The following is a 144,179-nucleotide window of genomic DNA, read 5'->3' as shown; positions in this document are numbered from 1 at the left end:
ATCTCATTGGGATCACAGCCCTGCAACTACACACAGATCTCAAAATTCTCCTGTTTATTCTCCATGCTGCATGCTTTTGTGTACAGGCATTTCAGAGAGAGAGAGAGACACACACACACACACAGAGTGGAAGGAAGAGGTAACAACAAGAGTTCAAAATGCAAAAGATAGACCAAAAATTCAGTACATTCCTTTTTTAAAAAAATCTATAATTTGAGAGCTAATCTCATTATTTTGGGGGTCTGACATGCAATTTTTGAACCTTTGATTTTGGCAATATTGGTACCATGAATTCCTCCTCATGCTTCTGGCTTTCCTCTTTATATCCTGTGGAAGTAAAATAGTTAATGGCTCATAGGCTTTTGCAAGCCTATCTAGCAAAAAATATCTGCAATGGCCTTGTGGAGTCAATTATCGAAGGAATGCCTTGCCTGTAAAAGAATGTACTATCTGCATCATTAGAGCTTCCTCTCCTGAAGTGATTCACTCCCTTTTTCTGTTTATCCATACACCTGGAGTCCTGTGCAGGACAAGTCCTATAATCCAAAGGTATGTTAACTCTGTAATGGCCTCGTTAAGGGAGTTCATATTTGCAGAGGCTGGCACTCTGCTGCTCTGTGTTCTCCCCTAGAGCTATAGTGATAAACTGCTGCTGCTCTGATCTGAACCTAAATTGTATTCTGGTTATTCCACGACAATCCATTTCTCTTTCCTATGTAAGCATGGACTGATTTCTCACCAATTAACTACTTGAAACAGTGGTCATATACTGACAGACATCAGAACACACTTTTCAAATATGGATACAAATATCAACTTGTTTCAACAAGAAAAGAGTTAATGTAAGTTCACTTTGACACTTTTTTGTAGTACAAGACAATCAACTTTGTCAAGTATTTCAGACCTGCATGGATTCACAAAAAAAACAACAAGAACAGATACCAAACTGTGGTGCTAGAAACAGTCATCAAATCTATCCTTTATCTATAAACAATCAATCACAGAACTTATTTAAGCTAATGGACATGCTACTTATCCAGACTATGTAGGAAAAGCAATCAAGATCCTTTATGGCGTGAGATAGTTGGGGGCAACAACAAAAAAACCACTACCCAAGGCCCTAGATCACACTAAAGCTGGTCACAGAACAGTCATTGGGAGAGAGAGAGGTTTTCCTGTGAACTGACGGCAAATGCAGAGTCAATGGATTGGGTGGAGCTGTGAGTATCTCTACAGGACAGAAGGTAGAAAGCAATATACAGAGAAAGCAGCAGAAAGCCCAAGGGAATGAAGATAGAACTCTTGGTTGGAACACATGGCTAGTTGTAAACGCAGGAGTGGAAAACTGTGAGCAATAAAACTGCCTCCTATTTGTTGCTACTCTGTTCAAGGAAACAGGATTCATTACTTTATTTTATTTTGTTAAATAAGCAAGTGCACCAAAAAAAAGTCTGACTTATGTAATCAATTTTCCTTCCTAACTGAGAAAACATGTCAAGACCACCCAAACACCAAATAACTACTTGAGCTGCAGGACAGCAATTCTGTTGACTTCATGTTCCTGATATTTGGCTTCTTATATCTTTCTGCTTTTTTGTTGGTGCTAGTTCTGAGTTGTGGAATAAAAGTGTTTTTTTCTAAGTCAAAAAGAGCGTCATCAATCCAAGTCACTTCAACTTTTTTGTTTTACTTTCCCCAACTATTAGTTTCCTTAACAAAGGGTTACTTTAAGGGTAAAGATTAGTTCCAATTATTCTGCAGTTCCATTTGAATTTTGCAGGGGATTAGAAACATGACAAATCAATAATGAAAATCATTATAATAACAAAATAGTGTAAATGATAGCCTATTTTCAGGGACCATGGTAACATGCAGTGCTGTGTATTAGATTTCCTTTTAAATATTTGTCTTAGTTTGTATTATATGTTCTGTAACCAAATCAACATTGCAGTAATAACTTTTACTTTCCTGAATTTAAATTTTCACACATCATATAGCATTAATGAAGATTGACATTTATTTTTTAACCCAGAGTAACTCTGCAGTGCTAAATTACAGATGGGAAGCAACAGTTAAGCCCTTTATGGAAAGGTGTACATGGTTAACACAGCTTCTGAGGAAGGTGCATATCAGGTCAATTCTTGTTCATTGTTATTCTGTAGAGTACAGTAGCTCCCATCCTGAAGTCTGTAACATATTGAAGGCCTTACTGAGCTAAGCCATACTCTAGAGTGGTTCTGCTATGATCCCCCAAGAGTAATCTCCTCAGAAATGTGCTAATAATAGGATCTCATCTTTGTTTTTTAAAATAATGCTAATGCTTGTAATAACTATTGATCTGACCCCTCTTGTCACTGCTCTGCAAAGGGAGCATAGCACAAGCAGGACTATCCAGCTTTGATCTAAAGGACCATTTCTACAAGCAAGAGTGGAGTGTACATACCAATCCAATATTTGCCTCTCTGCTAACAGCAGTGCTAATAATTAGCAGCACTGATGAATCTCGTTAAAAGACTTTGCCAGTAGGAAAAAGACTAACACTGGGGTTTCAAAAGATGTGGTGAGCTGATTTAACAACTCAATGCCATTGAAAAGGGAGGGGACACACTCCTCTATCCTTTCCCCCTCCTCTCTGCACTCAGCCATGAACTCCTACCACTTACCTTGTGCTCTAGCATTTGTTGGATCTGGACACTGGACAGTTCACTCACCTGACAGAAAACTAAACCAGGAAAGAAAAGTCTGGATAGTTTCTAATCAGGCTAAGGAACTGAAGCAGCTCACAGAGGGTCTAATGAGGGCCAGAGCAAGTGCAAGGGAGAAAGGTCAGGACCATGACATCAGGAACAAGGAAAAAGGAATGAACCCTTAGATCAACTCAAATTATCATGAAACTACATCCTGAGACTGCCACACATGCAATAGCCAAAAGATTCTAACATCTTTCAGTGGTCCCTGAACTGGTTGAATTCAAACATGAAATCTAGAGATGATCAATTCCCTGAGTCATCCTGTTCTTCCATCTTCCTGATATAAGGCACAATTTGTGCATAATTTCTTTTTGAAGAAAGCAATACTTTTATCAATAATTGAAACCTAGGGAACATTCTTTTAAGGTTTCTAATTGAACATTTTGTGCACTCCAAATTACTGACAATTCTGTTCCTCAAGGAAATTAAACACTTTAAAATACATTAATGAAATGCAGCAATTTATACTTTAGTGTGTTGAAAACAGGAAAATCAGCAAAATGATATTTTAAAGTACCCATAGACATATAGTAAGAATTCAATATAAATATTAGCATTCAAGTGTAATAGTGTATCTTATTGACTTTCTATCAGAAATATATTCCTACTGAAAAACTATTTACTTAGTCCTCTTTAGTCTTGCAATCTGGTGAATTTCTGCTTCAATATACTAACTGGAAACCAATAATATCACACACATTAATTGGAATGACTGTTGAAAATAATTCAGGAAATGTCTAAAGATGAAAATTAAAATTAGTGGGGGCACCTCCAGCAATTGCATGCAGCTAAGGAAGTACCTACAAGACAAGACTATGGGGAATCCTCTTGCACCCCTCCTGGGAAATCAGCATGCTCAAATACCTCTCTGAAGTGCCTGAAGTGCCTATACACAAATGCACGCAGCTGGAGAGAGTCCAGCATAGGGCTACTAAGATGATTAAGGGACTGGAGCATCTCTCCTATGAGGAAAGGCTGAGAGAGCTGGGACTGTTCAGCCTGGAGAAGAGAAGGCTCAGGGGGGATCTTATCAAGGTGTATAAGTATCTGAAGGGAGAGTGTAAAGAGGATGGGGGCCAGACTCTTTTCAGTGGTGCCTAGCGACAGGACGAGAGGCAATGGGCACAAACTGGAACACAGGAAGTTCTGTCTGAACATGAGGAAAAGCTTCTTTACTGTGAGGGTGACTGAGCACTGGACCAGGTTGCCCAGAGAGGTGGTGGAGTCTCCTCAGGAGATATTCAAAAGTCACCTGGAAGCGATCCTGGACAACCTGTTGTAGGTGACCCTGTTTGAGCAGGGGGATTGGACTAGATGATCTCCAGATGTCCCTTCCAACCTCAACCATTCTGTGAATAAACAGGAGGAATTAAAGAGCTGTGTGCAGTCGCAGCGCTATGATCTCATTGCAATTACAGAGACATGGTGGGATAGTTCACATAACTGGAATGCTGCCATGGATGGATACATACTCTTTAGGAAGGACAGGCCAGGAAGGCGAGGAGGGGGAGTCACCCTTTATGTGAGAGAGCAGCTGGAATGCATGGAGCTCTGCCTAGGGGTGGATGACGAGCAAGTCGAGAGCTTATGGGTAAGGATTAAAGAGCAGACTAACATGGGTGACACTGTTGTGGGTGTTTGCTACATTCTTTAGGCCACCTGATCAGGAAGAGGAAGTAGACAAGGCCTTTTACAGACAGCTGGAAGTAGCCTCACAATCACAGGCCCTGGTCCTCATGGGGGACTTGAACCACCCCGATATCTGCTGGAGGAACAACACAGCAAGGCACAAGCAATCCAGGAGGTTCCTGGAGAGCATCGATGACAACTCCCTGACACAGGTGACAGAGGAGCCAACGAGGAGAGGTGCACTGCTGGACCTTGTACTAACAAACAAGGAAGGGCTGGTTGGAGATGTGAAGGCTGGGAGCAGCCTTGGCTGCAGTGACCATGAGATGGTGGAGTTGAGAATCCTGAGAGGAGGGAGCAGGGCAAAAAGCGGGATCACAACCCTGGACTTCAGGAGAGCAGACTTTGGCCTCTTCAGGGACCTGCTTGGAAGAATCCCATGGGATAGGGCCCTAGAAGGAAGAGGGGTCCAAGGGAGCTGGTTCATATTCAAGGAACACTTCCTCCAAGCTCAAGAACGGTGCATTCCAATGAGCAAGAAGTCGAGCAAAGGGGGCAGGAGACCTGCATGGATGAACAAGGAGCTCCTGGCAAAACTCAAACATAAGCAGAAAGCATACAGAAGGTGGAAGCAGGGACAGGCCACTTGGGAGGAATATAGGGACGTTGTCAGAGTATGCAGGGATGCGATGAGGAAGGCCAAGGCCCATCTGGAGTTTAATCTGGCGAGGGATGTCAAGGACAGCAAGAAGGGCTTCTTCAAATACATCAGTAACGAAAGGAAGACTAGGGAGAATGTGGGCCCGCTGCTGAATGGGGCAGGGGCCCTGGTGACGAAGGATACAGAGAAGACAGAGTTACTGAATGCCTTCTTTGCTTCAGTCTTTACTGATAAGGCCAGCCCTCAGGAATCCCAGACCCTGGAGACCAGGGAGAAAGTCTGGAGAAAGGAAGCCTTTCCCTTGGTGGAGGAGGATTGGGTTAGGGATCACTTAAGCAAACTGGACACCCACAAGTCCATGGGCCCTGATGGGATGCACCCACGAGTGCTGAGGGAGCTGGCGGACGCCATTGCTAGGCCACTCCCCATCATCTTTGAAAGGACATGGTGATCAGGACAGGTGCCTGAGGACTGGAAGCATGTGAAGGAGAAGGAGGTGATGAGGAGTAGTCAGCATGGCTTCACAAAGGGGAAATCATGCTTAATCAATCTGATAACCAGCAAAAAATGATTCCTGACTATAAATCAAAGTCTAAATAGTGAGTTAAACATAAAATGTATTCATTATCCATTGGCCTTAAGAATAGGCTTATTGGGCTTAAACTGCAGGGTTTTGGTAGTGAGGGGTTGCAGGGGTGACCTGTGTGGGAGGAGGTCATGAACTGCTCTGGGCCGGTCACAACCAGTTCCAGCTGCCTCTGAAATGGATGAAAACAACCCACTGTGTGCCAAAACTTCAACCAATCAAAGGAGCATATGGTGCCTCTGCCTAAACATATTTAAGAAAGGGTAGTAGCTGAGAGGGGCAGAACACAGAAAGGAGACGTGAGGAGATATGTAAAGAGATGTCAGAGGAGAAAATGGAGGAAGAAGCAGAGGAGACACGTGGAAGGGGACATTGTTTGGGACATGACTGGAGATGCACTCTTGGAAGGAGGCACTCCATGCCAGAAGAGATATGCCTCTGGGGGGACTGCGGCCCATGGATAAGCCATGCCAAAGCAGGTACACCCCCCCAAAAGGGACTGAGGCCTGAAGGGACAGTGGGGAGGAAAGGTGTTTGACTGAAGGGGGAGGAAAGGTGTTTCCCTAAGCGTTTGTTTAATTCTTTATGCCTTCTTTTTTTCCTCAATACCCAAATCAGTAATTAAAAGCTTATGCCGATTGTCAATAAATTAAATTAAGTAAAATTACCCAAGTCAAGACTGTTTTGCCCATAGCCATAGGAAAGATGCTAAGTTCCTGCAAAAATACCCCATATTGAGAGAAAACATATAAAACTTCACAGAATCACAGAATCACACAACAGTTGAGGTTGGAAGGCACCTCTGGAGATCATCTAGTCCAACCCCCCTGCTCAAGCAGGGTCACCTAGAGCAGGCTGCCCACGACCCTGTCCAGTCAGGTTTTGAATATCTCCAAGGATGGAGACTCCACAACCTCTCTGGGATACCTGGTCCAGTGCTCTGTCACCCTCACAGTAAAGAAGCTTTTTCTTATATTCAGACTGAACTTCCTGTGTTTCAGTTTGTGCCCGTTGCGTCTTGTCCTGTCACTGGGCACCACTGAAAAGAGTCTGGCCCCATCTTCTTTACACCCTCATTCATATATTAATACGCATTGATAAGATCCCCCCTCATTCTTCTCTTCTCCAGGCTGAACAGGCCCAGCTCTCTCAGCCATTCCTCATGTGAGAGATGCTCCAGTCCCTTCATCATGTTAGTAGCCCTATGCTGGCCTCGCTCCAGTAGCTCCATGTCTCTCTTGTACTGGGGAGCCCAGAACTGGACACAGCACTCCAGGTGTGGCCTCACCAGGGCTGAGGAGACGGGGAGGCTCACCTCCCTCAGCCTGCTGGCAATGCTCTGCCTAATGCAACCCAGGATACCATTGGCCTTCTTGGCCACAGGGACACATTGCTGACTCATGGTCAACTTGTTGTCCACCAGGACCCCCAGGTCCTTCTCTGCAGAGCTGCTTTCCAGCATGTTGGCCCCCAGCAAAAGCTTATGACTTTCCTGCTGAAAGTAAACAGAAACAGGAATCTCAGGGTCCCAATCCTACAAGATGTTGCTTGACTCTTCAGAAGTTTAAAGTATCCCAACCTATATAACTTAATTTGCTCAAAACCTTGCTGTATATTAAAGGTGAGTTGTAGGAAGTCCCTGAAATGGAGAGGGCTAGAAGGGGCCCAGGCAGCACCCACCAGGCTGGGATAATGGAGAGCTACAATCCCCTTTGCCATCTTCCCCTTCCCTTGGTAAATCTGCCCCCAGAACATTTAGTATCCTTGGGCTGTCATCAGTGTTTTTCTAAACAAAGGAACATTTTCTACTTAGTAGCCTTCAAGTCAATCACTTCTCATGTTCAAAATGAAAAAAGAATAAAAGATAATCTTACCTCTCAGTGACTGAGTCCACAGCTGAGAGAAGAGGCAATTGGGAGGGTAGATTGTGCAGACTGCCCTGTACGTTATGTCCTGGGGAGGGGTGATTGACAGGTGACGGTGTGGCAGACAGATGAGTGAACTTTTGCCTTAAACATTTCTTGGTACATAAGGTGCAAGCAAACCATAACCCCCATCTGTTCCCGGCGGGAACAGGATTGAGCTGCTGCGACCTCCGAAATGGTCTCCCTGCGACCACCCAGGACACACCGAGCCTGTGCTGAACCAGACCACGATCGGGCAGAGGCTTTGGGACCTGGACTGTAAATTATTGCTGTTTTTAGCACAACTTCTATAAAACTTGCTTAGCATGAGTGGCTAAATTTGCTGAAGCCTTAGGCCGCACTCCCTAGTTCAGTGAGAAAGGGCCCCAGAGCTGGTGCAGGCGGGAACGATAAGGGAGTTACCAGCAATTTGCATTCCTGTGCACTGCTGAAACAGTGCTAATTGCTGGAGTTACCACCTCTTTGTCAGGACCTTGAGAGATGATGGCGGGACCCGAGGAATGAAGACACACCTGTCGGCAGAAACTGCAACAGTAAAGATAAGGGAGAAAAGAAACAGCCTGCCTAGGAACAACAATGAGACCCAATAAGGAGCAGGAGACCCCAGACCCAAAAAATTACTATTGGTCTGAACTACCACGTGGGGGTGGGAAACTTAATTTGAAAAAAGCTATAATTGCCCAGGGATGTCTTTGTTCGGGGTCCCTCTTCAGAGGCACCCCACTCGAGCTGTAACCACCGCACACATGCCATTACAGTTTATTTATTTAATTTGCCTTGATTTGGCTCCGAGCCTTTCAGCGGAAACCTAGGGTCGGACCCTGCTCGAGTTGTAATTACTGCACGCGCATCGCAAAAACTTACACCCAGGGTGAAGAGGACCCACCTACCACCAGACGGGAGCCCCCCCCCCCCCCCCCCCCCACCGCCGAGACTCCCAAAGGAAGAGGACCAACGGGACGCCGCTGGATCCACGGGTGGTGATATCTTTTTTTTCTCTCTCTCTCTCTCTCTCTTTCTTTTCCCCTTTTTCCCCTCTCTTTTGTTGAATGTTGGTAGGATCTGTTTGAAACGTGTGACACGGGACTTGTCTAGCTAGTTGCAGTATTCTCCATTGAATTATCCTATTTGACCACATGCCTTATCTTTGTGTTAATAAATCTTAAAACTGGTTGGCTGGTGTCGTTTTCACCTTAATTCAGTCCAAGGGCATCACGAACTTGGTCGTTGGTCCCAAGGGGAGGGAGGTCGTCCTGAACGACTCCTTTCGGGCCACGACATAAGCCACCAGCAGTTGCTGTCTAAGAAAAGGACAAAGACAGACCGCCATCAAGGCAAGGGACGGTAACTGAGGTAGGTTTCATGAAGAAAACATTTAAATGTGTAAGAAAATACAGTGTCTTGGTTTTCCAGTGCTGTGAGCTTTGAGTTAAAAAAAAAAAAAATTAGTTTGTGTGTAAGGATGTGCTAGGATTAGGGGTAAAAAGCTGCTTCGGAAAGTTGGATACAAATGGGGTGCACTTCCGTATTACAATTTCAGATTAACCTTGTTACAAACACCACCACCCCTTGTTCACTACCACATCTTCTTGGTGAAGACTTCAGGTAGGTATTTTCTAAGGTGTGGTCACACATCTCTAACCTGGGACCAGGCTGCTGTGGTAGGTCACTCTGCATGAGAGCTGGTGACTCTGCCTCTTTGAATAGGCCAACAGTATACAGGCCTGGACAACTGTGTGCCATCTTGAACAGCTGTTTTCTCAGGGTCTATAGCAGCCTAATGCCCACTGTGATATTCACTAGTATCTTTTTGCTAAGTTTCCTAGCTGTTTCCTCATACCTGTTCCTGTTTCTGACAACAAGATGATTTCAGGGAGCAGTAGGAGGCTGACTGCTGTGCAAGGGAAGGTGAGCCGGGAGCCGAGCATGATAACAAGGCAGGTGCAAGCAGTGACCTCACCAACAAGGAGGCGGGATGCAGAGCGGCAAGTCCGGGTCAGGGTCAGGGCCAGACACAGTGGTCAGGGCCAGACACAGTCAAGTGTTGGACTATGCAAGTCCATAGTGATGAGGCGAGTCTGAGGTCAAGCTACTAGTTCTTGCATTTCTCCTTTATAAGGCCTCTGTGTTAGGGTGTTGCCAAATCCAGTAGCCCAATAGAAGCGAGGCTGCTGCAGCTCCATGCCCTCAGGTCCAACCAGTAGCAAGGCTGAGCAGATATTCCCACTAGGCACACACACGTATACATAAACACGTGTCTAGCCACACAGATCAACACAGCCAGAAAACACAGCACCCACGCAAACACAAACAGAACCAATGGCCTCATCCTGTTCCCCTCTCTGGCTGACCAGGATGAAGGTCCAATAGTGGGAAATATATACATGTATACACTGTGGATCCCTCCAGTAGCTGGGCTGAGACACTCAGGCTATCCAGTAGCTGCCCCTGGATCCCAGGTCTCCCCAGTTGCTGGCACCTGGGCATGTAAGCCCCTGGGGCCCACAGCCCTACTCCAGCTGCTGGTACAGACCCCCTTACACACAACAACACACACACACACACTCACACACACACACACACAGTGGATCCCTCCAGTAACTGGGCTTGGACATACAGTCCATCCAGTAGCTGGTCCTGAATCCTCAGGTCCTGGATCCCCAGGTCCTGGATCCCCATTGCCTCCTGCACGGAGGCGCACACACGCACACACAAACAGGTCTCTCAGTCGACCCCCAGCTCAGACCTTACGGTCTCTCCAGCAGTTGGCTGGGACCCTCTGGTCCCTCTGGTAGCTAACTACTTGAGGTGTCTCACCCTCAGAGACACATACGAACACACCTGGCCCCCAAGTCACCTGACCTACTCGCCAGCTAGTCTGGCTTGATGTTTGCTAGCGATCACACACTGCCATGCACACCCTCACGGGCTCCGGTTGCTGGCACCCCAAACACACGGGCTCCTGTGACCTGTGGTCTGACTCCAGTGGCTGGCACTTAGCCCTCCATACACACACACAGGACCATAAGACATTACTTAAAACATAGATGTACAAAGCAGCTTTAAGAGCATTCTTCCAAAATCTCCTTTAAAGTTTGCCTTATGAAATTCTTAATTTTCCTAGTCACTAAATAATTCTTGCACTTGTGAAATGCTTCAGTAATTAAGTTTATTTGTTTTGAAGTACAAAGAAATGTGAAATTCAGTAAATATAAAATTATACATTGTTTTTTCTTAAATATGAAATATTCAGTTTTTACTACATACAGCACAGTGAAAATGAAGATAGTCTATATCGCATCATTTATGATTCATTCAGCATTAGGAATTCTAGAATATAGTATGCAAAATATGTTGATATAAATTCATAATAGAAAACATCATTTATATGTTCTAAAAGTGAATGAATTGCTCACTCCTTTATTCTATGAACTCAAACCAAAAAATATATAATACTTTTTAGAAAAAAAACCCTAAATTTTACACTACCCTAAAGACAGAATTTGAAATACTATTTTTAGATGATATCACCATACCTAATCTTAAAAAAGTCCATAAGCATGCTTTACTTTCTACATGTAAATGAATATGGCTCACTGACCTCAACAGTATATATAACATATTTAAGTATTTACAAGATCACAACTTTAACTATTCTTTATTTATTATAATTATTGTTTATTTATTTTTATTTAGTTAGCTTTTATTCTTTATTTTTTATTTAATTATTAATTATTAGCTGTTTCCTGATAGGTGGGTCCCTGACTAAAAAGGGCCTGCACCTCTCATTTTTGCTTGCTGGTGAGCAGGTGTCAGGCTCCTGGGCAGCTGTGGTGAGGATGCCTATTTAGCTGGTAAGGCAACTGCAGCTAATGGACTTCAGCAGTTAGGGGGTAGTTGGTGTGGAGGGGATGAAGAAATGCCACTCCAGACAGTATGGACTGTGTGACAATGGTGGTGATGTGCCACAGGGCTTGGTCCCCAGCACTGGCTGGAGCAAGTACCCCTGGCATGTCAGAGAGCTTGACCCAGACAGAGCCCTGGAGGGAGGATGCAGCTGCCCAGGTCTGGGGCTGCAGGGAGCCCTGGGGCTGACTGTGGCCTCACCTGTGGGAGGTGTGCTCTGGTTGAGGCACTGAGCTGCCAGGTGAAGGTGCTATGGGAGGAGGAGAGCAGGCTGGGTAGCATGGGGGAGGATGAGCAGGAGATGGATAGGGTCCTCACAGAGACCCTGCAGAGGCAAGAGCCTGAGCCACATGATGTGAGGAAGAAGAGATGGCTAGAGGCTATGCTTGAATGAGAGCAGGATGGACACTCCCAAGATGGGGAGAAGTTGGAAGTTTGTGACTTCTGGCAGCAGGAGAAAGACTCCCTCTCTGCCTGTATATCTGAATTTACAGAGTTGGTACAGTGCCCTGGTAGCCAAGGAAGGGGAACAAGGGAGGCTTCAGAGCCACCTGCACCAATCGGAAGTGGTGGGTAATAGTGGTTGGAGATGCCCTTCTGCGGGGGATGCAGGCACCCATCTGCTGACAAGACATGATATCATGAGAGGTTTGTTGCTTGCTGGGGGACCCAGATCTGGGATGTTGCAGAGAGACTGCTCAGGCTCGTCTGACCCTCAGGCTACTACCCCTTGCTGTTCAACCATGTGGGCACTAATGACACTGCCAAGGGAGACCTGGAGTAAATAAAGAGGGACTACAGAGCCCTGGGGTGCAAGGTGAAGGCCATGGAGCCCAGGTGGTGGTCTCCTCAACCCTATAGGTGAAAGGGAAAGGCTTGGGTAGGAGTGGATGCATTCTGTGAGTTAACACCTAGCTGCATGGCTGGTGTCGCAGGCAGGGCTTTGGCTTTTATGACTATGGGTCCCTCTTTGAGGACTGAGGACTCCTAGGGAGAGGCAGGATCCATCTGACAAAGTAGGGCAAGTGCATCTTTGCCAATGGGTTTGTCAATCCGGTGAGGAGGGCTTGAAACAAATCATGTCAGGAGATGAGATAACAGCTTGCAGTGAAGTGAGGGACCATAAGACAGGGGTGTTAAGTACATGGAGCAGGGTGATGGGACTGAGAGAGCTCTTGGGGGGGGGGGGGGGGAGGGAAAAGAAATAGGTCAAAGGAGGGGGGAGGCACCTCAAGTGCCTGTACACAAATGCACACACCTTGCTGGGAGAGGAGGCCACTGTTAGGGCCCTGAGGGCACTAATAGGCCTTAATGGCCCTGACCAGCCTCACCTGGGACCTCCACCCACACCCTCTGTGCAGGAGCCCCAGTTAAGCTCAGGCTTGGGCCTTCAGTCCCTGCTTGATCTATGTTGCAGGAGTACTGGTCTTCAGCTTAGCCACAGCCATGCCTGTCCTTGCTCATGGACTGCATTGGTCTGGACTCTGACCTGTGGACTAATTTCTCTGCTTGACCTTGTCATGTCTTGTCACAATAGACCTGCCTGGTGATCACTGGACTTTCTGACCCTGGTTACCCTCACCAGACCTGATCCTGACCCTGACTTGTGGACTTATTTCCTGCCTTGCCCTAGGACCTACATCATCACTGTGAACTTGCCTGATGATCTGGACTCTTGTTGAACCTGGCTACCATCTACAGGCCTGCCCTGATTGCCTTGCTCAGGTACTGTGGGGCTGGGCTCTTGCTGGTGAGGCCCCTGTCCTGCTGGCTGTTATGCCACTTGGCTCCCTGTCCCTTAGGAAGCTGCTGGCTCCTGACAGCTGCTGCTCCCTGACAGCTTCAGGGGGACCTAATAGCAGCCTCCCAAAACAAATCTCTACACTTTTAGGTAACTGAAATATTAAGGTTTGTATGAGTGGACATATGTGTGTATAAGCATCAGAAGACCAAAGCAGAACAAAGGGTTAAAAGAATGGCATCTATTGACAATGGAGAACACTGTTCCAAGAGCACTATTCTCAGCAGTAAAACTAAGGAATGTGGTGTTTGTCACAACCAGAAGGCTGTATGCTAAGATCACAGCACAGATGATCCACCAGTGGAAGACCCAACACTGATGATAGAAGCATAGCAACAAGGTTGCAGTGCATCAGATGTACCATTCCCCTTCCTGTTAGCTTAACAGTGAAAGGACTATAAACTTATTTCAAGCATGTATTCCAAACAATGGGCAGCATTCTAGCTGAAGATTTATGGAAGCTGAGGTAAACAAGATTCTGGAGCAAAGGACCACCCCAAAACAACTCTTGACTCTTAAAGGATATAAAACATCTATCTAAACTTGTTTGTCACCAATCAAGAGGAACCCAGGAGACATAATGAGGACTTGACAGCTGGCATCCCTTCTCTTCTGCGTTGCGTGCGAGTGATCCTGCTGCTGATAAAAGTATGCCAATTAGCCCTTACATTAGGAGAAATTGCTGTTCAGGAGGAAGCAGGGACAAGCAAGAACAAAAAAATCTAAGTAAATTATCACATTCAAGAGTTGAAATAATAATACTGGTAGTATCAAACACTGAAAAATGAGCTCAAAAGAACTACTGCCCAGTGACTTATCAGGATCATGGGCCAAATAAAGTGGTAGGCTCTAGCCAGCTCTTAGCTGATAATAGTCTATAACTCGGATAGCCCATAAATGACTTTCTGAGCTTATATCATGACACTTTGAGCCACTACCAGCTTACATTCAAATTGATTCAAGAGCCTGGAGTTTAAACATTTAATAACATTCTAGGTGTCAGGTTTGTAAAAAGAGCTCAATGCTCAATTGATTTCAATGGGACTTTTCTGTCGTGATGTGCTGAATTTCTGAAAAACTGGTTTTGGCTGTAAGCACTGCATTTATCTGAAATGCTGGCCCGTAGAAGGAAAGGAAAAAAAAGTATTTTATTCTCTTATTCAAAATTTTGTATTCCCCTGGGCAATGACAGTAAGTTGTTGTTTTAGCTAAACCTCAGTGTTCAACTCCCTCTCAAAGGGCGATATAAGAAAATCACACACAATATAAGAAAACCGGGTTGCTATTACATCATGGTAGAGATTCCCTGCCCAAAAACATATCTTTGAAATCTGAAGTTTCCTTTAGCTCTCAGATAACAGGTGCCACATTCAGACTGCAATCAGATTAAGGCATTTAAAAAAGTGTTTTTTCTTAATGGTGCTATTTTTTAAGTGGCCACTTAAGATAATGTCATGTCACTCAGCCAATTCTTTTACTTGTTGCATGTGGTTTTCAATTAAACCTTGGACATTCAACTCTACCGGAGTAGACTGTTGGAAGATGCAATGCATTCTGTCTGACAGATTAAAAAAATGTCTTCACAATTATTAAAATACTTCATAGAAAATGTTAACATGCTGCCCACTGCAGTGTTAAATTTTGGGATGTATTATCACTCATAATTTCTTAAGTGTTTCAGTTTTAACTGAAATGTGAACAGCCATTTTAAATTTAGTCAGGCATGAGAGTCATATGTTTTAATATTAAAATCCCAAACAATTGAAACAATAAAATGGGGTTATCACATGAACAGTGAAAATGTATATATTGGTAGATTTATAGTTATTCATAATATGAGAGCTCATAATGCTTCTTGATGAAATGCATCATTTAAGCTTATTGCTGCAGATCTATTAGAAAACTAATATGTAATCCATGAATAATAAAAGTATTTTTTCCTCTTCAATTCTAAATGAAGCTTAATGCTTAAAGCCTCTACCCCCACCCCTGCCCAGGAGCTTCATTTAAGCTCGGGCCTGGGTATTTACTACCTGTCTGAGCTATGTCAGAGGAGCACTGGTCTTCAGCTCAGCTGTAGCTATGATTGTACTAGGCCAGGGAACCTGCTGATCCTGAGCCACAGACTGACTTCCTGGCTTGACCTCAGACCTGTCTCATTGCTATGGACCTGCCCAGCCGATCATTAGACTATGTCTGACCCTTGTTATCCTCACCAGACCTGATTCTGACTTGCAGATTGACTTCCCAGCTTGACCTTGGGCCTGCCTCATCACCATGAACTTGCCTCATGATCTGGACTCTTGGTTGAACCTGGCTACCATCTCTAGGTGTGTCCTGCTTGCCTTGCTCAGGTACTGTGGGACCGGGCCCTGGCTGCTGAGGCCCCTGCCCTGCGTATCATCTTGCTCAGCTCCTAGCTCCCCATCCCTTAGGGAGTAGCCGGCCCTTGCTGCTCCCTGACTGTGTGTGTGAGGGGGTTGTATGTCCTAAATTGAACTTTTCAACTCACGAGTGTAAACTTGCTAACTACAGCTGGTATGGGCTGGTTGTAAATTTTGACTAAACAAAAGTGGCACATCTTGAATCCTCCAATTAATAAAGAGACATGAAATAGAATTACCAATTAGGAGGTTGATCACGTGTTGTGCTTCTGCCCATAGACTACTTAGATTGGAAAACTGGGGGGCTTGGGGACTCTGAAAAGCAGAAGGTGAAGATTCTGGCTGGAAGAAAGATTCTGGAAGTGGGGGAAGATCCTCAAGATCAAGGATATGTGTGAAGACAAATGCTGGGGGATGCCCAGGGACCTTGACAGGTAATACCCAAGACTGGTAACTGTGAGCAGCTGTACAGCAGGCACTGAAATGACTTCCTACCTGACCTTCCTGGACCAGCAGTGATTTTCCTGATGGGAAGGGAAATTGAGAGTGAGTGAATGTGAGATGGGAAGAGGGAGTGTGCAAAATAATCAAATAGAGTAAAAGCTTTAATCTCATCTATTCTTAAATAAACCCCAGTATCCAGATACACTATGGGCTGTTGTTTACTCTCTTACCTGTGACTGATGTATGCTAGGAATGGTAGAAATTACTTGCTAGCAGAAGTAAAATGCCCATAGAACAAACATACTGCTATTTGTTGTGGTAGGTCTTTTCATGGGCAAAATAAGATTTGTATTCCTTCTGATCAAAAAAAGATGTAAAAATCAGATAATTTTTAATCTTGTTATATTACAGTGCAAATTTTATCCTCAGGAGCTGGAGATGGATTTTGAGAGTGCTTCCCACACTGTAAAAACATCACTGATCTAAATAAAGCAATAAGTTTTCCAGGCTTTTTTCCTGTGTTTTTGCTATATCTGAGTAGATATCATGAGCAGACCCTGATGACTGTCTCATGATATTATCTGTAACATCATGTGGGGAAGGCACTGGCTGAAGAGGCTGGATTGTGAGGCAATCATTGAGGATGTCCTGGTCAAACTCTGAGCTTGATCGCAACTGAAACACAAGAAATAAGAAAGCATAAGAAAAAAAAGAAGCAAACTACAAAAAGCCTTAAGATACTGGAAAAATATAATGAAGATGTTTTGAGGGTTTAGAGGAAGAAACAGAGTGTATTTTTCTCTGAGAGGTGAGAATAGAAGGGAATCAAAAGGATATAATATAATCAAAAGGATGACTGGAAATAAATTTCATGTAATGAAAAATTATATATATATAAGCAAAAAAAAAAAAAAAAACCCAAAAAACCCTAGTGTTAGCCTATATGAGAAAAGGCTCATCTCCACACACACGAAGGAATGCAGTGGCACCGCAGCAGGTGGGGGAGCCCCGATAACCCAGTGAGAGAAATGGAGCACCTGCCCCAGCCCCTCCCAGGGCTGTGCCAGGAGACCCATCAGCCCCATGGGCTGGGGGTGGCACCCATCAAGATGAGTCAGGGGGAGAGGCTCTCTGGGTCACCTCACAGGCTGAGGGGGGGGTTACTGCCTAGGGGTATGGGACACATCATGGGATGCAGGGAAGTGCATTTGGGGAGCGCACAAGACTTATCATGGGATGCTTAGGGGAGGAACCAAAGGCAGGGAAAGGGAGGGATCAAGGTGGTTTGGGGAGGAACAAACTAGGAAAAGAGAGGGGAAAAGGGATTAAAAAGGGCCAGTCACACGTGAAGTGGCTGCTGGCCAGTATGCTTGCCTGGCCGTGCCCCGCGCCTGATCGGTGCTGTCTGGCCTGTCGTCTCATTAGACTCCATTTCTAACTATTTTCCTGGGTGAGGGGCTCTCTATTCTGTGTGTGTGTATGGAGGGCTAAGTGCCAGCCACTGGAGTCGGACCACAGGTCATAGGAGCCCGTGTGTCTGGGGTGCCAGCAACCGGAGCCAGTGAGGGTGTGCATGGCAGTACAGTATGATCTTAAGCATTGATATACTCTGAGGAAGAAACAATTGATACTCAATGGGGTCCCTTCTCTTTTGGGTGGCCCTGTACACTAAAACAGCTGTTACTAGTCTGAGAGGATGCCCACCTGGTACTAATCAAAGGGGAAAGTGTCCCAGTCCATGTCTCCTCTAGGAGACTCTCACCCAGAGAACCGAGACCTAATGAATGTGCCGAGCGGAGCCGCGATATTGCTGCTCTCCATCCCAGCCCTGTACCGTGATGGAAGTTGGAACACCAGCAACACTGCAGTAAGCGCATTGAACCTGATGTCCACAAGATGATGAGCCTACTCCCAGTACTACACGATGTAGGATCCAAAGAATCAGCGTAGGACAACCCCTGGCGGTGACTGTCATCGTGGCTGTTGAATTTGGGACTATGGGGAAAACGCATTATGCTCCTGGTCTTCTGGGCTGATCAGTTTTGTGTGCATACATGTTATAATTCACTGTACATATATATTCACTATGATTTACTCACTTGCGCACCTTAGCTGTTAGTTAGGCTAATACCGGAAAGGCATGTCTGAACCTTGTCCACACACTGGTGGCACCAACACCATGTCTCTGTCAGTCGGGGGTGGAGTGTAGTGAGAGCACCTGCGGGAGATCTGGCGAGGAGCCAGTGACTGGCAGAGGACGTGGTAGCAGCCCCAGAGTGTGCTCTCTACCCACTGACCGAATGCCCGTCAGGGCCAGGCATGCATATTCCGCTTTGTCAGCAGTGTCCAGCTGCTTCCCAGCCAGCAGCTACTCAAGCTTAGCACAGCTGAGATAAGGAAATAGCTCTAGCAGATTTAAGGGGCCCCTGGGTTATGCAGGGGGAGTCCCGCCTGGGCGCTCGACCTGTGCGTCCAGCAGCCTCCCATCGGCAGTCCCTCGGTGCAGTTCCCGGGGCTCCCCGCGCAGCTTGGAGTGTAAGGGTGAGGCGGGGGCACCACCTGGACTCCCGGCAGGGATGGATACACAAACACAAGGCATACGATGGTCGATATGGAGCATTTATTACCTCTGCATCTGAGCGGGGGTTCCCCAGCGTTTTCCCGATCGAGGCAATAATGGAGTGGGGGATCCCTGGCACCGCTGAGCGTCGGTCCAGGGTGAGGAACACCGAGGGGGGGGCACTAGATGAAGTTTTTATGTGCCATACACATGCACAGTAAGCATGTTGAGCTCATTGTTATTCCCGATTCAAAGCCCAGGTGCAGCGCCACCCTGGCACAGGCTCAACTACGTGACTGTGGGTCAACATGCCCTGTTGATGCTCCTTTTCCCACAGAACGGTCTGGCTAGCTTCCATCGCCTATCTCCTCGACATTCTTCTGCACTTTCCCTAACAAAGTCCTTCATTAAATCTACTTTGCTTAACCCCTCACGTGCTTTGAGTGTCTCTCTCCACTGGCATCTGACCCTCCCTTTCCCACCTTGCGGTCACCCCCCCCCCCCCCAATTTGGTGTCATCCACAAACTTGCTGAGAGTGCACTCTGTCCCATCATCCAGATCATTAACAAAGACATTAGCCAGTATTGGCCCCAGTATCAACCCCTGGGGGACACCACTAGTAACTGGCCACCAGTACATTTTGTACCACTGATCACAACCCTTTGAGCCAGGTGGTCCAGCCAAGTTTCCCTCCACCTTATCATCCACCTATTCAGTCCATATTACACCAATCTGACTATGTGGATACTATTGGAGACTGCATTCGAAGGCTTTGCTAAAGTCAAGGCAAACAGCGTGTACAGCATTGGGAGTCATCTCATCGTAGGTGGTACAGTACTGCTTAAAGGAAGGCCACATGAAAAACTAGATTGTTTCATTTAAAAAAAAATCCAAAACCAGTAATATAAGTTAAACATGGCAAAAAAACATAGAGTCAAAAAGAAAGTTTTGTGCCTGATCTTTATTCAGCTCTTTGTCTTGTGGTGAAAGGACTGTTTGTGTGTGAGAAATCTTGCTGATCTTTATCCAAATCCAAAATGTCTGGAATATCACCTAATTCTGAAGACAAGTCTGTAATAATGAAATCTGGAACCTGTCACTTCTTATCTTGGATAAAGGTTGCGCTTATACTACTGTCCCCTATGTCAAGCTCTCTCTTTGACTGAAGTTCTGGCCCCAGAACACACTCCAAACATCTGCACTGTATTCTTCTAGGGTTGAGAAGGGCTAGAGAGTTGCAGAAAAGCTGCTTTGTAGTAACCGTTTTACCTCAGGGCTTGAGTAAAGTACCGTTCCAATTTTTTACCCCACAAAATGGAGTAAGAACTGCCTGTGGAGCGATGCTGTCATAGTCATTCCATCACACACAAAGCTTCCATGTACAACGTAAATCCAGGGGCAGCCCTCAGGCAGACTTTATGGTACCTGTATGGGTTCCCCAAATGCTGCTATGCTGGGCAGTAGAACCAGTAGTAGTTAAACCAGCAGTTAAAGAGAAACAGCAAGCAACTTGGGATGGACTGTGGGAGGATGGTTATAAGTTGATGATCTAACCATGGATTAAGTTGAGAGTTGTTTTTCAACTGGCCCTAGAACACTGATCCTCAGGTCAAAATTAGGGAGAAAATTCTTTTCCAGTAGCATTTCTCTCCCCATACCCCCATAATTATTGCATTGCATAGGCCAGCTCTGTCACTGTAATATCTGAGTGCCAAAAAGAAGAGTTTAAACTCACATAGATGTCCCCATTGTTTTTTAAAAAAATCAGTGGTTGGCAGCTCAGTTCTCATTTCTTCTTTTAACTCATGGTCTTTAGGTAGAGATATAGTTGTGCAAGAATGTGCATGTAGCCATATTCTCTATACATGGTCTTTTTTGACTCAGTTTTAGTCCCTTCCATTTATCATTCTGGAGTTGATAGGCTCTAGTTGAGACTGTCTTATCTCTGGCCCCTTTGAGCTTTACTCAGTCTGTCGAGCTGTGAATGACTAAAGTCTTCAGGATTAAGCCTTTGAAGGAGATATCCCTCTGCATCAGATGGCATTAGCAAAGACAAGCAAGCATGCCAAATGCATGTACTTAGGGATTTTTATTTTCTCTTCTCAAATATGGAACATGAGGATATGCTGGCACCAGTCTTGGAACATCAAAACTGTACCACAGAGATGTCTGCTAGTGTAACTAGATCTACAAGAAAACCATTTGGGATAGCTGCATGCTGACGGAGTCTCAAGGTGGGACAAAGCTTTGTTTCTATTTAAAATGATTCTCGAGATTGCGTCTCATAAATGATCACTACTAGCCAGGATAATGTTTGTGCAGGAATCCATGGTTACCCTTTCTTAGTTTAGAAGCTTTTATGGACTGGATGGGGTCAGTCAATATATCTACTGATTTAACACTGTGTATAGGCTGCAATGACAGCTAAGAACCTTCCTATTATGAGTAATTGCCCAGACATACGAATGTATTTAGACCACGTCCTTCTCGCATACAAGTACCAGTTGATTTGAGATTCAAACCTTTTGTAGCTCATTGCTAGTAAGATAAAATATATAGTTTACCCTGACTTTTCTTCTCTGAAGTATTTATTGTAAAGCATTAGTCATTGTGTGTTACTCTATATATCAAATGGTTACTGCAAGACTCCTGGAGCTAATGTCATTCTTTGAACTTCCCCCAAAAGATATATCAATTGTCTAAATATGTAATTACCATAGAATTGTTTTGCCTGTGTTTTTTAATGTAGGAAAGTTCAGGTCTATGAAGATCACAGACAACCAATTAACCTATCAGACATTCACCACGGCATTTCATGTGAAAGTCTCAAGCTGATCTGGGAAGAAGTAAGGTTACAACTATCCCCTACTGGAGTGTTTCATCTTGAGAGCTTTGTGTATAAAGCGCCAAATTAATCATCTATACCTGGTGGTGGCTTGAAAACTAAAGGTAGTGAGGGTGACCATATTCTGGTTTGGGGACTGTGTTTGTTGATTATTTTTTTAATATTCTTTTTCCCTCCAGCAGTTTTGAAGAGCTACCATGTCTCCCTCTAAGCATATTGGATCCCTGTTGCAGCTAATACAATCCCACTGTTGTTGGCTGTAGATCATATGACTGGCTACAAGTTATAAATATAATCTTTGAGGTCACAAAAGAACACTGTCATTGCTGTTAAAAATGGATGAAAGTTACTATGTAAAAGCAAATGTTTTCATCTTGCTACCAATAAAGATAGAGAACATGAAATGAATTCTCAGGCAAAATGTGAATGGAAAGGATTGTTTGGGTTTTTTCTTTCCACCTGAAAATTGAGAGTGGCGATAAGGAAATAATTTTAAACTGTCTTTCAAATAAAGCACAAATCTTTTTTATCCTGAGTTTATAATATAGGCTGTATAATCTGATTTGTAAAGATATGCTCTTGCATAATATAGCTTGGTATATAATTTGCAAGACACTGGAAAAGATGTTAGTGATTAGATGATTTAAGCATAATCTAATCTGTGCAAGTCTTGATGTACCAAGTAAGCAGATCAGTGAAATATTTGCTCCATCAAAGTCCAAGCTAAGAAGAATAGCATCTATTGAATGCTTCAGTGATTCAGTGCTTTCAAAACATATGTGATCAAAAAGAGATGGAAAGTGAGAAGGCCACACATTGCACATTGAAGTTTTTGCCCTGACTTCAAGGGGAATAGAAACTGACTCTCGGTATGAACTTAACATCTCATTAGTGCCTTTAAGAGCTGAGGCAAGCAGGGAGAGCAATGTGAAATGATCATTTAATTTCACATTCATACCAGCTTTGCCTAATGATTATCTGCTGCCTTAGAAACCAGCTGTGTATTCCACAGTTGCACGGAAATGCAGGCCTTTGCTGAACATTGTTTCAGTGAGAAACTTGTGATACAGAGGTTAAAAATTAGACCCCTAAAATGAGGAGACTTGACTGATCAGAAAATTATTTCTGCTCTCTATGGCTTTGTTGACATTATCCTTTCCAGATGGCTTTTCCTCTGATGCAAATTTATCAGCAACATGAAGATTGCTATTGGAGATGAGGCCTCAGCCAACTGTTGAGATTTAAACCACCATATACTCTGAGACTGGAGGAGAGAAGGAGTGATTAGGGCATTGGTAGGGGCTCTGGTTTAGTTTTTTGCTCTGTCAAAACTTCATAAGTAGAAAAAGTAACAAGGGCCTAGCTCTGGATTTCAGAAGGATTCGCATGCCAACTTCACTTCTGTGGATCTGAGCTCTAGTTTCTCTACCTCACTTGCAGATATGTAAAATGGATTAGCGCGGAGTTTTGTTGTGACTTCTATTGAACACTGAACTTTAGGAGAAACTTTTCAAAGTGAAGAAGGGATGCTAAGGGCTGAATTCATTGCAACAAGAACTCCAGCAAAATCAATTAAGCCCTAGTAGCAGTCCCAGTATGGGCTCATCTCCAAATACACCAGTGATGGTTTTGTTTTATATGGGCACAACTACAAAGTACTAATAGGAGAGAATGCTTCTAGTATATTTAATAACTTAGCCCAAACAGTGTCTTAGCCCCTTTTCCTTTAAAAAGAAGAGATGGGATATGTTATTCTGATAGGCAGGAAACCCATATTTTCTGTCTTTATTAGACCATCCAAATCTCATCTTTGCATAAACCTCTGGGTAACTAAATGCCTTGATTTGCTTAATCAAGTGCCTATTTAACCACTGTTTGATGTCTTGATCTAATGCCAATACATTTGGCCAGAGAATCACAGAATGGCAAGCATTATTTTATTTCCATTTCTTCCCTACAGATTTCCATAGAGTATTTCAGTTATCTGCATTGTTTAACGTCCTAGAAAAAACTGCTCTCAGAAACATGTATGGTAGCTACCACTGTATCCCTATGCTAAACAAAACAAGTCGTTCTGTAAGCCCTGGAACTATTGAAGCCTGATTATCAATGGATTTATGTCCTACCTCCCTACACCACCCTCCCTACAATAACTTCAGTTTCTTCACAAATTTCCTTTAACTTCAAAGACCCTGCTTCTTTGGTGATAACTCCAGTTCCTTTCCCCATGTCTTCTGTGTTGGGTACTGAGCTAAATGTGTGCTGACTGGCTAGCCAGTATGTGTGTGCTGTTTGGCCAGTGTGACAGGACAAACAGAACAGCCTATGGGCAGTCACACTGCAGCCTTTCCCACAGTGGAGACATGTAGTGGCTTCTTTCTCATTTTACCAGCTGCTAATTTTCACTTTATTTGCAAATTATATTCCTGAGACCTCTAACCCCCTGTCAAATCTGATTTGAAGTTGGTCAATAGATTCACAAGGAAGAGATAGGGCAGAGCGCACAACTACATATCCCTCAATTTCTAAGGAAATCTGGTTTAAAAAAAAACCCCACACCTCATAGCAATAAAATGTTTAGATCAATAAAATGTAAAAAGGGAGTACATGTTCTTGTCTCTGTTTTTTCACCATTCCTATTTGTGATTTTTCTTTTATTTCTTTTTTTCTCCTTGCAGTACAGTAAGTACTGGAGGGTAGCTAATGAGAATAAATTAGTTTTAATTATATTTGACACTATCTATACAGTGAAATTCACCAGCCTTTAATAAAAAGCACTGCATAAATCTTTTCAAAATGGTACTGGAAAGAACAATCCTCGTATATATGCTTCCATAGTATTTTTAAGCGTTCCTGTGCCCTCTGCTGCAGTTGAGTAATTCTCTTCCACAAATAACCAAAGAACATCATGCAGTAATGCCACAATATGCTCCTTTTTTGCCCAGTGATGGGAAGAAGTCACTGGAAGATGTGTAAAATCAGGACTACTCTTTCAGACCAAAAAACACTGCAATTTTGCTATTGCCCCAAAATATGTGTTTCTTGAGCTTCCCATCAGGGCCCGGAGTGCATCGCAGAATCACAGAATACTTGGGGTTGGAAGGGACCTCCGGAGATCATCTGGCAAACCCCCCCCCTGCTCAAGCAGGGTCACCTAGAGCAGGCTGCCCAGGACTGTGTCCAGTCAGGTTTTGAATAGCTCCAAGGATGGAGACTCTCTGGGCAACCTGGTCCAGTGTTCAATGACCCTCACAGTCAAAAAGCATTGTCTTGTGTTCAAGTGGAATTTCCTGGGTTTCAGTTTGTGCCTGTTGCCTCTCATCCTGTCACTGGGCACCACTGAGAAGAGTCTGGCCCGATCTTCTTGACATCCTCCCATAAGATACTTATAAGTATTAATAAGATCCCCCCCCCCCCCAAGCCTTCTCTTCTCCAGCCCCTTAATTATCTTCATGGCCCTCTGCTGGACTCGTTCCAGTAGCTCCATGTCTCTCTTGTACTGGGGAGCCCAGAACTGGACACAGCACTCCAGGTGTGGCCTCACCAGGGCTGAGGAGAGGGGAAGAATCACCTCCCTCGACCTGCTGGCAATGCTCTGCCTAATGCAGCCCAGGATACTACTGGCTGCCTTTGCTGCAAGGGCACACTGCTGGCTCATGTTCAACGTGGTGTCCACCAGGACTCCCAGGTCCTTTTCCACAGAGCTGCTTTCCAGCAGGTCAATCCCCAGCCTGTACTAGTGCATGGGGATATTCTTCCCTAGGTGCAGGACTCAGCACTTCCCTTTGTGGCACTGCATGACGTTCCTCTCTGCCCACCTCTCCAGCCTGTCGAGGTCCCTCTGAATGGCAGCACAGCCCTCTGGTGTCTCAGCCACTCCTCCCAATTTGTTGTCATCAGCAAACTTGCTGAGAGTGCACTCTGTCCCTTCATCCAGGTCATTGATGGATGAGTTGAACAATACTGGACCCAGTATTGACCCCCTGGGGGACACCGCTCGCTACAGGCCTCCCACTAGACTTTGTGCCACTGAGCACAACCCTCTGAGCTCTGCCATTCAGCCAGTTCTCAATCCACCTCACTGTCCACTCATCTATTCCGCACTTCCTGAGCTTGCCTATGAGGATGCTATGGGAGACAGCGTCGAAAGCCTCCCTAAAGTCAAGGTAGACAACATCCACAGCCGAGAATCCAGATCACCAGGCAAGCCCATAGTGACAAGGCAGGTCCAAAGTCAAGCTGGGAAGTCAGTCCACGAGTTGGGATCTGGATCAATGGGGTACATGGCCAGGCACAGGCATGGCTGCGATGTAGCTGCAATGTAGCTCAAGTAGGGGCCAAGGGTGAAAGCTTCAGCTCTGAGTGGCTCCCAAGGGAAGAAATGGGGGGAGATTCCCCACTGAGGCTTCTTAGGAGAGCTTCCTCAAACAGCTCTCTTCAAGGCTGGACACCTGCACCATTATCTAAGCTGGCCCTGAGCCCAGGCAGCCACCCCCCCCAGGAATTGGGGAGGTTGAGGATGCACTCAGGTCCCTGACAGAAGCTAGTCAGTCTAGTCGAGGGCTAGTCAGGAATCGCTGGGTAGAGTTGTCAATGCCATCAGTGCCAATGGAGCTGGTAGAAGATGGCAACTCAGTGACACTGAGGATCCCAGGGAGTTGCAGAGGCCGACCCTTCCCCTCCTGGCTGATGCCTGCCTGGCCAGCAGACTCTTTGGCTGCCTTATCAGGGGTGGTGAGCACTAATGCTTAGCTCATTAAATCCCAGCTATCTTTTGTGTATGTTAGCTAATAAATAATTGCTTTATACTTTTAAGTTGCATATATCCTGCTTACAGAATGTGGTTTAGGTGGAGAATTACAGGAAATATCTTAGTTCGTGTAGCAGGGCAAGTCTTATATGATGGCCTATGGGAGAAGGGGAGAAAGTGCCATTGTAAATATTGAGGCACTGGTAAGGAAGTCTTTGTATTGAGGAAAGGTAGCTAATAGGGTTTATGTTGAATAGCTTTATTTTGGGATCTTCCAGATCCAGTTTAAGCCCTTTCTTCAATTCGCCATATCTTGGTTCAGCCAACAAATTGTATTTCAGGTTTAATCCTCTCTGTTAGAGAGTCAGGTCAGAAGGTTGCAATGCTCTGGCAACTTTCTTCTGTCATAAGGCAAACTGACAGTGGGACAGTATCCTTTGTTATTGAGGGAAAGATAGAAAGCTGTCAAAAGAAAATATTTTTTGCTATATGGTATCAGCCAAAAATAAGTCCTTCCTTACAAGTGCATATGGGGCTGCTACTCCCTGCAAATGACTGGGACACAAGGGAATGGCCAAATCCCATCTGTGTCAGTATCAAGATAGAGTACTCAACCTTGCTTCATTATTTGCTTTGATATTGACAAAGTAGCAATAAGCACAGCAATAGTACATCTTGGCTCTGGCTATAACAAAAGCAGTATACCATAGCTGAAAAACTAGAGTATAGAGAGGAGATGAATAAGGAAAATCAAACTAAGAGGAGAGAGAAAGGAGAAAGAGGATGAGAGTCAAGGCGAGAGAGAGAGAGAGTCAAGATGAGAGGAAAGGAGAGAGAATGTCACAGCACTTGAGAGAGAGAGAGAGTCAAGGCGTGATGGAGACAGAAAGACAAAGAGAGAGAGTCAAGGTGAGGGAGAGAGAGAGAATGGGGTAGAAAGAGAGAGGGAGAGAGAGGAGAGAGAGAGAGAGGAGAAAGAGAGAGAGAGTCAAGTTTAGAGGGAGAGAGAGTCAAGATGTGAGAGAGAAATTGTCAAGGCAAGAGGGAAAGAGTCAAGGTGAGGGAGAGAGAGAAGGAATAGAAAGAAAGAGGAGAGAGAGGAGAGAAAGGAGAACGAGAGAGTCAAGGTGAGAGGGAGAGAGGTTCAAGGTGGGAGAGAGAGAGAAAGGCAAAAGAGAGTCAAGGCGAGGGAGAGAGAGTCAAGGCAAGGGAGAGTTAGAGAGGCAAGGCAAAGGGGTAGAAAGAGTCAAGATGAGGGAGGGAGAGCTAGTGTCATGGTGAAAGGGAGAGAGAGAGTCAAGGCGAGAGAGTCAAGGTTAGAGAGAGAATCGAGAGTCAAGGTGAGAAAGAGAGAGTCAAGGTAAGAGTGAGGGAGAGAAAGAGTCAAGGCAAGAGAGAGAGTGCCAAGGCGAGAGAGAGAAAGAGAGAGGGAGAGAGAGTTAAGGTGAGAGAGAGAGAGAGTCAAGGTGAGAGGAAGAGAAAGAGAGAGTGAAGGTGAAAGGGAGAGAAAGAGTGTGAAGGTGAGAGAGTGTCAAGGCAGGACAGAGAAGAGGTAGAAAGGGCAAGAGAGAAAAAAGAGAGAGAGTCAAGGTGAGGGGGAGAGAGAGAGAGAGAGTCAAAGCAATAGAGAGGGAGAGAGAGTCAAGGCGAGAGAGAAAGAAGGGGTAGAAAGGGAGAGAGAGAAAGTAGAGAGAGAGAGTAAAGGTGAGAGGGAGACAGGCAGGGAGAGAGTCAAGGTTAGATATAGAGAGAAGGGGTAGAAAGAGAGGGGAGAGGAGAGAGAGAGTCAAGGCGAGAGGGAGAGAGAGAGTCAAGGCGAGAGAGAAGGGGTAGAAAGAGGAGAGAGAGAAAGTAGAGAGAGAGGGAGACAAGGAGAGGGAGACAGAGTGAGGGAGTCAAGGTGAGGGAGAGAGACAGAGAGAAGGGGTAGAAAGAGGAGAGAGAGAGAGGAGAGAGTCAAGGCGAGAGAGTCAAGGTGAGAGGGAGAGAGAAAGTGTCAAGGCAAAAGGGGGGTGGAAAGGGCAAGAGAGAAAGGAGAGCGTGATTTAAGGTGAGAAAGAGATGAGAGTCAAAGTGTGTGGGAGAGAGAGAGAGAGAGAAAGAGAGAGAAGGGGTAGAAAGAAGGAGAGGAGAGGGAGATAGGAGAGAGGGAAAGGAGAGAGTCAAGGTGAGAGAGACAGAGAAAGAGAGTCAACGTGAGAAGGGGAGAGAGAGTGTCAAGTTGAGCGTGTGTGTGCACACGAGAAAGAGAGAGAGAGAGAGAAAATGAGAGGATTTTGTTTGTAATGTGTCTATTCCTGAACAAACTACTTGCAGACCTAGATACTTCATCTGAAAAGTCTGGATCAAGTATTTTTGCTATTCAATATGTTTATATGAAAAGCCACTATCAATTGTTTATCTGCAAGGTCAATTGACCCAGACTCTCCTTTAAATTAGACTTTTTTTTTTTTGGTGGAGAGTATACCCTTGTGTTAAGATGCTTGACTGGAATGTAGAAGAGTCATTTTCATCCTTGGGTCTGTCACTGACTTTGAATAACACTGAGCTTCATTTATCTGTGCTTCTGCTAATCACTTTGTAGATGATACACTCCCTTTATTGCTCCTCTGTCCTCTGGGATTCTCTTGCTGTATGAGGATTAATGATGGGTGAGGGAGGGGATCTGTGTTCTCAGTTGTCAGGGAGAAGTGAGGGCCGACTGCTCCCTAAGGGAAGGGGAACTAAATGTGATAACACGGCTGGCAGAGGCAGCGGCCTCACCAGCCAGGGCCTAGTCCCACAGTCCCCAAGCGAAGCGAGTAGGGCAGGCCCCTGGGTGCAGTAGCCAGGGCCAGCTGAGAGTCCAGAACATCAGGCAAGTCCATGGTGATGAGGTAGGTCTGGATCAAGCTGAGAAGTCAGTCCGCGGGTCAGGGCCTGCATCCAGATCAACAGGGCCCATGGCCAGGCACAGGCAGGGCTGCAAAACAGCCAGAGCTGGAGCTTAGGTGGGGGCCAAGCAGTAGATCCTCAGCTTAACAGCAGCTCCCAGAAGAAGGGGGGGGGGGGGGGGGCGGGAGCTGTCTGGGAGCCTCTTCCCTCTCACCAGTGGGAAGGGGGCAGCCCTCAGCTGCACTCTCTCCAAGTTGGCCCTGAGCCTCAGTAGCCAAACCTCCAGAGGGGGACAGGGCCCTTACATCAATAATCTAAGGCCCAATATTATACATACTGATTTTAAAAAGTCTCAACCTTGTGGAACAGTACTTAAGCCAAATCCATTTAAATTATTATTTTCAAAAGGGAGTATGAGTATTCAGTACAACATGCATGCTGAGCTCTAACAGACAGATCAATCACTAGAGATTTTTTCAACATCAGATTAGTACAGACACTTATAAATAAAAAAAAAATCCAGCTATGTAAACATTCAACCTCCACACTTTAGGCTTAAACCAGGAAACAACGCACTTAATAAAAAGTCAGTTCTATTTCCTTTTTCTCTCTTCTTTTCAACAGTGACCAGTTTAAGAGAGCAAGCTACTGGTCTCAAGCCCTCACAGCCAGGTATTATTTGCTTCACCCTGCCTACCTAGTTGCTGCTGATGGAGAACAAAGGGCAGTACCGAATCAGCTGATAACTTCCTCGGTGAAGAGTCGCAGCTAATCACGTGATAGGAAAGTAGGAGGGAGATGACTAAAATGCAGTTATCTCGCGAGAGTGAGTGGGGTTAGGTGGTGGCCTCTCTGCATAAATAGCTGGGGGAGAGCCATTTTTCTTCTTTTCTCTGCTCACGCTATGGTTTTTGGGGGTAGTGAGTATAGAGGGAGTCTGTAGGGTACTCTGGGGGCGCTAGTAAGGGTGTGTGGAGCTTGTGTTTCCGGGTAGCAGTGAGAGCGGTAGCTTTCTCCTTCCTGGGTGAGTAAAGCTGTCCTTATCACTCTGGGAGAGGCTGTAATCTGCAGTGTTGGTGCGTTTTAAGCAACAGTTTAAACCTATTGGCTCCCTGTAGGAGGGAGGGGAGCAAAGTGGTGAGAACTTCCAGCACCTAGTTTGTTTTGCATTTGTGATTCAGCAATATGGTAGAGCCTGTTGCTTTCTCTGCCCTTCTTTGTGAAATAATGAGAGGGGTTGTGGCTCTTTGGTGGAGCAGCTGTCTCTGCTGGGAGAGGTGTTCCTGGTGACAGGGCAAAGTGGAGGCTCCAAGAGGAAGAGAGGATGGGTGGGGGTGGAGGGCTTTAGATTGTTTCACTCCCTGTAGTGTATTTCTTCTGCAGTTCTTTCACCCTGAATCCTGGATCTATTTTGAATGCTCAAACTTAGTAGACTGCTAAAGGACTAGTGTAGTAGTCCATGGTTATCTGTAGAAAAATGTCTTTCTGAGCATGCATGGTGTGTGTGTGGGGGAATAGTCTTTTCTGTCTCTAAAGAGATCTGGTGGTGATGCCTATGAACTGGGGCTTCTTGCCCCAGTTTGGGTACTACAGTCAGCCAGGTTAATCCATGTGTTTCTTCAGGGTGGCCTGATTATGTTGCATGGGGGGGGGCAGTAGACATGCAACTTCTGAATTGCTCAGTTTATTCACTTTCTCTTTAGGGTCTCTTGATGTTTCTAAAATATGCCTTTTTGTCCAGGGGTTTGATTTGGACATATCTCACTGCCTCCAGTAAAGTTGGTGTGACTCCTCAACAGAGGTGAAGTGATTGAGACTGTATTTAAGAGATTTTTCTAAACTATGTGGCTCTAGCTATCCTCTGCCTATATGAGCAGGGCTACCTGCAGAGGCTTTAAGTACCTGGTTAAAACTGAATCAGTTAGTGTCTCTCCCCTGCTGGGGGGAGGGGTGTACTTGACCTCCAAGCAGAAAACTAATACTCTAATCTGTAGTAATATAGTTCTACGTGTGAAATAGGAAACTGCTGGTCAGGCCCTCTGACAAACGAAGCAAGTATAAAACTTCAGAGTCTAGGCTCTGTAGTTCTTTGAAGGCCTGACCTTTAGAGTGCCTCTCTGTAACCTTGATATATGTAGGTTCTTCTGGAGTTTAGAGGTTCATGAAACCATCAAAGCAAAAAGTGCTTCTGGCAGATCAGCCTGTGTGCATTTGTAGCATGATAGTATGCTTCTGTATGCTTATATTTGTATGTCCTCCTTAATTAGGACTATATTATCCATTTCCCCTTCCCTTCTGTGGGACTTATGGGGAGAGCTGCTGTTATCTTCTCTGTGAGGCTTCGTCTCAAGCCTTTAAGCTTTTTCTCATTGGCCTATATTGTTTCTTTATGTATCTAGAAAAAGAAGCTGCAAAAGTTGAAGGATTTGGAGTTTGAGTTCAAAAGCCAAGCTACTTTGTCAGATTAGGTTTTCTGTCTTCAAGTCCTTGTGTATGGGCACTTGAGATGGGACCCCCCCCCCCCCAGTTGTGTTGCTTTCACAAGGCACTTGGATGCAAAACCATGGGGTTGATTACAGAAGGGTTGTTGATCTCAAAGGGTAATGATTGAATGGAAGGTGATGTGCTTATGATGATTGAATTCTGGTGTTTCTCTTATAGGCTGTATAAGATTCAAGACCTGAAAAATGGCATTAGCAGCAATTGATCTACAGCAGGTATGTCCAATTTAACCCAGTAGTCTTTCATGTGTAGTCAAGAAAAATAGGAGTTAACCAACATCTTTCTCTTTAAACAGAATGCTATATCAAGGGTTGCCAACCTTCCGTTGGTGAGCTCCACCTACAATATGGTGTCCACAGCTTATGTCACCACAAAAGATAACCATCCTCACCTGAAATTAGTATGTGAGATTGTTGAAAAAGGAGTGAAGACAATTACTTCAGTAGCTGTGACAAGCGCTATGCCTATCATCCAGAAATTGGAGCCACAAAGTAAGACAAGGATGTTAATGCATTTGTCTAAAGCAGTCTGCTGAATCATTCAGATATGCTTATAGATAGTTTAGCATAGGCATGCTGATCTAGAACACTGTCAAATCTGGCTGAAGAATTGCTGATTTGCTTGTGGAGTAACTGATTAAAGATGGGTGGTGGGTGTGTTTGGTTTTTTATTAATGCCCTGGAGCAAATTCTAACTTTTAAGACTAAACTGACTGGCTCATCTTGATTTGCAAGATAGCTTGAGTTATGTGGTCTCTAGCTCAGCTCCTTCCTAATTCTTCACTGGGTTTTGAATGCTACTTTGTACTTCCCTTTCACTCACTTTTGAGAATGACTTGTGGTTAAGAACTTTGCAACTATATTGCAAGGCTAACTGTTCTAACTAGAGAGCCTGTTTCTGTGAACTGGCAGATGGCTGGATGTTTTGCTGTCCTGAAGTGTGTGTGTATGTGTGCCCACACTTTCTCAGATACATTACTACTTGCAAATGCTTGATTAGTATTCCTGAAGCCTGCCTTGTTGTAGGGCTATGCTGCTTCGAACCTCATTCTTAGAGAGGAGGAAACTACTTTAAATGTGTTATAGCAAGCTCTGTTTCAACAGGAAGTACTAGCACCAAGGACAAAGGAAGATTAATCGTTCTCAATTCACTTCTAGTTGCAGTTGCTAACAATTATGCACGTATAGGTCTGGACAAAATTGAAGAGAAGCTGCCTATACTGTATCAACCCACCAACGAGGTAAGTTAATTTCTGTGCTGTTAAGTAGAACAGTTACTCTTCCTCATTCAGTGTCTCTTATCACTGAAATGCAAGGGGGGGGAGTTCAATTGATTTTGCTTGAAGCACAGGTTGAAGCAGTGTAATGAGGCAATTGAGGGTGGTTCTCTAGAATGGCTTGTAACCTTTTAAAGGCTTTTTTGTGTTTGGAGGGGTGTTTGGGGTCTTTGTTTTGTGGTGGTGACTGTGGGGTTTTTGCTTCAATTTCTTATTACCTTACCACTTGATATAGCTGTAGCTCCAGTTCACTGGTAGGCACCTGAAATTTGGACCCTTCACTTCTGCCCCCAACCTTTCTGCTCAGTGTGAAACAAGGAGTGACTTAAATATGTTCATGCAAGCCTTTTAGGCTAAAGACTACATGAGTTGTTTTGTTTTGCTCCTATGTTTTCAATACAGAATACCTCCTAAAGAAATGAGACTTGTACAAGCTTTAGCAGACTTGTGTTTTCTGGATTATGTAGCTCTTCATAACAAATATTTCTAGTGAATCAACCTCTTTTCTTTGGCAGGTTGTTGCCAATGCCAAGGATGTAGTTGTTGGAGCCAGAGAAGCTGTAAGAACCACTGTGACTGGTGCCAAGAAAACTGCCCACACAATCACTGGAGTTGTGGGCAAGACTAAAGAAGCAATACAAGGCAGTGTAGAAATGACTAAGTCGGTTGTCGGTGGCAGCATTAATGCTGTTCTGGAAAGCTGTGCAGCACAAATGGTGAGCTGTGGAATGGATAGTGCACTTGGCAAATCAGAGATTCTTATAGACCAGTATCTTCCATGTACAGAAGAGGAGCTAGGTAAGACTGTCCAGTTCAAGGCTTGATGCTGTTGGAATGCTTGAGTTAAATGGATGACTGCTTGCCTCTCTATCAGTTGGGTGGGGGAGAGGGTGTTCAAGTACTGATGTAATATTCACAAACTGCTCTTTGCCTTGCTGGCTGTAATGATATTTTCTTCCATATTCCTTCCCTGCTAAGCAAGTAAGGGATTCAAAATGCATAGACTTCCTTCCTACCCAGATCCTGGAGGACTACTGGTATCTATAGCATTCAGTTACTGCCAAGCAACTGAACCTTTGTCTCAAGCCTCTGAGCTTTCTCCTGTTGGTCTGTATTTTCTCTCTATCTAGAGAAAGAAGTTGCAAACATTGAAGGATTTGAAGTTGGAGTTCAGAAGCCAAGCTACTATGTTAGACTAGGATCCCTGTCTTCAAAGGTCTGTGTGCGTACCTACCAACAGGCCTTAAGCAAGGCTAGAGATGCTAAGCACAGAAGCCAAGAGACAATCTCTCAGCTCAGCTACACTGTTAATCTGGTAAATTTTAAATTTGACTTGGGGTATAAAGAACAAATATTTGCATAATTTCAAAATAAAAAGCTGAGTTATATGGGAGAGAGGAACCAACCTCATTGTTAAATTATATCCAGTATTTCTAAGTATAAAGCCTTACCTCATTGAGAGCTTCCCCTCCCTTCTAGAGAGGTCCTAAATCTGGCTGGGCTGTAAGCTAACCAGCAATTCTGCAGTTCTTAAATTACAAAGCTAATTACTTGCTTAATCCCTGTTAAAGGGTCATTTTCCATGTAGAATGCTTGTGGACTTTAAAGCAAGTCTCCTGCAATTCAGGAATGCTTCAGTGCTTTTAATGGAACTGTAGGATTCTTTATAGTTTTGCTTTGCCTCTTGCTGTGGATATATGAGCACTCCTGAATTCTTCAGTAGTCTGATTCTAACATGCTGTTCTGTACAAGAGAAACTACTTCTAGGGTTTCTAGTGTCTGACCCTCTGTCCTGCACAAGCATTTGAAGCTGTAGACTTGGGGGGGAGGAGGAAGGAATGTATAGTTGGGTTTAGAGATAATTGGGGCAGGCTAGATAATGTCTTGAAACGGCTTCTAGGTCTATTTTCTTTGGGGACTAAAATAAAGCATTCCTGTTCTTCAAAGCCTTGTATCCTGAAGTTTTTAAAAAGAGGTTAGAGGGCTAGGGAAGGTAGGGTACCATTAATAGAAGAACTGTTTGGAATCTTTGCTTCACTTCCTCATTTGGCTGTATTTCAGATTGAGTATGCTAAGAACATGATTAGTGTCTTCAAACTTCTTGATACTCAGGAAATGCCATATCAATTTTGGGTAGAATGGAAGAAAAATACAGGCCAAAATGACAGTGATGAATTGCATAGTGCTGAGATAATAGATGTAAATGTACCAAAAGTCAATGGATTACTTCTCAAGGTAACTTTTTGTGAGAATTCATGGTCCCAAAGCTGCACCACATCTTAAGAGCACAAGATACTCATGAGGAAACATGGAATCCAAATGTTAAAGCTTAGGGTAGCTGCTGGTGATAACTATGAAAAATAAGTGATGCCAAAACTGCTAACTGAGGCTTTCTATAATAAATTGTGCCTTTCCCCTTCTGGAGGGAAAGGGGAGGGGGAGGAAAGACCCTGTTTGTCCCATGAGCTTGTTGAGACCCCACCCCTCCCCCCCCCACACCCCAGAATTAAGTTATCTGGTCTTGGCTATAACAGAAGTAATCTGTGTTACTGCTGTGACTCTTATTCAGAGTCACAGCAAGAGCTTGTGTATCTGTTGCTGGGGGCAAACTACTGATGTTTCTGCTCTATGAAACTTGACTTTTTCAAGATTCAAGTATTCTTGAGAGAGCTAGAACTTGAACTCAAAGCTATAGCACATAATAAAGCAGGGCTTATCTTTGCCTGGTGTACCCTTTACTTCACTCATTGCACTTTCAACAACACAGCAAAACTGCTACAGCAATATCAAAATACTGATGTGGTGTTACTCTGTTTTCAGCACATTGAGTCAAGAGCACTAGCTATTGCATGGAGCCTCACTCAACAGCTTCAGACCACCTGCCTCACACTGGCTTCAAGCATACAGGGGCTCCCACAGAATGTTCAGGACCAAGTTTACACTGTTGGGTCAGTGGCAGGTGATGTGTACAGGAGCTTTCGGTCAGCATCCTCCTTCCGAGAATTATCGGACAACTTTCTGCCTACTAGCAAAGGACAGCTGAAGAAAGTTAAGGAATCTCTGAATGATGTGATAGTTCATCTTTTTAACAATGCACTGATCAACTGTCTGGTAGGTCCCTTTTACCCACAACTGGCTGGCATTTGGCGTACAAAATGCAAAGGTGAAGGGGAAAAAAATTCCAGCCAGGAAGACAGCCTGAACACAACTGAATAAGTTGCATAGCTTGTATGTACTCTGCAGACTGACCAAACAAGTGACTTAACAACTGTAGCTGTCAGGATGTCTTGGAACAAAATCCATAACTTTAGGGTAGGGGAAGGAGTTGGTCAAAAGATCAAACTTTCTCAAGAGTGTGAAGAAAGTACACTACCCACGAATAGGCTGTTCTTATTCTGTCTAATGAAGCCTCTCTAAAAGAACAAAATACCTTTAAGTGTCTGAATACCAGCAGCTTACAGTTGTCAAGATGCCTTGTTTGTTAAGTTCAGAAACCTCATGGTTCTTAATGAATGCTATAACTTTAAATGAAATTGAGCACAACTAAAAGCCTTTGACAAGCAGTATAAGTGCATCAAAGCAGGCCACAAAGCTTTTAAAAGCCTTGCAGTATAGCTAGGTACACTTTGTTGCAGAGCAAGCACTTGATTATTGTGGCTCTGACTGTGCAGCTGTCTCAAATTATACTAGCATGTGAGTTATGAAAACAGTTCTGCGAGTGTAAAATTCCCAAGCTGGAAATGAAGTTTCTGACAGCTGGAGTTGCTTCAATGCAGTGACAGTGCTAGTAAAAACTTTCTTTTGTACTACACAACCGAACAGCTATCAAAGCTTATTTTTTATGTGCACTTTGAAAACAAGATTCATGTTGTTTGTACCAGGGTATCTGGTCTTGTGTCGTCTTGTAGTTATCTTTGTAACTCTCTTTGCATTATTAATAAAGGCTTCAGTAGCTGAAGCCTATCTCCACTTAGAAGGTGGTTTAAAATAAAGTGTAACTTGGGGTCCTGTGACTCATTTGAACCAGGTTTAGGAGAAGGCAAATTTGAAATGTCAGTGAATTGGAAACATGCTGCTGGTTTTCTAGTCAACATTGAATTTATTTCTGTATAGCTGGGTCAGATGTTGCTGCTGTATCACTTTCTCCCTCTGAGTTCCTGTATGCCTTTCTGCTCTTAGCTTTACTGCTCCTTGTTGGTGCTTCCTCTTACCTCCCTCTAGTGATGCTCTAGAGTGAATTGATGGTAAAAAAGGAGGCTATGGGTAAATATCTTCTGCCCTAACATAGAGTTAATATAAAGCTTTTGGGGGCCTGTGTGGAAGCAGAGACCAGTTAGTCTGGTGCAAAAATGGAGTTTGAAACAATGCTCCTTATGTAGTCAAGAACAGGTTGTACATGGCTACATGGAGCACTGCCCATACCCAGTGGTGTGGTGTATATAACTTGCTTTAGTAAATAAAGTACAATCTACAGCCATTGTAAGATGGCTTCACTAAACTCCTGCTCCGGGGTTTCTGTAACAAAAGCAAATGTCTGAAGCTGGAAATCAAAGTGGCTCTTTATCATGAACTGAGCATGGGGCAGTGAGTATGGAGGGAAGCCTTTCCAGCTGGAGTGAGTTAAGAACTTTGGGATTCTTCCAGCAGTGGAGCTTTTCTCCACACACAAAGGAGTGCAGAGGCACCACAGCAGGTGCAGGAGCCCCAATAACCCAGTGAGAGAAATGGCTCTCCTGGGACAGTCCTGGGAGGGGCTGAGGCAGGGGCTCCATCTGCCCCATGGGCTGGGGGTGGCACCCATCAAGATGAGTCAAGGGGAGAGGCTCTCTGGGTCACCTCACAGGCTGAGGGGGGGTTACTGCCTAGGGGTATGGGACACATCATGGGATGCAGGGAAGTGCATTTGGGGAGCACACAAGACTTATCATGGGATGCTTAGGGGAGGAACCAAAGGCAGGGAAAGGGAGGGATCAAGGTGGTTTGGGGAGGAACAAACTAGGAAAAGGGATTAAAAAGGGCCAGTCATGTGTGAAGAGGCTGCTGGCCAGTACGCTTGCCTGGCCGTGCCCCGCGCCTGATCGGTGCTGTCTGGCCTGTCGTCTCATTAGACTCCATTTCTAACTATTTTCCTGGGTGAGGGGCTCTCTATTCTGTATGTGCATGTGTGTATGGAGGGCTAAGTGCCAGCCACTGGAGTCGGACCACGGGTCACAGGAGCCCGTGTGTCTGGGGTGCCAGGAACCGCAGAGACCAGAGCGTGTGCATATTGTGTGGGTATGTATGCTAGTGTGTGATTGCTAGCACACATCAACCTGGACTGGCTGGCGAGTAGGATAAGAGGCTGGGGAGCCAGGAATCAAAGCAGCCTTAAGTCTGGGCCAGATACTGGAGAGACCAGAGAGTCTGCGAGTTGGCTACCAGGGGGTCTGGGGGTTGACTGAGACGCCTTTGCATGTGTGTGCCTGTGCATGAGGCAACTGGAGACAAGAGGGTCCAGGGGCAGCTACTAGGTAGCCTGAGTGCCTCAGCCCAGCTACTGGAGGGATCTGCAGTGTATATATGTATATATTTCCCACTAATAGACCTTTGTCCTGATCAGCCAGAGAAGGGAACAGGATGAGGCCGTTGGTGCCGTTTGTGTGAGTGAGTGTTTGTGTTGATCTATGTGGCTGGCCACATGTATATGTGTGCTTGTACACCTATGGGAAATACATGCTCAGAATCGCTACTGGATGGACCTTGGGACATGGAACTGCAGCAGCCTCACTTCTATTGGGCTACCAGATTCAACAACTTGTAACATTGAGATATTGTTTTATATTTGTTCTCCACTAAATCTAAATGCTGGCATAAAATTCTGCTCATTCAAAGTCTTAAACAGGTAGCTTCATTAATAGTGCAGGATAAACACAGTTGCAACAATCAGAGCCTGGTTCTACTGTAAAACAATGTTTAAAAAAAAAAAAAGAGAACTGCACAACACTAACTAGTCAACATTTATAAAAAGAGCTCTGTTATTTTGCTGGGAGAATGATGTATTTTCCAGCATGATCCACAGATTACAAAAGGTAAACAATCTATCAAACCTCTATAGAAAAAAATGCATTAATCTGTAATGAAAAAGACATCTTATAGCCTGAGAAATATTGTTCAATAGAGAAATGTCATGCCTTTTGACATTTTAAAATTTATTGTTTCTCTTTATTTTTATCTTAAGATAGACATGTTTATGTTTAAAAGGGCTCTATAAAAGGAAAAAAGGGAAAATATTAGAAATAAGATATAAATATAAAATGACCAGGCTGCAGAAGAATATAATGACCCTGATCTGCTTGTAAAGGTGAAGGCTTTACACTTACTTTATGACAATACTGGGATTGCACAGTGGCCGAAAAGGAACATCTGTAGGATGATTATTAACTGTGCAAGTGTGTCTTTGCAAAGTCCATACAGCTCAGGAGGGATCCCTGCTCAGGGCCAGCACAAGCTAACCTGCAGGAAAATGTCAGCAGGAAGCTGTATATTTTGGCCATGATCCATATTTGGGATATTCCTTGGTTCCAACATGTTACACACCTACTGTGGATGGGCCATGGTCTCTACTGCAGCCCACAGTAGGAATAAATATGGATGAGGTGTAATATGGTCTGCCTCTTCATCTCAGGAGTGCAGTGTTGGGCTTTATTTCATTTTTTTGTAATTAGAAAAAGCGTTCTGAAAAATGTCAGCCATTACTGGCTGACCTGTCTTTGAAAAAGCAACAAATGTAAAATGCAGGAAACTATGCACATAGCAACAGGATTGGAGAGACACTGAACAATAGCCCTTTTTCCTCTTCAGCTTATTTGCTTCAAAAATGTGATAGAACAAAACCTGAAAAGGGTTCCTTTTAGGCAGGTTGAGGGAGGGGGAATATCTTTGGAAATTCTCTCTTATTTGGAAGTTTTTTTTGACAGCTCACCAGTAGCCTTTAGTCATTATTTTGTAGTTGACCAATCTGTGAGCCAAAGAGGAAGATGTTGGAAGTGAAAGTCTGTGCACAGATCCTTCCCTTACCCTGTCTCCTGAGATCTCAAAGTCCCCTTCATTCCTTATTGATTTGGGTAGGTCTGTCATATTCAATGCAATTACAAAAAAAAAAAACCAACCAAGTACAAGCAACTTTTAGAAATGTTTTTGAACCATCTCTCTCAATATTATGCCTCTATGGTATTAGCTTTCTGGTAGAGAGAGTACAAAGAGCTCTATCCTAGAACAAGCCAGGAAAATAGATACATGCACAATTGCTGTGATAAATTGAGAGAGAGTATAAGTCAAATAAATAGCTGCTCAGTAGCAAAACTATTTAATTAATGCTGACACTGCGCACTAGTGAAGTTCCTTGCGTCTCCAACCTTTAGCTGTTCAGCTCCCCAGTAATATTAAAAAACAGTGTTATGTTACAGGACCAGCTGAGGTGGTAAGCTGTGTAGCCAACTGAATCTAGGCATGGCTTTTTCAAGAATTGCTTGAACCAGCTAAAATGATGCAGGTCTCCAAAAGAGAGACAACTAGTTACTGTCAGTTAAGCATTTGACATTTCAAAGCTTGGCTGTATAATATATTTGATTCATAACTAATTTTGAAAAGATTACAAATGAGGATTGATCAACTGAAATATTAGTATTTGGACTAATTTGCCTTTCTCTCTTCAGTTCAAAGATTCCCTTGTGGACTGAGAAGCCCTGAGAGATTCTACCTTCCCCCTACTTGGTCTTGTTTATTTTAACTGTTCTAATTGTGACATCTTTTCTACAGTCATTTTTTTTAAAAGATAAGGGTTCACCTAGGTAACCCATCTATTGTAGTTTCTCTTAATGAAATGAAAGCAACCTTTTAAATATTTTTGGCAGGCAAAAAAGGCACCAAGGTTAGCATTTGTTATGATCCCAGGAAGAAAGGCACTCACTCTTGTAAGGTATTGCTTAAAAATATCATTTATTGGGACTAACACAAGAAGGAAAAAGAGGATAGATAATCTTATGTCCCTTCAGATGTTGGGAACCCCAAATTGTGCAGCATCGAATGGGCCTCCAATCAGGGCACAGCACACTGTGCAGATCCCATCCATGATGAGATTCACTGTCATATGGTCTTTAGAGCTCTTATAGGATTTTCTTAGAAGAAACCAATTCTATTCATCATGCCTACTGTCAAGCAAAGGGATGTTCACATGAGAACATGCAGCTTCACTTTTAGATAAAGATGAGGACATGCAGGTGGTGTAATCGCTGGTGCCAAGTGGGAGCTGCCTCCAGGCTCCTCTGTTAGGATTAGCTGGCTGAGTTTATCCTGCGGCCAAGGGATATGTGCAGCACAGCACAGGCCTGAAGGCCAAGCTGTACGTGCAGCACAGCACAGGCCTGTGCCTACTCAAGTTAACTGTTATGGGGATCACTAAGTCCTTGATGTACAATGGTCTTCTGGTTAGGAACACTACAGGGGGTGTATACGTGGCTCAGCCGAACACAGAGTATAAAAACTGAACAACAAACAAAGAATTTTGATGAGAGCAACAGGCTTGAGCTGGTTTCAACCCATGTATTCCTTCTCAGAAATGAGAATCACATTTGTATTGTGATTCAACTGTATATTGCAACTGCTATATGCATATATGATATTTTAAATATCAAAGCATGATGTGAGTTAACAATTATAAGTTCTTAAAGGTCTAGTAACTATGCTGTACCTTATAAACATTATATACTGCAACCTTAGTGCATGCTTTTAAAGATTTGGCTTTATTGAAACTACATTTTTTCCTTTGTTTTTCTGCTGATTTGGCTTATTTCCCCTTCCATGTATCAGTGCATCTCAGATGACCAATGGGCATAAATAAATCCTTATCAAACAGACTGGATGCAAAAATAAACAACTTGAATTCTAAAGAGTGTGTGTGTGTGTGTGTGTGTGTGTATATATATATATATATACACACATATAGGGGGGGAGAGAGAGAGAGAAGTGAGGAGTAAAAAGAGCCAGCTTTAAACTGTTTGGCATAAAAGAGGAATGGAAAATGAACAAAAACACATGAGAAATGTAACCCTAGGAAGGGAACCCCACATAGTATTGTAATTTGATACAATTAGGCAGATTGCTTACCTTATTATTTTACTTAGAGTAATGTTATATTACAGTTTAATACCTTGTGTTTAGAACCGTTATCTGAGTTTCAGTTAATGTGTCATATGCAAATTTTTCAGAATACAAAATCATGATTACCATTCACTTTAGATACTTATTAAAAAAAGTGTCTAGGGGGCTGAGTTTTACTCTTCCTTTGAAATAGGCAAAATGGGGTTCACGATGCAAGGGGATAGAACTCCTTCAACAGGGCTATGCGTGGAGGGGTATATAGGAGTGGCACTAATCAGCACTGTGAAAATGAATGCTAGGCTACTTTCTCCCTGCAAGAGGACACAGAAGCCTGGAAATAAAGGGAAATTCCTCAAAGGCTGAAATTCAGTCCAGCATAGCTACACGATACTTCTTGGTCAAACTGTTGAATCAAAGTTTAGACCTCTATTTTGCAATTTTATAGACTATACTTTAGCATTTCAGCCATTGTCCAAACAAAAATTGTTATTATTTACCATAAATGGTAATTTATTTCAACATATAACTTCTGAACTATAACCCCTTTTATAGGGGCAAATGAGCCCATTCGTGCAGGGGAGCCCAGCCTCTGGGGCCTGATGGGGGCTTTGGCAAACTCTCCCTTCCCCCCTGAAGACTGGTCTCTGCAGCTCATCCAGGGCAGCCAGGCCCCTTGCCCCCCAGGGGGCCTGGCAGGGGCAGCTGGGCCCCTTCACCTAGGGAGTTTGGACTCCAGAGGGAGGTTGGCCCCTTGCCCCCAGCCTCTGGGGCCCATCAGGGGTAGCTGGGCCCCTTTGCACCAGGGAACATAGTGGGGGTGACCAGGCCCCTTACCTCCTGGGAGCCCAGTCTCTGGGGAAGGGCAGGGGTGGCTAGGCCCCTTTGTGCCATGGAATCCAGCAGGGGCAGCTGGGCCCCTTGCCCCTGAGGAGCCTGGTGTCCGGGGCCCGGTGGGTACAGCCAAGCCCCTTCATGCGGAGCAGCCCAGCCTCCAGGGCCCAGCGCAGGCTTCAGCCACTCTCCCTTCCCCCTGAAGGGGGCTCTGGGGCTCATCTAGGGCAGCTGGGCCCCTTCACCCAGGGAGTTCTGCCTCCAGGGGGTGGCTAGGCCCCTTGCTCCTGGGGAGCCTGGCCTCCAGGACCCATTCAGAGCATCCAGGCCCCTTTCTGCTGGGGAGCCTAGCCTCCGGGGCCACTGGAGGTGGCTGGGCCCCTTTGCGCCAGGGTGCATGGTCAGGGGCCTAGTTGGGGCTTCGGTTGCCCTCCTATCCCCCAGAGCCCCATCTCCAATCATTTAGGGAAGCTGAGTCCCTTAGCTCCAGGAGTTTGGTCTCCAGGGGGGTGGCTGGGCCCCTTCCCCCTGGGAGTTCAGTCTCTGGGGGGCAGCTGGGCCCCTTGTCCCCAGGGTGCCTGGCCTCTGAGGCCCACCTGGGGCTTCAGCTTCCCTCCTTTCCCCCTGAAGCCCATTCTCCAGGGCTCATCTGGGCCCCTTTCCCCCAGAGCCTGGTCTCCAGGGCTCATCGGGGTGGCCAGGCCCCTTCTCATTGGGACACACAATCTCCAGGGCCCAGCAGGGGCTTCGACTGCTCTCCCTTCCTCCTGGAGCCCCATCTCTGGGGCTCATCAGGGGCAGCTGTACCCTTTCCCCCCCAAAGCCCAGCCTCCATGGCTTGTTGGGGGCTTCTTGGCCTCTTCCCCCCCCCCCCCCCCCGAGCATGTGGTTCAGGATTTGTCACAGGTGGCTGGGCCCCTTTCCCCTGGAGCCAAGCCTCCAGGGCTTGTCAGGGGTGGCTGCCACCCCCTCCCACCCAAAGTGTTTAATGCCATGTCCTTTTCCTGATTCCCTCTCCTTGCTCTGGCTCATGCTTCTGAAATAGCCCACTGTCAACCCACAGCAGTTAAACCACTCTACAGCAAGTCCCTTTTGAGCCCAGAGCTCTGTAAGGTGTGGGGACACACCTTGCTGGGAGGGGAGGCTGCTGTCAGGGCCCTGAGGGCACTAATAGGCCTGGTAACCAGCCTCACCTGGGGCCTCTACCCACACACACTGCCTGTGGGCCCAGGAGCCCATTGAAGCTCAGCCCTGGGCATTTATTTCCCATTTGAGTTATATTGGTAGGAGTACTGATCTCTAGCTTAGCTATAGCTGTTTCCATATTTGATTGTGAATCTTGTTGATCCAGGCTCTGACCTGTGGACTGACTTCCTGGCTTGATGTCAGCCTTGTATTGTCACCTTGGACCTGCCCGGCAATGACTGGACTTGATCCTGACCCTGGCTTGCAGATTGACTTCCTGGCTTGACTTCAGAGCTGCCTCATTGCTGTGAACTTGCCTGGCAATCTTGACTCTTGGTTGAAACTGGCCATGATATCCTCTGCTTGCATTGCTTGTGTACTGTGGGACTGGGTCCTGGCTGGTGAGGCCCCGTCCTGATGGCCATGTTATCATGCTTGGCTCCCAACTCGCCATCCATTAGGGAGCAGCAAGCCCTTGCTGTTCTGAAATAATGTTATGTTGTAGCTTAATCTGAGTTCAATATCTATCTTTCTGTCTGAGACTGACAGTGTAACTGGATGCTCTATCACCATATATTTACCTGGTGACAGAACTTTTAAAATAACCTCTCTTCTCAGAATTGAATTACATATATTCAATGATTAATCATCACACCAGAAGATAAAGAGCACTAAAGCAATTGGCTTCATTAAGTCAAAGATAAACTCATCATCTATATGAACATCAGATATATTAGTTCTCATTAATTATTTTTCCATTTAAACAGTCTAAAATCATATGCATTGATACAAATAATATTAGAATGTTGGCTTCCCTATATAGTTTTCTATACCAATCAATCCTCTAGAAAAATTACATTTTCTCTGGCTTGTTGATCTTTGGAAGAATGTGCATTTATATGCTTTCTCAGGGAACTTGGATCTGTGTATTGTTTGGTACAGCTTGGAATTTGATATGCATAAAGTTTCTAAGCCAAAAAGAAAAAGGAGAAAGAAACAGCTGTTAAGCCACAGATTATTTTAACTGGTGAAAATTGCCTTTGAGTCTTGGAATGCTGTGGGGCACATTAGTACAGAGGACTTATGTCATATGTTATTACAAACAGAATGCCCAGTAGTTGAACAGAAAAATAAAGAGGAAAGTAAAGCTTATAAGGAAGATAAACCAAAGGAAACCTTTCTGGAACTGTTTTAAAGCATTTTAAAAATATCACTATGGTATTTCTCATTGATATCTTTTTTTAATCATTATGATGATTATTGCTAGTTACACTTACAATCCTTCTACCCTCAGAGCAATCTTTGACTTAAACAGAAGTTACATTCTGTACTGACTCAGGTAAAGAAATTGCAGTAAAGGCCCAGATAGACTGCTTAGGGTTATAGAGGAAATCTGATTCAGAAAAACAGAGAAGAAAAAATGTTTATTACATGACAAAGAGAACAAGAAAAAAACAAAGCAAGTGCTAAATATGAAAGTATTGAAATACTGCACGCAAATACACATTTTTATGTGAAGTACAAGACAAAATTTTCCAGCTCATATTTGCAAATCACATGTATACCATTTTATGTTATCTAGTCCTGTAATGCCTATATAATTTGCTTTAAAAGAAACCCAGGACATCTAATCAATCAGATTCTCTATTAACTATTCTATTCTCTTTTATCTCTTCTAACTTACCTGTTTTTTTTTTTTTTTAATCTTCCATTTGTATAAGTGTCTATGGGATTGGGGAATTAGCATAGAATTTAAATGAAATGAATGGAGGGAATATTAACTTACAAGATTAAAAATTGCAGCTTGTAAAAAATTCTGTATTGTTGATCATAATTTGAAAGTGCTGAAAATATTCTGAAGCTCTCTTACCCCCATGACCCTAAATCATTGTATGTGATATTCACAAAACTATATATAGTTACATAGTAGAAACAGTTAATCTAGGAAAAAGAGACTATGAGCCTGTATTATTAGAAAGTCTGTTTTTAGACAGCTCTTAATAAATGTTAACTTTAAACTCCAAAATTTCTGAGGTCTTGGGAACTTCTGACATTTAAGATAAAAAGGAGTGCAAAGACATTCTTTTGAACTACACAGAATATACATTTTGTCCTGCTAATTGAATTAAGTTAATTTTTTTCCACAGAAGACATGATTAGCTATGGGGAAAAAAGTCAAGTAGATTGTAGTTATATTTTGAAATGGAAATCTTCATATTTTTCCAAGTCATTAAATGTGGAAGAGGATGTAAAGCCTTTTCTATAATTAGTCACTTAATTATGTGCCATGCATTTGACATTCTGAAGCTGTGTCTAACACTCCTAAACATAATCCTGATTCATCCAGACTTTCTGGAAGTATAATCCTTTTTGTGAAATTAATTAATTAAAAAAGGCCTCTGTAATGTTTTCCTAAACTGCAATGAAAAAAAAAAATCAGTTACCATGTTTTTATTTTTACTGTTGCATGTAAATTGAAACCATTAACTAGCTCATAAAGACTGTTTCCTGGCTTGCTATGCTTCTTAATTTTGACCTTGATGTTTCTTTAAAACACACTCATTGGACTGTCCATGTATTTACATGTACAAATTTTCCTTTCTTTTTATAAAGATAATGATCAAAATTACAAAACTATAAAAGCAATATATTTACAGTGAAAGGAAAAGCATGTTGATAAAAAGCAAAAGCAGAACTGGCTATAGTTTTAACACACTCAGGAAAATACAGGTGTTTTGTATGTGTTTGTATACACATACACACACATATAGTGCAGAATATACTAGGCAACTACTCTGTACAATTATAATATAAGAACATAGATTTATATAAACAAATCTGCATTGCATGTAGTTCCCTGCTGTATACACCATAAACCATCCAAGCCCTAGTCTGAATGAGAGAGGAATCTTCGTTGCAAAATACATTTAGATATTCATGCTGTAGCAGTAGCATGGTAGAATCTGTGTGGATACTTTAGTGTTTGTAGTAGATATTTAGCTATTAAGTGTTTTAAAAATTCATAGGTTTTAATTGCAAAAGAAGCTATTTAGATAATCTAGTTCAATCACCAAAGTAACAAAGACCAAGGAACTTGCTTTGGTAAACTGAAGTAAGGTCATAACATCTGTTTGTGGTGTAATCCATTAATTGAAAAAGGCAACTGACAGAGTCCAGCTTCTTAGGTAAATTATCCCAAATGTTACCTATTGTTAAAAATCTTCACCTTTTCTCTATGTGAATTTGTCTTGTTTCAGCTTCCAACCATTGTATTATGTTTTCTTTTTTTCTGCTATATTAAAGAGCCATGTAATATAAAACATATCTTCCCAACCTAATAGAGGCAATGGACACAAGTTGGAACACAGGAAATTCCAATTAGAAAAAACAATTTCCTCACGAGGGTGGTCAAACACTGGACCACGTTGCCCAGAGAGGTTGTGGAGTCTCCATCCTTGGAGATATGCAAAACCCAACTGGACACAGTCCTGGGCAACCTGCTCTGGGTGACCCTGCTTTGAGCAGGGGGGTTGGACTAACAATGACCTAGAAGAGGTGACAGTACTTGTGCATAAAGTTTGCAGATGATGGGGGGGAGGGGGGAACCATTCAATATACTCAAGGGCAGGACTGCAATCCAGAGGGACCTAGGCAGGGTGGAGAGGTGGCCATACTAATGTGGGACTGTGCCCATGTTAATGTGTCTAGAGGTGCAGGACTTATTAACAGGGACCCAGACATACACAGCTTCCAGATCAGAACTAGCTCATGCTTTGCTAGGTAACCCATGACTGATTGCATGACCATGCAGATGTGCCCTATGTTAAAACTCTTTACACAATATGGTTTTTTTTTCATTGATCACTTCTGTGATCTGCTTTTGACCTCTCTGTACTATTTCTACATTCACCTTATATACCAGAAATAGGCTCATTCTTTCAGTAGTGTTCTTACCAATGCTAGGCACACAGGCAAGATTACTTCTCTACTTCAGCGTCCCCTTTTCATACTTCCAAGGATCATGTTAGCCTTTTTTTAGCCATAGCTTTCTACAGAGGGTTAATGTTATATATGATGATCTTAAATTCCCTTTCCTAATCACTGTTTGCTAGGCAAAATTTCTGATCTTGTAAATAAAAGCTATAGTCTTCATTACTGCATGTATTATTTTGCATTTGGCTGTTTTAAAATGCAGCTTGGTAGATTGCAATTATTCAGCAAAATGAATCAGATCATTCTGTAACAGTATCATAACCTCCTCGTTATTTGTTACTCTACTAGTTTTTGTGTTGTCTGCAAAGACCTACTTAACACCACTATTTTGAGAATGAGTGAAGCATTTTTAGTCCATATAATGTGTCTTATTAATGAGATTTAATGCAAAAAAATTAATCAAAATAGCATGTAGTTCAAATTCAAAAGCCCAAAGGAATGGGCTCAGCTAGAGAAAGGACCCTGAGATATTTCTTTCAGCTCACTGAGCCTTTGGAAACAGCAAGTATATCTTGGCATATCATGTACTGAAAGACCCAACCTCGTCTAGCATGATGAGTATGAGACTGCCTGCTTGAAGATAGTAAAAAATGCTGCCTCTGCCTCATGCCTTGGCTGGATGTTGACCTGAGTCCATTTGCAACTGTAAGATGTTGTTTGAGATTGCTTTAGCTAGCTTTGATTTAGATTAATTTGCTTCATTTACAGGCAAGATAGCGCTGTATTCATAAGCTGACCATAGACATGGGCAATAAAAGTTTAAATAAATGTTTCGACTTGATAGAAGAAAAACTTTTTCACCATGAGGACAGTTAAGCATTGGAACAGGCTGCCTGGAGAGGCTGTGCAGTCTCCATCCTTGGAGGTTTTCAAAACCCAACTGGACTAAGTCCTGCTTTGAGCAGGAGGTTGGACTAGAGACCTCCTGAGGTCCCTTCCAACCTGAATTATTCTGTGATTTTATAAGCTTCAGAGAAAGGCTCATTAGAATGAAAATGTAAACTATTTCTGAATTGAAGGTAATGCTGTAATGCACAGACATGCAAAGTGAGTTCAAATGGAAGAATGGTATCCATAGATCTAAAACGTATTACTAGAGGAAGATATAAATTCAGAAGATAATAGAAGAAGATATAAATGCTGAACAGGTAGGTTCTTCTGTGTCAGTACCAAAGCAGGTGGTATGAAAGTAACAAAATATTTTTCCCCAGCTTGGCAGATTATCGAGAGATGTAAAAGCTGCTTTTTATACAGCTTTCAAACAAGAGTGATGCATTTTAAACATTAATTAAAGTCTTTTTAAAAGCATTTCCCTTCCCCCACAGCATTAGCAGGGTTCTGGTCTGTAAGACACATGAGGGCTTTTAAAAAATTGAGAGTAAGACCACATATCAAAACCTTTTAAATAGGTTTTTATTCCCCCAGACTCTCCTTCCTGGCAATCTTGTGAATGACATAGTGTCAGACATCACTCAAATAATTGCTGACATCAGGTGCTCAGCAGTAAGGATGCTGCATGCCACAGTTGAGTTTTAAAAGCTCGGGTTCATTTCGTGTAAAATTAGTGGTATGCTTTTAATCCTTAAAGTATTTAAATGGGGAAAAATGTAACATTCATAGCAACACTTCACTGTAGTGCAACCATTTCGATCAGAATGGGAGTACATTTTATGACACAGTGCTTGTATAGGGCTATTTTTTTAGGACTGGGATTTTTTTCTGCCTTCACAGTTAAGCTCATGAAATGATATGAAGCCTTAGAGGTCTTTGTTCCAGTAAATAACAATAGACTCTATATATATTTATTGCAGATGAATACAATAGATGTTTGTTTGCCAGACAATCCAATGAGCACTTGGTCCAAAGCTTATTGAAGTTAATAGGTAATTGCTTTCTTTTTTCGCCTCTCAAGAAAGAAGCCCCTCCCCCATATCATTGCTTCAGATATTACATGCAGATTCCATTAAAATGTTAAGATCCTGCATTATATAAGCATGAATGCAAACAAAAGATAATTACAGACCATGAGAAAGCCTGAAGTAAATTGTTATATGTTCCCATTTTACTAGCAAAGAAACAATAAGAAAATCAAAGTCATGCTATTAGTCTATGACAGATGAGGATGAAATAAGGCTTTCTTAATTTTCAGTTCTGTATTTTAACCACAAGAATATATATTTTAACCATATTTAAAGGGATCACATTATCACAGCATCAAATTCAAAGACCAGGCTCCTAAAATTTCCTCAGCTACTTTTTTCAGCAATATGAGTGAGAGTTGAAAACAAGCACCATTTACATTGGATGCCAATTCCTTGCTTTTGTTAGATGATTTGTTTTTGTTTTTGTTTTTGTTTTCCACTGAACAATGCAGCTGTTTTACTATGAAACAGGAAAAGGAATTTAGCTGCAATCTCTGTAATCTCTCCAAGCTGTAATGCAGTTTTAAGGAAAAGTATATTACTATACAGTTGTAACATTTCATTTAATAAAAGATAATACTTTTTCACAGATATGTATTTTGGGGGAGGGTAAAACTGTCCTAAAGAGTCTTATCTTCACATTTAAAATTGTTCAATTACCATTTTTGATTGATAGTGAAGCATGAAGTACAAGAAATTATACCTGCATGATAAAAAACACGTTTCATTGAGAATGGTATGTAACCAACTCCAGCATCATAATTTTAGATACCTAATTAAATGAAAGTTATGGCCAGATTTTTCAGGAAACTTAGCATTTTTCTTTTAAATAACACTTTGAATTTTCTTTACAACAATTACATAAATTAATCCTTCTGGTATCTGAGAGGAAGTGGGCAAACTTTACTCTTCTGTTTTACACAAAGGAAACTGAGACCAAAAATAAAGTGGAATGGACAAGGTCATACAGTGGGTTTGAATGTGTACAGTTAAGCTGAACAACCTTATCTCTGCCTGTAAGAATCATAGAATCATAGGATTTTAGATAGACAAGGAATGCAGAATTAGTTTCTTAATCCTCAGGCCAGATTTCATGATAATTATGGTGTCTCAACAGAACACTGCTTGCTGTATGGCTCTATGGCAACTCATAGGGTGTTAAGAGTGGGATGCTGTTGATTTATTAAATATCATGCCTGTACCTTATCTCTGTGGTCTTATCTATAAAAACTTAATTAAGCAACCACAAACTTGGAGTGAAATGCATTTGAGCTGTTTATCAATATAGCCTTACCTCTTTTTTCCCCATGCATCCCTAGTTTAAGGGAAAATGAATAATACGACTTAATATTTAAAATCTAAACAGTCTGCTTCTGTTCTGAGCAGAGCTACTTGCTTAGTTCTTATTTCATGTCAGAATGCAGGAGCAGAATATTCACCCCATGATGTAAGAGAGTGATAGCAGAAAAGAACAGTTGGGAAAAACAAGGCAAAAGTGCTTGTATTCTAGTTGGTGGGAGTCCATCACAGTAACAAACAGGCGGAAGATGTTTTTTTTTTACCTCACAAGTAATCCATACACAAATTTCCTACAATACTCAATATGCACCTCCCAGCTCAGTAAATGTTTTCTTTCCTTTGCTGTTTAGCATCCTCAGCTTTTTCCAATTAGGCCCTGTTCAGAAAAAAAAAAGTCTAAAGAAAGAATTAAGCCCTGTATCTTATGGAGAAAGAACATATATTAGATTTTTTTTTTCAAATCTTCATTCTTCCATCCTACTGGGAAGTGTAATAAGGATTAAAAAAAAAAAAAAAAAAAAAAAAAAGCTTTTTTTTTTCATTGGATTTGCTCAGTTGAAAACATGCTTTTGAATATCTGGAACAAAATCTGCCAAATTAATGACTACTCAGACAGTAGTCCCACATTTATGAACCTGTGAGCAAAAACTATACTTATGAAAGCTTAGAGAAGCCCACTTGGTGAGCAAGCTCTCCAAACTTGCAAGGGCAAGAGAGGACATGAGGCAAACCATGATTATTAGAAGATGGTGAGAAGATGGTCAATCCTGTTCAACTTATTCATCAATGACCTGGATGATGGGACCGAATGCACCCTCAGCAAGTTTGCTGATGATACAAAACTGAGAGGAGTGGCTGAGACACCAGAGGGCTGTGCTGCCATTCAGAGGGACCTGGACAGGCTGGGGAGATGGGCAGAGGGGAACCTCATGCAGTTCCACAAAGGGAAGTGCAGGGTCCTTCACCTAGGGAGGAATAGCCCCATGCACCAGTACAGGCTGGGGGCTGACCTGCTGGAGAGCATCTCCGTGGAGAAGGACCTGGGACTCCTGGCAGACACCAAGTTGACCATGAGCCAGCAATGTGCCCCTGTGGCCAAGAAGGCCAATGGTATCCTGGGCTGCATTAGGCAGAGCATTGCCAGCAGGTGGAGGGGGATGATCCTCCCCCTCTACTCAGCCCTGGTGAAGCCACACCTGGAGTGCTGTGTCCAGTTCTGGGCTCCCCAGCACAAGAGAGACATGGAGCTACTGGAGCAAGTCCAGCAGAGGGCTACTAACATGATGAAGGGACTGGAGCATCTCTCACATGAGGAATGGCTGAGAGAGCTGGGCCTGTTCAGCCTGGAGAAGAGAAGGCTCAGGGGGGATCTTATCAAGGTGTTTAAATATCTGAAGGGAGGGTGTAAAGAGGATGGGGACAGACTCTTTTCAGTGGTGCCCAGTGACAAGACAAGAGGCCACGGGCACAAACTGGAACACAGGTAGTTCCATCTGAACATGAGGAAATTCTTTTTACTGTGAGGGTGAAGGAGCACTGGACCAGGATGCCCAGAGAAGTTGTGGAGTCTCCATCCTTGGAGATATTCAAAAGCCATCTGGACACAATCCTGGGCAATGTGCTCTAGGCGACCCTGCTTGAGCAGTGAGGTTGGACTAGATGATCTCCAGAGGTCCCTTCCAACCTCAACCAATTTGTGATTTTGTGTGAATGACATCCTTAGGATTCAACAAAATCCTGGGATCCTCTGCAGCAGTGTTATCAGTTTCTTTCTTTGTCTCTTTTGCTCTTCTTTCTTTAGTTTTCAGCCATTTCTTAATAAGAACACTACTGTGCAAAGTCATTACATTCATGATGAACCATAAGTCATCAGCCTTGCTTGAATAAATGTAATTCACATAAGTAAAAGACAGTCTTTGTCTCTTAAGATAGGCTCCTGTTTGCTTATGTATGTTTATCTGACTATTTTCATTAAAGAGGTATGTTTTCAAAAGCTGAGAAAAAATATTGCATACAAAAAAGGAGAAAAGATGCAACCAAGTTGAACTACTCACCATATTTAAGGTTAAGCATGAATGTAAGTCCTTCCAGGATCAGGGCCAAAGCTTGGAAGTTGCAATTTGAGATGGTCAAGATAGATAAAATGTGGCCGTGAATAGCTAGGAATGTGGTGAATGAAAGTGTTTCAAAACAGTTCCATTATTTTTGCCATTATTCATTACTTTATTTTCCTGTCAAATACCATATAGTAACTGAGAGAATGGTTCTAACTCCACATCAGTCTAAACTGAAATTTATCCCATTGAATTCAATGTAATTAGAGCAGTGTGAGAGACTAAAATCAGGCTGTGAATTTTTTTCACCAAAATAATATAGTGGTACAAAAAATTAAAAGGGATTCACTCATTTATAAAGCTGTTATATGGTATACCTTCAGTGGACCAAATTCTAAGTTTACACAGATGTTTCTGAGATAAAAGTTTACCTCACTGTGGTGAATGTTGGCAAATATTAACTATTTAGTGGCAAGTGTTAATGTAAACAAAGAACCTATCGCTGCTGGCCCGATTCAAACACCACACTGGTTGTAAAGAATATGCAAAAAATTGCATTGTGATGAACTATAGGATTAGTCTCAATGTATTCCACTGCCAGATGTTTGGACTGAGTAACTTTCCAAAAATCTAATCTGTATCAATTGAGAACTAATTTCATATCATTTTATTTCTGAGAAAGTAAAAGTACATTTCCTCCTCTTATTTTCTTTATAATTAAAAAGAAAATGACCCACAATTTTAATAATAGGACTACAGGTCACATTCCTCCTTCAAGTCTTCATTCATATTAGCTGTTTGTTGTTCTTTTTTTGTAACTTAATTTACAAAATGATTAGTAACGTGGCTTTCATGACCCATGTCATTTCACTGATACTGTTTCTACCTCTCGTGAGGTCAGAAGGTTGGATTGTGGCATTGTCTTGGCCTACTGAGCTGACATCACTTGAGTTATTAGGCTGATGTCAGAGGCCCACAGTTTGACCTTTGGTATGTTGCTGTGTAGTTGTTAGGGATGTAACTTTTGTTAGATAAAGCACAATTAGGCAGTGTTATTAAAAAAACATGTAATTGGTAGAAATAGCAGAACTAGACTTGCACAAGAATACTTGCCTGGTGACTCGCTACACCAATCAATGAGCAACAGCTCGGAGTGGTCCACCGACCAGCAAAGATCAAACGATCTGGAAGATGCTCTCCACCTCATACAACTCATCCACCTCAGCCCGAAGGGGGGTGGCACGACTCTACCTTCCAGGATGCTTGACCGTGGAGCACCTCTAGGGATGCCTGGGACCAAGTTCGCATGGCCAGAACTGGCACGCTTAACACCCTGCTCCTCCCGACAACTGACAACCACTGCGCCTGTCAGCAAGGAAAGGCAAAGTAGAGAGAACCACTTTTCTGTAGCTTCATAGTGTTCTATACATTACTAATCACTCTTGCACAGAGGCAATAAATATCTAAACTCCTTCACACAGATTCAATTATTGCATAGTGTGCATTTAGTGTGTCCTGACCTAAACCACAACAGCCATACAGTCATAACACACTGTAGGCTCTGATCAGTCATTTATTTTCTTTAATGCAAAGGAATTTTTAGTTTGATACTTGTGCTGCTGTCAGAGGCAATAAGGGTCAGCAGTTTTGGTGACAAATTATTTTTGACAAGCTTAATGACCCCAATGAAGAAAAGTCTGCAGCCTTGATAGCAACTGCAGAATAATTGGTTAGCTCAGCCAAACAGGGAATGTGTTAAAAAATCTCAGATCCTTTTTGGCAGCCCAATTATACCATTCAGCAAAAGGGGTGATGACTGCTATCAGCTCCTATAGCATTACAAAAGCATCAATAGGCTGTATTTCAGTCAATTCAGTTTTGTTTGGCAGGACACTGAAGGAAACAATTGAGCCTTTTAAGCGATGTTCATATTGTAAATTGAAATGGAGATCTAAGGAAAATCTTTGTAAGACCCCTTTAGAACCATACTGACAGTAGTAGTTTGGAATGTTTCAGGTAAAGTGTGTGTATGGATGTTGAATTATTTAAATGCAAAAGCCCATTCATTCATGTCATTCAGGTTTTTCACAGATTTTCAGAATGTAGGGCAAAGCAATCAAAGTCAAATAATCAAGATCATGTATATAATTGGGTGACAGCTGGTATGCACTCAACAGAGAGTGTTTAATGGCTGATTTACACATAGTGTTTATAAAGAGAAAATGAAATTGTTGGTTTTGAAAGTATAGCATATGCTGCTGAGAAAGGAGAAAAAGTCAAGAAGCTGGTAGCAGTGGTAACAAAGGTGATTAGATATGGGTGATTATGATATAGATATAGATGAGTGAACACTAATGAAGGGAAAAGATTTTACCACTATTTTCTTACTAACAATGTCATTATCCTGAACAGATCTCCCTCCTTACCTCAGCCTTTAACCTACGTAGAAGTCACATCACATCACCAACTTTTAAAAGCCTTCATTGTTAAGGAAGTTATTGAACTGAAACTGTCTAGAGGTAGCCGCTTAGCACAACCTATATCAAACTTGCCTAGCATGAGTAGCTAAAGTTGCTGAAGCCTTAGGCCGCACTCAGATAACATGAGGATCTTTCACCTAGTTCAGTAAGAAAAGGGCCTCAGAGCCAGTTCCAGCTGGGAAGATAAGGAAGCTACAAGCAGTCTGCGTTCCTGTCTCTCACACTCCAAAAGGGAGGGTGTCAAGACTTTGAAATAAGGCCTGTGCAGGGCATCAGGACCTTGAGGGACAAAGCCTCCTCTCACTGCTGGGGCAGTGTTAATTGTTGTGGTCTGGAATCACCTCCTCCTCGTCAGGACCTTGAGAGACAACGGCAGGACCCAACAAGGAACGAAGGCACATCCGTCAGCAGAAACCGCAACAGTAAAGATAAGGAAAGAAACAGCCTGCCTAGGGACAGCAATGAGACCCAATAAGGAGCAGGAGACCCCAGACCTGAATATTACTATTGGTCCGAACTACCGCGTGAGGGGTGGAGAACTTAGATTGAAAGGTTATAATTGCCCAGGGATTTCTTTGTTCGGGGTCCCTCTTCGGAGGCACCCAGCTCGAGCTGTAATTACTGCACGCATGTCATTAAAATTTAATTATTTAATTCGCTTTGATTTGGCTCCAAACTTCTCAGCAGGAACCTAGGGTCGGACTCTGTTATGGTGGCTGGCGAGCCTAACCTTCCATAACATTCATTAAGTCTGAATATTAAGCAACAAAGTTGGTAATAGGTATAAATAATTATACTTAGCACTGATATCTGACTAAATTTTTATATATATATATAAAAAAGATGTGTGTGTGTATGTGTGTGTAAAACCTCTTAACATTCTTTACAGAGATAGTCAAGTGTATCTGTTGTTACCCTCCTTTTAGAAATGGGGAAGCTGAAGCCAGCCTGAGTTGGCTGTGGTCAGCCCAGAACAGAACTGGGAATGAGGCACAGGGGCCTTTACAGTGAAGTGTTGGTACAGGTGCTTCATCAAATAAAATAAAACAGCTAAAACATAAAGGCACTCTCCATTTGTTTAAAAAAGAAGATAAGAAAGGAGTGCTATAAACTTTCCTTCTACTAGTGAAGCAAGCTTATCGGTCATATGTGTTATTTTGGATTGAATGCATTTAAAAGGCAATAACTGTGAGGACAGTGTTGCAGTTTCTGCCATCCAGGTCCCACTGACCCCAAAAGATTTCTTCTTCATTGCTGGGCACTGATTCCTGCTTTAACTATGGAAATAAATAAATATATACATAAAATTGTGCCTTTTCTGCAAATCACCAGTTTTTTAGAGGAAATAAAAACTGCCCTTGCACTTCACCCAAAACTCCCTTTGAATCCAGTCTAATTCATCTCAGAAGTGTGAAACCCAGTTAATCTTTAAAGATAAATCATTGTACTCTTTTGTATTCCTTATTGGTACATAAGATGCAAAGGGTAAAATTTAAGGAATTTGGGTGCCACAAATAGAGCTTCTCATGATGTGATTAGTGCAACTGAAAGAAAGAAGTACTTGACTGTCTTCCAGGGGAGTCTAGACTCTGGAGAATACTTGTTCACTCAAATTCCTCTGATGCATTTCTTTCCCTTCCACATCTCCAAAGAATCTTTGAAATAATCCAGGTCTGCCCCTCAGTCATAGTCCCCTCCTTCCCACACAGTCTTTCTTGAAGATAGAGCTTATTATTTGAAGATAATCATCTCCGAGTATAAAGCCAACACTAACAAATGCCTAACAGATTTTCAGTATGCTTTAAAATGTAATATAGACACAAAATTTTCTCACTCTGTCATATCCAGCCAGATGCTGATCTCTTTTATGACTGTGTAAACATAAAGTTATTTTGATGCAGTGACTCCAATTCAGTACAGTTGCAATGGAGGAGAGAAGAATTGGACACAGTACTCCAGGTGTGGCCTCATCAGGTCACTTATGTCACTGAATTCATCCATATATGTCAGGTTAGAACGTTTGAATCCTAAAATCACTAGATTAAATTTATTAACAAAGTAAACTTCTGATTAAAAGCTATAGTCAGCTGATTTGTGCTTGCACATTTGAAAGTCTACACAGCATCGCTGTAATGACAACTCTTTGATAGCTGTTTTTAACCACTACTCAATGCAGATCACTACAAAATTGTTTACTAATTATAATAAATACAGACCTGTACATAATTTTTAATATATGTAGTTAGAGCTGAATAACATAGCTTATAAGTGTATCTGTTTTTTTTCTCTCCATAGAATACCATAGCATGCTATAGTCTCCTGTATTTCATAATATCAAATATTAGATAGCATTTCTTATGAAATTTCTGCTCTAGAGATCTGATTCTCTATTGTCGTCCTACATTTGCGTAGATATCTAAACTTAAACTTAATGAGTAAAAGATACAACTTCTTTAATAGGTAATGTTTTATACCTTATTCACATTAATTTTGCTCTGATGAAAATCTCTACATACGAGAGAATAATGATAACTCATGTGTGCATATTGATCCCAAGCACTTTTCTCTGAGCATACAGCCTTTTTGAGTTAATTCTGACTGGTTTCATAGACCATACTTTATTGCTTAAAGATTATACTAATGCTCTTGTACTCCCAACACCAATATTCAGGAATATCCACTTAAAAGTTTGGTTTGTCTGAGTGCTTTCATGCATGTCAGTCACTTACAAATCAGTCTTTTATAAATCTTTGTGATAGAGTATGTCGACTACCTATATATTTAAAGTGAACACAAAAAGATTTTAAACTTGACCAGAAATAGTATATTTAAAAGTGACTACATAATCTCCTGCTTTATTTATGACTGTCTGACTGTCTTTCAGAACTCTGCAGTTTTGGGTCAGTTCCTCTTTCTGTCCATCCTAACATTTTTAATGTATGATTTCCTGTACTAGCCAGATGTCACATACCAAATTAGGGGATGCAGTTGTTTGAATCTGTAACTCAAAGTGAAAACTGAAAAGCTCATTGTCCTCCATGTAAACAGAAAACAAGGATGTTGCTACACTGTAGTTAGGTAATGGCATTTTGGCCATTAGACTTACCACTAGGCTTGGTAAATCTAGTTATGGGACAAGTGGCTGGTCTGAAAAGCTACTATCAAATTGCAATATTTACATTGCTGCTATCCTCTTCTGTCTGTCTTCAGGAGTCCTAAGCAATCTGAACAACTTTGATTCTTTCCTGTTGAATCCAGTACGTATCTGTTTTGGGAACATTAGGGGAACTGTGAGATGTTGGAGGATCATCAACATACAAAAGGTTTACTATGCATCTTTAACTAGCTTTATTGAGACTAGATGCATTTTCTTTATGTTAAGAAACTTCTTCTTCTCCCTTTTCTCTTCCTCCTTTTATGGTTAAAAATACCCTGACACCTATTGTGGATATAAAATAAATTAGGATTAGTATGGTAAGAATCTTCATTTAGTCACTTTGTGAGCAAAATAGTTCTTTGTTTTACACAGAATGCAAAATGATGCTGTTTTCTTTCCTATTCCTATTTACCGGGGTCCATAAAAAAAACAAAAACAAAAAAAAACCCCTTTCAGTACAGCACTTAAGCATCTGCTTTCCTTACTTGGTATCTTTACAGTGTAGTTCATATGCACCTATAAATTATTCTTGCATAGATATTTATCCACTTTTTTAACTACTGATAGACAAACATCAGAGGTTCAGAGTACAAGTTTGGTTGGTGTAAACTTGGAATAATGTTTTTGGATACTGACAGGACCCATCCAAACACACTGACTCTGCAAAATTTGGCTGTACATCACATGAGAACAATAATTCTTCCTTCTTCCTGGAATGTTAACCATTAAGCAAAGCAAAGGAAAAAAAATCATTCTTTCTTTCCCATTTCTCTGCATATGCAATGAAAATCAGTGTATTCTTATTGTATTATTGAGTTACCAAGTCTTAATGTCAATATCAAGGAAATATGAAGCCTATCACATCCCGTTCCTTCCCTTTTCTCCCTCTCTCCCTGCCCAATTGGTTCACTAATGCCTGATTTTAACAACCAAAGATGCTAGTCAAAGAATGTGCATATTTTTAAAAGCTTTTTCGATGCTTGGCACATTTCAATATTTGGCAATTCCTTGATTATTCATAGCAGAATTACCCTTGTCCCTTTTATTTTTTATTTTTTTGCCAATGAATGTAATACCCTTTTTGTAAGACACATGCTCAAAATAACAATGTGGCTTTTAAAGAAAAATTTTCAAAATTATGGCTGTTTTCACATGTCCAGGGGAAAGAGATAGAGGAGACTAAAAAGAACTTAAAATTCACATTCAGACCACTGAAAGGAGGGAAAAAACTCCCTGTCACTGGAGATCAAATACTGTATCCCAGGGGTCAGTACTGGGTTCAATCCTGTTCAACTTATTCCTCAATGACCTGGGTAAGGGACCGAATGCACCCTCAGCAAGTTTGCTGATGATACAAAACTGAGAGGAGTGGCTGAGACACCAGAGGGCTGTGCTACCATCCAGAGGGACCTGGACAGGCTGGGGAGATGGGCAGAGAGGAATCTCATGGAGTTCCACAAAGTGCAGGGTCCTGCACCTAGGGAGGAATATCCCCATGCACCAGTACAGGCTGGGGGCTGACCTGTTGGAAAGCAGCTCTGTGGAGAAAGACCTGGGGGTCCTGGTGGACAACAGGTTGACCATGAGCCAGCAATGTGCCCCTGTGGCCAAGAAGGCCAATGGTATCCTGGGCTGCATTAGGCAGAGCATTGCCAGCAGGTGGAGGGGGATGATCCTCCCCCTCTACTCAGCCCTGGTGAAGCCACACCTGGAGTGCTGTGTCCAGTTCTGGGCTCCCCAGCACAAGAGAGACATGGAGCTACTGGAGCAAGTCCAGCAGAGGGCTACTAACATGATGAAGGGACTGGAGCATCTCTCACATGAGGAATGGCTGAGAGAGCTGGGCCTGTTCAGCCTGGAGAAGAGAAGGCTCAGGGGGGATCTTATCAAGGTGTTTAAATATCTGAAGGGAGGGTGTAAAGAGGATGGGGACAGACTCTTTTCAGTGGTGCCCAGTGACAAGACAAGAGGCCACGGGCACAAACTGGAACACAGGTAGTTCCATCTGAACATGAGGAAATTCTTTTTACTGTGAGGGTGAAGGAGCACTGGACCAGGATGCCCAGAGAGATTGTGGAGTCTCCATCCTTGGAGATATTCAAAAGCCATCTGGACACAATCCTGGGCAATGTGCTCTAGGCGACCCTGCTTGAGCAGTGAGGTTGGACTAGATGATCTCCAGAGGTCCCTTCCAACCTCAACCATTCTGTGATTCTGTGGTTCTCAGTGAGGTCTTGCAACCTAAATGCTTAAAACTTTTAAGCAAGAGGCTCCCAGTGCAAAATGCTTCTAGCCTTTAGAGTATCTTATTGCATGAAAGCCTTGAGACATGACTAAGGACATCTTATTCAAGCAGCAGTTTTAACTTTCATCCACCACTTGCAGCTACTAGCAGAAACTGAGGGTCATTTGTTTTAACAAGTTAATATCTGTATCATCTAGACCTGTGATTATAGCATTATTTGCAGTTAGTATCAGAAAATGGAAGGGATCTGTAAAAGACTACTGTGCATTTCAGTTAAAGAAGTGTTTTGAATCCAAAAACTGTAATCAAACCCATTAAAAATGGAATCATGGAAAGTACTGGCCCTATCTTCCATATTAATCAGTATAATATCTGTCATAGGCTCTGTCATTCTTCTGTTTCTTGCTTGCTTTCCTGCAGATTCTTATTCTCTCTTTCTTGTTACTGGCTTCCAACAAATCAACTAATTAAATGCCAGAGTGGTGACAGTAAATTTCAATGAGTATTATGTGATTACTCTGTAGATTCTCACCAGTCTCATAGATCAGCCGACAAACAAGTTCTGCATTGCTTTGCTGAAGTAAATTCATCATGTTTCTGAATATACTGTATAAAGACCCAAGAAAAGATGGGCTTGCATTCTGCTAGATGCTGTACAAACAGGGTAGTTGATTGTCTGTACTCTGAGGTGCTTGAAATATAAATAAGCAATAAAGAAAAGGATGTCACATGGAATAAACAACACCACAGTTGCAAATATGTTAGTGTCATGATTTTCTTCTAGTGAATGAGTTTTAGTAAGGGGATAAGTTAAAGAGAAAAACCAATAAAGAGACTGTAGCAGGGAGAATCTTGTTAAAGAAGGAACTGGGGAGTTGAAACAAAGATTGCAGAAAACTATCAATAAGTACAGGGTAGAGAAAATGGAGGCAAATCTCTAAATTCAAGGAAATTACTTCTTTTGGCTACTTTAGTCACTTCTTCTATCAACTTGAGTCACTGAATGCAACTTTTTCCTAAACTGGATTTTCTCTAAACTCTTTCCTCAACTGGATATAGAGAGATGCTACCCAGTAGCCAGTGTCTCCGAAGTGGTGGTAGTCCTCCTCTTTGCAAATTGGGTTTAGAGAACAAAACTTCATAGTCATTTAAGAGAGCAAATCAGCAGAAGCCACTTAACCCTATCCTATTAGCATGGACATATGCAAAGAAAGGGTGCAGCATTTCAGACATATAGTTTATGACACAAATATTGCTTCTATTGTGATAGGAAACACAATCAATGAAAGCTGGAAGATTCTTTCACATCCATTCTCACTGTGTTCCTTCCTTTCCCTCCCCCCCCCAACTGTTAGTATTTTGTGCCATTTTGAAATTTACTATTCTGTCACCACGTTTCAGGAAAGAAATCACAAAAGCTTACCAGACACTGCACTACAGTACCTACTGTACATACTAAATCCTTCCTGAGGATTCTGGAGAGTAGTATAAGGCCAACTTTTCTCCCAGATAAGAAGTGACAGGTGCCCTGCCCCCAACTTCTGGCAGAAGCCCCAACCCCTACTGGTGGTCACGTGTCCTACTTCCCCTGGAAGTCCCTCCCCTCTTATGGTCATGTGGTTGGTGTACTCTGCCTCTTTTTGCCACTGTAAAATGTCATACCCTGCATGTTCACAGACTGCCCTGTGATTGGCTGGCAGGACCAGCCATTCCTTCCAGTTTACCTGGAAGTACATCAGAACAGGAAGTCCATGGAGCATGTGTGCCAGTGGGAATGGCTGATCAAGAGGTTCAGGGCTAGGCAATATGTAGAAGAATACAGATTTGTTAATTTAGAGCAGATATCACTACATGAAGCTTATGAAACACCTGTTCAGGGTGTAGAGCAAATTTTTGACCATTTACAACAGGTGTTTGAAACTGGTGATTATGCTCAGTTGTGTCTTGAAGCTATCAGCATGACTGTCTATATTCTCCCACTATTCATTTAAACAATATGAACACAGAGAAATGTTTAGACTAGGTCATTACTCTCCTACAAAGTAAGAGCAAGCTGTGTTTTGATCAGACTTTCCACCTGGCTATCATTACTGTAAAAGCCGTAGGGGATGGGGTATGCAGAGCCCTACAGTCTCTCCCTCATTCCAAAATTAGCAGCAAGAAAAAGCAGCACTATTTAATTGATCCAAATAACAGCGGCAGTAATCTCTGTTTTGCTGGGAGTTTCACAGCGCTTACGACAGTGAGGGGGTCTGAGAGACACAGAATTGTTAAGCAGAGCAAAAGAGCTACATGACAAACTGGGGTGGTCCCTGCACAGGAAGGTCACGCTGAGTGACATTCCCTTGTGTGAGGATCTGCTACATGTTAATATATGTGTCATTCTCCTGTCTGAGGGGAAAAAGGGTTGGGGGATTTTTAAGCCAAGCAACAGTCTTAAATATCTCAAGACCTGTTTCCTCCTTTTCCATGATGAACATTATTATGCTGTTAGGGACATCAGGAGGATATCTGGGGCGAGAAACTTTTTCTGTGAGCTTTGTCAGACAGTGTACAATCACATGTATGGGAGCATGAGTGTGTCACTATGACACAATCGGATGGCGAGCTCACAGACTTCTTAGCCAGGACCAAACTGCCTGCACCGCTGATCCCCAGCGATGCGCTTTTTAGTGGCAAGAGAAATGCCATTTGTCTGTATTACAAAGCAGCCCCCAATGAAAAGATACATTACTGCGGTTTTACTAGCCTCTATCCCTTCACCAACAAAACAAAACAACACCCTCTTGGGCACCCTGAAGTTAGTTATTTTTGAGAGCTTTGACACACTGACGGCCTCCTTTGGGATGGTCGAAGTAAAGGTGTCCCCACCTCATGGGCTCTTTTTCCCTGTGCTTCCCGTGAGGGTAAATGGCAAGCTGTTGCTTCCCTTGTGCCGTACTTGTGCTGAAACCTGCCAGGCCCTCTGCACCCACAGCGATGAAGAAAGCGCCCTTGTGGGCACCCGGCGTGCCCCAGAACTGAACAAGGCTCTGGAGAAGGGCTACAGGGCCTGTGAAATCTATGAGGGCTGGCATTTTGAACAGAGGGGCAGCAGCCTTTTCTCACATTATATAAAACCACACCTCCGCCAGAAGCAGGAAGCTTCAGGCTGCCCGGCCTGGTGCACGCATGCTGACAAACAAGCTAAATGCATCAAAGATTACAGGCAGAAAGAAGACGTCATTTTGCGGCCTGAACATATGAAGAAAAACCCTGCAAAATGCAGAATTGCCAAACTGTTTTTAAATTCTCGGGGGGGGGGGGGGGAGAGGATTTGGGCAGAGATCCAACCTTCCCAACACCACCATTGTAAGAGAACCAGATGAATTGTATGGTTACCTCTTTTCTCTGGCTTATGATGTGTCCTCCTGTGCTTTTGTCGATGAGGATGCGGCCACTGTCTCGTGGAAGCATGCCAAAGGACACGTGACCCTGGAGCGCAATACTAACATTTTTAGAGCTTGCTTCACCACAGCATATGTGTGCCTACATCTTTGCGATCTCTTAGATGCCCTGCAAGACCATTGCCTTTATCATGACACAAGCTTTGTGATATTTATGAGTTTCCTGGACAACTGGAACCCCCATCTCAATGACTATTTAGGTGAGTTGCCGAGCGAGTTGCCGCCAGATGAGCACATTGCCAAGTCTGTGACATCAGGCACCAAATCCCATGGCTACTTGCAGTCTGGGGAGAGGTGTTGTTTAAAAGTTAAAGGCATCACTCTAAATGCAACAAACAGAGAAAAGATCAATTTTGAGGTGTTGAGAGACCTTATGGTGGACTACGGCATACATTCAGACAGTGACCCTAGAAAGATCGTGATAGGGCAGCGCTCTATCGTCAGGAACAAGCAGAAGCGGACGATAGAAACCAGGCCCCTGCGGAAGGCACAGAAGGTAGTCTATGACAGAAGGTTACTGACTAAAAATTTTAGCAGCCTCTCCTATGGCTTTTGATGAGGGGCATGCGCTGGAGGCACCCCTTTCCCGCTATTCTGGCAGGGCCTCGCAACTGTGGGAAAAGTTATTCTGTAAAAAGTCTTTTGGGGAATGCCGACCGCTGGCTTTCTGTTATGCCTGAGAATACTGTGTGGTGTTACAGTTGTTGGCAATCGTTGTATCAGGAACTGCTCTGTAAATAGCCTTTTATCAAATATATGGAGGAATAACCTGAAAGTGTTAGTGATAACCTTTTATTTCCCACTAATAAAGAAAACATAGCTGTGATTGTTGAATTCTGCTTGTGAGAGTGACGAAAGCTTTTACTAAGTATATGCATCAGAGGATTCTTAGCATCCGGTACATTGTCCAGAATGTTTTTTGCCAGGGTAAAAAGAGCCACACCATCACCCTCAGCACAAAATATATGGTGTTATTTAAGAACCCCTGAGATGAGCTCCAGGTTGCGTCCCTAGCCAGGCAGATGTATCCTGGCAAGGCCCAGTTCTTTTTGGAAGCATTTGAAGATGCTACGCAGGCACCATATGGGTACCGGGTTGTCGATTTAAATGCTTCTACCCCTGAGGCTTTTAGGCTAAGAACTGGCCTTTTCCCACCAGAGCAGCCGGACATTTACATATTGAAAAAAAGACCAGCGCTCAGCAATAAATAGAGAGGAGCCGGACCGACACCCTGCGTTGCTATTGGTGCAGACTTGGGAGCATGATGTCCCAGTGTCTGAAGAGTAACCTGGCCCTCCTGGAGCTGTTGATCCGGTCCTCTCCCCAGCAGAGTAAAGCAATGCTCTGCACTGCTTCTGAAGACCTGATAAAGGCCATTTCTGAAATTGCCCCAAATACCTTGAAAGGGAACATTCCATGAACCTCTCTGGGCAACCTGGTCCAGTGCTTGACAACCTTCCCTGTAAAAAAAGTTTTTTCTTATGTTTAAATGGAATTTTCTGTATTTCAATTTGTGCCCATTGCCTCTTCTCCTTTCACTGGATACCACTGAGAAGAGTCTGGCTCCATCTTCTTTACTCCCTCCCATCAGGTATTTAGACACATTGATAAGATCTCCCCTAAGCCTTCTCTTCTCCAGGCTGAACAGTCCCAGCTCGCTCAGCCTCTTCTCGTATGAGAGAGGCTCCAGTCCCTTAATCATCTTCCTGGCCATTTGCTGGACTTGCTCCAGTATGTCCATGCCTTTCTTGTACTGGGGAATCCAGAACTGGACATAGTACTCCAAATGTGGTCTCACGAGGACTGAGGAGAGGGGAAGGATCACCTCCCTCGAGCTGCTGGCAACGCTCTTCCTAATGCAGCCCAGTATACCGTTGGCCTTCTTTACTGCAAGGGTGTGTTGCTGGCTCATGGTCAACTTGCTGTCCACCAGGACCCTCCAGGTCCTTCTCTGCAAAGCTGCTTTCAGGCAGTTGGCTCCCAGCCTGTACTGGGGCATGGGGTTATTCTTCCTCAGGTGAAGGACTTGGCATTTCCCTTTGTTGAACTTGATGAGGTTCCTCTCTGCCCACCTGTCCAGCCTGTTGAGGTCCCTCTGAATGGCAGCACAGCCATCTGGTCCATCAACCACTCCTCCCAATTTTGTATCACCTGCAAATTTGCTGAGGGTGCTCTTGGTCCCATCATTCAGGTCATTAATGAGGAGGTTAAACAGTATTGGACCCAGTATTGACCCCTGGCGTAAACCACTAGTGACTGGTCTCCAGTCTTTCATCTGGTTTTCAGTTGCTGTACTTGTGGGGAAAAGACTTCACTGCAAGTACATAAAATAAACCATTTTGTAATTATATTTGCATGGCCTAGTGGCCAAAACACCCCTGCCCTTACAGACACTTTCCAGTTCTTGTTGTATATATGATGCTGCAAAGAGTTCAGCACAAGCCTCTCACCATTGCTGTCATTTTCTTTATTCAGTAGTATTCCCATTTGGAAAATGCAAAACTATGGTACAAAGAGGAGTTTAGCTAAGGTCAGTGACAGAGACAGAAAAAAAACGCTAAACCTACAAATCCCATCTCTATAATCTAATATCTAGACCAATCCCTCTTTCCACAAGATATGGTATTAGCTTAGGCTGTCACCAATCTCTGTTCATTTGCTTTTTTCTCACCTAATATGGAGCTTTTTGACAAACTAATCTTCCTAAAACAAACTGCATACTTCTTAAATGAACACATACATAGTCAGAACCATCACCCTTGTTTTTGCATAAAACAGTGTTAAATAAACTCATAATATTGACACAAGACAGGCTTTTCCTTTCTTATTTGCATTATGCTGGTTTATATACAGCTTTCCAAGATCTTAGGTGTAAGAACTTCATGTCAACAGAATTTACTAAAATAATCAGTATTGGGAGTGCAGTAGTCTCAGTTCTACCCTGATTTTTTAAGATAGTGATGAAAGCTGAAGGAGAGAATTCAGTGACCTGTTTCTGCATTCTTTTTCACATGTCAGAGTGGCCACAGTGAGGTATAGTGGGGCAAATTTTCTCTCAATAGCATGCTTCTATCAGAAAGGAGAGTCACCAGTTCTCATTCTGGGTCCAGTTCTCCTAGTTTCTGATCTCATAAGATGGAATGTTAATGCATTATCTTCTGGAGTGAGACAGAACACAGAGAAAAAAAGAAGAGGATGAAAATAGATGAGTGAAAAATATATACATGAGAGAAAACAGAATATCCCATTCACACACAGTACTATGGATCTCAAGGAAGGAAGAGGGATTGCCAAGACCATGCCATTTCTCCTTAATTTTGACTAAGAGAGGAAAAACTCCAGGCAGTACTTGCTGAAAGAGTATGTTCTCTATTGATGTCCTTGATCTTTCTGAAGAAGATGGCAGTGGATTGCAAAATCCAGCTACTCAAAGTCAAGCTCATGTAAAGAGAATGAGAAGCTTCCCTACTTCAGGTAGAGAAAGAGGATGTTCAAATTTCCCAGTTCAGTGCTCAGGATAACCAGCTAACAAAGTGGGTATGCAAAGAGTCTTATTAGACAGCTTAATTACGTTGATGAGTGAAAAACATTTTTCGTTCCTACACTGAACATTCAGTAAACATATGCAGCAGTTAGCATGAGTTAGGCCTAGTTAGCATAGCTGTTAGCATAAACCCATGAACTTTAACCAACTTTTTGTTTAAGTAGAAGTAGACGAAATATGACCAACCTTGTCCCAAACAACAGAATGAACCTTTAATAGGTTTTGTGTGCTTAAGGAAATAGATAGCCAAACTATGCAAACAACCTGTTGATCATCAAGAAGTGCAAACATGTCCAGAACAGCAGATTGTGAGCACCAACAATGGCGACAGCAAATCAGAAAATGACAGTGCAATTTGAATGGACCAGTCACCAAGGACATATTCTCTACCCAATCATATAACTAGGGAAACTAAAGAATATTGGGGAGAACCCAGGGCACCAGAGAGACTCCAAGGGACCCTACAACCCTGCACCAGGATTACCCATAGCATGACTGGAACCACTACACTGACCTGTCAGACTTCTTTTCTGGACTGTGCCATCTCTCCCACGGAACAGGGAAGTCATGCAATTCATAAAATTGCATATATCTGTGATTAAAGTGCTTTGGTACACAAATCCATTTACTCTCCACACTGTCATTTGGGTCTTAAACCATGACAGTGAAATTTGGTGTCAGAAGTGGGATACCAATTACACAGATCGCAGATATCTAACGTGGGGACAGACAGGCACTGAGGCCTGGGTTTGAGGTTGTGTCAGGAACTTGCTCCAGGGAAGGTGCTGGCATGGTGGGGGTCATGCGTGCGGCAGCCATTGCCTGAGGTTGGCAAGCCCTGGAGTCCGTGTGTGCGTGTAGAGGAGACTTGGTTAGTCTCCACAGTAAATTGTTCAAGAGCGTATAATGGGATTGGAGCTAAATGTGCTGCTTTGATGTGGAGATGAGCATTTGCATATCAAGTTTTGGTGGAAGATGTACGACAACTGGAAAGGGAAAAAGACAGTCTAGAAAATAAAGCAAGTGCTCACGATTGGGACCTGGAGCACTAGGATGGGGACATCTGGTCTTCCTCCTCCTCCAAGAACTAGGGGAGCTTGTTCCCTCCACAGAGGGAAACATCCCCACAAGAGGAGGAGGGAAGCCAATGGGTCTGCCCAGGGGCCGACTGAGGAGCGGGACAAGGCACTCAGGCTGCTGCCACAGAGCCCAAGTGGCCACGGTGACACGTCACCCCCACAGCCCTGTACCCTGCCAGAATTGCAGATCTCAGGGGAGAGCACAAACAACGAACAGGGGAAGAAGTGATTACATGGTTGTTGTGGTGCTGGGTTGGCAGAGCTGGAGGGGTGGAATTAGCACTTAGACATTGCCTCAAGAAGACAAAAGATAAATATGGGGCTGACCCTGCTTGGGGAAAGCTATGAAGATGGCTTAAAGATCATGGAGAGGAAATGGCGAAGTGGCATAAGCACCCGACTGCAGAATTAGCAGCCCAGGCAGGACCTGACTCGTTGTTCCTAAGGGCCCCTTAAATCTGCTAGAGCTATTTCCTTATCTCAGCTGTGCTAAGCTTGAGTAGCTGCTGGCTGGGAAGCAGCTGGACACTGCTGACAAAGCGGAATATGCATGCCTGGCCCTGACGGGCATTCGGTCAGTGGGTAGAGAGCACACTCTGGGGCTGCTACCACGTCCTCTGCCAGTCACTGGCTCCTCGCCAGATCTCCCGCAGGTGCTCTCACTGCAGCTTATAATACAGAAGAAACACTAGAGATCTATGTTTGATCTGCCTGAGTAAAGTGAAAGAATTCCACAAGATAAACTCTGAAGACTTTCTGGACCTTATAAACCTCTCTTGATCAGCTACACAGAGAGGTTAGAATACCAGTAATATTAGAGCACAGTCCAGCTCGCTGTAGTCAGAAACTTCAAAGGGAGCATGACAAGAATAACAGTAGGGCAGTCTTCTCTCAGAGAAATTCAGAAGAAAATGCCAGTAATTCCCTCCTCATTTTTTTTTCCTTTTTACGTTGAATGCCTATGCAATTTTTTCTTAGAACAGCTTTGGTGTTGTAAGGTTTGTTGCGATGCAGCAAGATGAAACAAGTGCCTAATGGTACAAGGACACCTTCACTGAACATGAAGAGGGAGTAAGACAGAACAATCCATCATGTTATGCCTACAGATCCAAGCACATGAAGCAAAGCAACACAATGACTATGCATGATGGGATAAGATGGGGAAAACATAGCATTAAAGACTACCCTGACTGTTTCCAGGGAAGAATTGATAAGTAATGGAGAGCACAACATTTTCAAAACTAGAAAGAGATGTTGAGCACCCAACTGGAGACACCTTAAGTTCAATTTTCAAAGTGCTGAAGATGAATAAATCTAAGGACCTGAAGGCACAACATGATTGAAAATCAAGTCAAAATATTTTATATTGAAAGCCCCAAAACTAAAGCCATTGTGAAATGTTCCCAACTTGGCCTCTGTTTTCCAACTTCTTAGAATTCCCAGGAGATGAATTATTAGAGCTCCACTCAGCAATAAATAATCTATTAAATTATATCTATTATATTATTATTAAATTATATGTGCTACGAAAATAGTGTTACATCAATACTCTTGAGAAATAAATGATCAAGGAGGAAACAACTGTTTTAGAAAGACTTTTGTTGTGTTGACTTAAATGTGAAAAACTTTAAAACACACTGGACCTAACATACAATAAGTAGAAGTTTCTCTCTATTATTCAAATAATCTCACTGACAGCAACAAAATTATTCCTGTGATAAAATATGATGCAGAAGAAGCCAGAGTTATAGGATTGGAACTTCAGCATATGGAAACAAAAGATAAGAAAATAAAGTAGAACTATATATATATATAGTGTATTATTATAGGATTTACATTAATAAACATGACATGAAAATTGACCTTGTTAAATGTGTTTATGCTCAGTGATTCTTTCCTTCTCACTGAGAAACAACAAAGGAAAATGCAGCATTAGCTTGCCTGCAGCTAGAGAGCCCAGGGAATTTGTTTTTCCTGTCTTTTAATCTTCCTGGTTAAGCTTTGCATTCTTTCTTAATTTTCCTCTTCCTCAGGAGATTCCCTATCAGTCTTTACTGCCTCCTGGTTAGGGATCACACTGCTTTACTGCAGCCTATTAGATGCATGAAAGGGGCAAATGTGTGAAAGGCACCGAGATCTTGAGATAGGCAATGACAGAATGACAACTGAAAGATGAAACAAGAGGAACAGAAGGGTTGCCAAACTTGTAAGGCACAATACTGATAGCTGTACATAGCTACAGCTATGAAACTGACTTGTCAGTCTGCAGCAGACTTGCAAAACTTGGAAAACATTTACCAATACATTGGTACATAGAGAGCTAAAGAATATGCATAATGCCAACTCTATTGCTATTACCCAGAAGGAATCTGGAAAAAAAATACATATTTAATTACACATAACAGCTTCACAAGATAAATAGCTATGCTGGCATATTTTTAGATTTCAAGTCTTTCAAAAGTTATGCTTTGTATATAAATACCACGAACTATGCCATTTGTCAAGCCCTTTTTATGCAAAAGTAATGGCCAGGCCAAGTTGAAAGAAGGGGACTGTCGTTTTCATTAATAGTTTTTTTGGGGAACTCTTGCAGGGTTATAACAAAATTTTGAAGCAAATAGAACCATGTGTCCTGATTTGAGGTCATTTATAATGATAATCATCCCTTGAATGTTTCCCCCATTTCTGGCTATATGTTTGGGTAAGCATTTGCAGGAACTTGCAATTTGCCTCTGGCCTCAGAGTTTATCATCTCCCACCAGAAAAGATCCCCTCACCTATCTTCCTTCTCTTTCACATACTTCCCACCCAAAACATTTATTTTGCCTTCTACATGAAGTGAAAGAATAGTGCAGTCTATTTTCTAGCAGGATTGGGAAGAAAAAGGTCCAACAACATTGATCGAGCTGCAATGGGCCAGTCTTCGCATGCCTTGGATGATACATGTACACTGTGCACTCCCATGTCCCCACTCTAGTGATAGTTGTGACTCACAGGGATGTCGTGGACTGTCTCAACTCTCCACTACCATATATACAGACCCTTTCTCTTCCAGAATTCACAAACTGCAACAACAAATTTCCCAAATGTCTTACTCATAGCTAATGTGACCTATCACAGTAATCAGAAAAACACTTTAAACACTGCATTTTGAAACCTCCTTGCTGAACAATGGCATCTACTGGATATTTACTGCTTGTGTTTTTTTCCAATAAGAAAAACCCAAGCAACCAGAAAAAATATGATTGTTTACTTCATTCAAGTTGATGTCAAGATTTCATAAAGAATTCTTGCAAAGTACCCAGTCAAGATAATTTCACTACTGATATTGCCAGAGAAGATCTTCAGAATTTAACTAATTCTAGCTCAGTCCGTTCATTTTTTCCAGTATATGCATTCAGAAATCCTATGTTCTGAGATTTTCTGCCTAGTTTTATCCAAGTTGAATTCTTTGCTGTTTCTTGCACCTTGTGATCTCTTGCAGCGCCACTGTGTCTATAAACTAAGTGACCATGGCATTGCTGAAAGTCATTTTATGGAACAAATCTCTCACCACATATTTTTTAATTTCCTTTTTACATCTCTATAATATACGAGGTGCCATAAGAAGCCAATATAAGTGAATTACCAGCAACAAATTATGTATGAGTTCATTTATTACAAAAGAAGAAATTGTTTGATGGCAATCTTTAATATACAGCATGTTTCCTCTTCTTGAGTAAACTCACGTGCATAATTCTTTGATTTGTCCTTGGGATGGTATCACATATTAGAACTGATAAAAAGTGTTTCAAGATCCTATGGCTGACTAATACACTCAAAAAATGCCAAAGTAGGGAATATACTGCTACAACAGTCAGTATCTCAGTCATTCAGTTTTCATTTGGAAGTGTAGCAGGAATGATCCTATGTGTGGACAATTCCCTGCTGCTGCAAGCTTCAGAGAAGCTGCACCAATATAGGGGATCTGTCTTAGACTATGCTGAAGGCTGAATTGGCCCCACCAACACTGAACAGCAATGCAAGCCACTTTCAGTCAGTCCTTTTCCTGGCTTGGGATGAAATCAACTGCTCATTTTTCAAAATGGTTTTACATTTTATTCAGTTGAGAGCTTTACTGCTCAAATTTGCTGAACTCAAGCAAGCGTTGGAACAAGGGTCACATGCAGGAACTTTATGTCTCCTTGGATGACAAGGAACCTCACACTGCTACTTCTCTTGAGTGTTTTGCCTCTACAAAGGTTATTTCCAGAAAGATTTGTTTCTTCTGACAGCGCATTTCTGTTAGAACTGTGAAAATCTGCTTAACCTGCAATAAACAAACTTAATTATAAACCTTGCTGAATGCACAGATTGAAGTCCTACTTGCTGCTGGTGAGTGCCAGTTTCTATTTGTTTGGAAAAGTCAGTTGCTCTGAGCCCAACATTGTTTCCATGACAACATGGTGTTATACAACTCATGTTTTAACCTCTCAACATATAAAAAGGTCATTCCTTGGTTTTTTTTATGCTTTCATATTTTACGTTATAATAATCTTCAGGTAAAGGATTTCCCAAAAGTTAATTAACAGGTGGATTAAAGCCCTGAGGCAAAACCTCAAGACTTCTCAATTGGTTACAAATACATAAATAAATATTAAACTATAAAAGCTTAGCTCCTGTATAGCACTGTTCCCCTATCAGTGTTAAAACAGACTTCCTGTGGTGAGTAAACATCACCCTCTTCATTTTACAGGTCTAAGAACTGAAGTGCTAGAAGGTGTAGACAGTACTACAATAATCACAAGGTAGAAAAAAAGACACTAGGGATGACAATAATAAGCTCCATGTGTCATGTGAACTAATATAAACAATAATCCCTGTGTGATGTACTGAAATGTTAACCATACCACTGTAGAAACTCCTTGCATAACTTCTACTAAAATATAGTCTCTTGTATACTAACAGCTATGTGTAAGATTTACTTGCCACATTGACCAAGAATTCACCTGGGCACACTGTTCTGCACTGCATTTATTTCTGTGTCTACCCTTATTCCTAGTAGGCTTTTTTTCTGGAGCTAACGCATTGAGACAGATTCTCAGCCATTTCAGTCTTTATCTACTAAGAAAATGAAACTACACTGATTTACAACCTTCATGGAGATTTGGCCCACCACTTCTGGTGCCTATGAACCAAATCACATGGCTGAACTTCAAGTCACAGAATAATATCACCTCCTCACCATAGGAAATTTTCAAATGCCAGGGGTTTCCTATCAGCCTTTTTACTTAATGCTACAGTGCTCTCTCTGTGAGTGTTCATCTGATGATGCAGTTTAGTGAAGGCTGTTATTTGTTGCCATCTGCATATTTAAGTATGTTGAATAAACGTAATGGACCACTCAGCTCAGTGGCAGTTGTGCTATTTCCAGCACTGACAACCTATCTTCTCCTAGCCATTGCTCCAAGCTATTTACATCAGTGCTGACACAAAAGCGAAATCATCCTGTGGGGACCATGAGACTTAACAGGACTCTCCTAGAGTATTTCACTGCCAGCAGATTCATTCTTCTCAGGCCTTTGACCTTCTTTCTTTCTCAGAAGTACTTTCAAAGTATGGAGAGAGGATACACAGAACAAAAAGCTGTCTGGGTCAAATTTATTTTCCATCAGAAATCCTTCATAGGTTTGAGAAAGTGAGGATTTCTCCTCAAGAGAACCACCAAGCATACCCTCTCACGCCTCAACTAACATGGAGCCTCAAAAACCATCAGAGCAAGGCAGAGGTCTTTTGTTAGGATGGAAAGGGAGGAGCTTTTTGCTGATCCACTTCTTTCTCTCATCAACATCCCTTATTTATGCCACATTTGGTTCCCTTCCATTTCCAGTGTCACAGTTTCACTGTGGAGCCATAGTGAAAGTGTAATAATTATTGAATATTGATCATCTAAAAATATCTGGTCACAAGAATGTTTTCCATGAGGAAATGTCAAAGGAAAAAAATCTGCTTCAGATCCCCCATTATATTTTCTCCCAATAACAACAGAGGAGAAAACAGTCTTTTAGTTTTGCATTGATACAGCTCTACTATGGAAGAAGGTTGTTATTATTTCCTGTCTGATCTAAACTGCCATGTAACACTAAACTTTTAAATTGTCTTAATAATCCTTCTAGACATACTGCATTTCCCAATCTTTTTGAAGTAGGCAAATAAGTATGACTCAAAGCCACAGGTCTTATGTAACATACTATATTCTGCTTATGCTTATCTTAAGTTTCAATGATCCATCACATCTCCAGCAGCAAGCACAGCACTGAGAATGCTACAGGTATTGTCAGAACCTAATTACATGACCATTCCTAAATCTCCTCATTTTCTGTCAGTTGCAATTTAACCCTTTCGAGTATATATCCTCTGATATATTAACAAAAGAATCTGCATGCTGAATCACAATGGGATTTCGCAGTACAAGCTAGAATCCTGGTATACGCCCAGAACAATTCAGCATCATTTTTCTTCTGCTGCTCTCCATTTTTTTCTCCCAACCCATCTTTATGTTCTGATTTCCCTATCTGTCATTATTCAGCACTTGTCTATACAGTACTTTACTTCCCAACAGCAATGCAAGCCACATATCTTCCTCCAGCACTGTAGTCCATACTCCCTGCCAGAGACAGAAAAATCTGTCACCTCTGTCAGCCTTTGTCACAGAAGAAAGTGTTCATGTCTCCCATCTGGGAGACTCATTAGGATTTTAGAAAACTGAAAGACAAATAACGTCTGCAAAATCATATCAGGATGCAGGGTTTCTTATTCTCCAATCCAATTTATCATGCTAATAACATTGAAAAAGTAGGTATTGGGGGCATAGAGACCACTGCAAATTTACTTCCTCCTTAATATTATTTTAAAATTGTTATTTTTATTATGTAGATTCTGAAAGCACCCCAAAGATTCAGTCATGGAGCAGGACTTTACTAGAATAGGCAGTACTTAAACACAGAACAAAATGATGTCCCTATCCCAAAGTCTTTAGAATCTACAAAATAAGGCTCTCTAGAATTAATATAATTCCCCCGATGTGTACAGGACAGGATTGCCAACCAAAAGAGCTAAAAATCATGAGTCATTCCCTAGAAATGAGGCTGGCTTAAACATCTTGAGACTTAAAAAAATTATAAATGATGAGTTTTTCTACTTGCCTTCTAGTTATTGAGCTTTTATGGTGTTAGCTTTACATTTTTTAACTTTTTCTCCATAGCCTCGTGGACTAGAAAGTTACTTTAAAACTGCAACCAAATATTCTAATGTGTTCATACAACTAGTGAGGCTGGGGTTTATACGCAGCTACCAAATATTTGGAGTTTTGCGATAAAGCTCCTAGTGATAGGTTGGCAATGCAGTGATTGTTTATCTCTGTCCAGGAAGGACAAGGGCACTGAACATTTTGAAGTTCTCAAAATAGACTACAAGGTCAGATCATGTGGCTATAATTCATTTTAGAATGTTGCACAATCAAGAACTGTGAGACCTTTCTCCACTTTGCCCTTCAGATCTTTTGGTGTGTAAGTTAACTTGTTTTTCTCAAATTTGCTCAACATTCTATAAGTTACTGTTCACTCACTCATCCATTTCTATATGTTACTAAGTGATTGAGCTTTAAAATCATTTTGTCATTTTTTATCATTATCTTCTATGCAAAAAGTATTCTGCTTCATTATGTCTTCATTAAAATAAGTCTTCAAATGGTGTGTGGGTGAACAGAGCCCTCCAATTCCAAGAGTCACTGTCTGCAAGAATCAGTAACTATATAATTATACTTTTAATAAAGTAGCTACATGTATGACATTACATAATAAGTCAATCTGCAGAATTGCAGCAGCAGCACTAGAATATCCTGTACTTTGCCTTTCATTTACCATTAACATATATTAATGCAAATGCATATTGCACACTATGGAAATAAAACAATGTTACTCCAACAAGGCAAGGTAATATCATCATTTTTCTTTAGGGAACAATTTACTATTTCACTAACAAAATAATATATCCTTAACACACTTTTATTTCTCAATTTTTCCAGAAGAAATAAATGCCAGTGCAATGAGAATCCAGCATTCCCACATGGTCCTAGAAGTCAGATACCAGTGCTATTGTGAAACAACTCTTAGCTGGAAGAACATTCTAGGTATCAATATGCCAATGAGAAATATAAATACTTTCTGTCCTTTATTACAGCCAATGTCAAGTCATGTCACAATACTGCTTGAACCATTGACTAATTGTGGAGGATTATCTGGAGGAAAACGGACATGTGAGCAATCCAGCCCTAATGCTAATAGCAAGAGTGTGAAAGTAGGTTTTGCGGCCTACCAGTAAGGTTACTAGAGGGCATGCAATGTGGTGAGAAACTGTCCTTGGAACGAGAAAAACAACTCCCAGGAAAAACAACTCCCAGATGTTCAGTGAGAAACTTACGGGCTTAGGTAATTTCTTTGCCTCCTTGGAGACAGTAAATGCTATCCAATCATATACTGTTCAGATGTGCGTGCTAAATGAACATGTACCAATCACTGTATAGTTTGATTCACGGGATCACTGTTAAGGCATATAAAAGACGCTATTCGAGCTTAATAAAGTGTCAGCATTTAATCATATTGATTGGCGTGCTGTCCGTTTATCTCCCGCAACTAATGACCTTGGAAACATGTACTGGGATAATTTCAAGTTCTGTTGGTCAGGTTACAATGAGTAGTCTACATTTCTGTGTAATCAGGTGGAAAGTGATTGTCAAGGCCCTGAGTGCATCAACAGGCTCTATAACTCACCTCCCACCTACTGTGTTTGGCTGCCTGTGCTCAAGGACAGCTCTGATATGGCACAGCCATGTAACCCGGGATCGGACTGCTGGGAAAACAGCTAAGGTGTGAGAAAGAGCCAGGAGAAGCCTCAGTGGGGGCCTCCCCACTTCCCTTGGGAGCTGCATTTAAGCTCAGGCCTTTGCCATTGGGCCTTGCCTGAGCTACGCTGTAGGTATGCTGTACCTGGCCATGGCCCTCACTGACCCCCCCAATCTGCTGACTTGGCTTCCTGGCTTGACCTTGGCCCTGCCTGATCACTATGGACTTGCCTGACCATTACTGAACTGCAGCTGACCATGGTTACCATCACTGGACCTGCTCTGCTCTCCTTGCTCAGGTGCTGTGGGACTGCACCCTGCCGGTGAGGCCACTGCCCCTGCCTGCCTCACTGCCACCCTCAGCTCCCAGCTTGCCTGCCCTTGCAGAGCAGCCTGCCCTTACTGCTCCCTGGCAGTGACTGAAGAGATCAAATGGTCATCCTTTACTTCAGATTGCAGACATATTTATCTTCTCTATCTACCTGATCCTATCTTACTTCCATCTGGACCTGTCCATCACCTGGGGACATCAGCCTTATGACTTTTCATGACTATTTAAAAACTGGTTATTGAATCTAAGCCTTAACACAATGCTTATGAAGGGATCTCCATCACATACAAACCCCATCACTACCAGACTGGTATTAATTGCCAGGGTTTTTTAAATGATTTATAGAAACTGAAAAAAATTTGAATCAACATGGAAAATTAATTGCTTTCTTGTTACTACCAGAAGACTCTCTCATATAGGACAAGAGCAGGATGCTGTGAGAAACATGTATTGTTGATGCCCATCCTGTGACCTTTTTTGTAACTAGGAAGGGAAACTGTTTCTAATGGTATCAGTCTAGCTCTTTTCATGGGCACTTAACTGACTGAATAACTAAGAAAAGGGAAGCATTTTTAAAAAATGGCTGCCATAATATGTACCTGGTTTTACATAGCTGCTGGCTTTTAGACAACATTTTCTCCCACTTCATAGCTATTTCATAACACTTTCTATGCAAGTGAGAACTGTTGGACTTTGTAAAACATATCTGCCCTTGACTTTCAGAGTATGGCTTTTCTCCAATCCTTCATAAATAGCACATAGCTACCACTTAAATTTCTATTATGAAATACATTTTTCTGCTACCTTCCCACTCTGCCTTCCTATTTCCTTCCAGTGTAAAAGATCTGCAGTCAGCCAAGCATATAAGCTCTGTATGAAATTTTTATACTACTTAAATAAGGAAAGAAAAAATTCAAAACATTTCCCACTGGTGGGAATTCTTTTAATTGTCAGATAGGTAGGGTCTGCTCCAGCTTTCGTTGAAATCTGTGGCAGTATTCACATATACCTCAGTGGGAACAAGAACACACCAGAGTAAAAATTAAAAGTGATCTAGAATTTAATATAACTCCCTAAGAGGAAGAGGTAAGCTCCAACTAAATTTTAATTGTTATTTTCAGGAACCATTGAATTGCAGTTTCAAAGGGTTATTTCCTCTAACTCATTAGGACAGTTCGAAAGAAAAAAAGGGAGTAAATTTTAAGTGGGCATACATGTGAAAGTATATACACAGAAATAAAAAGGAAGAAGGCCCAAGTCCCCATTCCCTTGCAACTGATATCATTGCTACTGTGCAAAGGCACCAAAAGCCCCAACCAAATCTTTCTTTTACTTACACTGCAGTGAAGTCTGAGATACCTGGTACACAAGGCAAAAAATGATGACATTGCATGGCAGTGAGAACCAGAGCAGCTCTGTATTGGGTGGCCCTGATCCTGCTCCTCTGAAACCTCATGTACTTTTTTCTATCTGCCCTACTTTGATGCTAATTCATACTTTGCCACATTCCCATAGCAAAAAATGGAAGTAGTCATGTAGTTTCCTGACTACTTTACATTTGTTTATTTTTTCTTTGCTCTTTGGCTCTGTAACATGGTGGTATGCTGTGACCGCAAGGCAGGAAAAGGAGGGTCAGATACCAGTGTAGAGAGACACTCGAGGCACGCGAGGGGTTAAACGGGGTAGATTTAATGAAGGCCTTAGACTCCAAGCTGCACGGGGAGCCCCGGGAACCGCACCGAGGGGTCGCCGATGGGCGGCTGCTGGACGCACGGGTCGGGCGTCCAGGCGGGACCCACCTCGTTGTATCCCAAGGGCCCCTTAAATCTGCTAGAGCTATTTCCTTATCTCAGCTGTGCTAAGCTTGAGTAGCTGCTGGCTGGGAAGCAGCTGGACACTGCTGACAAAGCGGAATATGCATGCCTGGCCCTGACGGGCATTCGGTCAGTGGGTAGAGAGCACACTCTGGGGCTGCTACCACGTCCTCTGCCAGTCACTGGCTCCTCGCCAGATCTCCCGCAGGTGCTCTCTCCACATATGCCAATTTTCCTTTTAAGCAGTGTATAATATTTTCTGATTTAATTAAACTAATGTGACACTTATTCATCTGCTTCTTTTTTACCACTAGGCTTCATATTCAGAAAGGTATATCTTTCTTTTTTTTAATTTAAATTTGCCTGATGGTAATTGGGATGAGATTTTTAACAAAAGCAGGCAACTTACTACAGGTGCTCAACACATCTGAAAGATAAAGCTACTTTTATTTTGGATTTCAAAAATACATTTATGAAACTAACTTTATGTTTGAACGTTTGGGAAAAATACTGGCTCTGGCTTCTCATTCAGGTGGATTTCAATGTTATTCCTTTTCTCATCGAGGTTGATAGTAATCTGGTAGAGACTTATGTCTGCCTTTATCCCCAGTGTGCCATCCAGGACAGACAAATCCATATGGAGAGGTATGTGTGATGGGGATTCTACAACATCCTTTGATAATCTACTCCAGGGCTTTGTTATCTGGTCAGCACGGTCAAAGTCATGCAAATTTTGCCTGTGTATGTCTTAGAACTGATCAAATCAATACAATAAAATGAATTCAATCTTTAGTGCAGCCAAAGCAGAGGCCTCTTGCACCCATAAAGTAGAAGCACACTAAGCAGGATATAATTAATATTTGCTTGCCTTGATCCCAGTCATAAGCACACTAAAATAGCATAACTGACAACAGCATATAAGCATTTTGTAACATTGCAACACTGCTAATAGCATAACCAGCAACAACATATGAGCATTTTGTAACACAGCTAGGCACAGGTATATAAATAATATGCAACCACATAGCAACCACAAAGGGACAAACGGAGACTTGTGGTGTAGTTGCACAAACAGGATACGGGAAAACATGTGCAAGTAGTAAAATATGCACGTTAAGAACAAAGGATGAAGCTTCTTGTTTTCTTTCCCAAGGAGGCCAATGCCTTATGTTGGAAGGGTTAAAGGGATGATGTTCCTAAGGTAACTCTGGGAGAGGGGGGAGGACATGACCCTCCAGCATGTCCAATCTGCCCTGTGGACACCTTTCAGATGGAGGAGACCTGTCCTTAGAAGGGCCCTTCTGCTTACTCTCTGGAGTCATGCTTTTGTGCCTCTGTGACTTCTGCTCCCCAATCCTCCTCTCCTCCCCTAATCCTCACCCCCATGGCTATATGAGGAAGCTGGCTCTCCCTATGCTACCTCCGGAAGACAAAAAGGCTTTGGAAAAGTGAAGCGTTACTGTGAACATCAGGGAGAAGGGAACAGGAGTCAGAAAGCAGGCTCTTCTGGGCAAAGAAATCCAGCTTCTTCCCCCCCACCAGTCAACAACCCGAGCTTGACCCAGCCCGGCAGACAGGTAGGGGAGTGCGGGCACGGGCAGAGGGCAGGCTGGGGAGGCGAGAGGGAAGGCGCTCCGGTTGCCAGGTGTGTCTACACTGCTCCCTCCCACCCCACGCCTCTTCCTCTCCTCCTCCTACGTGAGCAATCTGCAGCACGGAACAGAGCGGTGGCAAGAGTGGAGCCCAGGGTGGATCTGCAGAGCCACAGGGGAAGCGGAGACCAAGCCATACTCCACAAGTTCTGCCTCCTCCCAGCACCTCCAGTCCTCGCGGAAGGACAGCAACACCCTTTCCACCATGATGAAGAAGAACAAGAAGGGGTGTGACTGCAAAGGTCTCTTGAAGAACAGCTGGCTCTAGCTCAGCACGATATTCACCGTGTTGCTGGGTGAGTGCGGGGTCTGGGGTGGGGGGCGCTTGCTAACGTGGCTTGGGTCTCCTCCTCCGACAATGCCAGGGTTGCACGGGGAGGTAGCACCCTTGATGGCTGCTAGCACACGAAGGCAATTCTTCACGCGGCCCAGGGAGGGGGAGAGTAAGATGCACAGTCATTTCCGCTGCCGGGGGACCGACCGAAATCCACCCATCGCCTCGTTTCTTTAACCCCCTTTCCCTTGCCGCCCGGGAGAGGGGAACGAGACAGCGAGGAAAAAGTCACCTACAGGAGTTTTCCTCTCCTTATGTCGTCCCCTCCCCCCCCCCCCCCAAGTGCATCGAGTAAAACAGCAGGGTTTGGGGTTCCCCCCCCTCCCCGCGGCGCAGCTCCTCGGAAACAGCTGCAGGTGAATTACCATAACGGAGGGGGAGGTTGTTTTTCTCCAGCAACGGCAGGGTTGTTGTAATGAATGTCCTCCTGCCACGAAGGAGCTACCGATTGCCGTATCACGTTCATAGAGGGTACGCGAGGGCCAGCACGCAGGCACTGCTCGTGCTGTGCAAGGACGAGGTTGCATTTCCAGCCCAGAATCCGCACTTTAGAAAATGGCAATTAAATCCCCGAGGGAGCTTTAGTCTTTAGGTCAGAGCTCTGCATGCCTACAAGCCATCCCAAACACTTGGATGCATGCCTTCTTCCAAGTGAGCGTTTTGGTGCCCGCTAAGGGGCTGCTGCTCTGCTCTGGACAGCTTTGCTGTAACAGAAAAGGACACTGTGCCTTTCCAGCAGGGATCTGCTAAATAATTCTTTTCCATCATCTTGTGCCTTTGACAGCTTCTGGGGCTGGCTGTTCAAAATGTAAATCACTCTTACACACTCATTGCACTGTTCATAAAATATTCATGCTTTTTAATGTCAGAAACTTAAAATTAATTAATATTAATTTGAGAAATTGTCAGACTGTTTTTTCCACCTCTGTTCCACTGTCTTTCTCATAGGTTAAACTGTTTTTCAGTATTAAAGATATAGTATAAGCTTTACCATAAGAATAAAATCTTAGATGAAGTAATAACATTCTTGTTTAAAATGACATTTCTTGTGTATAAATCAAATAACTTCCCAAACTTTTATATCCACAACTTGATATAGAATAAAAATGTACTAAGGAGACTTTTAAACTGGTACTCGACCTCTATAATTTCACGTCTTCATCGCTATCTCAAATATTTGTCACAAACTTGTAACAATAGAGTAAAAACATATCAGAACAAAGGTTTTGATATGAAAAACTTGCAAAGATACCAGGCTACTGGATACTGAAATACCGGAATTATCTGTTTATCTGCACCACAGGTATAATACTGTGCCATTCCCAGCTTCTGCATACTGATCTGTCAGAACAAACATTTTGACAAGAGAGAAACATTTGACAAGAGAGAGAAATAATGGATACATTTGAGAGCTTTTCCCCAATATTCATTTACTCTTTAGTGCATAGACTGTCAACAAAGATACAAACTGAGATAGCATGTTTTTGTTAATATTTGTATATATATCTACTGAGAACATAAGTCACTGAACAAGTTGATAATAAATTTGGGTCATTTTTGATGGCCTAAATAGAATCTGCAACTGAAAGAAATGCAACTGCGCCATCTAGTTCTCTGTGAAGTTTTAAGTGGATATCAATTTAAAGAAAGGATTGCTTCTTCACTGCTTGCTGACAAATTTCTGAGGGGGGGGTAAATGGTTTGAATGCCATTTGATTAGAATATGTAGGCAAGGGGGTAGAGAGAAGCTGTTGAAGTTTTGGATTAATTGTTTAAAGACGTTTCTGCATGGAATTTAACTTTTGTCATAGTAATGAGCCCCCTTACTTTTCTTTTGATGATTATTTGGATTCTAAGTGAGGAGAGCTTCCTTCACATTATTGATCCTACAGAGATGTGCTGCTTTCACTACTTTGCTAACTATGTTTCTGTTTGGCAGTCATCTTTCGGATTAATTACCTGCCAAATTGAGTTTTGGGTGTTTTTGCCCATGGTTTTTTTTTTGGGGGGGGGGGGGGGAGGGGATTATTATTGTTTTGAACTGTGATCAGAGGTAAAAATCATGCACATACATGTGTGCATGTGTTGTCTGCGACTGTTCACTCGACTCCTGCTCAGGCTTTGGGCCTAATACAGAGCTCATGCTATGGCCTGGTGTCTGCTGGGAGCAGCACCATTAGGCTGAAGCGAGAGCAACACATACACCAGCTACTCAAGGACAGAAAGAATGAGGTCTGCTATCCTTGCAGATAAATAACTGCTTGTTAACACCTGATAAGACTGAAACTCTTTGGAATTAAGCAAGATCTTGCCCAGTAACTGAAACGATCAATAGGGATGGTGTAGACCAAAGGTAGGAAGGTACAAAGGTACAAATACATCAGCTCACCTAAACAGCCTTTGAAGCGGATTCAACAGCAGCTGGACTGCTGAGGCTCTCGTGCTCCCCGGTGCAATTCAGGGGATGCCCACATCGTGACGGAGGAGGAAGGATGAGCACTCTCACCAATGGTTAGGTAGCTATTTTGCTCATAAGTGTGCAAATTAGTGAACTAGTGATTTAAGAAACTAGAGGATTAACAATTTAGGCTAGTCTATAGAGAAGGGATTAACCCCTTGTTTGTTTGGTTTTTTACCTAATGAGCTTGTAAAAATAAAGTTTGTTTCACACAGTACACTGTCCTGTAAATTTGAGAGATCAAAACAAACCATGACATATTATTGGTGTAAAAAGTGGGATCTCTTTTGGACGTGTTCTGTTGGCAGGTACAAAGTTATTTGCTGTGCCAATTGGGGCAATTGTTCACATGTGGATGTAGAGTGTGTGTGTGTGATGGCCACAAATGAAAAACTAAAGAGTGAATGGCAACAGCTGGCAGATAAATTTGAGAAAGAGGGTCGGCAAAACTCTGTCCTGGGTTGAGAGCCACTGCATGAATGCTGAAGGAATTTGGCATGAGTTTGATGGCGAGCTTCTTGTAAGCTAAAGAAGAGAAAAGGGAAAGATGCTCTGTGCTGGCTACTAGGCACTTGTCTTAGAGCAGCCACTGATAAGATTGATGAATTGAAGGGGGAGTTCATATGATTGAAAAAAGAGAATGAGGAGGAGAAAAATGGAAAGAATACGTGGGAGGTAAAGTGTAGACAATTAGAAATGCAAAATAAATTGCTTGAGTCAAAACTCCAGCCCCAGCTGAGGGGTGCAGGAGAAGGTTGCCGGAAGCTACTACAGTAGACCCAGTTAAAGTCTGTTGCGCCATGTACAATGACGATTGGGATGGGGATATCTGGGGTCTATTGGACTCTGACTCTCGTCCCTCAAGGCCAGGTGATGAAGGGGATGTTTCTTCTCTTCCTGTCCTCTTGGCACCAGTAATCAAGACTGAACAACAGGGTGCACCCATGGGGGCACAAAACCCACCTGCCTCCTGTAACAACTACTACAGGGTTTACTGACTTAGAATTAAGAGATCTGGAGGGGAGATACCAAGCTCAACACCTGTGGGATGGCTAGCACCAATCTGGACAGCCAGAGCCAACCAGCTCTATCTTACCCCAGATGAAGCTCCATCATTAGCATTAGGTTCAGGAATACTGTTAGATACTGCAGGGCCCAATATTACAAGTTCTTTATGGACTTGCGCTTTACGTTGGGGACACGCTTTACATCCTACTGATTGTGGGGGAAAAAGTGCATGGCCATGGAACTCAGCAGCCAGTTTACAAACTGCCTTGCTGAAAATTGCCATTTTAGCTGGATTGGAAGGACCAGCACCCATTGCCCCAGGTGCCAGACAGCCTCCTCCCACTTAACTAAATCCCTGGATGGTTATTTGTGAGCCAGGACATCTCTGCCCCATAGTAAATGGAGCAGAGGGAGTGTTGAAATCATTAGCCTTATCTGTTAAGGCAGGCTTAAATGGCAACACCTTCCAAGAGATTCTCCAATGTATGTTAGCTGATTTACCACTATACATCACCAAAGATAAAAGCCAGTGGAGAACATCAGCTAAAGTAAATGCAATGGGAAAGAGCCAGCCTGTCCCTATGCAAACGGAGAAATCAAAACGGGGAAATTGGGGAGCACCCTCAGTCACTACCGAAGGTAAGAAATTATGGAAATTGTGTTTAGATAAAGAGTTAAATGGGTTGCCAACTCCTGTTTTACAGCAATTGGCCAGGTTTCCCTCATTAACTCCTCATGGTAATCCTCTGGGACCTGGATCAGGGGATGGGGGAGATGACAAATGATTTAAGAAAGTAATGACTAGGGAGCCAGAGGATACCAGGAACGTGAGCGTGGGGAGATGGCCAAATCTACCAGCACTGAATCTAGACTGTGAACATGTGAGAAACTAGGGCTTGAGTCAGTGGAAGTACTAGTGGCTGCTACACCCACTTCTAAGAATTCAAGTCCCAAGATGATGGTCGCAGTTAATGATTGCTACTTTACATCATTCCTTATTGACACAGGAGCCCAAATCCCAATGGTAAATAAGGACACTTGCAAAGGGCAACCTCCACTTAGCAAACAGTTGGTTTCTATTGTAGGTGTTAATGGACAAGTCACTACCCACCCCCTGGTCCAGGCTAAATTAATTCTGTCTAATGGATGGGCAGTTCACCTGACCTTGCTCTTAGGTCCCTGCAATAGCTTAGGTATGGATGTATTGAAGGGCCAGTCGTGGGTGAACTCATGGGGAAAATGGGAAATGGGGACACCACCCCCTTTGCCCCACAATTTACCCTGCATTGATGTACCCTTAACTGTGAGTTTGTTACGGATGGCTGCTCTCCTACCACACAGCAAGCTAATTAATATTCCACAGTACAAGTTACCTTCTGATGCCATCCATCCTGTTACTGAATTGATAAAGCAGCTGGAAGAATGGGGTATCGTTATCAAGTCTCATTCCCCTCCTGTATGGCCTGTAAAGAAACCTAATGGCAAGTGGCGGCTAACGGTAGATTATAGAGCCCTGACTGCTACCACTGAACTGCTTACTGCAGCTGTTCACAGTGTAACAGATATAGCCAATTGTCTTAATGAACACACCTTTCCATGGATGGCGACTATAGATGTGAAAGATATGTTTTTTTATGATCTCAATACCAGAGGCAGATAGGGAGAAACTTCCCTTTACCTGGCAGGGACTCCAATATACTTCTACTTGCTTACCATAGAGCTTTAAACATAGTCCTACCATTGCTCATGAGAGATTGGCTAAAGAACTAGAAACGTTAAAATTACCACAAGGGGTCACTGTTGTACAATATATAGACAATGTCCTAATAGGTGGCCACTCTGCAAAATCTGTAACAGGCCATGGATACTATTATAACACATTTACAGTCAATTGGGTTAGAGGTACCAGAAGAAAAGAAACAAGGACCCAGTCAGGAAGTAACCTTTTTAGGAGTCAGATGGATAGAGAAAAGCAATCCCCGCTGAAGTGCTACAAGAAATCCAACAATTATCCATCCCTGAAAATAAGAAAGAATTATGTGCTGTGCTAGGGACTTTAGGATTTTGGAAGGTGCGTATTCCAGGATTTAGTATAATAGCCTGACCACTTTATAACTTACTAAAGAAAAATGCAATCAGGGAATGGACCTGAAGAAGGAAAAAGCCTAGAACTTTTAAAGGAAAACATGAGTGTATATCAATCACTGGGACCCATCCATGTTGGCCTATGTGGCCCCTCTTGCTACATATCCAGGTGGGAGAGAAGGGATATTGGTGGGGACTATGGCAACAAGGTCCTACCAATTCCAAGGAATGCCCTATTACTTTTGGCTCCAAATCATGCCAAAATGCTCTGCACAATTACTTGCCCTTTGAAAAGGTGCTATTAGCAGCTTATGATGGGCTGGTAGCAACTGAACCCTTGACCCAAGGAAGGAGTATAAAATTGCATGTGCCAATACCCATTCTCAAACCCATTCTTGCTGGTAAGCCACTGCCTTTAGGGGTAGCACATAAGACTACTGTACAAAGATGGGCACTGTATATCCATTGTCGCATAACCGCAGATGGTTTAACTAAGGAGAACAAAGTTACTGAAGTTATAGAGTGTATAGGAATGCCCATTGAATACATGGAGCCTCTGTGCTCTCCTATCACAGATGCCCCCGAATTCGACCCCTGTCAGCCAGATGGTGTCTGGTTTACTGACAGAAGTGCTCGTAAAATACAGGGTAAGTTGGAAGGAACAGCTGCTGCTGTGTCCGTAGCTGATAAACGTGCAGTAACCAAATGAATAGAAGGTTCTGCTCAATTAGCAGAGCTCTACGTCATAGTGCTAGCTCTCAGAAATGGTGCACAGACCACATACACCGATTCTTATGCCATTTGGGCTGGTGCTACACAATGGCTAGGAAACTGGGCAAAATGCAACTGGCAGATAGGGAATCAAAATGTTTGGGGAATGGAATTTTGGGAGCGAATATATGATATTGCTAACTCCTATCCTATTATTATAGGGTACGTAGAAGCATGCCAGAAAAATACCACTCCGGCGGCAAAATGGAATAATATGGCCAACCTGTTATATGTAGGGCTTTTGCATGTGACTAGGAGCCACATGCACACTCAGAGTGCAAAAATGAAAATGATTTGGGGAAATTAGCTCAAATGGTGCCTACACATTTGGGATCTCTAAGGTTGAGGGTAGCAAGCATGCAGGCTAAGGTCCAAATTCCCAATGAGACTCACAGATCACAGTATTGATACATTCAGAGTTTTATTTCACAGAAATAAAATACAGGAATGTACAAGCACACATATTTTGTTATAGGGTTCCTTGCAAATAGTTGCTGGATTTTTACTATGAACAAAGAATCATACCTTCAGTCAGTCCTTTCTTAATTTAGCAACTCTCAATTTTATCAAACAGGGGCTGTATTCCCAGAAATTCCTCTGACAAAGCAGTCTCCCAGAATCTGGGATAATCCAATTACAATTTAAAGAAATTTACAGCAAGGATGACTCACTAAATATAGAAGTCTCTGAAAGCATTAGGAAAAGAGAAAGAAAATGTGTGTGTGAGAGAGAGAGCAAGCGAGAGCAAGAGAGAGTGCTTCACTTTCTCATATGAGTAAAGTGAGGAGATACCTATCCTTAAGTTTTGTGGTGAGTGGAGTCAAGGTCCCTGGTTTGGCCCTCCTTGCTTTCCTTCCTTTCTTCTTTTCTTCTACTTCTCTCTCTCTTTTTTGCTATATGCAGACTCCATATTTATATGAAAAACTTACATTCGTTCTTGTGGAGTCTTTTTAGATATATGTGTGTTAACAAAAAGGGGCTCTTAGCTTAAAAGCTCTGTTTGGGGCAGTACCGGCAGAGAATAACAGATTGCTGTTCTTTCTGAGCTGAGTCTGGGGAGTAGTCAATGGCTGCTGCCAGAGGTTCCAGAGAGCTGTTACCTTGGAAATCGCACCCAGAGCAGGATCAGCAAGGGCTAACAGAAGCTCTTCCAGCTCTTTCGAGGTACTGGGAGTTGTCCACAGAAGGAGACTGTATTATCCTGCCTGAAAGGAGAATTGCACTATCATGCATTCCCATCCCATGTAGACCATAGGTTTTGCGATCCCTGAGCTGGCACCGGAGCGCGTCCAATTGATTCAGAGGCATTTGAGATTGACTGCTGACTCAAGCCCATTTACTCTTCTTTACTGCCAGCAGCTCCTGCCTGACTCACCCTTAGGCACGGCTAGGCGAACCTCACTGTTTAACCTGTTAAAGAATAGCGAACTGAAACTGTCTAGAGGTAGCCGCTTAGCACAACTTATATAAAACTTAGCATGAGTAGCTAAAGTTGCTGAAGCCTTAGGCTGCACTTAGATAAAATAATGAACTTTTACTTAGTCCAGTAAGAAAAGGGCCTCAGAGCTGGTTCAAGCTGGGAAGATAAGGAAGCTACAAGCAGTCTGCGTTCCTGTGTCTCACACTCCAAAAGGGAGGGTGTCAAGACTTTGAAATAAGGCCTGTGCAGGGCATCAGGACCTTGAGGGACAAAGCCTCCTCTCACTGCTGGGGCAGTATTAATTGTTATGATTTAGAATCACCTCCTCCTCCTCCTTCTCAGGACCTTGAGAGACAACGGCAGGACCCAACAAGGAACGAAGGCACATCCGTCAGCAGAAACCGCAACGGTAAAGATAAGGGAGAAAAACAGCCTGCCTAGGAACAACGATGAGACCCAATAAGGAGCAGGAGACCCCAGACCTAAAAATTACTATTGATCTGAACTACCGCGTGAGGGGTGGGAAACTTAAGTTGAAAAAGCTATAATTGCCCAGGGATTTCTTTGTTCGGGGTCCCTCTTCGGAGGCACCCAGCTCGAGCTGTAATTATGGCACGCGTGTCATTAAAATTTAATTATTTAATTTGCTTTGATTTGGCTCTGAACTTCTCAGCGGGAACCTAGGGTCGGACCCTGTTATGGTGGCCAGTGAGCCTAATTTCCATAACGTAACCCTTGCAGCTTTGGATCTGACCCCCTGCTTCAGCCAGCATGGCTGTGAGTCAGTGGATTGCCTGGGCACAAGCTAGGGGGAACTCTGTGTTACAGACCACTTAGCCAGTATAAATGTGTCAGGATTCCCCCCCTGAGTACTGAATGGTGAGGTAAATGGCTGCATGAATGGTTGGGACACACTAGAGCATATGATCTCTATCATCATGCAGCAAGACAGGGTTGGCTGACTACTAAGCAACAAGCAGTTCATGTAGTGAGAACCTGTAGATTTTGTAATGAAATGAAAGAGTATCTTGTCAAAAGTCAACAACAAGCAAACCTTAGGGAAGGAAAAGTCCTTTGGGGTACTTGGCAAGATTATATCGGACCCATGATACGTACCCCTGAGGGGTGGAAATTTATGATGACTGGAGTGGAAGTAGTGAGTGGCTTAGGTAATGTTTACCCTACAGAACACTGCATCTGTACTGGCCACATAGGATTAAACCGATGGTTTGCTATGCACCTGATGCCACATTAGATACAGTCAGATAATGGGTCACATGTTTAAATATAAATTAAGCACCTTCACACTTTTCTCCGTGTGGTTACTCTTAGGTGCAAGTTCTCCTTAAATATTCACTAAGTTATTTCATTGTTCTCTTTCCAATTCCTCTTTGCCACAACACTTAAGTTTTGACAAGGACTAGAGTGCTGATGCATATGACTTCTGTCCATCATGCAAATTAACTTCTTTTGTGTGATCATGTATCTGTTTGTATTCATTTTTTAGAGCTTAGATTTAGACAGCAAGATCTCTGGAGCAAAGACCAGGTTTTGTTCTGTAGATGGGGCACAAACATTTCACAAGCTTGTTAAGAGTAGCCAAATCTGGTGAACTGCAGGACCAAGGGGATTCCTCCCCCTCCTGGGCTGGTTGAGATCAGCAGCTGATCTTTACACCCATTTTCAGGTCCAGTCAGTAGCAAGGCTGAGCACAATTTCCCAATAGTCACAGAAAGATATACACGTGCAGACAGGAATACAGACATGCCTGGCCACAAACAGATCAACACACACAGGCGAGCAGTACCTTTACAGGTAGTCACATAAACATAAAGAGCATGAATAACCTGATGCTGTTTCTAATGACTGATGCTCAGGGACAACACCCTTCATGGGTCTCTGCAGTGTCCATCCCCAGACCCCCAGTCTCTCTGGTATCCCATGCTCAGACAGCTTGATCCTTCCCCTAAACATCCCATAATAAGCTCTGTAGAATCCCAAAATTTTCTTGTTCAATCCCAAAACTCCCCTACCCTGGTATCCCATAAGTCCTATAACCCATTATGCAATAGTCTCCTCTTGTACAGCATTCCAGAAAGTTTCTTCTGTTGAATCACCTTACTGGGTTTTGCAACACAGACCAGGCTTTAATTGTTCACCTTTGATGGTTTTAGACATAGCTAATTCAGAGGGATTAGGTTGTCTGGGTTCTCCACCCTGTTCTCTCTCCTCTCATCACTGTCTGGTCTTTTTGTTTATTTTGAATAGCTGTTTGCCAGATATCCTCACAAAGCTAACCTCATTACCTGCTGCAGAGATTTTTTGCTGGACAAAATAAGGGTAGCCTATATGCCTCTCCCAAGCCTACTCCTTCTGGCATCAGGTTTGGGCCCTACCAATCTCAATTGTTTTACATTTATTTATGCTCTGTAATAACATTTCTTTGATATACCTGCTAAATTTATATGTCAACATTTACCTCCATGACTAATGTACCCTTGAGATTAAAAAGGAGCAGTCCATACATTAATGAGCCTGTGTTTCACTGCTTGAAAATTCAGGAAGACATTTGTATTAAATGACATTCAGAATGTTCAGCTAGTAATTCTAAGGGTTAGACATACTGTTGCCAGCAATGACGTTTTCTGTGTTCATCTTACTTTGTAAAAAGCTCAAAGACTATCAGGCCACAAGTACTACCTTGTAGGCTATTCAGCACAACAGGTTCAATCAATTTTGTATAGTGAAGAAAAAGACTACACATATACACTAACACAGTAATGAGGCATGGTTGTTCCTATTCAGCCTTTCATTCTCATTTGGCATATTTTCATCTTTTAAGATCTGTATGATGGTTCATTGAGTAGTCAATACAATAGCTTTCTGTTTGGCATTTTGAGGCACTGAAAAAAGCAGTAAGATGCTCAGCAGTGGTACAGGTCTGGCTGAAGAATTAAGCCAAACATCTAGACTAGACAGTATGATTTTCCCTTGTGAGATTTGTCAGGTTCCCCAAGTCTCTTCTCTGTAGGGAGCAATGTATTCTAATGAAAACTTCAGTGATTTCCCTGCAGCATTTGACAGAACCTCACACAGCGCCCTGTGGGGAATTTCACTTTTCAAACCTTGCCACCATATCTGCACTATTATGCCATGAATAATTTACCTGTTGCTATTATTTGCCTTCAAGTTTGTGCAAAAACAATAGAGCAAAATGGGAAAAGCCCCACAGAAAAATAGCATGAAAAATTATTCAACAGACTCAGTGTAGAAGAAAAAGAAAAAAAAAGGATAGCTGCAGTAAAGCAAGGCTCAAATATTCAGCCTTTTAAAGCAGAAAATACAACAGAACTGCAAGTCAAAGCTTTTCTTTAAACAAACATAACAAGCATTAAGAGAAGTTCCTAAACGTCTCCAAAATTAAAGCAAACCAACAAAAGACTCAGTCAACAGGGAGAATTGAATATCCATCAATGTAATGAAATGAAATGAAGGTATTTTTATGAACATATGTTCTGAATTCATATATTCAGATATTCTGCACTGAAAACACAGCATTCTGGGTATCAAAAGTAATTGCTGAATTAAAATGTCACTTCAGTGACTGCAAAACACTTTAGAGAACAGTTTCAAAAGCTGTGAAGATGTACCTTTTATGAGTGTCCATTGGGTTTAATCCATTTTAGGAATAGCAAACCTATGAATGCATTTCTATGATAACTTACACTGACAGCTACTAACACTCAGTCTGATTACATGTTGAGTGAACATGCTGCCTTTCTTTCCCCACTCTCAAAACATGCTATTCTCAAGAATTAAATAAAGGAACACTTTTTTCGGTGTTCAAAGGCAGGCATATTATTAAGATTGGAAAAAAAATATAACTTTTTAATAAGCTGTCTGTCCGGTAAAATAATGCATCTTGGATTAATAATCAGGGAAATAAATTAAATAGATCAAAGCTACATACTCATGGAGTCTGATTTTCAATAATCTCATTTAGGAAGACTACAAAGTGATTAGCTACCAAAATCAGCTTCATGTCATTCTTTCCCAAGTAGCACGTAGGCTCTCCAGTTTCAGATAACTAGTAAACCATAACAAAGACAATACCCTGATAGATGTTTCAAATTTAGCACACACCTCTACCACATTTGTGAGCAATGACAGATTGCATGCTATGACAATCACATGCAATGACTGCATGACAATGAACCCCAAGGCAGATGAAGGCAACTGAAAACTGCAAGAGCAGCATATATCAAATGTCTTTATCAACTACACTGAAATGATACATTGGTTTTGGACAGTGCATATTTCTTCTTTGCAACTTGTGTGTACCTGAAATTGTGTATAGTTGAAACACTGGCATGGATGAAATGATGCATAAAAGCTTTCAAAATAGGTTGGTCAGAAAAGACTGAATCCCTAACCATTCATAATAGGGCCAGGACCAACACTAGCTATAGAATATTGAAAAAATAAACATGCAGAAGTCAGTAGTTCACACTCACTTAACTTGCCTCATATAAAAGTAGTAATAAAGTATAATCTTTGACATGCTATCGGTGGCTTAAGGGCTAACAAAGCAACTGCCAGAAAACAATTTTAAAAAACAAGATAAGAATTTCAGGAAATCCTTCCTCCTCCCCCCCCCCCCCCGGTGTGTGTGTGTGTGTGTGTGTGTGTGTGTGTGTGTGTGTGTGTGTCGGGGGGGGGGTGATCACGTTCACATTAGCACATTACTTCTGAATTTCCTTTGGAATAGTAATACTCTTTATCAAGCCAATAATCCCCCTTCCTCCCTCTTCCTCCCCCCCCCCCCACCAAAAAAAAAAGGGGGGGATTGATTGTAAAGGAGCTATTAGTGCTATTAGTTTTCTGCATTACACTTCTTCCATTTCAAATTTGTTGAATAAACTGTAATGATCTGTAGTCAGCATAGGAAAGAAATGGCTTATGCTAAAAGTAATCTCAACATGAGCACAGTTATCAAAGTACATGTTGGCATAACACCAGGATCACAGACCAGATCAGGTTTGGCAGGGAAAACTGATACACTTAGGTGATAGGGGAAAAGTGATAGGACAGACTGGTGATAACTTATGAATACTGTACACTGGCTTGTTTAACACTGTATCTATCTGGAAGATATAGATGGGATGAAAAAGTTGTTCAAGTTAAGCCACCTCTGAGTGAATGCTAGAAAGGTGTTAAGGGACAATGCTAGAAATTTTGGTTCTGAGAATTATGGCCCAATCATCTTTTTGGTTGGAGGGGTCAACTTTTAAGAGCAATGAAGAACAGAAGAACTAGAGCAGTGCTTAGAGAAACAGATGATCAGGGGAAGCAGTCTGAAAAACCTGGGCTTTGATAGAGCTTGGTCTGCCCAGCTTACCATAAAGGGAAAAATAAGCTTTTAGTTACAACACAAATGCACATCAAAACAGCAACAACAAAGTTTAAGATATTTCTGTAATAGCTTTGTTCCTACTGCTATAAGAAACAACACTTTACTTTTAAGATGGCTGCATACTGTTGGTCATAAAGTCACAAAGAGAAAAACCCAAGTGCCCAAACCCAGCTTACTAATAAATAAGTATACCATTTTATGAAATATCATGAAAATACTTCTTATTTCAGCTCTACTACTTTATTTTTAGCCACATACCAATGGAACAAAGAAAGAGGGCCAAGGATACACAGGGCACTCCAGCAGTATAGAGCATAATAACGGAAAACATCCAAAGTTAATGCAAGCAAAAAGTTATACATGTGCAACAAAGAACTGCTGGTATGTCAGAAATGGTGGCCACCCCATTCATCGATATATATATATATATATTTATATATAAAAAACAGTATTGCTATGATCATATACCCTATCTTAATATCCTACAGTAGAATGTCTTCTCCACACATATATGTACATTTGAGTTAGCAGACAGTTACCAGGAGTGAACTCAGGGTTATTTATAGTATTGTTATGCCCTACATGTATGTGCAAAATATGTTTCCTTATCCTTAAGCTGATGCTGATTTTATAGAGCATGTTCAAAAACTGAGCTTGGCTGATCAGATAGAAGACAGCATTACTTATGTGAACTGTTCCTGTTCCTGTTTGTCACAGCCGTGTTCAAAGAAACAAAGTAAAGACAGCAGCTTTCAAAGAAAGAAAAAATAGAAAAAGTATGAAGATGCCAGTCAGGCAACCCCTCCACATTCCATTCCCCTGACACCTGGTTAATAAAGCATTTTCAATCATGACTGAAATCGATTTTGGGGGGCCTGATTCTTTTTGTGGAGTGACATGTCCTGATTTTCCACACCTGCAAATGAGCTTACAGTTGGGCATCTCCATTCCAGAAGTCTGTGGCATATGTTCTAGTGTGTCTGGGTGGGGGTGAGGTGAAGAGGGTGAGGGGCAAGGGGGGCATGCCTGTATGTCTCATCAAGAAGCCTCCAGCCACCCCAACCCCAAAGGAAAAAGAGACCGATCCTTTCTGTCTCTCATCAAGAGGGCCCCTCCTCCCATCCCCTTGTCAGTGCTTATTAGTAGCATGTTACTAGACATCTCTACTCTGGTGTGCCTGTTAAAAAACATTTACTATGCTCCTGGGGAAGTGGGGAACTTTGGTGGCATAAATTCACTTTTTGAAGCAGCTAAAAGAACAGATGAACTGAGCAGAAACCATGTGGCAACATGACTTGCAAACTAGGGCACATATACCTTACACAAACTAGCAAGAAAGTGCTTTAAAAGAAGCAAGGTTAGGCTAACACGTGCCCACCTTCTTCTTTACTTGGCCTCCCTTCCATCCCCAACCCCAAACAAAGAGGCCAATCCTATCTGTCTCATCAAGAGGATCTCACCAACCATCAACACCAGGCAAAGAAGAGACTCTCACAACCATCCTAGTCTGCTGGCCATACAGTATTACTGTGTTAGCCTTCGGCCTTTGCTCTGTGCTGCGAGATACACTCGACCTTTCAGACAAAAAAAAAAAAACGGAAAGCCAGGACAGTCAAAGTCACAGGAAAATGTGCATGGAGACCATAAGGAAAAGCATCATGGGAGCCTCCAAAAAAGACCTTGTGCATGGGAAGAAATGAACGTTGTTCTGGTGAACAAGAAATAGAAGATATTGGTGAGTGAGACATGCATAGGGTGGTTGGGAGGGTGTTCCCTGCAAAACAAAAAAGACATATTCACTGGAACGTGTGTAGGGACCATAAGGAAAAGCATCAATGGGACCTCCAAAAAAAATACCACATGCACAAGGAGAAATGAAGTTTGGTCTGGCATATAAGAAACAGAAGAATGGCCACAGCTGTGGGTGAATTTACAGTTATTTGCAATACCATCACAGTCTACATGCTTGTGCTATAGCTGTTTCCTTATCCTTAGGTCAACAATGTGAATAAGACAATGGAGGATATGAACAATGCTGCTTTGTTAGACTGGGATTACTGTGGAAGCAACAAGACACAGTCTGGGATGCAGTTTCTTTGAACGTGCTCTCAGACACCATGAATATGGTGGAAACATTGAGGATTTTTTTTTTAGTGCTCAAAAATCATGATTATTATCAACTACAGAGGAGTGGAAGACGGAATGAGGTTTGTAAAAATGACAGTTGTGTTGATAAGTCTGGTGCTGCAGCTCAGACTCGCAAAGCAAAAATCATGGTTACAATGAAGGCTGCTCATTAGTAAAGCTAAATTAATTTTGCACTGGCAAAAGAGTATTTTTGGCAAAGAGTTAAGCTTATGACAAGACCCCTCTAGTGCAAACAGATTCTCTGAACCTGATAAGTTAATGCCTGTGTCTCCTGCTAGGGCAGAAGATGAAACCTTGGAGGGGCCTTCTGGGGCATTTTGCCCCCCCCCCCCAGAGGAGACTCTGCCCCCACCAACTCAGAAGGACTATGACCACTCCCCCCCCCCCAGACAAACCATCCAATGCACTCTATAGCCCCAATGGGGCATGCTCAACTCCATCTTGAAGCTGTCAGCATGCACAGCTCTTTATATTCTCCCACTATTAATTTAAGCAATATGAATGCAGAGAAATTGTTAGACTGGGTCAGTACTCTCCTACAGAGAGAGCTGTGTTTTGATCAGACTTTCCACTTGGCTACCATTAATGCAAAAGCCGTTGGGGGTGAGTCATGCAGAACCCTACAGTCTATCCTCCATTCTAAAATTATTGACAAAAAGTGGTGCTATTTAATTGATCTAAATAACAGTGACAATAACCTCTATTTGCAGGGAGTCTCACAGCGCTTACAGAGGTGAGGTGTCTGACATGCAGAACCGCTAAATGGTGCAAAAGAGCTACATGACAAACTGGGGTGGTCCCTGCACAGGAAGGTCACGCTGAGTGACATTCCCTTGTGTGAGGATCTGCTACATGTTAATATATGTGTCATTCTCCTGTCTGAGGGGAAAAAGGGTTGGGGGATTTTTAAGCCAAGCAACAGTCTTAAATATCTCAAGACCTGTTTCCTCCTTTTCCATGATGAACATTATTATGCTGTTAGGGACATCAGGAGGATATCTGGGGCGAGAAACTTTTTCTGTGAGCTTTGTCAGACAGTGTACAATCACATGTATGGGAGCATGAGTGTGTCACTATGACACAATCGGATGGCGAGCTCACAGACTTCTTAGCCAGGACCAAACTGCCTGCACCGCTGATCCCCAGCGATGCGCTTTTTAGTGGCAAGAGAAATGCCATTTGTCTGTATTACAAAGCCACCCCCGATGAAAAGATACATTACTGCGGTTTTACTAGCCTCTATCCCTTCACCAACAAAACAAAACAACACCCTCTTGGGCACCCTGAAGTTAGTTATTTTTGAGAGCTTTGACACACTGACGGCCTCCTTTGGGATGGTCGAAGTAAAGGTGTCCCCACCTCATGGGCTCTTTTTCCCTGTGCTTCCCGTGAGGGTAAATGGCAAGCTGTTGCTTCCCTTGTGCCGTACTTGTGCTGAAACCTGCCAGGCCCTCTGCACCCACAGCGATGAAGAAAACGCCCTTGTGGGCACCCGGTGTGCCCCAGAACTGAACAAGGCTCTGGAGAAGGGCTAAAGGGCTACAGGGTCTGTGAAATCTATGAGTAACAGTCTTTTCTCAGATTATATAAAATCATACCTCTGCCAGAAGCAGGAAGCTTCAGGCTACCCAGTCTGGTGCACGCATGCTGACAAACAAGCTAAATGCATCAAAGATTACAGGCAGAAAGAAGACGTCATTTTGCGGCCTGAACATATGAAGAAAAACCCTGCAAAATGCAGAATTGCCAAACTGTTTTTAAATTCTCGGGGGGGGGGGGGGGGGAGAGGATTTGGGCAGAGATCCAACCTTCCCAACACCACCATTGTAAGAGAACCAGATGAATTGTATGGTTACCTCTTTTCTCTGGCTTATGATGTGTCCTCCTGTGCTTTTGTCGATGAGAATGCGGCCACTGTCTCGTGGAAGCATGCCAAAGGACACGTGACCCTGGAGCGCAATACTAACATTTTTAGAGCTTGCTTCACCACAGCATATGTGTGCCTACATCTTTGCGATCTCTTAGATGCCCTGCAAGACCATTGCCTTTATCATGACACAAGCTTTGTGATATTTATGAGTTTCCTGGACAACTGGAACCCCCATCTCAATGACTATTTAGGTGAGTTGCTGAGCGAGTTGCCGCCAGATGAGCACATTGCCAAGTCTGTGACATCAGGCACCAAATCCCATGGCTACTTGCAGTCTGGGGAGAGGTGTTGTTTAAAAGTTAAAGGCATCACTCTAAATGCAACAAACAGAGAAAAGATCAATTTTGAGGTGTTGAGAGACCTTATGGTGGACTACGGCATACATTCAGACAGTGACCCTAGAAAGATCGTGATAGGGCAGCGCTCTATCGTCAGGAACAAGCAGAAGCGGACGATAGAAACCAGGCCCCTGCGGAAGGCACAGAAGGTAGTCTATGACAGAAGGTTACTGACTAAAAATTTTAGCAGCCTCTCCTATGGCTTTTGATGAGGGGCATGCGCTGGAGGCACCCCTTTCCCGCTATTCTGGCAGGGCCTCGCAACTGTGGGAAAAGTTATTCTGTAAAAAGTCTTTTGGGGAATGCCGACCGCTGGCTTTCTGTTATGCCTGAGAATACTGTGTGGTCTTACAGTTGTTGGCAACTGCTGTTATCAGGGAACTGCTCTGTAAATATCCTATCAAATTTGGGGAGGACTTACCTGAAAGTCTTATCAATAATTGCTTATTTCTCCCTAATAAAATAAACATGGTTGTGAGTGATCATTTGATGAAATTGCTTGTGAGAGCAGAAATTGAGAAAGCATTTACTGAGCATGTGTTTCACAGGAATCTTAGCATCCTGTACATTGTGCAGAATGTTTTTTGCCAGGGCAAAAAGAGCCACACTGTCACCCTGAACACAAAATATATGGTGTTATTTCAGAACCCCTGAGATAAGCTTTAGGTTGTGTCCCTGGCCAGGCAGATATATTCTGGCAAGGCCCAGTTCTTTTCTTAAAATGCCACTAAGGCACCATACAGGTACCTGGTTGTCGATGTAAACACTTCTGCACTGAAGGCTTTTAGGCTGAGAACCAGACTTTTCATGCTAGTGCAGCCAGCCATCTATATATTAAAAAAAAAAGGACTGGCACTCAGCAATAAATAGGGAGGAGCCATACCAACAGACTTGGGAGCATGATGTTCCACTGTCTGAAGAGTAACCTGTCCCTCCTGGAGCTGTTGATCCATTCCTCCCTCTGGCAGAGTAAAGCAATGCTCTGCACTGCTTCTGAAGACCTGATAAAGCCCATTTCTGAAATTGCTCTGAAAACCTTGAAAGGGAACATGCCACAAATGACCCACCAGATATGCGTGCTGGAAAAGGAGTGCAAATTCATTAAACCCTGGGTAGTAAGAGTGTGTCCTTCGAAAGAAAGAAGATACTGGTGAAGCAAGCCAGTGGGTTTATTGGCCCTCTTCTAAGTTTTGCTATTCCACTCATCATGGGGCTTTTGGTTAAGCAGTAATGGACTATGCAGAAAATACATATCTGGTATCTGCAAAACAGCTGGAGCAGCTACCCAGAGAAGACATTAGGGCTGACATGGCCCACTCTTTGGATGCTGAAAGGAGGTAAATTCTCCAAAAACAGGCTTAACAGCATGCAGAAAAGCTAAGGTACATACCACAGCTCTTCAAAAGTATTTGGTACATAAGAAGCAGACCAATCAGGAAAGGGAGAAATAAATTATTGTTTTTCTGGAATAAAATGAAACTGAATCAGAAAAACTCTCCCCCAAAGACTCCTGAGGACCCTGACCCTGTTGTTCAGGAAGTGTTGGATACTGTGCATCCACGGTATAGGAAGAATGCACAAGTGCTCCTAGGGAAATTGGGGCAACATAAACATATTTCTTCTTGGGACAACCAGGGGAGTTCTGTATATGAAGGAGATGTCATCAAAGGATCCAGCCTGCTCAATTTAGTCCCAGGCTTGAGAATACCTTAAGGTTGGAATATTTTTATGAAAGCCATGGCTGCACTGAATGTCCCGCCCTCTGTCATGGGTACTACAGAGAACTGGGATCTCTTGGAACAACTAAAGGTGACTGAGAAGCACCACCCACGTCATCTAGAGAAGAGAAAGCTACTTAAAGCCCAGTGGCACACCCTGTAAAATTTACTGTTGAAAATAAATATTCATAAAACCTTTCAACTTTGCTGTCTATATTGTCCATTTATAAAATAAACAAATATGGGGGGGGGGGTAGTTAAAGCACACACACAACCCTTCAGTTGGGTTGTAAGTTTTATTTATATAATACATTTATGAAAATTATTATAACAGATGCAGGTTGGGGTCTTTTAAAATATATTTTGAGTAGCCTCAGTCATGGGGAAAGCTCTGTATCCATTTTTCACAAAATGCATCACCATCTGGTAATTTTGTACTAAAATGTTAGAATACAGTTTTAAAAGTTGTTCAAAAGGTTGTCCCTTGTTACGGTGATGTAGGAAAAAGACAGTGGTATCTGCAGGTTGTGGAGAGGAGATGCTGCAGCTGCTTCCTCTCAAAACTGGTGCTGGTAGCATTCTGTTTTAAAAAGGACAAGATGTTTTCAGGACCGAGAGCGTGGGTGGGGGGGGGGGGGGGTAGTTGTATGAGTCAAAAACCTCTGCATGGTTCTGATCTGCCAGGAAAATTGCCAGCCAGTGCTCTCCAGGCTGATTGTGTGGATGCGTATTCACAACCACACTCGCTGGTCTTGGAGTCACTGAGGTGCATGCCTAGAATTTTTTCTTTGGCATAGGAATCTGCTGAAAAAAAGCCCAGAAGACCTGCTCAGTGCTCATCTTCACATGAAGCTGAAAAGTATGTGTCTCCAGTTTCTTTTTAGCATAATTAACAGTGGTGGCCAGAGCCCCTGCAAAGCATACTTCTGCTCTCAAGTTTCCTGCTTTAATCAGGGAATAATGATCAGCATGTTCTTGGTCTGGAGACAGGGTGAAGGCAAACAGGGTATATCCACGGGCAGACTCTTCCCTGTCAACCAGCATGGAATGATCTTTCATGTGGCTGCTGATCATCTGAACGAGCTGCATGTATTCTCTCACACACAAGCTGTTCTCAAAATCAGGCAGCAGTGGTTTTGCTGGGATTTGTTCACCATCTACATACAGGGCCACAAAGTTTACATCATAATGTTTAAAGTTGAAAGGGTTGTTACCATAATTGTTGCTAAAAGTGTCATTATCTATGAACACAATAACAATGAGCTTGGACAGTTGTCCCAGAAACACATTGTCCTGGTTGATGACACAGCTGCTGGCCAGTATGCTCAACACTTTCATGCCCACTCGGTCAACCAGATATTTAGCATTGCCCTCACCAGCTATATGGTGAAGATCGAGCTGGTGTTTTGTGGGAAAAATCCTTGTGCTGCAGTTGCTGGGTAGTGTGATGTAGAAACCCCCATCCGCCATCCTTCTTTTTCCCCCACTCAAACCCCAAACACTAAATGTCGCCGACTTGGTAGGTGTAGTGAGAACACCTGCGGAAGACCTGGCGAGGAGTCAGTGACTGGCCCTTAGGGGCCCTTAGGAACAACGAGTTGAGTCCCATCCGTGCATCCAACCCATGAGTCCCGCCTGGTGTCTGATCTGCACATCCGACCTATGCCTCCAGCAGCCTCCCATCGGCGACCCCTCGGTGTGGTTCCCAGGGCTCCCCGTGCAGCTTGGAGTCTAAGGCCTTCATTAAATCTACCCCGTTTAACCCCTCGCGTGCCTCGAGTGTCTCTCTCCGCTGGTATCCGACCCTCCATTTCCCGCCTTGCGGTCACATTTGGCGTAGTCGGCAGGATACCGGTGCGGAGATGCCTCTTTGGGGGCGAGAGGACAAGGGGGAGGCTGGGAGCCGCGTTCCCGGGTGGCCCGCTGCGGGTCGGTGGGCACCCATGGCTCGCAAGCTGGCGGGGTGGGTCGCCCCCGCAGCACGGCTGGAGTGAGAGAGTGAGCCGGGGGGATCCCCAGAGCGGCTCGTGGAGCTGGTCTCCAAGCTCCGGCTGGAAAAGCGGGGCTGGCGGCGTGAAAGGCAGCGGGGGATCTGGGGTGGATCCTACTGACTGCGCTCCGCGCCCTGGGCGAGGCGTTGCTGAGGCAGCGCCAGCGAAACGGGCAGTTGGAAAGCGGTCTCGCAGCCGCTAAGGAGGCTCGCCAGCTGACCCAGGAGGCTGCAACTGCAACCGCGGGTCGAGCCGAGAAGCTGCAGCACCGGTGTGCCGCTGTGGCCGCCCGCGGTGCAAACCGCCGGCGGCGACAGGGAGGGCGGCGAGAGGTCCGTCCCCTGGCGCTGCGGGCACTGGTGCGAAAAGCGGATTGGGAGCCGGAAACTTGGGACGGCAACGTCTGGGACCCCGACGCGCCCCCCAGCTCGGAGTCGGACACCGAGCACGAGGGGGCGGCAGCTGCCCGGCCGGTGGCAGAGCAGCGGCTCACCGGGCCGAGCGCAGCCAGTCTGCGAGGGACCACAACTACTCGCGATTTTAAAGCATCAGAGCTGCAGGATGTGCAGGGGCGCTACCGGCAGCAGCCCCGTGAAGGGCTGTTAGAGGGGCTGTTGAGGCTGTGGGACGATGGGGCAGAGGCGGTTCATTTCCCTAGAGGGGAACTCGATGGGACGGGGGCTCTGGCCCAGGATCCCAGGCCGCGCAACACCCTCCGCGCCCCGCAGCAGCAAAGCCGCAACGTCCCCCCCGCCCTCCCTAATGCAGTGGGTGCTGGGCGCGGCGCGGTCAACCCGGCCGACCGCCGCGGGCATCTATGGCGGGCTCGCCGGGTGGACTACTATCGCGGCAGGGATAAGCCAGCTGCGGCAATCAGGAATGGTGCCCGGAATTTACTCCCCCGAGTTTACGGGACCGGACCAGATCCCCATGAGCAAACCGTCCGGACTAAGGCGCTGCGAACCGCCCCTCCCCATCTTAAAGCGATGGTGCTACCTGTGACTGGGGGTGGGACCGGGACGGTGGGGGAAGTCGCAGCGCTGCTGTCTCGGGTAGCAGAGGCGTCCTCTGTTAGCAGAGATGGGAAGTCGGGAAACAGGCGGGTAAACGTGAAACGGAAAGAAAGGGCCAGTCGCGGCACTATGTTCCGAGACCTGCTGCGAGCCGGCGTACCATGGCGGGAGGTGGGCGGCGAACCCAGCGCAGAGCTGCTCGAGCGGTGGCTGCAGCTGCAGCCGGAGCAGCGCACAGCCCCCGGGGGCGGGGGAGCGCGGCGAGCAGCCTGGAGAGCGCGGGGGGGACCCGCGACACCCACTGCCCCGCCGGCAGCGTGCACGGAGCGGGAGCTGCCAGCGGCACAAGCAGGGGCCTGGCAGCGTTGCCCCCGTTGCACCCGCTTAGCTCCGCAGCGGTTGCGGACCAAAAAGGGGTATATCCGCAGAGGGCAAAAGCCTGGGGAGGTGTGGCAAACTGATTATATTGGACCCTTACCGGAGAGCCAGCGGCACAGATAGATATGTCCTGACCGCTGTAGATGCCTGCTCTCGTCTGTTGTACACCCACTCCTGTGCCGCAGCTACCCAGGCTCACACCATTAAGGCATTAGAAGACTTGATTGGGTTATATGGTCCCCCGGTGGAAATCCAAAGTGATCAGGGCACTCATTTTACAGGGAATGACGTTCAAGATTGGGCTGGAGAGCGAGGAATAGCCTGGGCATGTCACATACGGGCTGCTCAAAGAGCAGCTGCGCAAACTGTCCCCTACCGGTACCCTCACGGGTTGGAGCAAAAACATTCGTCAGGCAACTGCCTGCCTCAACGACTGCCCACCGCGTGGCTCTACTCCGTGTGCTTGCTTCAAAGGGGAATCCATCGAGCGGCCGCGTGCGCTTGGAGTGCAACGGCTGCACCCCCAAGCCTGCCTCCCCAGGCGAGCCCTGCCTGGGAGTGCAGGGTTGGGTCTGCGATCGCCACACAAAGAAATAACCCTGGAACCGGAGAGCCGCCATCTTGTGAGTATGGGGTTGGCAGTCACCATACCTCAAGGGTATTATGGTTGCTTGGTGCCCTGCAATAGTTTAGCTCTCCGGGGGGGTGGACATCATTGCAGGGGTCATTGACTCGAACCGCCTTGAGGAGGTGAAGGTTGTGATCCACTACACTGGATCCCAACCCCTGCGATGTGCACAGGGAGACCAAATAGCCCAACTGACATGTGAGCGGATTGGGGTCCGCACTATCCAGGAAGGAGATTCCTTGCAACCCACCCAGCAACCAGGTGGCTTCGGGTCTACAGGGCGTGCTGTGTGGGTGCATGATCCAGCTAAACCCAGATGGTTAGAAGGGGAAAATTCTCGCTGATGGGCCAGGAGACACCCACCTGGTACTAATCAAAGGGGAAAGCGTCCCAGTCTATGTCCCCTCTAGGAGACTCTCGCCCGGAGAACCGAGACCTGACGAATGTGCCGAGCGGAGCCACAACATTGCTGCTCTCCATCCCAGCCCTGTACCCTGATGGCAGTTGAGATACGGATGGAACTGCAGTGAGCACATCGAACCCAACACCCACAAGATAAAGAGCCTACTCCAAGGACTACACGATGTAGAGTCTGAAGAATCAGCGTGGGACAACCTCTAGCAGGGACTGTCATCATGGCTGTTGAATTTGGGACTATGAGCAAAACGCATTATGCTCCTGGTCTTCTGGGCTGATCAGTTTTGTGTGCATACATGTTATAATTCACTGTACATATATATTCACTATGATTTACTCACTTGCGCACCTTAGCTGTTAGTTAGGCTAATACCGGAAAGGCATGTCTGAACCTTGTCCACACACTGGTGGCACCAACACCATGTCTCTGTCAGTCGGGGGTGGAGTGTAGTGAGAGCACCTGCGGGAGATCTGGTGAGGAGCCAGTGACTGGCAGAGGACGTGGTAGCAGCCCCAGAGTGTGCTCTCTACCCACTGACCGAATGCCCGTCAGGGCCAGGCATGCATATTCCGCTTTGTCAGCAGTGTCCAGCTGCTTCCCAGCCAGCAGCTACTCAAGCTTAGCACAGCTGAGATAAGGAAATAGCTCTAGCAGATTTAAGGGGCCCTTGGGATACAACGAGGTGGGTCCCGCCTGGACGCCCGACCCGTGCGTCCAGCAGCCTCCCATCGGCGACCCCTCGGTGCAGTTCCCGGGGCTCCCCACGCAGCTTGGAGTCTAAGGCCTTCATTAAATCTACCCTGTTTAACCCCTCATGAACTTTGAGCATCTCCACTGGTATCCAACCCTCTCTTGCCCACCTTGCGGTCACACCCTGTAAAGGGACTTCCCAGTTACTGCAGCCCCCTGCAGAGCAAGAGACTGTGACTGGCCTCTCCCCCCCCCCCCGCCCCCCCCAGTGGGGGGGAGGCAGGCATTAGCGGCACTCCTAGGTCCTCAGGGAGCATTTGAAAGCCCAGCTTTACCCCTGTCCTCAAATGTATCAGGGGAAAGGGGGGGCAGCTTGATCAGTGGCTTCCACGTGCAGCAGTGGGAATGGCTGATCCAGAGGCTTGGGGCTAGGCAATACGTGGAAAATACAGAATTTTTTTTTTAAATTTAGATTAGGCATTGCTACACGAAGCTTATGAAACATGTTTGGGGTGTAGAGCAAATTTTTGACCATTTACACCAGCTGTTTGAAGCTGGTGATAATGCTCAGCTCCATCTTGAAGCTGGCAGCATGAATGACTCTATTCTTCCACTATTAATTTATGCTATATGAACACAAATTTTATACTGCGTCAGTACTCTCCTACGAAGTAAGAGTGAGCTGTGTTTTGATCAGACTTTCCACCTGGCTATCATTACTGTAAAAGCTGTTGGGGGTTGGGTATGCAAAACCCTACAGCCTATCTCCAGTTCTAAAATGATAAAGTAGCACTACTTACCTGGTCTAAATAACAGCAATAATAATCTCTGTTTTGCTGGGAGTCTCACAGCGCATACAGCAGTGAGGGATCTGACAGATGCAGAACTGTTAAGCAGAGCAAAAGAGCTACATGACAAACTGGGGTGGTCCCTGAACAGGAAGGTCATGCTGAGTGACATCTCTTTGAGACGTTAATGTATTTGTCATTCTCCTATTGTGAGAAAAACGGTACTGGCCCCAGTATTGACCCCTGGGGGACACCACTAGTGACTGTCTTCCAGCTTACTTCATGCTGCTGATCACAACCCTTTGAGCCTGGCAGTTCAGCCAGTTTTTCAAGCCACCTCACTGACCACTTATCTAGCCTGTATCAAGCCTTATCAGCTTGCCTATGAAGATGGTATGGGAAACAGTGTCAAAGGCCTTCCTAAAATCAAGACATCCACTGCTCTCCCCTCATCCACCAAGCCAGTCATCTCATTGTAGAAGGCTATCAGGTTGGTTAAGCATGATTTCCCCTTTGTGAATCCATCCTTGAACATCAACGAGCTCTCCTGGACCCCTCTTCTCTCCAGGGCTGTATCCCATGGTAGTCTTCCAAGCAGGTCCCTAAAGAGGCCAAAGTCTGCTCTCCTGAAGTTCAGGGTTGTGATCCTGCTTTTTGCCCTGCTCCCTCTTCGCAGGATCCTCAACTCCACCATCTTGTGGTCACTGCAATGAAGGCTGCCTCTGACTTTCACATCTCCGACCAGTCCTTTCTTGTTTGTAAGTATGAGGCCCAGCAGAGTACCTACCATCTTTATTATTATTATTATTATTATTATTATTATTATTATTATTATTATTATTTTGTGCCTGCTGCTATCCAATCAGGTACTTGGGCAGAACTGACCTCACAATCAGCATCCAAGCCATGTGCCTGATGCTGACCTATCAGCTACTCAGAAAGAAATGACCTCACATCCACCTACCGCAGCCATGAGCTTGCTGGTGGCCTATCACCTCCGGATCTTTTCCTTGTCATTTGACATTATCTAAGAGCATTTTTGGAGGGATGGAACTTAAATTTTGTCACTCATCTCCATAACTTAAGTCCAACTTCTAATACCCCCCCATATCTACAGTAACGCAAACCCTTCTAAACAATTCACCCACTGTATTTAATAACCAAATGAATGGGGACAAATTCCCTTGTAGGCTGTGTGCTGGGGCGGGGAAGGGGAAGGGGTGGCGGCAGTGGCACACAAAGACCTGCACTGAAAATCCCATCACTGCAAAACCCCAACTGTGTTGTTAACCCACTACTTACATTGCTGCTTTTGTCTGTCTTTTGATAACACGTATTTGATTTTCAGAGGTGTTTCTAATTGATCCCTGGAAACTGTACTTTCCAGATGCTCAGCAGAAGAACAATCTTTGTCAAACTGATCCAAATTGAATATTTATGAATAGTCAGTGGATTCAGTCTAATTTTGTCTTTCCAGTTACCCCTCCTCTGCTTCCTGATTTGTCGGTAGGTTTTTACGAGAAAGTTCTTGGGCTGAGTGTAATATTTTATATATATGTTATAAATATATGTCCGCTAAATGTTATTTGGATCATATTTTGTACATTCATTCTCTTTTCCAGTCTATTCTTCTGGGTGCTAACTGCTAAGAAGTTATAATCACCTTGAAATTTTCTCTTTTTCCAAGTAAAAGCTTAATATCTCTGGAAATGGAGTTAATGTGGTGAAGTTTACCATAGCCCTTCTGAAAGGTTTTCTGCTGGGATCCAATTATGTGCTTGAATAAACCTTTTCTGCAAACAGAAACAGGACCCAGGGTTGTCAGATGTTGTGTTACAATAGACTTTCAGGTAGGGGACATTTTATTAACATAAATACGAACCTGTTCCTATAAGGAGATGTTGTCAAACACTAGGCTATGGAAAAATTCCCATGAAATATGAGAAAATGATTACGTCTCTATATCAAACGAGTATTTCAGCCTGAACAGCCAGTGTGCAGCCAAGTAAAAGAGGAGCCTCTGGACCTAAGAAAGTCCCCTGCTGCTAACAGGAGAGACACCGCATAGGTGTGAGGATCCCCCCACCAGTGTGGGAAAGCCCACAACCTGGGAACATTCACAGTCAGCAGCAGCTCCATGGATTTGTCTCACTGATGGATCTTGGGACAGACTTTTAATTCTAAGCTAGTTGGATATTTATTTGGTCTGTGGGAGGGGTCACCACTTATTTGTTTTTCTTTAATAAGCAAAGAAAAAAATTGGGCCATATATTTCCCTGCCAATGACTTGAGAGGCATGTAAATTTCTTTGCAAGGGAGGTCAGTTCACAGTTCTGTGGGCTGCAGGATTTTCTGGGTGCAATGAACATAGAAAAGAAATGCAGATGCCCAACAACACAGTAGAGAGCTTCCACTCATGATGCATGAAAATGGATTGTCTTCTGCATCTGATCTAATTCACCTTTCCATTTAGGTGAAAGTAGTTGGCAACAGATGATGCTTCCAAATGGGCACTCACTCCCCCTCAAACCCTGCCACACAGCCCACTTGAAAAAGATTACTTTGAGTTCCCCTCCCTCCCATTGGAGAAGTAATTAGTAACAAACCAAGGAATGAAATCCCACCAAAATGCCTTTATACACATGTTGTACATTTTATTCCCTCCAGCAAAATACTTCCCAAGTTCTCCTATATTCCTAATCAAGTGTCCTCAATAGATTGTTAATTTCAAGTAGCAGTTAAAGTAGAAAGGTGCCTTATTGCCTAGGGAGAGCACGCAGAGATATCTATGGTGCTGCATCACAAGGTGAGATGAATTTAAGTCCAAGCAGGAGTTCCTGCCTACCCCAAGGAACTTGGCTACACCTTGTGTTATCAAGCAAATGCCTGCAATGAATTTGCCTTCACTTCAACCCGTATTCCTGTTCTTTCCTACACTGTAATAATTACACTTTGGTTTTAAACTTCTCACTGCTATCTTGGAAATGTGTTTAAGTGAAGGATGGGAAACGCCCATAGTTGGAGATGTAGAGAATGATCATCCTTCCGCACCAAATAAATGAAAGAAGCTGTAATCAATTTGACTTGCTCTGAATCGCACATGCCTTACTATAACCAACATTTGCATTTAAGTAGCCATGTTAGTGAGGCACATAAAAGGCAGTAGCACATAGCAGCCTGTAACTACATAGGTCTATGGTGCAATTTTGTATTGGAAAGGGAGCCCTGCTTAGCTTTTTCACAGCTGCTCAAGGGGAGCTTTTGCTCTGTTGACTTCCAATACAGCTTCTAGTTACCTTACTCCTTGAAAACACTGATGACTAGTGAGGTCAAAAATCCCAGCATCTCTAGGGCAACAGAGGAATTTATGGAAGGAGCTATATCCCTGTTAGTAGTAACGTGCTGGTTTTCCAGGAGCTACTATGCTCAGTTCAAACATCCCATCTGAACTTTAAGATGTTCTCGGTCCTGAATGGGGGAGAGGGTCTGGACTTGATGAACTTGGGAAAACTTCCAGAAAACACCACTTGCCTCCCAGCCTCCACTCCCTGAGTGATGGGTAGGGTATACTCCTAGCTCACCATCTTCCTCATTGTTCTTTTTTGCTGGGGTGCATGTATGAGGGAACCCCAGCTCCCTGATCCTTCCTGGGGACAGATCACTTTGATAATGGACAAGGCCATCTGCCCCAGAGGCAGAGAGGGGGGAGGAATTCCTCACCCCTCTCACTTTATAGGCTGGGACAGCTGTGGCTGAGCACCCCCTCCCTCCATTCTCCTCTTCCTCCTGTCCCTCCTTCCTCTCCTAGTGCCTCTGAACTGCAGGTGGCAAGGAAGGTGAAGTGTGGGGAATCAGGAGGGAGAGGAAAGTAGGTAGGGGAAGAAGGTAGCTGTACAGAGCAAGAAGAGGGGGGGCTTGGAGAGGGGATATCTGGCCCGAGGAGGCTGCAGTTGCGCTCCAGCCAGTGCTCTCTCTACCAGGTCCCTCCAGCAGCAGCAAGCCCCAGCTTGAGGAGGAGGGGAAGCAGACAGATAGAGCCAAGTGGATTGTGGCTGTAGCTCCCAGGGCAGGCAACCTGATCCCTGACTGCCCCTCCCCCCTTGGCCAGAGCCAAGGAAGAAACATGAGCCCTTCTTCTTCCTCCTTCCCTGAGCTTGGGGCCTCTGGTGTTTCACAGGCACTAGTTGTGTGGCCTGGTCCTCTCTCTTTCTCAATCCACTGTCCTCCCTTCCTTTTCTTTCCCCCAGAGCCATCTGGGCTCCTTGTGTTGGTGCCCGGGGGTATGAATGGCTATGGCTCCCCATACCTGTATACACGCAGCCTAGTGTCACAGCTGCCCCGAACCCCTTTGCAGCACACGCCCAAGTGCACCCAGTGCTGCAACCATGGCGTACTGTCTTGGCTCAAGGGCCATAAACACTACTGTCACTTCAAGGACTGCACCTGTGAGAAGTGCATCCTCATCATTGAGCAGCAGCAGGTCATGGCTGTGCAGGTAGCGCTGCACTGGCAGCAGGCCAACCAGAGCCTCGAAAGCCTCATCTTGGACTCCCTGCAAGTTGTCCAGAGGCCCCCACCTGGCAGTGGGGGCAGCACCAGTGTTTCGTAGAGATCCCTGGCTGAGCTGGTCACTGTCACCACCTTGCACTGGGCCTCTGAGCAGCCTGCTGCCCTGCAGGGGCCATTCCTCAAAGGAGGTAAGCACCACCTCAGCTGGGTGGGGAATTGCGGTGGGGGAAAGAGCTGTTGTTAAGAAAATTTCCACTATACTCTAGTTTTGCAGAGAAAGAACATGCAAGGTCATGGCAGCCTGCAAGCAGAATATCTTATCTGACCTTGCCTTAGCCCTGTTTTTCATACAAAGTTGAAGATCTGCAAAGAAGCCAGTTTAATCCAACCAGCAGTACAAAAAGTTCTTCAAAGGTAACACCAGAAGGAGTGCAAAATCAGCTAATGAATAATTATAAGATGGACCATTTAAGGCTGTCATGGAACTACCTCATACTGTAACACGACAAGAGGATCGGTAGAACTAAGACTCGTGGATAGATCTGGTTGGTTATGTGAACTAAAGTATTGAATATGTAACAACTTACTATTGCTTAAAAGTTGTAACAAAAAGCTGCTCGAGGTCCTTCTTGTGTGCCCAGACAAGAGGCACCTTATTGCTAACAATAAAACTAAAAACTTAGAAATCTGACTCCTGCTGCTCATTACCGGTGCCCACGAACGAACAAAAGAGAAAAGATGATTTTAACACTGTCCATGGGTTGGTCTGCCTTGGCTGGGTGGTGGGCAGGAGTCCTGAGTGCTGCGCTCTGTAAGGCAGGAGCTGCTCCTCTCGAGTACCCAGGCAGGACAGTGCTTGGGCTGCTCAGCCAGCGGGGTCAGATCCGGTCAGCCCTGGAAGGTGTGGATGGGGAGAGAGCAGGGAGGGCCTAAGGGGTAAACCATGCTGGGGGTGGGTGGGCACTGTGCCTGGCCCAGGACCACTCTCTAGGGAGCAGGGACATTGAGGACTGCAGCATGTCGCTGCCTGCACTTGCTTTGGTTTCCACATGTACCAGAAGTGCAGGCTGTGTGGGTAGTCTCCCTGCTCCACAGCCTCATACCTCTGCCTCTTAGGGACCTGTCACTGCAAACTGGAGGTTCGATCCAGCCCTTTTCAGCCTCCATCCTTTCCTTGGCTTTTTGCTTGGGTATTTCCCATTGATCCCAGCCCCAAACTGCTGGAGTAAAGCTGGGACAGAGGAAAAAAGTCCTTTCTGCTTATTAGAGAGAACAGCTCCACCCACTCTCACTCAAATCAAACATACTGTTTATTTCGACTACAGATAGGAGACCAAGGTGGGAGGGATGGGTCTTAATACAAAAGCTTGCAGAGAGCAAAGATCTGCCACCAAATTATAGGCAGAGATCAAGTAACACTTTACACTGTGCTGGTCTCTCTAAGCGTGCGCGCACACACACACACACACACACCCTGCCACCTGAAGCAGAGACTGCTGCAATATCCCATTATAAAGCCTGCCTGTGCTAGGAAAACACTTGTCCCAGGAGATGCGTGCATTATGTTAGGGAAAACAGAGGTTTTTTTTTTTTCCCTCTTTCCCACTCCGATGGGAGCTTTGGGAAGAGAAAGGACTAAAAGATACAAATACTACTTCTATTTCAGTAAATGAAGTTTATCTTTAATCAAGCTTAAAAAAATGAACTAGGAAGTTCCCACAGAGTACGATTGTACTGGTGGACAGTGTTGCATGGGATGGGGGTGGGGTCCAAAGTGCTTTGCCTGTGTGAGCCATGAGGGTTTCTCAAGTTATGGTGCCATAGTTCTTCAGTTGGTTTAATCTGGTTTTTTTTGAAGTTTGTAGTTTCGGGTGCATCCCTCTTAGTCTCCGATGTATGGAATTAATGGTGGTACAACCAGGTCACAGAAATTAACTAATGGGGCATGGGGAAGGGCAAAGGAACACATTTAACAACTCTGATTAGTGAAATGCATCACTATTGAATCATCGATGTGATATTTATTGGTCAGTTTCTCAAAAACGGTTGGGAAGCAGCCTCACCCTGTTGTCTGCAGTCTGAAATTCATCATCTGCAAATTTGATGGGCTAGCACTTTTAGTTGACCCCCCCCCCCCATCCTTTAAGAAACCCTTTCCTGGGAAAGAGGAAGGCTTTCTACGTTTAGAGACATGAGATATGAAACAGTTGATCATGCACTAGTTAGAGACATAACAATAAAACATGAATGTGAGATTTCGCTGAAGAATGTCAGTGAGAGCCGGACGGTTTCTTAGGAACAGCACAGAATAATAAAGGGGCAAAGATGTGGAACTGGATAAAAGGAGGCAACTCATTTATTTCAATTTCCTCATAGTGTAAAATACTGAGCCATTTCTCCTCTTTTCATGCTACTTGAGTCCTTCATAGGCAGACAGCTGCATGTTTAGAGGCTGGGCAACCCAGCAAGGTCTCTACTCTGAGGCCGGATCCAACTAAACTTTTGCAAAGTTGGTGAAACTAAACCTTGAACTCATTGCTCAGGGTATAAATAGCTGTTGTTCCTCATTGGAAATAGCCCAGAACTGATAGAGAAAATATATTTCTGAACACAAAAATAGACACCAAAGCCATTTTCTTTTTCCCACCTGATACTTCTAAGTGAAATAAGTGTTCCACTGAAGGCCAAACCAGAATTAGCCCAGCTCCACTGACCCACATGCAAATCACGCATCACAATGATTTCATCTATAGATAGGAGATCCATAAACAGGCAGCAATTTCAACAAGATTTAATTCTGTTCCACAAATATGGAATAGCAAATTGTTGACCGGTGTCCCTGCTCCTGTTCATAGCATTCCTCAGCTCTACAGGGTTTGTGCCCCAGGGGACCTGAACTCCAAGTCGTCATTTGCAACGATGCCTGCAGACCTCTCATTGGATGTTTAGGACAGGGTTGGGCGAGGTACAGGGCTGGCTTGGGGAGATTGTCTCCCTGTGCCCACTAAGATCACCTCACTACCCAGCCCCGGAGCAGGGTTGCCTGCTGCCCAGTCTCAGGCCCCCCAGCCCTCTCTCTTACCAGGCTCGGGGCTGGGAAGGGGATTAGGTTTGGTCTTCCCAAGTCACAGCCCTTTTCCTGGGCCCAGTCAGTCCTGAGCATGGGAAAAGCCCATGACATGTTAATCATTCTGCATGGAATCATTAGTGTTCCTCTTACTGAATCTCTAAGGAAGAAACTAATCCTGGGACCTGATTGTGCTTTAGCAAGTAAAGCATGTCGGGATTATTCTCCCCACTCTGGGTTTTATCAATGTCATGTTTTTTTGTTGATGCTCTGGGCTCTGTTTCCCCTTCAGCAGGTGCTCAGCATTACCTGGTCGGCCTTTTGTCACTCCTTTCCCTTGCGGATTCGTGTTCCCAGTCTGCCTGCCCAGCTCTCTCCTTGAAAGGGTGTTGCAAATTACTTGGCTAGGGGAGGAAATGCAGAGAGTATGTGGGTAACATTTTCACCTGGTTTCACTGGTCATTTCCAAGAGCAGAGAATCCGAGTGTCTTCCCTGTCCCCCCACCCCAGCCATGTCTTGCCAGACAGATGCAATCTGAGCAAGGTGAGCGCAGGCTGTGACTGCTCGGATTCCCATCATAGCAATTGCCTCAGGCAGTGGTCTCCTCCTGCATGGAATTGACCTGGGTCTCATTCATCCTGGGTACAAAGCTGCTCCATTTCACCTGAACCTCCTCATCGAGTCTCTGCCCCACATCACCCCCATGCATGTGGGCCTTCCATGCACCTGTGGGACACCTTCCAGGGATACAGAAGAGCCCACGGGACCTTGTGGAGTGAGGAAAAGCCAAGAAAAAAAAATCCAGTTTGACTTCTTTCAGAAAGTGAAACAAATGAACTCTGTCAGCAGGATATAAATCCAGTGGATAGGAGTGGTACTGACTTGCACACCCAACTTTTCTCCCCTTTGATGTATGAACTTCCCAGCTTAAAAGATTACTGTAATCATGGGAGGACAGTGTAAATTGAATCTGATAACAATAACTTTTGGGGAAGGTCGAGCTCAAGTTAAATGTTACCAAATAACAGGCATTTTGTTTGCAAAATACAGTCAAAGTGTATCAATGAGAAATTCTTCCCTACCAGCCAGTCTGCACTTTCTGCTAACAGCTTTACAGGGGGAAAAAAAGGTAGATCCTTGGGACATGATTTTCCAGGTGCTTAAAAACAGCTTTAATTATATTATTTCATTACTGAAATATTTTCACACTCCCCAGTCTTTAATGTGTTTATCCCTACATGGGATAAATGGGGCTTATTGTCCCCATTTTATGAATAAGGGACCAAGTGAGAGCAGAGCACAAAATTAGGTGGAGCAGCAGGGAGCCTACCCTCTCCTCTTGACATCTGCCACTAGAGGCCCCTTTTACCTAGGTGACCTATTTATTTCCAACCAACCTGGGTATTCTGAACTGCAGGGGTCTCTCTCTCTCTCTCTCTCTTTCCCTCTCTCTTCCACCACTGATATAAAAAATGAAGACAGAGTAGAGCATGTAATTCCCCCTCCACACACTCCACCTTGTCCTTAGACCCTGGCAATTACTCCTTTGGAAGCTTATCAGTACAAGGGAGATATTTCCTGATGTAAGATAGGATCAGATGTGTTTATTTTAACTAGCATCTTACTCCCAGAGTAGGTCATTCCAGTGGGACATCTGGAAAGTTCTACTCTGCAAATAAAGCACTTAGAAACCATTCCTTCCATTGCATCTTTCTGTGCTACCCTAAATAATTCCTTCTCTTTATACATTCATCTCTCCTACGAGCACGTTACATTTCTCCTAGTAGTAGTAATCAGAGCTTGTAAACAATATAATGCTATATTAAATCTTTTGTTGATTTCACTGCCAACTTCTTACTACAGCACAGCAGTTCCCATGTTGGTTTGGGAAAGCTCGCCTCCCAAGAAATAGTTGAGGCCTTTAAAGATAGGGAAGAAAATTTGCAGTGAAACTTTTTTTTAACTCAAAAGTTTTATACAACCTCAGTTTTATGTGGCTTTCTGATACTTCTGTTGTCAGTCCATTCTAATAATAGAAATGGGGAAAATAGCAGGTGCGTTTAGGATCCAAGAAAATCTGTGTTGCAGAAAGATCTGTCCTAACAAACAGCGCAGAGCTGTTTTCACAGAGAGTCAGCAGTGAGACTATTAAGGAAGCAAATTTGGCTATAAAGTATTAGACAAAGTTTTCCAGTTGAGTTATGAACTTGAGGAGAACCACTTCTCTCTCACCCCTCATTCTTTATTTAGCAGCCTGACAATATTTGCCTCACAATCTTTAATGTATAAACACACAAGGAAAAATTGGGGTATACATTACTCTCAGAATTCATGCACACACGGTTCTCCCACTGTTGCATGTTTCACATTATCCCTATTTGCACTGCATCTCTATATATCTGGATATATAAGCATCTGTGTGTGTGTATTATTTTATGGACACTCTCCATCATTAATATCAATAGGGAGACAATATCTCCAGTTTCCTCAAGGCTAGCAAAATGAATGCAGGCAATCTGAAATAGAAGATGTTTTATTAAAAAACACAGAAAAATATTTCCAGGACAAGATCGCTTTCTAGAAATTCTAGAACACATTCATAAGAAGCTTATGAATAGTATGGAAAGATATATTTAGGGGCCAGACTATTTTCAGTGGTGCCCAACAATAGGACGAGAGGCAACGGGCACAAACTGAAACACAGGCAGTTCCATCTGAACATGAGGAAAAACTTCTTTACTGTGAGGGTGACAGAGCACTGGACCAGGTTGCCCAGAGAGGTTGTGGAGTCTCCTTCTCTGGAGATATTCAAAACCTGCCTGGACGCAATCCTGTGCAACGTCCTCTAGGTGACCCTGCTTGAGCAGGGGGGTTGGACTAGATGATCTCCAGAGGTCTCTTGCAACCTCAACCATTCTGTGATTCTGTGATTTGGCTAAGAGCAATGTGTATGCATTTGCATTTAGTGAAATTAATATTTTTGTGCTTTAAAGCACAGATATTTGGGTTTAAAACAAGGTTCATGCACTCTGTGTGGTTATTCTGCATGCAATATTTCTACACTTCAATGCCTAGGTAAGGACATCTGTAATATACCTTCCCAAATCCTTAGTTATTTGCCAATTGCTATTCTGTGCCCATTGCAAATAAGTGAAAAACCTAATCTTGGAAATTTCCATAAAAAAGAATCAGAGGGAACGGCTCCCAGAAAATTCATTTTGCCTACCACTGCTTGCATTGTGGATGTGGTGATGGAAGTGGTGTTCAGATGAGGTATGCATAGTCAAAACATTACCTGCCAGGTAGGAAATCAACAGAATCTGTCAGGTAAGTAGGCAGTTACCAACGGACCAGTCTAAGACACCAACCTTATGTGGCATCTTACATGCCAGTAGCCTTGAACTGAAGTATACAGGAAAAAAAAGCTTGACATTCAGAGAGGGAAGAATTCTATTAAAAAGATAGAGAATGATATGTAATAGGATCCAAACTAAATGTTTACCAATGGAGGAAAAAAAACTCATTGTATTGATAATAGTATTTTATTTAAATCATTGAATTCTCCAATTACAGATTTCACAGAATCACAGAATCACAGAATAGTTGGTGTTGGAAGGGACCTCTGGAGATCATCTCGACCAACCCTGCTGCTCAAGCAGGGTCACCTAGAACACGTGGCCCAGGACTGTGTCCAGTTGGGTTTTGAATATTTTCATAAGAGCCTTTCTTTGCCATGTCAGCTCCCAGGCCATGCTCTGTCAGGAGCATATACTTCCATTCGTGTTGAAAAGGAATAGAACTCTTCTGGAGAGTGCAGCAGCTTCTCATTCAGTGTAGGCTTGTTCAGGCCCTGCCTCCTTTCCCAAAGCATCAGCCCTTTGCTGAAGAGGGGAGCCACGAAGACAGCTAAATTGCACTTTGAGAGGGTAATATGTGGGTCTCGGGCTCATCTGGCCAACACTAAACGTAGCTAATTACCTGAGGAAATGAATAGCCCTATCTCAAGATCAAGGTAGAGACTGTGGGTGGTGAGCAGTGGGGCGCACCTGCCTAAATGCCTTTAACTTATCTGAGTTGCTTCTCAGTTTGGAAGAGGTGGTTAGCAGCATGTTTTAAAAGCGTGTAGTTCTTTGCTTGCTCCATGCAACTCTCTCCTCTAGTTGGGCTGATCGCAGTGGCCTCAGAAACCAGTTAAATAAGTATGGGATTTCTCAAATAATGTTCTGCATACATGCACTCAAATGCAATGCCCCATTGCTGCGGGCAACAATCTCAACTCAGGGAATTTTTACTTAATTTAATTTATTGCCAATTAACAGCAAATTCTGATCACTGATTTGGGTACTGAGAAAAAAGAGAACATAAAAAATCAAGCCCTTCCCATTACATACACAGGGGCTGCCATTTTGTTTCAGCCACCATTTTATAGCAGGTAGCCACCATTTTATAAAACTTCATAATCCATGTGTTTTCATTGTGCTCTGTGATTGGCTGGTTGCCACTTTTTGGCACCATCATACCCCACGTGTTCTCAGGCAGCCCTGTGATTGGCTGGCAGGACCAGCCACCCCTTCCTGTTTACCCTGGAAAAACGTCAGAATTGGAAGTCCCCTCCCACTAAATGCACAGCCATGTTGTTTCAGCTGTCATTTTATGGCAGGTAGCTGTCAATTTTGACATCATGACCTGTGTGTTTTCATACTGCCCTGTGATTGGCTGGCAGGACCAGACACCCCTTCTGGTTTACCTGGAAGTACAACAGAGAAGGAAGCCCCCTCCCACTACATACATGGGGGCTGCCATTTTTGATAACATCATACCCCACCACATGTTTTTATACTGCTTTGTGATTGGCTGGTTGCCATTTTTTGACACTGTCATACGCCTGTGTTCTCAGAGTACCCTCTAATTGGCTCCTTGCTTCCTTTGGACCAAGAAGTGCTCATATATATAAAAAAATGTATATAATATATACATATATATCAATATAAATATATCAATATATATATAAAGGAGTGTACAATATGTATAAATATATAATTTATTTATACATTGATGCACTTACAGTACATTACACTATACATATATAAAGATATATAAATTAAATATACATGTCCATAAAAGTGTCAGTATAAAACATTCTGTAATAAGACAATGAAATGAATAATTAAAGTTTAAATGTGAATAGAAAGTAATTAAATAAAAGTAAAAAGCAGGTTGGGGACCCCTCACTTTACAAGGCTGCTGAACAAGCCCTAACATGTCTGAGGTAGGGGGAAGTTCAAGATGGTGGTGGTGGGGGCACCAAAAGGGTGAGGGAGGCACAAACATGCCCAAGGGCTATGGATCCCTCCTAGGAGGCCCACCAAGGGGCCCCCTGTGCAACCCCCCCACCCCATGCAAAGAAGAGCCCAATCCTGTGAGCCGGCCCGAGAGGCCCCCGCATCCGGTCCCAGCCCAGCAGGATGACCATGCGGTGTTACTGGGGCAGCCGCTGGGCTTTGCAGGGTGCTGCAAGGCACAGGCAACACTGGCCGCTAAAATGGCAAACAGACCAAAATGCCAACTTCAGAAGAACACGTGCACGGGGACAATAAGGAAAAGACCCTAAGGGATTCCCCAAGAAGACCATGCGAACCAGAAGAACCGGCCAATGGGCCCATGAATCGCAAGCTATATTTTGAAGTAAGCGTCGCACAGAGAGGGTGGGGGGGGCTCCCTTTGCCCATGACTGTGCGGGAGCTACCTGTAAGAGCATTACAGGGTGCAGGCTGGTGCTATATGTGTTTCCTTATCCTTAGGTCAAGGATGGCCTGTTTCAAAAAGCTCTGGCTGACTGACTGAGGAGGGAGAAGACAGAAGTGTGCTGTGATCTGTTCATGTTCCTGTCTGGGCATGCAGCAGTCAAAGAAAGGAGAATGGGCATAGAAGGGAGTGGCGTTCAAGGAAGAAAAAGGAAAAAGGCTGGAGAAGCCTGACCAGCAACCAACACCCCTCATACCCTGTTAATAAAGTGTCTCTGTGCATGAGTTAAAGTGATTGTCCAGTGTTTCATTTCTTACATGTGTGTAGGAGCAGCATATCGGTAGACATGTCTGCACCACTGCTTCTGTTAAAAGACATTTACTATGCTCCTGGGGGAAGGGGTGGGTAAAAATCCCCTTTTTGAAGCTGCTAAAAGGTGAATTGCTGATCTGAACAGAAGCCAAGCAGCAACCTGGCCTGCAAACCAGGATGCTTACAGCTTACACAAGGAAGCAAGGAAGTACTTTAAAAGAAACAAGGTGACTGTGGCAGAGGTGGATGCACACTGGCAGGCAGAGTTGGTGGATATGCAGCGGTTTTCCAAACACAATGATGATGTGAATTACATCTTAATGGTGATGGACACATTATCCAAGCATGCCTGGGCCACTGGTCTAAAAGGCAAAATGGGTCCTGAAATAGCTGGGGCTTTTGAAACAATTTTTAGCAGGGGGCACGTGCCTCGGAAATTAGACTGACTGGGGAAAAGAATTTTTAAATCAGCCTTTAAACAAGCTGTTAAAGCAGTATAATGTTCACCATTTTGTTACTAATAATGAAGTAAAAGCCTCTGTCGTAGAGCATTTTAACAGGATGCTCAAAACCAAGATGTAGAGATATTTTACAGTGCGCAACACTTCTTGTTACATTGATGTGTTATTGGAGTCTATAAAGAGCTGCAACCACACCTTTAATAGAGCTATCGGAGCTGGGCCTGTGGACATGAACCCTTTAAACTCTGTGAGGGTTTGGAAAATCATATATGGGGATGTGTTTAAAATTAAAGAATCTGTGCTTCTTGCTCAAAAAGGGAGACTGCATGAGGGTGTCTAGAAGAAAAGAGATTCGAGAAAGGTTATGAGCAGACATTCACAGGTGAAATTTTCATAGTAGCTGAAACTGTGAGAAGGGGACAGATACCTGTGTACCGCTTAATAGACTGCGGTCATGAAGCAATTGAGGGGACATCTTACCGTGAAGAACTTCAAAAAGTGATTCCTGATGAGGACAGACTCTACCAAATGGAGAAGATCATCACTGCAAAAGGGGAAAGGAAGAAAGAAACAGCTGCTGGTGAAGTGGCGTGGCTGGCCCCAGAAGTTTAACAGTTGGATAGAAGCCTCCCAAGTCCAGGGCATCTAGTGATTGGCAGTGGAGTGGGAGGTGGAGAAAGAAGGCTGGCGGATGGGGGTTTCTACATCACGCTACCCAGCAATGCCAGTGCCAGAATCTTCCCACAAAACACCAGCTCAAACTTTACCACATAGCTGGTGAGGCCCCCTGGAGCTCTCAGGCAAGTAGGAGGTGGGGCTGGCAGAAATGCAGTACCCACACAGCTGGAATAACATCAACAAAGACACTGCCTTTGAAATAGGGCTGCAGGGTAAGACGTGGCAGTATACTTTGCAGAAAGGCTATTATCTGTCTATCTCCGTGTTGCTGGAACGCATGAACCACCTTATTAACCCCCACAACAAAGCTTCAGCTGTCAACTCTCCAGCAGTAGGCCTGCTCTATGACCCTGTCATAAGGAAAACAAAGCTTAAAACAGATGAAAACCCTTACACTTTTTGTACAGCTGGGCATCTAGAACATATTTTGGGGGTTTCTCTAGGGGTTACTGCCAAGAAGTTTCCCTTGGTGGTGTACATCACTGGAGGGTTTAACTCGCTCTACCTCTACACGGATCTTGTAGAGCACCAGCTTGTTGGGGACTTTTCAGTTCCATTTTTGTGCTGTGTTCTGTCTGGTGGTAACAGGAAGCAAATTGTTACGGTGGCATGTGGTAAGCCACACTATGTGCCAGTAAAGTGCCAGCATTGAAATAAAGACTGACCTGAGTAAGCATGCCTTATTTCACTTTGGGAAGGTGATTGTGAAGCTGCATCTTCAGCCCTGGACTCTCTGATATTTTAAGAAACCACACCAAAATGGTAGTGGTAGAGAACTATGGGGACCCATCCTTGTACATGGATTATTACAGAGCCCAGTCTGGCAATGGTTTCCCTGGTTTTTGGGCATCCCTGTGATGTACAGGAGGGATGTTGGAGGTATATGCCGCAGCCTGTTTAGAAAGGCTGTCCTGCTTTTGAAAAGGGGTTTGGAAATTGTTAAGCTACACGTGAGAAGTGCCCCTCAAGTTATTGCCCCAGAAGGAAGGCCTGCCCCAGCCCTTTCAAAGAAATAAAAAAAATAAAACTTACAACCCAACTGAAGGGCTGTGTGTGTTCTTTAACCATTCCCCCCTACCCCCAACATGTTTTTTTTAAATGGACGCTACAGACAACCACGTTGAAAGGTTTTATGAATATTTATTTTCAACAGTAAACTTTAAGAACACACACACATCTCTCCTTTTAAGGGCTCTCCTCCTTTTAAGGCTTTTTCTTTGAATATAAAGAAGCCCCAAATCCTCCTGATTTGCCAGCATTTCCAACTTTGCCAGGAGGGCCTTGGAAACACATTGTCCAAACACATTTTCTTGCAATAACTTGAGGGGCACTTCTCACATGTAGCTTAACAATTTCCAAACCCCTTTTCGAAAGCAGGACAGCCTTTCTAAACAGTCTACAAGCTTTTCTGGGAGGCCTGGGGTCATGTTCTCTGCACTTAAGAAATATTGACTTAGTCAAATCACATTTACCTTAATAAACTACAAATTATTTGCTTTTGTGCCAGAGAGCCAGTGTGCCTGTGGAGTCATGTGTCGTGTTTATCTATTGTGGCAATGAAGTCAGATGGAGCCTCTGGTTTGGATGGTAGAGCCGTTTATCATCTGTCTCATGCAGGGTGTCAGGAAGCAGCAGGGAGCAGGCTGCTTCCCAAGGGAAGGGGAGCTGGGAGCTGGCATAAGTCAATAACACAGGTGAGGCTGGTGCTGTTTGTGGACTTCAGACAGTGCCAGATGAAGTAAATCAGATTTCCAGAAGATGATTTTAAGAAGCTGTTTGGGGGCTACTTTCCCTGCTTGGCAAAAAGGATCATTTCCCAATGTGCAGTCATTACAAGCTGTACTATGAGAGATGCACAGGAAAGGCTAAACACAGAAATAACCCAGGTCACCTAAATCACCTTACTGATGGAGCACCTCCTTTTAATGTAACACACAGCATGGCTTGAAACTTATCTCCTCTTTTTCATTAAGTCTGATTCCTGCACAATGACTACCTGCCAGCAGCAATTCATACATTTCTTCCCATTGATAGTCTACACATTTAATAGAATCTAGCACTGTGCAACAGGCACTAGACTCCAAGTCCTGCCTCTGTTCCATGCAGCCTTGCTAACATGTTCCTATAACAGCATTCCAACCCTGGGCTCTTGGCTGTTGATGTGCTTGAAAAGTTGCTCACAGGAGTCTCTTACCTACTTTGTGACTAGATTTTAAAGTGTGATCTATTGTTTGAGAGAGAGGATCAGGCTCATGTTTCCATAACAAATGGAAAAGATACTGAAAATACCTTCCCACTTTCTAAAGCAAAGCAGATGGTCTTTAAACTTAGTTGATTTGCTAAGAACACCATTATGGCCTTCTTAACCCTGGAGAAAAATCTAGAAGAGAAAGCTTTCAGGCTGATGCTAAATACCAATGGGCCATTTGTTCCCCTTACTTTCAGAAGAGATGTAGTGTCCACAGCATAGTCCTTGCAATGCAAGTGGGAAAGGTACAGTTTGTTTACATGCTTTTTCAAAACCCAAAGCTGCCTGGCTTTTTGCAGGTGCACGTGGAAGACATGTATCCTTCCATAAGCCCATCTCACCGGGCAAGAGGAGCTCCGCGTCACCCACACATCCCTTCTGGCGCAAGGCTGTACCCAGGCACTTCCCTGCTTAGCTGAGGAAAGGGGAAACGGGGCGGGGTTTACTTCCCCCAGTTGCGCTTTCCCTTGGTCATGTGATGTTGACGCAAGTTGGGTTTCTGTACTGCACTTCCTACGTCATCTAGTTCGCGAGGTGGTGGAGGTAGCGTCCAGTTTGGTCAGCAGCAGTGGCAACTTCTGTCTCCAAATTGCGCTTCCAGGTGGCATGGAAGACGCAGCAGGTGAGTCACCGGGGAGAGGGTGCGCTGCCGCTCGCATCTCTCTCCACTGCGGCGGGGCCGCCCCGCGCGGCCTCTCTCTTCCCTCATGCCTGTCTCATAGGGACTCCCGGCGGTGGTGAAGGTCGTGCGGGGCTGGACCGCTGCTGCCTCTGGAGCACGCGCGCCCTAGACTGTAAGAGCAGCGCGGAAGGGGGTGGGGAGCACCCGGAAGTGGGGGGGTAGTGGTGGTGACGGGAGCCGGGCTGCATTAATTCAACCTCGGATGCGAATCGTCCCCGCGCTCCAGACTGGGGGTGGCTCTTCAGTGGGGACTGCTGCGGAGTAGGTGACGGCTGGACAGGAGTAGGGAGAATGACAGCAGGACGTGGCAGTCTGCTGTGAGCCACTCGGAATCCCAGCTGCTGATCCCTTGCTCCCTTTCTCTCCCCCATGCAGGCAGCGGGCTCTGCAGTACCTGCTGCTGAGGAGCTGGTGGTGATCTACACAGCAGAGCTTGAAAGCCTGATCCTGCTTGGGGACACAAACACACTCAGGTTGCTTCTCTAAACCCTCACATTCTTCCTGCTGCTGGCACATGTTTCAGCACTGAAACATAGCACATATGTTTCAGCACTCTTCACTTACAGGCAGACACCACTTGAAGTCTAAGTCTATGAAGCATCTGTATAACTTTCCTTGCAGGTAGGAAGAAGAATGTGCGAGTGATTAGAGCACTCAATTCTGGTTTAGCTTGGCAAGCAAATGGTGCTGTGCAGCATGTAGCAGACCATTTTCCAGACATAACTGAGCATGTCCCTGCAAATAAACCATCCCACAGGAGAGCAGGGACAACCTGGGAGTGGTTCAGTCTAGTTCAGGGTATTCAACTATTAATAACCGCCAGTTTCCTAACTTGTTATTAAAGCTACTCTGGCAAGTCCCACTCCCTGTAGCGATTCCTCTGCTTTCCAGGGACAGCTCACCCAACACAGCTCAGTAGGTGCTCAGGTTGCTCTGATGGGAAGGTCACCAGATCCACCTCCTCCCTTGATGCTGCTTCTCATTACTCTCTGCACATACACTTCTCTTCCTACCTTGCATGGAAAGATTTCTGGCAGGTAAATCATGCAATAGGGCTGCTGGAATACAGGAAGCAGCTGCTACCAGCAAGAAACATACAGGGATTTGGAGGGGGCAGGGGAAGGGAGGGGTATACACAGTATGGAAGGGAATTAGAGTACCATCAGGATATAGAGCAGATCATAGAGAGCTCGGTGCCTCTGAGTGCAGGGGCTGATTAGAAAGCAGCTGCTGGTGATGGCAAAATTGAAGAAAAATCCCAGAATGTGTTTTGGCTAATGTCAAAGCCTTAATGCAACCGCTACCATAATGACACCAGCCAGCTCTCTTAGCACCCTTGGGTGCAGCCCATCTGGTCCCATGGACTTGTGTGGGTTGAGTTCTTTCAAGCGATCCCTGACTCGATCCTTGTCCCACTGCAGTAGTGAAGTTGGTATAACTCCTAATATAAAAGTGGGGTGCCAGATAAGACTGTAGCTTAGTTGCAGGTGTGACTATTTTACTGCATGCAGATAGAACCAAGTTGATCCTAGTAACACTGTATACTAGTATAGATGAAGTGGTACAAGCCCCCTAATATGAATTCCTCTGATCTCGTTCAGTTCTCATTAGTTGTAAGGGTAGTCTTTGGAAACTGAGACCAATGTAAGCAAAGATATAGCTGTACCTGGGATGGAATCACTTCTTAGAAAATGAAAAAGCTGGGTAACCAAATTAAGTTCCCATAAAATATTCAATTTTTGATTAAAGCATATAATGAAGAAGAGAGGTTTATGACATTTGAATACCACTTCATGGTAAGTGTTAGTTGTGCAGGGAGCTATCTGTGGAGAAGCAGGTTAGAGAATATTACATAATACTGCTATTTATTTTCCCCCAAGTGGATACTCAGAGTTACTGTGAGGGGGGGAAGTTCACTTGGAATTTGAGTGTCTTTTGTTAAGTAGTTCAAATAGTCTTTTTTTATTTTAGTTGTGCCGTATTATTTTAGTTCAAAGTTTCTCTTTAGTTTTTTGTCCCCTCAAAATGATTACTGAAATGGTTGCTTATTTGTTTACACTTTTACTTTTTGATACTAGCAACCCACTCTTATCCACTTCTGCTTCCACTTTGCCCAATTTTTTGTTTTAACACCAGAATAGTTATAATCATTCTTCACTGCGTTGACTACTTGCACAAAATACTATAGTGCAACTAATGGGCCTTACTTGAAAGGACTTCACCAGTATCTGTAAGAAATATTGAGGGTTTCTCTATTATAATGAACTACCAAGACTGAAGAATTTCTTACTTACATGCGTAGCTAAGTCTTGAAAAATGTCAGACTTAAAGAGGATAGTGCAGATAGTTAGGAACCATCTGTAGGCAAATTTTGAAAAATATTGTATTGTTCCTGTTTTAAGTTGGTTGGTATTGATCAAAAATTACCAACTCAAGAGCCAGCAGACAGTAATTTGACACTATCCTAGTAATAAGTTATCAAACTTGAAAAAGGAACAAACAAAACCTGTAAAACCTTCTGCTTTAATTGGCATGCTTGTGCTTGGCTTTAGGATGGAGATGAAAACTAAATAGATAGAGACAGTTTCCCATATTTGCTGATACAAGAGCACTGGCTTGCAATACTACTCTGGTTTACTAATTGAATGTTCAGTGCCTAAAATAACCTGTGACTGGGCCATCACGCCTTTTTAGGTGGTATATACTCTACAGTGCTCAGTAGTTCAATCAAGATGGGAAACATCCTAATCTCTTATTATCTCTTCTTATCTGAAGTCAAACACTGGTCTCCCCTTGTTCACAGCCCCAGTCATTTCATCATAGAAGGCAATCAGGTTGGTCAGGCACAATTTGCCCTTGGTAAATCCATATTGGCTAATCCCAATCACCTTCTTGTCCTTTGTGTGCTTGGACATGGCTTCCAGGAGGGTTTGTTTTGTAACCTTCCCAGGGATTGAGAGGAGGCTGACCGTCCTCCCGGATCATTCTCCTTGTTCTTATTGATGATGAGTGTAACATTTGCCTTTTTCCAGTCATCAGGACCCTTCTTTGATCACCATGACCTTTTAAAGTTGATAGAGCATGGCCTCACAATGACATTAGCCAGCTCCATCAGCACCCTCTGCATCCTGTCTGGTCCCATGGACTTGTATATGTATGGCTGAAGTGTTCCCTAATCACAGAAAAGAGACTTCTACCTGGGGTCCTTCAGTTCCCAGCATGACATCAAATTAGTCTCAGGTTCATAGCAAGTGGGAAGGATGTCACTCGTGTTAGGGAGTTGCTGAATCTGGCAGCCCAATAGAGCCGAGGGTCTGCCACAGCTCTCTGCCCCCAGGTCCAACCAGCAGCGAGGTTGAGCATGTATTCCCAGTAGGCACACACACAGACACACACATATAATACACATATACACACGGCCAGCCACATAGATCAACACAGAAAGCACTCACACAAACAGCACCAATGGCCTCATCCTGTTCCCCTCTCTGGCTGATCAGGACAAAGGTCCATTACTGGGAAATATATACACATATACACTGCGGATCCCTCCAGTAGCTGGGCTGAGACAGTCTACCCAGTAGCTGGGCCCCAGATCCCTGCTCTCCCCAGTTGCCTCCCACGCAGAAGCACACACACACAAACAGGTCTCTCAGTCGACCCCCAGCTCAGACCTTACGGTCTCTCCAGCAGTTGGCTGGGACCCTCTGGTCCCTCTGGTAGCTAACTCCTCGAGGTGTCTCACCCTCAGAGACACATACGAACACACCTGGCCCCCAAGTCACCTGACCTACTCGCCAGCTAGTCTGGCTTGATGTTTGCTAGCGATCACACACTGCCATGCACACCCTCACGGGCTCCGGTTGCTGGCACCCCAGACACACGGGCTCCTGTGACCTGTGGTCCGACTCCAGTGGCTGGCACTTAGCCCTCCATACATGCACGCACACACAGAATAGAGAGCCCCTCACCCAGGAAAATAGTTAGAAATGGAGTCTAATGAGACGACAGGCCAGACAGCACCGATCAGGCGCGGGGCACGGCCAGGCAAGCATACTGGCCAGCAGCCTCTTCACACGTGACTGGCCCTTTTTAATCCCTTTTCCCCTCTCTTTTCCTAGTTTGTTCCTCCCCAAACCACCTTGATCCCTCCCTTTCCCTGCCTTTGGTTCCTCCCCTAAGCATCCCATGATAAGTCTTGTGCGCTCCCCAAATGCACTTCCCTGCATCCCATGATGTGTCCCATACCCCTAGGCAGTAACCCCCCCTCAGCCTGTGAGGTGACCCAGAGAGCCTCTCCCCTTGACTCATCTTGATGGGTGCCACCCCCAGCCCATGGAGAGGGGCTGGGGCAGGGGCTCCATTTTCACTGATCAGGTTATTGGGGTTCCTCCACCCATCAGTGTTCCTCTGCTCCTTTGTGTTTATGTAGATGAGCCTTTAATCACATAACCTAACATCTCTCACCAGTGTTATGAACACAGATATAAAAGGATAGTGGGTACAAAATATTTATTTTTTCTCACCCTTGTATGTATCTGATCTAGTTGGCGTTCTGAAGACCATGGTCATTTAGGCAGGTAAATTTGCTGAACTCTTTCTTAGAAGGCCTAGATGTTGTATACCACAGGATGGTATGGAAGTGATAGGCACCTGAAAGGATGGACCTTGGGTCAGGGAATATGCCGGGCTTTTGTTCAATCTCTGGCTAGATTTCTAAGGACAGCGCAAATACAGTCTAGATGATTTCCTTGTTACCTGTCAAAAAGAGAATCACATACATCCCCTTGTAGGGTGTTCTGAAACCTCATGGGGCAAGGGGGATCTTCTGCATAGAAATAGGCTATTCAAATGGCTGCAGAAATTTGTGCATATTGGCAACACAAGTGATCCAAAGCTTTTATTACTTCTGAGAACTGTTTCCCTTGTAATAAACTTTAACTGGGAAGTGGCTCACGTACTCCAGCACTTGTAGGTGACACAGCAGGCCTTGTGAATTATGGCTGAAAGCAAAGGTTCTGTCATAAAAACTTTTGCGAAAACTTGCCTTGCCTGATTGTTGCAAGTTCTCAAATCATAAGCATGAGAACTTATTTAAACTTCATGAGGATTATCAGGGTAACACTATAGTTTTAAACTGTTCCTTACTTCACAAATCCAGCTACTCCATAGAAAGAAATGTGAAGCTTATAAAACTGAGTTAGGTCTCAAATCTTTTCTCAAAAGAAACTGATATTCAGAAGTGGATGTTGGTCACAGGTTGTTACTGCCAATGCAACTGGTGACTATTTGTCAAAAGTCTTATGAATCCTCAGCTTTTTATGTGTTTTATTATTGAGTGACACTCTTCCCCACTGCAGTAGTGAAGTTGGTATAACTCCTAATATAAAAGTGGGGTGCCAGATAAGACTGTAGCTTAGTTGCAGGTGTGGCTATTTTACTGCATGCAGATAGAACCAAGTTGATCCTAGTAACACTGTATACTAGTATAGATGAAGTGGTACAAGCCCCCTAATGTGAATTCCTCTGATCTCGTTCAGTTCTCATGCTGTTATAGGAACATGTTAGCAAGGCTGCATGGAACAGAGGCAGGACTTGGAGTCTAGTGCCTGTTGCACAGTGCTAGATTCTATTAAATGTGTAGACTATCAATGGGAAGAAATGTATGAATTGCTGCTGGCAGGTAGTCATTGTGCAGGAATCAGACTTAATGAAAAAGAGGAGATAAGTTTCAAGCCATGCTGTGTGTTACATTAAAAGGAGGTGCTCCATCAGTAAGGTGATTTAGGTGACCTGGGTTGTTTCTGTGTTTAGCCTTTCCTGTGCATCTCTCATAGTACAGCTTGTAATGACTGCACATTGGGAAATGATCCTTTTTGCCAAGCAGGGAAAGTAGCCCCCAAACAGCTTCTTAAAATCATCTTCTGGAAATCTGATTTACTTCATCTGGCACTGTCTGAAGTCCACAAACAGCACCAGCCTCACCTGTGTTATTGACTTATGCCAAGCTATGCTTTGATAGAAATTGGGACTTTGTTCAGATATAAAACCAATGTTTCAAAATTGTTGAGTAAATAATCTGATTTTAAATGTTGATCATGTATTGCCAATTAAGGATTAATTCAGTACTTTTGCTATTTTATTTAATGAAGCCGTCTGTTCACTGTGTCCTTCAGGATCTTAGATCTAGCAGAGCTCAATGTATTCTTTAGCTTTTCTATAGACAGAGTAAACTGAAGAATAGTTAGGTTATCCAGTTCAAGATGCTCTTTTTCCCTGCAGATCAAGTTGCTGGTTGATTGCTTGGAACCAGATTTTAAGGTGCTGAACCAGTGACTTGATTTTCTTTAAAACTGTGGCATAAACAGGTGTTGATTAAATACTGTTGCTTAATTTAAAGAATTCTGATGATTAAAATTCTTATTTAAATTATCCATTGTTGTCTGCCACAGGGAAACACAGGCAGGAATGATTAGAACTTGTAATGCTAAGCTGTGTGTAGGGTGTGTGTGTTTTCTAAACCCTTGGTAATTTGTATTGTATCTTACTAGTGTTAGAGTAGGAGCATTCAGCATTTGAATTCCTTGACATACTGTACTGGAAACTTAATGTGTAAACTTCCTATTTCTCCCTGACGTTTTCAGCTGTAATGTGGTACTGGAGGGGTTCATATGTCAGTTTGTTTTCATTTAGTTTTTTTTTAATCAACAAAACATACAAGGAGGAAAAAAAAATGCTAGTTTTTCAGGTCCTTGGGACCGGTGTAGAAAATTGTGCATTTTGCGTCATCTATGAGATGCAGCATTTGTCACACTGCTCCATTGAATTCGATGAAGTTTCTTCAGGATGTGAGATGTTGGGCAGTGTGCAAATGATCTGTGTGCGTGAACTAAAAAAGCTGGGTCACATGCAATTTTGTTCATGTTCTTTTCTTTTTTGACATAGGAAAGGAGACCTAAGATTAAGGAATTATTAAGGAAAAAAAAAAGATGGATTCACAAGACTGTGTCCCAACAAATTCAAAGCAAGATATCAGCCATCACATAAAGGGTAGCTCTGGTAAACATTATCTTTGTGGCTATTGTGCAGCCTTCACCAATATAGCAGTCACCTTTCCCATCCAGAAGGTTCTCTTTCGACAACAGTTGTATGGCTTGAAAACAAAGGATGCAGTACATCAGCTGCAGAAAGATGGAATTCGAAATCTCTATCGTGGAATCCTTCCGCCATTAATGCAAAAAACGACCACCCTGGCTCTAATGTTTGGCTTGTATGAAGATTTCTCCTCCTTGCTCCATAGCCACACAAGTGCACCTGAACTCCTCACTCGCAGCATGGCAGCAGTGCTTGCAGGGACCACAGAAGCCCTTCTTACACCTTTTGAGCGAGTCCAGACTTTGCTTCAGGACTACAAACATCATGACAAATTTACAAACACTTACCAGGCTTTCAAGGTACTGAAAGTCTATGGGATTAGAGAATATTATCGGGGTTTGGTTCCTATTCTGCTCCGGAATGGAACCAGTAATGCACTCTTCTTTGGCCTACGAGGACCTATCAAACAGTGTCTGCCTGAAGCAACTTCTTATAGCACTCACTTGGTCAATGACTTCATCTGTGGAGGGCTGTTGGGTGCTGTGCTGGGATTCTTATTTTTCCCAATGAATGTTGTAAAAGCTCGCATGCAGTCTCAAATTGGTGGCGAATTTCAGTCTTTTTCAAAAGTTTTTGTGAAGATCTGGCTAGAACGTGATAGAAAATTGATGCATCTTTTCAGAGGAGCCCATCTGAATTACCATCGTTCTGTCCTGTCCTGGGGCATAATCAATGCAACATATGAATTCTTGCTAAAGCTGTTATGAAAAAAAGTTACCTTCCTTTGAAGCCCCTCTATTCACTTGGGTATTAGCACGTTTGAGGTCACTTAGTCTCTAGGAATAGATTAGTTTATGGAACTTTCCATGAATAACGTGGAGTACCATGAAGCTTGGAGAGAATTCAAAGCCGCAGTTACATTTTAGTAGAGAGATAAGTGATCTTGTTAGTGGCTGGTTAGTGTGAAAGGTAATTAGTCTTATTAACAGCCTTGAATATTTATGGGGTGAATAGCAATGTGTCTAAATCTTGATGCAATTGAATATACTTCTAAACAAGTTAAAGCATTTATATGTTGGTGGATGAATTTACCCACAGTGGAATAACAAGACAAATGCAGAGTAAAAAAAGATTTGTATATTGGTCTAGTAGTTTACTCCATATCACTCCCAATGTTTCTTAACGCTCCCAGTGATCAAGCATTTCACTCTGTGCGTTGTATAACATGAAAGTCAAGAAAGGGCCGATGGAAGCTACTTCTCTTGCTTGATACACTACAAAGGGATGATTAAGAACTAAACTTCCAAATGTTTGGGGGTTCTAAATTATCTTTAGAGTTTAAATCGAAGCTGCCAATTTCTGATGAGGATGACTTTCTTTCTGAACCCCAAGTTTAAACTAAGCCTACACAAAGTATTTTGCCAACCATTTTACCATTTGACTTTAACACAAACATAATCTCATTCAGCAACATAAGGGTAGCTACTGAATATTTAACTTCAGTATTAGCTGACCCAGTGCAAAGTGGGATTGTGCCTATGTATGTGTGCGCCTTGATGTAAAAAGGGAAAGGTGGAAGGAGCGAAACAGCAATTTTATCTCAAGATTTAAGTGTCCTTCCTTGTTGAAAGACCTTCTATTTGCAAATTTGGTATACTCAAGTTTTCTGCTTTTGTATTGCTTTGTTTCTGTTGCAAGCAAATGATACCAGAAAGAAGAGCTCTTCCTGTAATGCGGCTTCCTCTGATTGTCAAACTAGTTCATGAACAGCTTTTCGTACTGAGGTATCTTAGGTCTTTTGCAAACTATTTTTGTTTCATTTGGGCTGTGGCAGAATTGTACATCAGCATTGACAAAGTGTAAGGGAATCTGGGTATAAGCACTTAAGGCCTTAAAGAAAGGGAAAGCAAGGGGGTATTATAGATGAAAGTTCAAGCTTTTGGAAACTTCTGAATTGTTCTTTTCCTAAGCTTTAGGGTGTCTGTTACTTTTTTCTTTCAACTTTTCATTTGCTATAGCTGTCTCCAAAGATTGGTCCTAAACAGTACGTTGTACTTATGATTATATAGTACGTCAAAATCAAGAACGGCCAAGCACAAGTGAGTATTGAGATCTGAATGCTGTGATTATATGCACTTAAATGTCTGTTGAATGGGGTTTTTTTGTTTTTTTTTTAACTGGCAGAATCTAATTTTACCAGTATATTGTCTCTTGTAATCTTCTTGATGGAATAAAAAACCCATAAATCCTGTTTCTTCTGCAGTAAATGTTAAATGCTTGCCTAATGTTAGGAAATTTGGGGAGTTATTAAGCTGGAGTAAGCTATGTCAGTTGGCTTGGTAACATCAGTGACTATAGCAAAAAGAGCAAGCAAGGCCATCTAAGTTGAACACAGATGAAATAGAGTGTAAAGATGGACCATATAGTGAAGGTGCTTCATGATGCTTAAACTATAATCTCTCCTCTGTAAAACTATCAGTGATAATACAGTAAAGCAATCAAGAGAGTTGTGTGGCTAATAACCAAATTACAAATGTTTTAAGTATAAGTTAACAGATAACAATAAGCAGTAAACACAGGGGTGTAGTCAATTGCCACACATGAAGACTACTTGCATGTTTCATTTTCCTCTAGCTCGTGTGAAGTTTTCTAAATGGGACATGATGCCAAGTGCTGGGGAGAAAGCACAAAGGGAACTGCAGTACTCCCAACTAAAGTGAATATTGGATTCAACTTGCAAAAAAATCTGGCTATAAACAAGCTGACTTAATACAGTTGGAATTTGAGTAAGTATAAAGGATACAATTGATATTTTGTGTGAACTTGAATTGATATACAACTAGGAACAGGAAAGAATATCTCTTAAAGCTAAGCTTTGGCAGGCAACATATTTTCATGTTGTCTAATGCACATGCTTTGGGCCTAGAAGTAGGGTTACTGTAGGTTAGCATGAAGGAGGTGTGCTTAACCTACCAGGGAAGATAACTGTCTTATGTTGACTCAGTTCTTAATTGTGTATTCTGCTTAAGTTTGTCTTGCTTAATGTGAACAATTAAGTTATTTGATCCTTCTTCATAGAAATCAGCAAATAGAAAAGGAGACTATCAGCAACTTTTAAATGAGAATGTGCCTAGAAAAAGCAAGAGGCTCTAGTAATGGTTGTGAGAAATGAGCAATTATTCTGGCTAGGTTTATCCTGTACAACAGATCACAAATGATTGCTACTGTTGACCTAATGATCAGAGAGACAGCTTTCTCCTCATTTGTTATGAAATGCTTAATAAGGGGCAAGAGAAAGCCACAGGTAAAGTGCACTCTGGAAAAATTCCTTTCACGTAAAGTCAAGTTGCTCAACAGTAAACTAGAGGCAGCTTACTATTTAAGACAGAATGCCTGCTTTAGATGCTTTTCAAGAATATGCTGTTGCCAGTTAAACACTCATTCATGGATTAAAAAAATCCACCTTCTGATTTAAACTCAGGTATAATATTGAACAGAAGCAGCTCAGGCACAGGCACATAGCTGTTCCAGCTAGTGTCTTGGCTTTGTTTTCTAGAGACAACATTGAATTGTCAAGTAAGATGCAGACTAAGTCCCAGGAGCGCAGAGACCAAAGTGTAGTGTTGACCCAACTTGACACACTGAAGTAATCTGTTGCTATTGAGGTGATGTTAGAGATGGAATTAATTTTTTTCCATAGATTTCAAACATTGCCAAAAAAGAAAAGAGTGCCTGTCCTCACTCAACCCCCAGCCTTCGCAGACAGAGTTATAATGCTGCAGAGAGCAAATGGGAGTGTAATACGGCACTGCCATTGCTAGTAACAGGCCATAAGCTTTGTGCTGAGTTTGCAAGGCCTCAGGACTGAGGCTTGTCAGGCTTGCTCTGTCTGAACTTTTCTTGACCTGCCTGCAGCTTTGTTTTACTTGGTTTAGCTGTGACAGCAATTTCCCTACTTGACCAGCTGTCTAAGGCTAATTTGTTTTACTTTTGTCTTTTTATGGCACAACCATAGTTTTATATAGATAGCAGTAGCAAGCAGCTATTCTATGTAGACTGAGATATTTATGAATCAAACAATGATGTAGCATAGAGAAATACAGGCCTGGTACAATATCAGAGGCCTTGAGGGATGGAGACACAGAACGTGGTATAGAGGAGTACAGGCACGGGATGATAAGAGATGGGGCACAGGCTTGGCACTGGAGACCCCACAGCTATAAACAGCTCACCTGTGGCCAGTTAAAGAAATGCAGACCTGGAGCCAGACAAAACTCGTTTTAGGGGTAACAAAGAGAACAAAGAAATAGTATCTAACATACCTAAAAGTCACCATATATAGTAAATTTGGATGTAACATGGAGCTGCAGACCAATGAAGAAAGAGCAAAGGTGTAAATGCACGTTAGCAAACATATAAAAATGACCCCCAGTGGATCCTAGAGTGAGGAAGAAGAAGCCATCAACATGAACATCATATTCCTCCCAGTGAAGGACTCCAGATGCTGACAGCTCACCATAACACCTCCACCACAAACGCCAGAATGAAACCACCGACCTTTGGACTCAGAGGAGCAGGGGAAGGGTGAGCATAACCCCAGGAAAAGGGGTAGAAACTAAATGTGTGTATAAATTTTAACTGCATGTAACAATTAGATCTGGTCTAATAATGATTAGACTCTCAAGATTTCAATTATACTAACAATAAATTTTTGGTTTTACTTGCATATAAGGTGTGTTTCCTCTTTGCCCATAAACAAGATTTTGAGTGTAACAGTTCCAGCAGTTTTGGAGCCTGCTGAGGCACAAGTTACTTCACAAGGGAGAGCAGTCAACCATACAGGAAGCCTCTCAAAAGATTCCTACATTACATAATTAAAACAGTTGTGCTTTTCCTTAGTTTTAGGAAATTTTCTTACCCCAAGTAGCAACAGCCCACTAACTATAGAGGATAATCCAGAAGTTTGTCCTTGCCTCAGACACAGCTATTGCCCTGTGCTAGTTTTCATTTCTGGCTTTAAGCCCTTCCATTTGGGCTGATCTCTCTGTTCACAAATGCAAGATGGCTTTAGCAAAATTTTATGAGGACAGCGGAGCCTTTGGTCTGCCTTCTTCAAGGGCTTGATGTTTGAGCAAAAAGGGACTTTCTATTTCACAACTAATTTTTTGAGTCAGTGGAATGATTAACTACACTGTTACCTAGTTTGTAATTATTGTACTAGCCTCAGCATGCTTTCTAGGCTCTCATGAGTCAGCTGTTCCTGCTCCAAAGTATGTGTGATGGTGCAATAGTAACAGGTAGACTGAGGGAGGGAAACAGACATTTTATATACAACAAAAAAATTTGTGTAAGCACTGGTTTTCTTTCTAATGGTAGGGAGTGGACAGGAAGCAGTGAGCATTTGTATAAAAGAGCTCAGTGTAAGATAAATACATTGAAATAGAAAAAAATGCACTGAATTACTTTATTAAATGCTTAATTTATTATACAAGGCAAGAGAAACTGTCCACAAATGGTAAGTCACTATATAGGTGTAAGTAAAGTATCAGAACTGTTCTGAATATACCGAATATGTTGCATTGGAAGTCTATACTTTTTATTACGAAACCTCAAGAATTTAGAACTATTCTACATGCACAATTTTTTTCCTCATAATAAAAAAACCTTACACTGGGTTGGAGAGACTTGGTCATTGCTGTAGAGAATGCACCACTGGCTAAAATCAGGCAATAAAAAGTTTCTCCTTCCCACCGGACAAAAGTAGTTACGGGGCACTGTCAACTCCTTTATTCTAACTTGTTTATTAGAACCTTGGAAACTAGATTTATTTTTCTTAACTTTCATTTGGCAAGTGTATTTCCTGCGTTCTTAAGGGCCTACATTTCATATAGCAATATGACTTGTGTTTTATGTTGGCAGGATCCTTTTCCACACACGTGTTGTTTGCACTCTGTAACTACAGTATGGGGCAATTAAAAAAGAAAAACCTTACCAAGACCCCAATGAAGAAAAGCCATATGGGGGTTCCCATCATTTGTGCCCTCTCTCCACACGCGCCCCCCCCCCCCCCCCCCCGCCGCACTCTGATTTCAGGCATGCCAGTTGCATCTTTTCCCTTAATTATAGACATTTGACAAATGGACTAATTCTCTGTGTGGATTTATCTATACCTAAATACACACACCCTCATACAGAGAAAGTACATATCCAGAAATGTCATTTTGTATTCCCATTAATAGTTTCTTCCTTCCCACTCCCCAAAGCATGACAGTGCTGTAGTGATTTAAAGACTGACCTCTAGTGGAACATTCAGAAAATGCATTTCACTCCAATAACGTATAGTCACTAGACTACTACTGGCTTCAAAGATAGTAGTGTGGTTCTTGTAAACACCGCTAAAAGCTGACATTCCTATGGCGATCTTAGTTATGCAGTTTATCTGCTTCTGCTGATCAGACATGCTGAGGATGGAAGAATTCTCTTACTACAGTAACTAATGAATATGAAACCATGCATTTAGAAAGCATACTGCATACTTCAGTCAAACTAAGAGCACTAACTGCAGTACAAATACATTAAAATTTAGCAAATGGTTTAGTACTTGAGTGGTCTAAAATATACCAGTGTGAAAAGAAATCACGTATAAGCCACTACCTTACTTTGCTGTTAACGCAGTGTTTTTATCTATAGTTTAAAGCAGTTTTTATGCCTGGGATGTTTTAGTTCTGCTCTTTACAGGTTTTTGGGTGGAAGTTTAAGCATTCGTCTTTTGAAATGCAACAGAGTAAGCAAGAAAAAAAGTTTTATCTAGAAATAAAAGATCCAAACCTCACACACAAAGTGACTTTGTTAATTCAGTAAGGTAAGATAACATGATTTAGAAAGCCAAAGCCTGAAAATCATTCCCACTCCCAAAGTCTACCTGTAAGGCTTCTAACTAGTTGGTTATAAATCACGGAACACCATATGTTCTAAGGTAACTGCTAAGCCTACTTTATAAGTAAAAATATCTTAGCTTTCATTGAAAACTTCCAAGCACTGTTGAGGAGTAATCAAATAATCACAACCTAAAATTATCTATTTGTTCTAATTCAAACTTATTGCAAATGTAATCAGAAGAGTTGGACAATATTGCAACAGCATATTAAGACAAATTCCAGCCATGTATAAAAATGTGTCTGTTCCTACTCACACTATAGAAAAGCACCACTAACACACGATCAAAACCCTGAAACAGAGCAACTTCTACCATCAGGCTTATACTTCTCAATGGCCTTGGTCATAGCTCTGAAAAACAGCTGTTTAGACCCTCATTCTGGGTGCTGTGCATTATAAGTAGTATCTATATGTGGCAGGACAACTGTCATTTAACAGAGTAACAATTCTTTATACAGAAAAGTTGTCCAATGTTTCAGAACAATAAGCTTAAAAAGCATATCGTGAGGTAGAATTAAAAAAAAAAAAACACACTCGGTGCAAATTGACAGGCACAGAATGAAGAAAAGTTGCAAGCAATTCATCATCAAGGAATTCTGATAATCTTACTAGGACAAACCAAAAACAGCCATCAAAACCCAAAAGCTGCTTTTCTGCCTCTGAAATGAACATGTTTCTGCCTGTGAAATTAGTATTTAAAGATCTATTCAAAATGGTTTCCCCTCTTTCCTACAGTTCTTTAAATGATCTGTTTAGTGAAACGTAATAAATTGAGGAGCAGCAGCTTGGAAGTAGAGAGGAGCTGTGGGAAAAGCCTTCGTGGTCCACAAGATGACAACAGGGGGAACCATTTTCTTACTTTATTACTAACAAGCTACTATTCTTAATGGAGAAGGAAAAGGAGTGGAGAGATCCAAGTGTCTGTACAGTTGCTTTCCATTCTGTTTTCAAAATACTTAAGTCTATCATCTCCTTTACTCCCACTTGTCCTGGTTTGATCACAGTAAACCTTAACACTTCCACTCAATGACCTCTCATGCGCTGAGCACACATGAAGGAGGGAGTTGTGCTATTCTCTTGAAAATCAGTAGTTATGTGCAAGGCCACAAAACTGATTTATTCCAGTAACACCAGAGAGCTGGAGACCCCCCCCCCCCAACACACACACACGTCTGCCAGATAAACTAATCCTGTGAGCATGTTGACCTTGAAAGTGTTTTATCACAAGTTGTTCTGTGAGTGGAAAAGTACTAGCTCTGCAACTCCTGGCTAATTAACAGACCAACTGGAAGGTGTATATGTGGCTCAGCCCAACATTTGGATATTTAAAGATCAAAAGTCACCTCAAAGAGTTTGAAGGGGCATGATGGCTCTGAGCTGGCCTTAATCCACGTATTCCTTCCCAGCAGTTGGGGACACCTGGCGTCATGGTGGTGAGTATATAGAGACCGGTAACATATCAGAGAATATTCTTAAGTGATACCTTATATTAGTATGCTAGTATCATATTACAGATGTAATTAAATTAAGCTTTTGCCCTTTTCTATACACTGCGTTGCAAGAGTATTCCTAGAAAAGAACCTGGTTATCTCAGTGGGAGTTGACATTAATTGGTGTAGTCAGCAGGATACTCTTCACGCACATGTATAGAAAGTGAAGAAATTTGAGCATTATGAATAAGAGCCTGTGACATTATGGTGACTCATAACAACCAATAGAGTGAGAAAAGATAGCAAAAAGACCAATTAAAATTGGGACCGCTGTCTGCTGAAGAAGAAGGGGATACCTGATACCATGGGTCTTCATAAGGGATGGAAAAGATTTGCTAGTAGATATGGGAAGAACTAGTGCAGGTATCCCAGCAACAAGCAACACTGGTGAAGGAGCACGCTGCTTGCTGTGCTGTCTGGGGGCAGGGTGGGCAGCATGTGGTTTGTAAGGTACAAGGCAAAGGTTGGGATCCCAGAATGTGGGACCATTAGTTATGACCAAAGCAAAGGGGCCCCTGGGCAGCCTCATCACATGATCTTGGTGCAAAATTACACCCAGGGAGAATTGCAGACTATTGCTGAAGCTTACCAGTAAAAACCAGGGCTGAGACTAGGGCAAGTCCAGGCTTCACAGGGAGGTGTGCCTCCAGTAGTAAAAGTGGCGGCCACTAACCTTAAACCCCTGGCCCTTTCTACGTCAGGGATAAATGCAGATACCTGCTGGCAAGCGGTTTTACAGCAAGTGTTATCTGCTCTACCTCTATGAGGCACCTAGGTCAAAGGCAAAAATTAGAACTATGCAAATAATCAAACCTAATCATAATACCTCTAAACCTAAGAGTTCTCAAACTCCGTTGAAAAATAAGAACAAACCTCCTCCTGGAGACATGCAAGAAGAACGTAATCATTTTTGGAGGAAATGTTTAGATAGGGGACTGACCAGATAGCAGCTGCACGGATTGCTGACTGTGATGCTCAAACAATTAGCAGGAGAAACTCACGACCCACCCTCAGGGCCTGTACCTACCCCAAGAGTGTACCCCAAATTAGGGGGACTATAATGACAAAGGAGACTATGTAATTAAAGAATAGAGGAGCCAGCTCTGCTGTCCAAGTAGTGGCCACTCAGACAACTAATTGGGACCCAAATCCAGAAATAGTGGTTGCTGTGAATGATAGCTACACTCCTACTTTCTTAATTGGTGCTTTCGATGGTAGACCACCGTACTTATGAAGGCAAGGCTTTCTCAAAGAAATGAGTAGTCTCTGTAACTGGAGTAAATGGAGTAATTATTTCCCATCCTGTTGTGTGTGCTAGGTTAATTCTATCAAATGGATGCACTGGATAACTGTTGTTGTTATTAGGAAAAAAATGAATATTTGGGGAATAGATATAATGAAAGGTCAATCCTGAGTAGACAGTTGGGGTAAATGGGAAATCAGTAATCCCCCATCAATAAGAAGTACTGATCTTAGTGGAATCAAGACAGTAAATTTACTGCAGATGGCTCCACCTTTACCTAACAGTAAACCCATTAATAGTCCACAATATAAGCTTCCTGTTCCTGCTATTAAACCGGTGACTGAATTAGTTAAACAATTAGAACAGCGAGGAATCATAGGAAAAAACCCATTCCCCCTACAACAGCCCAGTATGGCTGGTTAAAACACAAGATTGGATGTGGCAAGTGACCATTTATTATAGTGCTTAAAATGAAGACACTAGTCCCTTAACTGCCATACTACCAAGTATCATAGACATTGTAAATACCATAAATGAGCAAGCATTCCCTTGGATGGCTGTGCTAGATGTTGAAGATATGTTCTTTATGATCCCGATACAAGAGCAAGACAACCCAAAATTTGCTTTTACTTGGGGTGGAATACGATACACCTTTAATCACCTACCCCAGGGTTTTAAACACAGCCCCACCATTGCCCATGCCATGTCAGTTAAAGAACTAGAATCAATCATTCTCCCTCCAGCAGGAGAACGCGTGCATGTGTGCAAGTGTGCCACATTATAATACTGATAACCATTGCACTTCAGGGCAGCAGACGCATGGATCAACTGGCTGGTCAGGGTCTCCCGTGCCCACAGGGGCCCCACCAGAGATCCAGCACACCTGTAACCCTTACACCTTCGGGCAGCAAGCACATGGGTCTACTGGCTGATCGGGGTCTGCAGTGCTGGCAGGGCCTCACCGGAGATCTAGCGTCTGTGAAAAACATAACCATTATGCTTAAACCTCACACCACGGCCAGGATTCAACCCTTGGCCAACTTGTAAATGATCTCGAACCTGACCAAGGTGTTTAAATGAAAAGGCAGCAGCAGGCTGCGAGGGCAGGGGGCTTCCCCTGGGTCTCGAAGTCCTCCCCGCTCAGCTGCTCCGTAACTGCTCTGTAACAGTGCAGTTGTGAGCATTCCCGAATCCTTGGGGACAGAGCCCCTATGTGAGGGGATGAGGGAGTCATCCTTTTGCAAGTGTACCTAAAAACGTTACAATTGATGATCAAACTGTTTAACACATTCACTTAAGCAGTATATTCAGGAACACCCCAACTATTGAACCAGCAAACTGTATTGGTCATAGAGCAAAGACCCAAGGAAATAGGCTAAGGCCAAACCCTCTATAGTCTGCTTCCTGGAAGTTAGAAAAACAGTTACATAAGAAATAAACAATTGCCAAAGGATTTCCTCACTTAAAAAATCAAAGCTCCTGGAGAGGTGATAGCTGATGCATGCTGTCCTGCTGCAGAGGCTAATCACAAGACTAAACCAGGTAAGAGGCCTAGAAGCACAGTTACAAAACAAGAAAAGGCCTATAATGTGAAGAGCCAGCATCTTTAATTACCAGCACTGTTATAAGAAACCAGAAAGGGCTGGAAAAAGCCCCAAGATGTAATAAAGAAAAAAAATCAATATAAAGAAACAGTTCAAACTTAAGTAATAGATGGATGTAACCTTGAGTAATCTTAAGAGAAGTGGTTTCAGCAGTCACAGTTGAAGCCAAACTATAACAGCCTAACGGCCTTGGTAAGTCGTTTTGTTTTGTTTTACAGGGAGACTCTCTGAAGAACAGCAACTTGAAAAGAAGCAGCCAGACCTAGTGATAAAATTGCTGGTTTCAGCAAGTGTGCAAGTAACAAAAGGTTAGGAGGTGGAGTATCAAGAAAGTAAAAGGCTTGAAACAGAGGGGAAACCAACTAAGTGGTTAAAGGCTGAGAGAATTGAGGCTTAAGCATGCATATACAAAGATTTGAGAGGGGTAGGCAGATGACTAGCCCCTGGCCTGAGGTTTAGCTAACTGAACAGACTATGAGAAACTATTGGACATGACATGAGAAGTTGCTGGACATAAACAACACAGCGAGAGGTTGACAAAAGTTACTGTGAGGAATGGCCAGATTTCACAGATGGTTAAGGGGAAAGGTATGTGAAAGACAGCTGAGCTTCATAGATAATTGGAAGGGAGCAT

At 43.4% G+C, this 144,179-nt stretch overlaps 2 protein-coding genes and 2 long non-coding RNA genes across 19 annotated transcripts; all 4 read left to right on the top strand.

The window, feature by feature from the left end:
* The first annotated feature begins 19,225 nt into the window (after positions 1 to 19,225).
* On the top strand, positions 19,226 to 21,900 carry LOC135326983 (uncharacterized). The gene is made up of 3 exons (XR_010387124.1): positions 19,226 to 20,881; positions 21,397 to 21,596; positions 21,672 to 21,900. It is a non-coding gene; the product is annotated as an uncharacterized LOC135326983 (long non-coding RNA).
* An 8,031-nt stretch (positions 21,901 to 29,931) lies between these two features.
* Positions 29,932 to 46,577, top strand: LOC135326986 (perilipin-2-like). 12 transcript variants are annotated; one of them, XM_064504629.1, is made up of 10 exons: positions 29,932 to 30,140; positions 30,858 to 30,917; positions 31,778 to 31,833; positions 31,914 to 32,109; positions 32,722 to 32,858; positions 33,410 to 33,692; positions 34,025 to 34,209; positions 34,956 to 35,129; positions 35,715 to 36,005; positions 44,215 to 46,577. In XM_064504629.1, exons 3-10 carry the CDS (start codon positions 31,804 to 31,806, stop codon positions 44,332 to 44,334), a joined length of 1,416 nt encoding a protein of 471 aa, XP_064360699.1. In that variant the 5' UTR covers positions 29,932 to 30,140; positions 30,858 to 30,917; positions 31,778 to 31,803; the 3' UTR covers positions 44,335 to 46,577. The 12 variants fall into 12 exon arrangements, with proteins under 12 accessions (XP_064360699.1, XP_064360700.1, XP_064360705.1 ...); XM_064504630.1 differs by having other exon boundaries at positions 30,820 to 30,917; XM_064504631.1 differs by lacking the exon at positions 29,932 to 30,140 and adding an exon at positions 30,174 to 30,192.
* Positions 46,578 to 81,976: 35,399 nt separating this feature from the next.
* On the top strand, positions 81,977 to 90,664 carry LOC135326984 (uncharacterized). Its single transcript, XR_010387125.1, has 2 exons — positions 81,977 to 82,241; positions 90,364 to 90,664. It is a non-coding gene; the product is annotated as an uncharacterized LOC135326984 (long non-coding RNA).
* A 34,306-nt stretch (positions 90,665 to 124,970) lies between these two features.
* Positions 124,971 to 134,523, top strand: LOC135326981 (mitochondrial nicotinamide adenine dinucleotide transporter SLC25A51-like). Of its 5 annotated transcripts, none has more exons than XM_064504622.1 (4): positions 124,971 to 125,117; positions 125,218 to 125,289; positions 125,553 to 125,650; positions 132,123 to 134,523. In XM_064504622.1, the coding sequence occupies exon 4, from the start codon at positions 132,167 to 132,169 to the stop codon at positions 133,037 to 133,039; it is 873 nt and encodes a 290-aa protein (XP_064360692.1). In that variant the 5' UTR covers positions 124,971 to 125,117; positions 125,218 to 125,289; positions 125,553 to 125,650; positions 132,123 to 132,166; the 3' UTR covers positions 133,040 to 134,523. The 5 variants fall into 5 exon arrangements, with proteins under 5 accessions (XP_064360692.1, XP_064360691.1, XP_064360693.1 ...); XM_064504621.1 differs by having other exon boundaries at positions 125,553 to 125,798; XM_064504623.1 differs by lacking the exon at positions 125,218 to 125,289 and having other exon boundaries at positions 125,553 to 125,798.
* The last annotated feature ends 9,656 nt before the right edge of the window (positions 134,524 to 144,179 follow it).

The sequence above is a fragment of the Dromaius novaehollandiae genome, unplaced genomic scaffold, assembly GCF_036370855.1.
Source record: "Dromaius novaehollandiae isolate bDroNov1 unplaced genomic scaffold, bDroNov1.hap1 HAP1_SCAFFOLD_93, whole genome shotgun sequence".
NCBI lineage: Eukaryota > Metazoa > Chordata > Aves > Casuariiformes > Dromaiidae > Dromaius > Dromaius novaehollandiae.
Note: the sequence above shows the minus strand (reverse complement) of the source record. Positions and strands in the feature narration are given on the sequence as shown.

What these genes read in the sequence shown, in the direction of transcription:
- LOC135326986 (XM_064504628.1), top strand. Translation starts at nt 31,804, where the DNA reads ATGGCATTAGCAGCAATTGATCTACAGCAG. An exon ending in CAGCAATTGATCTACAGCAG is followed by an intron (nt 31,834 to 31,913) that starts GTATGTCCAATT and finishes CTCTTTAAACAG; the next exon opens with AATGCTATATCAAGGGTTGC. An exon ending in ATGTACAGAAGAGGAGCTAG is followed by an intron (nt 33,693 to 34,024) that starts GTAAGACTGTCC and finishes CTCTCTATCTAG; the next exon opens with AGAAAGAAGTTGCAAACATT.
- LOC135326981 (XM_064504625.1), top strand. Translation starts at nt 132,167, where the DNA reads ATGGATTCACAAGACTGTGTCCCAACAAATTCAAAGCAAGATATCAGC.